This window comes from Curcuma longa, chromosome 16 (genome assembly GCF_044706935.1).
Source record: "Curcuma longa cultivar G26 ecotype Majalengka, Jawa Barat chromosome 16, ITB_CL_G26_1.1, whole genome shotgun sequence".
Taxonomy (NCBI): domain Eukaryota; kingdom Viridiplantae; phylum Streptophyta; class Magnoliopsida; order Zingiberales; family Zingiberaceae; genus Curcuma; species Curcuma longa.
In genome coordinates this window covers 6669239-6807008 of record NC_133876.1, presented here as the reverse complement: position 1 = coordinate 6807008, position 137770 = coordinate 6669239, and the positions used below count along the sequence as shown (strand labels likewise).

The 137770-nt window shown below is 40.1% G+C and overlaps 21 protein-coding genes and 2 pseudogenes across 30 annotated transcripts; 12 read left to right on the top strand and 11 right to left on the bottom strand.

Annotated features, from left to right (window-relative positions):
* Positions 1-35162: 35162 nt before the first annotated feature.
* Positions 35163-41078, bottom strand: LOC141846965 (uncharacterized; annotated as a pseudogene).
* Positions 41079-47153: 6075 nt separating this feature from the next.
* Positions 47154-48458, bottom strand: LOC141848010 (uncharacterized; annotated as a pseudogene).
* A 672-nt stretch (positions 48459-49130) lies between these two features.
* Positions 49131-52124, top strand: LOC141847147 (protein TIC 20-I, chloroplastic-like). Of its 3 annotated transcripts, none has more exons than XM_074735123.1 (3): positions 49131-49339; positions 50827-51000; positions 51315-52124. In XM_074735123.1, the coding sequence occupies exons 2-3, from the start codon at positions 50841-50843 to the stop codon at positions 51947-51949; spliced, it is 795 nt and encodes a 264-aa protein (XP_074591224.1). In that variant the 5' UTR covers positions 49131-49339; positions 50827-50840; the 3' UTR covers positions 51950-52124. The 3 variants fall into 3 exon arrangements, with proteins under 3 accessions (XP_074591224.1, XP_074591227.1, XP_074591226.1); XM_074735126.1 differs by having other exon boundaries at positions 49134-49339; positions 51318-52124; XM_074735125.1 differs by lacking the exon at positions 49131-49339 and adding an exon at positions 49411-49547.
* A 2233-nt stretch (positions 52125-54357) lies between these two features.
* Positions 54358-56533, top strand: LOC141847148 (actin-depolymerizing factor-like). Its single transcript, XM_074735127.1, has 3 exons — positions 54358-54436; positions 55620-55885; positions 56194-56533. Exons 1-3 carry the CDS (start codon positions 54422-54424, stop codon positions 56342-56344), a joined length of 432 nt encoding a protein of 143 aa, XP_074591228.1. The 5' UTR covers positions 54358-54421; the 3' UTR covers positions 56345-56533.
* A 1489-nt stretch (positions 56534-58022) lies between these two features.
* LOC141847146 (uncharacterized) lies at positions 58023-60841 on the bottom strand. 2 transcript variants are annotated; one of them, XM_074735121.1, is made up of 2 exons: positions 60715-60841; positions 58023-58587 (listed from the first exon to the last, which is right to left on the bottom strand). In XM_074735121.1, exon 2 carries the CDS (start codon positions 58565-58567, stop codon positions 58223-58225), a length of 345 nt encoding a protein of 114 aa, XP_074591222.1. In that variant the 5' UTR covers positions 58568-58587; positions 60715-60841; the 3' UTR covers positions 58023-58222. The 2 variants fall into 2 exon arrangements, with proteins under 2 accessions (XP_074591222.1, XP_074591223.1); XM_074735122.1 differs by lacking the exon at positions 60715-60841 and adding an exon at positions 60458-60622.
* A 998-nt stretch (positions 60842-61839) lies between these two features.
* LOC141847144 (uncharacterized) lies at positions 61840-64683 on the bottom strand. Of its 2 annotated transcripts, XM_074735120.1 has the most exons (4): positions 64459-64548; positions 63716-64223; positions 63368-63625; positions 61840-63221 (listed from the first exon to the last, which is right to left on the bottom strand). In XM_074735120.1, the coding sequence occupies exons 3-4, from the start codon at positions 63614-63616 to the stop codon at positions 62343-62345; spliced, it is 1128 nt and encodes a 375-aa protein (XP_074591221.1). In that variant the 5' UTR covers positions 63617-63625; positions 63716-64223; positions 64459-64548; the 3' UTR covers positions 61840-62342. The 2 variants fall into 2 exon arrangements, with proteins under 2 accessions (XP_074591221.1, XP_074591220.1); XM_074735119.1 differs by lacking the exon at positions 63716-64223 and having other exon boundaries at positions 64459-64683.
* Positions 64684-69492: 4809 nt separating this feature from the next.
* On the top strand, positions 69493-70763 carry LOC141847143 (GDP-mannose 4,6 dehydratase 1-like). The gene has a single exon (XM_074735118.1). The coding sequence runs from the start codon at positions 69563-69565 to the stop codon at positions 70676-70678; it is 1116 nt and encodes a 371-aa protein (XP_074591219.1). The 5' UTR covers positions 69493-69562; the 3' UTR covers positions 70679-70763.
* A 930-nt stretch (positions 70764-71693) lies between these two features.
* Positions 71694-73051, bottom strand: LOC141847142 (NAC domain-containing protein 21/22-like). Its single transcript, XM_074735117.1, has 3 exons — positions 72803-73051; positions 72397-72662; positions 71694-72274 (listed from the first exon to the last, which is right to left on the bottom strand). Exons 1-3 carry the CDS (start codon positions 72972-72974, stop codon positions 71825-71827), a joined length of 888 nt encoding a protein of 295 aa, XP_074591218.1. The 5' UTR covers positions 72975-73051; the 3' UTR covers positions 71694-71824.
* A 3949-nt stretch (positions 73052-77000) lies between these two features.
* Positions 77001-80079, bottom strand: LOC141847141 (ABC transporter I family member 19). The gene is made up of 6 exons (XM_074735116.1): positions 79915-80079; positions 79094-79254; positions 78711-78762; positions 78183-78319; positions 77652-77738; positions 77001-77575 (listed from the first exon to the last, which is right to left on the bottom strand). The coding sequence occupies exons 1-6, from the start codon at positions 80042-80044 to the stop codon at positions 77279-77281; spliced, it is 864 nt and encodes a 287-aa protein (XP_074591217.1). The 5' UTR covers positions 80045-80079; the 3' UTR covers positions 77001-77278.
* Positions 80080-80538: 459 nt separating this feature from the next.
* Positions 80539-100629, bottom strand: LOC141847287 (uncharacterized). 2 transcript variants are annotated; one of them, XM_074735295.1, is made up of 26 exons: positions 100278-100629; positions 100098-100157; positions 99919-100011; positions 99095-99323; positions 97843-97949; positions 97452-97514; positions 96663-96760; positions 95829-95923; positions 95607-95627; positions 95345-95440; positions 95127-95247; positions 94835-95008; positions 94545-94735; positions 94036-94307; positions 91980-92081; positions 91307-91477; positions 90729-90917; positions 90393-90634; positions 90162-90308; positions 89518-89731; positions 89138-89272; positions 88928-89071; positions 88510-88581; positions 81151-81336; positions 80972-81031; positions 80539-80870 (listed from the first exon to the last, which is right to left on the bottom strand). In XM_074735295.1, exons 1-26 carry the CDS (start codon positions 100527-100529, stop codon positions 80793-80795), a joined length of 3612 nt encoding a protein of 1203 aa, XP_074591396.1. In that variant the 5' UTR covers positions 100530-100629; the 3' UTR covers positions 80539-80792. The 2 variants fall into 2 exon arrangements, with proteins under 2 accessions (XP_074591396.1, XP_074591395.1); XM_074735294.1 differs by lacking the exons at positions 80539-80870; positions 80972-81031; positions 81151-81336 and adding exons at positions 87600-87976; positions 88055-88114; positions 88234-88419 and having other exon boundaries at positions 100278-100626.
* Positions 81788-82509, bottom strand: LOC141847504 (uncharacterized). The gene is made up of 3 exons (XM_074735566.1): positions 82435-82509; positions 82055-82189; positions 81788-81988 (listed from the first exon to the last, which is right to left on the bottom strand). The coding sequence occupies exons 1-3, from the start codon at positions 82495-82497 to the stop codon at positions 81788-81790; spliced, it is 399 nt and encodes a 132-aa protein (XP_074591667.1). The 5' UTR covers positions 82498-82509.
* LOC141847503 (exocyst complex component EXO84C-like) lies at positions 82514-85316 on the top strand. The gene is made up of 6 exons (XM_074735565.1): positions 82514-82523; positions 82581-83053; positions 83464-83991; positions 84439-84627; positions 84704-84840; positions 84922-85316. The coding sequence occupies exons 1-6, from the start codon at positions 82514-82516 to the stop codon at positions 85163-85165; spliced, it is 1581 nt and encodes a 526-aa protein (XP_074591666.1). The 3' UTR covers positions 85166-85316.
* A 351-nt stretch (positions 100630-100980) lies between the features above and the next one.
* On the top strand, positions 100981-103625 carry LOC141847417 (uncharacterized). The gene is made up of 3 exons (XM_074735460.1): positions 100981-101281; positions 102655-102761; positions 103338-103625. The coding sequence occupies exons 1-3, from the start codon at positions 101010-101012 to the stop codon at positions 103508-103510; spliced, it is 552 nt and encodes a 183-aa protein (XP_074591561.1). The 5' UTR covers positions 100981-101009; the 3' UTR covers positions 103511-103625.
* A 321-nt stretch (positions 103626-103946) lies between these two features.
* On the top strand, positions 103947-106013 carry LOC141847418 (cysteine proteinase inhibitor A-like). The gene is made up of 3 exons (XM_074735461.1): positions 103947-104157; positions 105193-105391; positions 105727-106013. The coding sequence occupies exons 1-3, from the start codon at positions 103957-103959 to the stop codon at positions 105732-105734; spliced, it is 408 nt and encodes a 135-aa protein (XP_074591562.1). The 5' UTR covers positions 103947-103956; the 3' UTR covers positions 105735-106013.
* An 894-nt stretch (positions 106014-106907) lies between these two features.
* Positions 106908-109169, top strand: LOC141847416 (G2/mitotic-specific cyclin S13-7-like). Its single transcript, XM_074735459.1, has 8 exons — positions 106908-106953; positions 107150-107267; positions 107355-107390; positions 107468-107525; positions 107622-108089; positions 108177-108425; positions 108497-108840; positions 108910-109169. The coding sequence occupies exons 1-8, from the start codon at positions 106908-106910 to the stop codon at positions 109064-109066; spliced, it is 1476 nt and encodes a 491-aa protein (XP_074591560.1). The 3' UTR covers positions 109067-109169.
* An 817-nt stretch (positions 109170-109986) lies between these two features.
* Positions 109987-110790, top strand: LOC141846964 (uncharacterized). Its single transcript, XM_074734976.1, has 2 exons — positions 109987-110569; positions 110669-110790. The coding sequence occupies exons 1-2, from the start codon at positions 110143-110145 to the stop codon at positions 110788-110790; spliced, it is 549 nt and encodes a 182-aa protein (XP_074591077.1). The 5' UTR covers positions 109987-110142.
* Positions 110791-112910: 2120 nt separating this feature from the next.
* On the top strand, positions 112911-113445 carry LOC141847126 (uncharacterized). The gene has a single exon (XM_074735107.1). The coding sequence runs from the start codon at positions 112964-112966 to the stop codon at positions 113408-113410; it is 447 nt and encodes a 148-aa protein (XP_074591208.1). The 5' UTR covers positions 112911-112963; the 3' UTR covers positions 113411-113445.
* Positions 113446-120404: 6959 nt separating this feature from the next.
* Positions 120405-122186, top strand: LOC141847152 (NDR1/HIN1-like protein 13). Of its 3 annotated transcripts, none has more exons than XM_074735135.1 (2): positions 120405-120659; positions 121221-122186. In XM_074735135.1, exon 2 carries the CDS (start codon positions 121242-121244, stop codon positions 122052-122054), a length of 813 nt encoding a protein of 270 aa, XP_074591236.1. In that variant the 5' UTR covers positions 120405-120659; positions 121221-121241; the 3' UTR covers positions 122055-122186. The 3 variants fall into 3 exon arrangements, with proteins under 3 accessions (XP_074591236.1, XP_074591235.1, XP_074591234.1); XM_074735134.1 differs by having other exon boundaries at positions 120406-120572; XM_074735133.1 differs by having other exon boundaries at positions 120406-120655.
* Positions 122187-122319: 133 nt separating this feature from the next.
* On the bottom strand, positions 122320-123088 carry LOC141847156 (non-specific lipid transfer protein GPI-anchored 12-like). Its single transcript, XM_074735138.1, has 3 exons — positions 122734-123088; positions 122541-122657; positions 122320-122453 (listed from the first exon to the last, which is right to left on the bottom strand). Exons 1-3 carry the CDS (start codon positions 123086-123088, stop codon positions 122338-122340), a joined length of 588 nt encoding a protein of 195 aa, XP_074591239.1. The 3' UTR covers positions 122320-122337.
* A 692-nt stretch (positions 123089-123780) lies between these two features.
* On the bottom strand, positions 123781-129326 carry LOC141847157 (ADP-ribosylation factor 1-like). 2 transcript variants are annotated; one of them, XM_074735139.1, is made up of 7 exons: positions 129240-129326; positions 128853-129021; positions 127871-127941; positions 127623-127742; positions 126515-126633; positions 124627-124708; positions 123781-124019 (listed from the first exon to the last, which is right to left on the bottom strand). In XM_074735139.1, the coding sequence occupies exons 2-7, from the start codon at positions 128998-129000 to the stop codon at positions 124014-124016; spliced, it is 546 nt and encodes a 181-aa protein (XP_074591240.1). In that variant the 5' UTR covers positions 129001-129021; positions 129240-129326; the 3' UTR covers positions 123781-124013. The 2 variants fall into 2 exon arrangements, with proteins under 2 accessions (XP_074591240.1, XP_074591241.1); XM_074735140.1 differs by having other exon boundaries at positions 128853-129011.
* A 929-nt stretch (positions 129327-130255) lies between these two features.
* On the top strand, positions 130256-131299 carry LOC141846963 (protein ETHYLENE-INSENSITIVE 3-like 1a). Its single transcript, XM_074734975.1, has one exon. It carries the CDS (start codon positions 130256-130258, stop codon positions 131297-131299), a length of 1044 nt encoding a protein of 347 aa, XP_074591076.1.
* Positions 131300-132012: 713 nt separating this feature from the next.
* On the bottom strand, positions 132013-132760 carry LOC141847963 (peamaclein-like). Of its 2 annotated transcripts, none has more exons than XM_074736070.1 (4): positions 132638-132760; positions 132510-132554; positions 132385-132418; positions 132013-132311 (listed from the first exon to the last, which is right to left on the bottom strand). In XM_074736070.1, exons 1-4 carry the CDS (start codon positions 132758-132760, stop codon positions 132130-132132), a joined length of 384 nt encoding a protein of 127 aa, XP_074592171.1. In that variant the 3' UTR covers positions 132013-132129. The 2 variants fall into 2 exon arrangements, with proteins under 2 accessions (XP_074592171.1, XP_074592172.1); XM_074736071.1 differs by having other exon boundaries at positions 132385-132415; positions 132638-132736.
* A 1372-nt stretch (positions 132761-134132) lies between these two features.
* LOC141847149 (putative arabinosyltransferase ARAD1) lies at positions 134133-136842 on the top strand. Its single transcript, XM_074735128.1, has 4 exons — positions 134133-134229; positions 134698-134930; positions 135326-135987; positions 136157-136842. Exons 2-4 carry the CDS (start codon positions 134729-134731, stop codon positions 136724-136726), a joined length of 1434 nt encoding a protein of 477 aa, XP_074591229.1. The 5' UTR covers positions 134133-134229; positions 134698-134728; the 3' UTR covers positions 136727-136842.
* The last annotated feature ends 928 nt before the right edge of the window (positions 136843-137770 follow it).

Genomic DNA, 137770 nt, shown 5'->3' with positions numbered 1-137770 from the left:
GCTATTTATCTTCCTCCTTGTCTGTCCATTCAGTTTCGCAACACTGTCCTGACTTCCACGTGCCAGCCTATTCACTCTTCTCCTCATTGGGACCGAGCTTGAACTCTTCTCAGAATAGGTTAGGTACCGAGCTTTCTTATCACTTCAGAGATCTCACTTTACCGCGTCATTCTTCCGTCTCTTCTGACCTCTAGTGAAGAAAAGATGGCTATCGATAAAGATAAATCATATGTTAAAACATGATTCTCTAACACGGCATATCGCTACTTCTTCCTCAGCACATTCATAGGAAGAGAAAGATCTGTTCGCTGCTACGCCCGGTTCACTTTCATAAGAAGTTGATAAGCAATAGCAAGCCATAGTTTATAATTGCCATTACCTGTCCTTGGTACGAGGTTTGGAACCCTTCTATTGCCTCAAAAAGCTATAAACAAAACCCCACTCTTGGTTATTCGCACAACTCATTGACACAGACATATTATACCAATCCACTCATTCATCTCCTTCGGGTTACTTCACTACCTTTATCTAGTGTAATGCAACCCTCAGAAGAAAGTCAGAATGGCGCTTAGCGATCAAAGATGAGTGAGCTACTTCATTTTATAGTGATTGAAAGTCATTCTAAAATAGATCTTTATTGCTATCTCAACCCTCCCTCCATAATCTGTTTCTGACCAAACTGTCTCATGACCCGAAATGGCGCATAAGGTATGAGACCGCCCCACCAAAAGAATAAAGGTATAAGCCGGGCACCTAACCCCAACTGTCCGACAGCCAGGTGACCACTCTTCTGAGGGCGTGTAAGGAGAACTAATCATTCGACAAAGGATGAGGCAATCAGTTCGGTGGGAAGGGATGTAGTGGAGACATACACATTAGGCAGTGACGGTCAAAGCTAATAATCGGGAGAGGTTTATTCATTAAGAAGCATCATTGGGGCCCCTAATATAGTAAATTAAGGTCAAATTATAAATTTATAAAAGAGAGATGCTAGCGATACAGGCGCAGGGGAAAGGGCATAGGCCAAAGAAAGTCTCCGGTTCGGGCAGTTCCTTTAGCAGCGGCGGAGGTATGGGTAGCATTCACCGGAAGTGACATACAATAGAGAGCTCACTTCAAAACCGAAACTCTCTTTATATAAAATATATAAGAGAAAGGATCGATAAAACTTCGCCGGTGCTCATTGATATAAAGTCGAGGTTGTCTTGGTGGTCTTAAGCCTCTTTCTTTTACGTCAACTATTCAATAGGCAATGTTCTCGCCCAAGCTAGTCCAGTAAGAGTGATATCAGGAAAGGGAAGCTCAAAGTGCTTTTTGCAATAAGTTCTTCGACAGTGCTACCCTCATATTAAGTTGTACAAGTCGAATAGGTTTTTTAGAAAGCAGCGCAGTTCGCACGAATGAGAAAAGGCGGCAAGAATCGACTACAAGATAGTCATAGCGCACAATGACTTCATAAGATCTCAGAGAGTCCATATTAGTCCAGTCGAGGCGTGCAGAAGAAGCTAAACTCCCTAGTCCGTGTAATCGGAAAAATGCTTTGCTTCCACTCTTAGCGCCTTTCTATGAGTAAACACCCTTTGTTCCATCCCACCCAATGAATGAAAATGTTTTCAATAGAATGCAGTCGCGGATAGGCCAACAAAAGTGAAAGGTGAAGCCAAATCGTAGCTAGCGGCATAGGAATAGAAAGTAGAGCTTCTTACGGCGGCATCGACAGCAGATTAAAATGGAAGGTTTGACTGTAGCAGCAAGCCTAGCCTACTTTCGTAAAGTCAACAAGGCCTTACGTTTACCGTTGTTCCCAACCCATGGCCTATACCACCATAGCAATAGCATAAGAAGAATCCGCATATTAGTAGGGAAAGAGCCTCACTCCTAGCCTCTAGACTGAAACTTAACCTGAAAGCAAGGCTTGAGAGCAAAGAAGAGAAAGAAGATCGTATATAATACAACTACACAATACCTCCTATATTCTAATATACTCTTTCATCTCCTTCGTTACTTTCATCTGGAGGATGAATATCGTTATTAGTATTATTAGTATTCGGATCGGTATTCTCCTCTTTATCATCATCATCGGTATTCTCCTCTTTATCGTTATCAGTCAAAATCACTACACGTTTGGCTCTTCTTGAGCTAATTTAATGGTCCTCCGGAACACTTTATTGATATTCTTCTGATTGTTGTTCTAACTCAGTGATTAATTTGTATGACCATCGAGGCACTTTTTTTCGAAATCTATTTTTTATTGTTCTTGGTCTGAAAATAAAGAAACACTTTGTAAAGTCAAATGCAGCTTTTGTTCTATATCAAATTCACCAGATAAGGCCAAAAAATTACCAACTTCTGTTAATAATTCTTTTTTATCAAAGAGATCTCCTTTCTGTTCAAACTCTTGGTAATCAGTATCCGCGAGAAGAATACTATGAATCCGATTTATACCAACCGGCTCTCTTAAATTTTCTATCGCCAACCAAGTAAAAGTAAGGTGAAAACACTTTTTTTATTCTTCCGCGATACGCGCCTTTCAACAAAGGATCATACGTTTTAGGAAGATATTAGTTTTGAGTATCATTATTACAAAATATAGTTCTTCTAAAAAGTATATCCAGAAAAATTCCTTGTCGATAATTTCAATTCGATTTCTAAACTCATTGTTTAAATTCTTTCTTTTTTGGTTATTTGTATAAACCCAAAGATTATCAAACTCATTAGAAGAAGTTTTATCTAGTGTAGACAGAGATATCTTTCTCTTTATCATTTCCCCAAAAGTTGACAAACTAGGCAAGTATGTAAAAGATACTCTTGTCCATCACTTTCACATCTTTCAAAGAAATGTCACAGAGGGAATTTAAATGGAAAAAGTATATATAATCATAGTCGACCTTGTGCGCATAGGTTTCCAGTAGTGCTGGATCGTTCTCCATCTTCTGCTGCACTCGTATAGGTTTCTTTCTGCAGATCAAAGTTCCTCCGTGTCCATGCTCTCGCCCAATCACATCGCATTGTTCTCCTCGAGCGTCTCCCATGCTTTCTTCTGCTGGAAAGATACTAATTCATCCATATCTTCCTTCTTCTTCTTACTGAAGACAATGCTTCCGGAGCTAGACTGAAACAGCCTTCTACCTTACAATCTTTTCCAAAGCATTCGCTACCGGTGATAAGAATTTGATCCCATTCACATCTTTATAAAAAACTTCTACCTCGAGCACACGCAATGGAGCCCTGGCGAAAGCGATAGATATTTCTTCTGGTGGGAGGGAGTCTTGAAAGGGAGAGCCACTTTACTGTAACCGTAGCGAAATCGAAATCACAAAAGAATCACTTTCGGTCATGTGCGTAACCTGGGCCAAGACAAGAATGTATATTTGTTCTTACCTTACGAACGAAGGCGACCGGTTCCTTATTTCTTTATGTTATGTCGGTTGCGGGGGAGGGCACTTCAGAGTTATTGCGGGCAGGATTCCTTCTAGAACAGGCTTTCTTACCCCCTTCCAACTGACTTGGTTGCTAAACCTGAACCTACACCTAAGAATCATACTGGTGCGGAATGAAGATATAGGAAGGGCACGCACTAACAAAACTCATTGCCTTTTCTTCATTGAAAGATCTACTTACTCTATTTCGGCCCTAAATAAGAAGTTCAGTGCCCTTTAGGAATTTACTAGATTTTTGGGTTATATTATAGTAAGGCGTTGCACTCGGCCCTTTAGGTCGAGCTATCTAACGAGACCCTTTAGGTCGAGCCCTACGGCCCTTGTAATCCTGGAATTCCCTGAATGCCCCTACCAGGGGAATCCAAGAATGGAAGAATTTCTCAGCTAGATGTGGATCGAAAAACCAGGTTTTCTGGTACCGGCTAGGTAGAGAGATAAATCCTAATCATTGAAGTCACCTGCAAGCTTATCAATCAACTGCCTTTCAAACTGCACCGATCCATCCAATCCCACAACACGTCGCTGCCGCAGCAGATTATTACCAGTATAATTGCGTGAATATTAAACCCTGTATATATATTGGGAAAGATCTACTTAACTGTTTTGGCCCTTCCCCTTTCCTTTCGCCTTCGAGCCAACTAACTTAACTAAGAAGAGGAAGCAAAGGCTGAAGGAATAAAAACCACACGACTGCTCTTCTTTCCTGTTTGCTGTAACTGTAAACAGCCGATTTGCTTATTCAACAGCTCTCTAATCAGTTTGGACACTAGAGTGGCTCCCGTCTTCCTTCACTCGAGGTCAACGCTTTCCCTTGGATTGCTTTTTTGGGGCTCCTTTTATAGTTCTGAGTTGAGTTGAGCCTTTCACTCAGATTTCTCTCTAGTCTAAGAGAGGGACAAAGATTGGTCTGGTCGATTGGTTACTTCCTTTTTGGATTAGTCAACACTCAAATTCTCTCTATAAAAGGCTACAAGAGACGGCGCAGCGCTGCCTACGCGCTAATTAGCTTCCGATGTCGAAACTTCTCCGGCATTGATTGAAGGTAAAGCCTTCACTTCAAGCTTTGAAGCTAAGTCCGCTATTCGGTCAAACTCTGATAGGCTCTAGGCCTTACCAACCTCTTTCGGGGTTCACTCTTCTACTTAAGCTCCTTAAGTTCCTAGATAGGCGGCGGATGCCTTTGCCGAGTCCTCCGACTCCTAAACTATTCACTGGCCGGAAATGCCCATTTTGAGCTCGCTCTGGCGGATGTTCCCGCTGATGGTAAGACCGGAGAGAGAATGATTTTATTGGGCGCAGAAGCCTATAGAATTGTAATCAACTCCTATGCGGATACATGATAAAAGCCTAGGCCAAAGCAAAGAAAAAGAGAAATATCAGATCCCTACGCCCCTCTCTCTCTTGGGCTCTCATGCCCCCTCGCTTTTGGTGAAAAAAAAGTAAACCGGCCTGTATATAATATAAGTTTCGGTCATTTAAAATACGATAATTCGAATCAAAACGATTCTTGAAGAACAGAATACAACCGAGACTCCTGCATTTAGATCGAAGGCTTAGGGCGGAAAGGTAAAGAATGACTTATCTAAAGAATCCATCTATGTTATGAAGCCAACCTCAAAGTCCTCTCCTCGTATTGCTAGTACCTGGCACCTGTCCAATTATTGGGCTAGCTTGTGCAAGAACCACAGGCGTAGAAGGAAGGTCTCTCGAGCCTCCCCCTCACTGTCTGAGTTGAAATGAGAAGCTTTTTCCTTCGCTTCAAGCTGTAATAAGAATAACAGTTCTTTCAATCCGCTTTCTTTGATGCTGACTTGACCCGCAGAGTTGAACTTGAACTACCTCTTTGATCCTTCCCCTGTAAGGCTTGGGTTGAGCCTTGACTTTTACTAAATAAGGACGAATCCGCCTTTTCAATCTCCCACTCTAAGACTAGTTGAAAAGAGCAATCCCTCGCGATTCACAAAGTCGCTAATAAGACTTCGAGTCAACGAACGATTCAAGCTCATTACAGAAGGCAGTTTAGCTTGATAACTCTTTCAAAGATGGGATCAAAACCTATTCTTTTTCGCATTAGCGTAAGAAGCATAAAAACTATCCTTACTATACCTTACATCCTGTCATCGCTTTCAGATAAAAGGAAGTTGGAGTCGCTTTCTTTATGCCTTATGACGGAAGGATAGAGGTTTATGGATATGTGTAATATTGGATTGAAAAACCTCTTTTCCCATGGCCCTTAAAATATAGTAAGCAGATGTGGAGGTTCTCTTTACCTGGTACAGATCTCTTTTCTTACAACTAGTAGGAGTGCCCTGGATTTAGTGAGTCTTTCCTAGTTTCATTCTCAACAGGCTTCGTCCCTGCCCTTGAAAGCAAGCAGCCCACTTCGGACTCGCTCACAGGAGAAGCACGGACCTTTATATCCTTCGAGAAGACTAAGCGTCGTAAGAGCTCACTCTTACTTAGAGAGAGTTGGGTAGAGTCAATTGCTCTAAGATCACATCGGATTGGTCCTAACTGCTAGGCTAGATCTTTGTGATTCAAAGCAAAGTGCTTTCTCCTTCACTTCAATGGGTAAAGAAAGACCGGTTGACACCGCTTTTCAAAGATTGATTGTTAGCAGACGTCGTATACTGTTATCACTCGTTGCTCTCGCTTACGCTCGAGTTGCTCCCTGTGGTCGTTCCTTGCCTTTTCCCCTTGAAGTTGGTCTCTCAACTCTCACTGTAGCAGGCTTCGCTCCCTGCTAAATCAGTCAGTGAATCAATAGTGGATATAGAAGAGTTCGAGTAGTGGATCTCGAGGTGTTCAATCTGGTCGTGGTGTGTCTGATGGTTGAGCTCCGCCTTTGATCTGCGACTCCCTTGCCCCGAGCGCTGGGAGAATTGGCTCACCCGGGTACCACTGTTCGTTTTTCTTTTTACTACGTGACAGCTGGATCGGCAAATCTATTAATAAGCGGAGCAAAAACCTACTTTGGTTGGAGATCAATCCTTCAGTTGCGCTATTCTATTGGTGTCTGAATAGGAGGAACATGAAATAGCCTGCCCGCCCCTATCTATAGAAGCTTGTTGCCACTGTCCTATCAAAGAATGAGAGAGAGAGTTCAGTTCCCAGGTAACCTTCTTCAGTTCCAACTTCCGACCTCACACACTTGGTTGGAAGGCCCGCCTGTTCGTCTTCTGCCCTACCCTATCCTATGGTGTCTATTGCCAGATGAAAGAGTCCTGAGAGCATGACATCTGCTCATCAGTGGTCAACATTTAGGAAGCGGTCTTCTTCCCGGCTGTAGCGCTTTTTCGCGCACAACAAGACAAAGAAGCTAAGCGCACACAGCTGAAGAGTCCGAACTTGTAGCACTTGTGGTGCGTAGGTCTTCTTTCTTTTTCAAATCCGGCCATACTATAATATAAGTTGAAAGAAAAAAAAAGTCTTTATGTATCTGGGGGTATTTTTGCTAAGCAAATGAGGTCTTCTGTGTACTTCTTTTGGTAAAGATTAATACAATGTGCAGAAGAGGAAACTTCAAGGCCCAAGAAAGAAGTTAGGGCACCGAGATCCTTCATACGAAAAGAAGACTGAAGAAAGTGTTTGAGCTGAGTGATGCCTTTAGTGTCATCTCCTGTGATGATCATGTCATCAACATATAAAAGTAGGACAGCCAGCTGCACTCCGGCAAAGAAACATGGAATAGTCGTGCGAACTCTGGTGGACACTCAAAATTGTGGTTCGAAATTTATCAAACCATGCACTTGTTTCAATCCATAGAGAGATTTACGAAGACGACAAACGAGAGTTTTTTCCGCTAGCTGGTAGCCAGGGCATATAAACTGTCTCCTTAAGATCACCATGAAGAAATGCATTTTGAACGTCCATCTGATGTGATGTAAAGACCAGTGGTGAATGGACGCAACAGCCAACGGAGTACGAACAGTAGTCATTTTGGCAACGGGAGCAAATGTTTCTTCATAATCGATGCCATACTCCTGCTTAGAGTATAGCCTTGAGCAAGCAGACGAGCTTTATACCTATCTAGACTACCATCGGATTTCAGCTTGATTGAGTATACCCATTTGCTACCAATAATGGATATATCTGATGGTCGAGGAACACCAAGTATGATTTTATTCTAGGGCCTTGAGCTCATCATCTATGGCTTTGCGCCAACATGCCAGTTCTGCTGCCTGCTTATAGATGGAAGGGACATGAACAGAATTCAAAGTTGTAAAAGAAGATGAAGCACCATATCTTTCAGGAGAATACCCATATCGGACAGGAGGTACAGATTGACGATTGAAACGTCGAAGAGGAACTACAGATTCAGATGGTACAGAAGGAGCAGAGTAATTACCCACTGGGTGGGGCAGAAGGTGGCACGACCGTTGCATCATTCGCTGGGCTTTGACAGACCGATTCCGTCGAAGTTTTCTCAGGCTGTGGCAGATCAAAAACTGGAAGATAAGAAATGGAGGATGTGGGTGGTGCAGGTGGTGTGGGTGAAGAAGCATAATAGTTGAATAATTTTCCAAGAAGACAACGTGTCGGGAAACAGCTAGGATCCAGACGACGCCTCTGGAATTCCAATGCAGCGGCCGGACAAACAGGACGAGGGGCATAGGAACAGAAAGCCAAAAGTGGAATGATTGGATAAAAGAGATGCTGGAAGATGCCGAGATGGTAGAACAGTGGGAGGAGGCTCGAGAGACCTTGGCACTTTAGAAGAAGTATCCTCAGATCAGCACACCTTAGAGGCGATGAGCAGCCTATGGTGCTCAGAAAGCAGCACAAACATAATGAGATGGGGTGAATCACATTCACTGCCGAGGACGCCCATGTGCTTCGTAATTTGCCTAAAAGAGTCAAGTCTGGCCCAATACAGTAAATGTCTTGTGAAAGGTACTGAACAAGAACTACTCTCGCGGTTAGCCGACGCTCATCAGGCTGCATACGATAAGGTAGCCAAGAAAACGATGTTGGATTAATGGATCACATACTTCCGAACAAAAGTAACAGGAGATCCACTTTTCCCCCGGATAGGTTTCTATGCCGCCTGGCTTAGCAAGTTCATCTTCCCTTTGAGCCCCCTACTCCCTAATAGGGAGAGACTTCGCTCAACATGAGCGGCCATTCGTCTCTTAGATGTTCTAAGCATTCGTAGCCTACAAGGTGGAACGATTAGGTGTCTTACGTTAGGGCTTAGTTGGCTTTAATGTAGCCAGACAAAAACCCTAGATTAACTTTGAAAGAGGAAAGTCGACGAATGATAAAAAAACTATCTTACCTTAATTTAATGCACCTACTACCGGCGTTGGCTGACTTACATAGTTGTTCTTTGCTTTGTCTTAGCCCATTCCGTTTTTCAGCGATTGACGGTCAACATGGAACATACAATGGCGTAACAGCTTTTGTGTCGTCTTAGTTATTCCCCCTTAGGGGCTCAAGACTGTTCGGAGTAGTGAGTGAATCCTTCCTGGCAGCCTTTTGGGGAATTCCCTCCTGCATTTTCTTTATTCTCTTCTTTTATATTTATTTTAGGGCAATAAATTCCCATCTTTATTATATACCATTCTTAATACCCAAAGGAGATAAATAGCCCCGAGAAGATAAATAGCCCCTTTGGCGTAGACTAACTGTATATAATATAAGATAAGTACCTCTGCTACGCCTCTTTGAGTCGAAAATAGACCCAAAGGCTAAGGAGATAAATAGCCCCAAAGGCGTAGACTAACTGTATATAATATAAGATAAGTACCTCTGCCACAACTTACTATATTTTTGGGGCATATAAATAGCCTTTGGGTCTATTTTCGACTCACAAAGAGGCATAGCAGAGATATTTCTATTTTAGTAAGATGGTTTATTCTACTTAGTCGTAAATAGCCCCAAAGGCTATTTCTTCTACTCAGCATAGCTGAGGTCTTTATATTATAGTAAGGCAGATTAGTCTACGCCTTTGGGGCTATTTATCTTCTCGGGGCTATTTATCTCCTTAGCCAAAGGGGCTATTTACGACTAAGCCTTAAGTAGACTAATCCACCCTACCTGCATTCATAATATAAGTTCTAATCCGCCTGTATATAATATAACTCTGCTACCCCTGATTAGTCGTAAATAGCCCCAAAGGAGATAAATAGCCCCTTTGGCGTAGACTAACTGTATATAATATAAGATAAGTACCTCTGCTACGCAGATGCATATAAATAGCCTTTGGGGCTATTTACGACTAAGTAGACTAATCCGCCTGTATATAATATAAGTTCCTCTGCTATGCAGAGCAGATAAATAGCCTTTGGGGCTATTTACGACTAAGCCCAAAAATATAGTAAAGGAGATAAATAGCCAAAGGGGCTATTTACGACTAATCCGAATCTCCTGCATTTTCTTTATTCTCTTCTTTTATATTTATTTTAGGGTTATTTTATATTTATTTTAGGGTTAGTCGTAAATAGCCTTTGGGGCTATTTACGACTAATCCAAATCTCCTCAATTGACTATATTAGGGCCCTGTATATATATTGGGGAGATAAATAGCCCCAAAGGGGCTATTTACGACTAAACTATAATATAAGTTCCTCCTCAATTTACTTTTATATTAGGCAAAGGTCGGCCCTTACTATATATATAGTTATATTGCGCCCTTACTATAATTTCTTTCTCTAAAGCTAGCGTCCGGCAGGCTGAAATAGCTTTATCGGGAGCCTCTGGGCGGATCCTGGTTTTCGGTTCGATTCCGGAATCGTAAACCACTACCCCCTATTTGCTGCTAAAAACAGACTCTGGAAGCGGCTAGGATGAATGCAGGATAACAAATTCTTCAGCTTGTCGGGAAGGGTTATAGAAAATCTAGTTCTGCTGGTGAAATGGTTGCTGCACCGACTGCACACTGGACTAGTTAATCAAAGAATGCGCTGCTGGAAGGAGGCTGGGATGCTACCCTTGTTTCTGAAACCAACTGGATCGACGGGTTTCACAACTAGAACTGGCTATAGATCTCGAACTGAAGTGAAGCATCCGCCTTTGAAACCTCAACATTTGGTTCCGCTATCACGCCTATGCTCCCCAAGCGGACTTTCATAAGGTGCGACGTGTACCGGGCAATCAATCGGAGGCGCTGCTCTGCTGGGCTGTAATAGCGAATGGGAGTCACAACGGGGGATGACCTTGAAAATAGGTGACGTCCCATACCATCCATCTGTGCTAAGAAAGGTTATATGTATAAGGGCTAGGTTTCATCCGTCTCAACAGCTAGTGTTTATAGGAGCTCTGGTTCATCCGTAGTTCCGTATGTCTCAGCTAAGGTGGAGTCATAGGCAAGTGCAACTTAACTAGATTCAGTGCCGTGCCCATGGCGAGTTTATGATTCGGATCCATACCCAGTGGAATCTCGTTACCCTCCCGTGTGGTTATGGGGGCGGGCCTACTTTCCACTTTGTTATTATGGAGCCGGGCGGCAAGCAAGTTCATGTGATCCCGCCCTCCATCAGCCGGTGTGTGTGAGCTTCGCTCCTTATAGCTCTCCACCGCCGCTTTCGCTCCTCGTACATATGAATGGATTCATTCTTTGGAAGTTAGGCACGTGACTCGATAGTGCAGGCACAAGACCTTTGAATGCAAACATAGCGAGACCGCATATCAAAAGGTTTGGAACCCAAGCTTACTTTATGATTATGAAAAGGGCAAGGTTTGATAAAGGGTAGTAGGTGTAGGTCTTTCCAGCTTATCTACCAATAAAGGTCTCTATCGGTAACACCAAGAACAAAGGCAGGAACATAGGCATAAGCAAAACCATAAGTATAGGTAGGTACCTAGTAGAGGATTAACTAATCAATAAAAAAAAAACACACGGAACATGGAGAACTCAAAGCCCTTCTTTTTCCTCCCACCCTGGCGCTTGCTTTGTCTCTGCCTATGCTCTAGCTACCTACTATGCTTGCTCCAGCTGCTGCCATCTTTGCTCCAACCTTTACCTTTGTGGGATCCACTGGCATTGGTTCTCGAACTGAAACTGGAAATGTAACCAAAAAGTCTGCCTTTGCCGCAGGCTCTGCTGCGAGCTCCGGTACTCGAATTGCCTCGGATGTTGAAACAAGCTTTTGAGCTCCAACTGAATCTAAGTAAACGAGGACAACTGGGTATGCAATCAACTATCGTTGGTTCTGAATCAACGGGTGAACCCTCTACCTTTGCTTCTGGCTTTAATGCATGCTCTCGAACATGGACTTAAATATCGATCTACGTCTAGATACCTTGCCATTGAATTCGCTGCTGGAACTTAGTCAGCTAGCTACATTCTTAAACTACAGCTACCCTCCTTTCCGCTGCTTTCTCTGTTAGTGGTTCCGGCTCAATTGGTGCTTCTCACTGTTATGCTGTGGGGTAAGCTGTTCCTGCAGGCACGGGATCTTCTATTGATATCAAATTTTTTACCTGCCACGAGGTCCGCTGCTAGCTCTATTTATGCCTCTATTGCTTCAACCGAGGAAACCATTGCTCTTGTCTATGCTTCCTCTTTTTGTTTCATGCAATATATAAACCCAGGCGACCTTTGCCTTTTAAGCCTCCGCCTTTCCTTCTGCTGCTCGAACTCAAACTGGATATGGAAAAGGAAAATGGGCCCCCCTATAAGTTAAGTGATGGCTTTGGATCTGTCTCTACATCTGGAATATCTGTAAGGATATGGAACTCCATATCGATCTGAAACTGGAAGGCCTAAAATAAATATAAATGTGCGTAATAGCTTCAACTGAGACTCCTTCTAGCCAACATCGGCTATGGATCACGCCCATCATCATAAGAGTACCATCTTTGCGGGGGGCTCGGCCTTGAAAAAAGGATTAAACCCTGTTTATCAAACTGCATCCCCGGTGCACATAAGTTTATCGAACTTCATTGCTTGGCCTACACAAGGCATGGTCCCCCTTCCACCATACACACAGGCCCCTTCGATTCTTTCGAGTAGGAAATTCCATCATGCTATGAGCCGAAGAAATGGGAAGATATGGGTAAGAGATTAAACCGGAATGAGATATTATCCCTGTTGGCTTCGCTTCGTGGACAAATAGGAATGGTACTTGACCGCCTATTCTGAAATTTCAATCAAAAATACTAAGACTAATACAGGTTCCAAAGCAGATTCATTCAAAGCTGGGACATATAAAGCCGGTTCATCCAATCACAAAGCAAAAGAAGGAGGAGCGCCGACTGAAAGGAGAGGGGCCCTAAAATATAGTAAATTGGTTGCCCTGCAGTAGTAGTTGAGTTGTCGGAGCGTCTATACGGGTCTTCGATTGGGGTGAAGCTAAAACGGAGTCCCTTTCTTCTTTGTCCGCTTCAGTTGGAGGTCAGTCTTTTTCTGATGGTTATTCCTCCTAATCTACGATGTACGCACCTCGGTGGTCTCAAGATCTTTATCTTTATTCTGGTTTAGTTTTGAGAGTAGCCCTCGAGCGCATCTTCCTTTTTGAATGAGCAAAAGTGTGGGCCTAGGTTTAGTAAAGAGTAAGGGACATATCGACGAACTGCGGATTAGCTCTTTCTGTTGTACGCTGTTGCTGTTTGATACATTTAGGTGGAGCAGGTAAACTCCCTCGGGGCGTTTCGCCAAGCCCTTTGACACCTTCTTTCAGAACCTCTCACGATATTTTATGATTCGACGGAGGCCCCGTAAGCAAGTAGACTACTTTGGCCCTATCAACTTAGTTTGCGCCGCGTAGATATCTAGCATCTGGACGAGCAGCCACCGTTTCGGATCAAAAAGTAAAGAGGGCGCCGCCCGATTCTTTCTTTTCTAGTCCCTCCACCGAACCAGATCTACTAAAGACTTTTACGGTTTCTTTTTTTTTAGGTACTATAATATAAGTTGGAATTTCGTGGATAAGTCGTGACAGAGCCGATGAATCCAATTATGAAAGTAGCGCGGTTAGAAAAGATGGGCTTCTCGCCCCGGAAGAACTCAAATCAAAGTCCCAAACCAATAATATTACTCTAAAGGGGGAACATATAGGAGGGGGTACTTTTGAAAACAGTCTGTGAACGGTCTTCTTTAATGCCGGTTGTACTGAACATTGCCTCACCATCCCCCGCCCTGTAGTCTATTTGTCATTTATAGTTTGCCGTATCCATTCGTATCTCATCTTACCTAGCCCCAATTGAACTTAAACAGCCTCTTTCCAGGCATGACATTCCAGTGAGCTCTTCCCATAGTCATGGTCCCTGTCAGCCAAACAATGAAGCCTACCCTGCCCATGGTTCAAATCTTTGTGCGCAGCTCTTCCCCTGGGTCTACCCCAACCGAGCCGGATTTGAGCTCCTACCTTTCGAAGGAAAGGGGAGTTTCACTTCGATTGGCTTTGTGTTCAGCCGACTGTACGTACTACATATTATGCCACAAGCGAAAAGGAAGAAAGCACCCAAGCTTGCTTCTTTCCTTATGCCTCAGGTTCAGCAGATCCAGATCTAGCTAGTTCGTTCGGAAACTTTGAACCGTAGTCTCATATCAATCCCGGCGGTTCAGTAAGACTCCGTTGTGAAAATGACTTAGTCTAGATATAGAAATCTTTCTTCCTTCCCCACCTTCCCTTCCTTCATTACCTCCAACCAGATTTGTTACGATTTCTATTTCTCTTCCCCCTGGATCTCGATTTATAGGGTTTGAACCAGTCGGGTTACGATTGGGGCCTCGGTTGGTTAGGGCTTTAGAAAGCAAGTTTCATTCATACTGTGCCCATCCGCAGTTACAAGTAGTTTGACCGCTCCGTGGAAAACAGATATATGTTAAAATAGTCTGATGAGCCCAACCCTAAGCATCACAGGGCCCGAGCTTTAGACCTTGAACTTCCCGTTGATGAGTATATTGGTGATTGGGGGGAAGAATCTCTCAGTGCCTGCTTTGGGGCAAAGTCCTCTTTTGGTGGCTGTTCATGACGATGAGACAAAGCTTGCTGTCAATATCAGAAATAAATGACCTCTTTGAGATGTGAGGTGCCGGAGTCACCTTGTCTGATAAGGATATTGATTTGGATAGGCCGAGAGAAAGGAAGGTGGTAGGGTAGGAACCAAATAGGCTAAAAAAGAGCTGTGGTGGCGAGAGTAGCGCTGCAAAGGAGAAGAAGCGAGCTGCAGGAGTTCTTCCAGTGATTGATTGATGTACCGAAGCCGGCCCTCTAGCTCTCGCATCTCTTTAGTTTAGTAATCTTGGCCGCTTCGGACCTCAACTCTTCAACTATATTCTGACACCGGGACGCCTGCTCCGCAGAGAGCCTTCCCGCATCAGCCAACAGAGACTCTGCCTCTGGAGCCAGCATCCTGTCATGGAGCACCTTTTTTATAGAGTCCACCACCTGTTGTACTAGGCGATCACTCAGCTCTTTGTCGGCAGCCAATAGCGTGTTAATCAAAATCCTCGTGTTTCGCGGGAGCCGGCCGTGGTAAGCTCTGCCGGAACTCCCAGATCACGAACCCGAAGCAGCATCGCTGCAATTTCGGCCTTGAGTTCTATGCTATTTACTTATTCGGAACTGCAGGTCTCCTTATCCTTCTGACTCAGTGCCTATGGGATTAGGTGGTTCCGGGATGTCTGACTCCGAGCTCGGTCTATCCACATCATAGACCTTCTGGCGCTTTGCCTTCTGTTTGATCCTTACGCCCTTCTTGGCCTCTCCGGACTCTCTTCCAAGGGCCGCTTCCTTTGAGTACCGGCCTCATACTCTATCTCGCCTCTCTATCTTTCTACACAAATTCCCCGGTTGAATAGTCATTCCTTCACGCACCGCTCTCATTCGCGCTCTAGCCTCGCGTACGTAGCCTTTTGGCGCGCTATTTACCCTAGCCGCCTCCAATGTTTGCCGTTCGTTCCAAAGCTTTAGAATATGGTTACGACCTGGTCGGTCTTTATCAATAGACCGATCCATCCGACGGTGGCCCGGTGTCAGAGCGCTCCCCCTCTAATTACTACAAAGCGCGAATCAAAAATCTCTTTATCATTTCTAAAGAATGAGGAGAGGCATGAGGCCGCTAAGGTTGTTCCAAAGTTTAAGGCTAGCTGAGAGCACCCCTCTATTCTATTAAGAAAGGGAATCAATCAATCGAAAGGATTGACCTTGAATCCGCAAACAAAGTGGAATGATGGAAATATCACCATTCCTCGGTTGAGTGTACTTGAAAGATCGAGGAGAATGTTACTAAAACTCAAAAGTAAAAAAGAAAAGCAAGTTGTAGATAAGGACCGATTCTAGTCTCGAACCAATCCAGATCTTTCCCAGTAAAGATCTTGTTTTGGGAGTCAAACGCGTAACGAATTCTTGGAGCCCAACAGGCCCCTTGTGACCACTCCCCGAGCATGAACAAAGGTCACCAAGTTCACCCATGAAGCTAATTCAAAAGGAAGCGCAACAAAGCAAGAACGAACTCGTCTTGCAAATGTCGCTTTCTGCTTCATGCGTTTAACTAAAACTTTAAATAACCAGTGATATGTCGGGAGGGCCTTCCAGTTTGAACTTGAACCCTTGTTCAAGGGGTTCTAATCGAAGGGACATATCTATAAATCAAGGGACGCTCACGGAGATTGGCCACTTGATCCAAGACATAGTCCATCCCTTGGACAGGAGTTATAATGCTCTCAAATGTCTTCTTAGACACCTTTTTACTCAATAAGATAACCTTAGAGAGTTAAAAGACGGATAAGTAGAATTGGATTAGCATATCTCCCTTCAAGGAACCTTTTCGAATCTCCGCCCGATGAAAGGATGGTATGATTCGAGGAAGCCCCGAAAAAGTAAAAGAAACAGGTACAGATAGTGCAGATAAGCGAACTCCAGAGGAAGAACCTCGGAATTGCATCAGACAGGTAGAACATTGCTTCAAATACAAAGCAACTGCCAACCAGCCTGATTTTCGCCCTAACTGAATTACCCGTTTACCAACAAGATGTGATGCAATACACATTTCCAAAACACTCTCTCTCTCACGTCGCAGACTAAGGAAAGTCAAGGGACTCTTCAGAGAAGCAAACTTATGACATAAGAAAGTCTCTTCCCCTCACACTTCTTCTCTCGTTTCTCTCGTTCGGGACCCTAGTATAGAAATTGATCCATGTGTTAAGCATATGGAAAGTCTCTCTCAACTTCCATTTCACTCCTTAGTTATTCGAGCATTAATGAAATTTAGGATTGTTCAAAGCGCAAGATTCCCGGCTCGGGCAGGTCACGCACAATGCTATGTACCTATAGTGCCCAGCACATTGGGTCCCGCAATTTACTTTTATTTTAGGCTAGATCAAAACTTGAATTCAATATCCGCAATATATAAATCTGGGAGGAAAAAGAATAGAATCTCAATCTATTCTTTAGACCATGAAGATGACTATTCTGATCTTATCATGCTTTCTCTATAAACCATTCAAGAATTCAATGAAATAATATAAGAGTACGAACTCAGGAGCTCCAACGGAAACTAAGCCCGGTAGAGCACTTCTCTATCGCTGGAGCTCGAGACCGCACAAGAACTAATAAAAGAAAGGGACCGAAGGGTAGGATTGCTTGCATACTAAGAAAAGATGTAGCATCTTGAAGCATCGATTCAAAAAATGAAGTTTAGAAATTCCGCCTCCGATGTGCATGACATTCGTGCCCTAAAATAAATAGAAATAAATTATAGTAAGGGCTGCCGCTAATCGTTGGAGAAATATAGTAAAGGAGATAAATAGCCCCAAAGGCCCTGCATTCATAATATAAGTTATAATCCGCCTGTATATAATATAAGTTCCTCTGCTACCCCTGATTAGTCTACAATAGCCCCAAAGGCTATTTACGAAATTTATTTTTATTTTTTAGGCCCTAAAATAAATATAAATTCCGAAAAAGATCATGAATGACTAGTGACACGAAGATTAGCAACCACTTCGACTGAGCATGAGTAGTGAAATGCTGATCAAGCTGGAGAGAGCGAGAGTAGAATAAGATAGTCAACCTTCTCTTCTCAATACCATAATATATAAAGAAATGATTGGACCACGGGGCACGAGCGGGACTTAGCCGGGAAGGTAGTATGAGTCCCTCAGACCTTTCCATGCGTCCAGCCGAACGAATCGAAGTTCAAGTTCAAGTCCCGTCTTCTTTGTGAAAGGAGCCAGCGAGTGGAATGGCCAAGTCTTGATTTTGGCCCGCAGCGAGTAAAACGGAGTGGAGCCAGCAGGCAGAAGGATTCAGTGTAGCGGCAGAGGCAGCACTCAAAGGAGAAGAGTAGCGGTAGAAGCCGTCCAGCGTTAGAAAACTGACCGGATACGAAGCGGAATGCGTTAGCAGGCCATTTCTTCCCCTTCCTTCCCTAGCTCTACCTGGCCCTATGAGGAAGCACTCTTCTTTCGGGGCCTATTCATCGGTCGTTCCGGTCCCATGGTACGCGTAACTTGGACTCATATCAATAAGCAACTATCGGACTTTCTCTTCAGTAGTAGCTAATTGCGGAACCGAATGACGACTGCAACCAACTGCTATGGATTGGCACATTCACGAGCCAGCGAGGTAGGAATCCGTTAGTGGATGGGCATACAGAGAGGCATTCATCATATACTTACTATAAATAATAAACTAAGTGACTGAAAAGAGTAGGATCGAGATTCGGACTCAACCTTCCTGCATCTCCCAATGCATTCCCTTCCCAATCTAGCCTATTCCACTAAGCCTCTTCATTAGCTCCCGATCACTGGCATGAAATAGCCTGATCTCGCCCGCCTCTGAATTGGCTCCCGATCTTGGGCATGAAAGATAGGCATGAATAGATAGGCCGCGTAACTGAATAGCACATAGTTGAACTCGCTGGCAGACTCGTCCGGCAAAGGCGTAGAAATAGGTCTCGATGGGCATGAAGAATGTTCTCTTCCTCTTCCATTCATTCCCTCAGTCCGAGATGCGCATGACATTCATGACATGAGTGATAAGAAAGAAATATAAATAGATTGAATGAATTGAACTGAGGAGCGTAGCAGAGCGACGCGAAGTTGGAGCGACATCGGAAAGAGAAGCGACTGAACAGGAAAGCCGACGGAGGCTCAGCTCAACGGGAGCGGTAAAGCCAGATGGATATTATAAAATAATAAACGTGAGCGAAGACATGAGCGTCCATTCTCATCCACTCTCTGCCAGTCACCGTTGCTATTGCTACCGCTAGTCCCGTACTACTTTTATTTTAGAAAGCTTGATCGGATACTAGGCACTGCTTTGTCGGCTAGCTCCTTTCATAAGAAGAGTGAAAGAATAATAGGAAGGACAGAGAAAAAGAGCCACGGCTACCAGAAATGAATCTAGCTCCGCTAAAAGAAAAGTCGCAAATAAAGGATTGATGCTCTCACGTGTGTCTACCACAAGCATTGAAGTCCCCTAATCCTCTATCACAATCCCCAGTCAGCAATACTGGGTACTATGCCTGCGAAACGGTACTCCAAGCGATAACGGAGAGCCAGCCAAGCGCCAGATAGATATGTATAGGGAGAGAAGCATGCATAGTCACGACTACGCTATCAGAGTGAGAAGCTTGAGTATGGTGCATTCGATCTAGTCGCTCCACACCTCGACTCTGAATCCAGCGATTCCATTACGGGGCAGTCTTCCTCTACCGAATCTCTTTCTTGCCAGTGGTAGAGGTTCTTCATCTCACTAGTCTGAGGGATGTTATGACGAGCTTCGACTTCGCTTTTCGACTTCGCATGAGATCGCTTGGTCTGTCTTTCCCGCCGAATCAGAATATTTATTTCATAAGATCAGACCCGCCGAAGATCATTAATAAGTGAAGCGAGCAAGCGAGTAAGGATTCATGAATTCAGAAAGATCGGCCTTACTATAATCTAAATTCCGGGTGAGAAGTAGTGCTCACGTACCTACAGCTATGGCCCCATAGATGGAGTGAATCAAGTAGGGAGTTTTGCCATTGCTTCTTGTCTCTTCGACTTCGCTATGTCAACAATTAAAGAAAAAGTCTAGTATAGTTAAGTACTCAAGATGATGACTAGTAAGCGTGATATGGACTTTGATTCTATATCTTCTTCTTTCCCGACTATTACTTCAGTAGTAGGATCTGATAGAACGGGGGTAGTGTGGATTGGATTGTTCATATAAGGTTGGCTCGCGGCTGCCGCATTCCGCTATCGCTTCAATTGGCTGGTTCAACTTGCCATCTCCTTTATGGTTGGCTCGCTCATCCCGCTCGCTTGGTCCAATATGTCTTGCCATTCGATGAGGCGGGCCCTAAAATCAAGTAAGTTCCTTATATATAGTAGCAATCAATATAGATAGATATGATCTGAGCTCTGGTAGGACCAAAGAAAGGCCGTGAATCTTCTTCTGCCGCGTTGCGCTTGCGCTACACTTGTCGGTTCAAGGTAAGGGCTTCTGGATCTGATGCCACCACTTCCCATGCTTAAGAGCTCACTCAGTGCCTAGCCTCACTTCAGTCAGCCGCCTACTCTCCTCGTCCATTCTTTGGGAAGTTCGGAATCCCTTGAAAGAGGCATTCATTCTTCTGGTCTGCTATATCGGTCAAGGCTCACTGGTCTAGCTCCATGGCAACGAAAGAAGAGGAGCGAACAACAATTGAAGCGAAGCAACGAGCACAACAATAAAGTACTCATCTCTTGCTAGCCAGGATCGGAGAGCGGGAAAGAACAGAACCAGAGTGGGGTTGAATGGACTCGGCCATGCCTTGAGCGGCAACTATGGGAACTAGGAGCCCGGCCTCTTAGTGGGACCAGCCCGGAGTGGATCGCCCAGCAAGCTTGGAAGGACGCCTGGATGGAGGAAACCAGGGCAGCCCGGATGGATTGGATAAGCTGCTCGGATCGGATGGGAAAAGCATCTCGGATGGGATCGGATAACCAGATGGAGCCAAGCTGCATATCGGGCAAGTAGTGTCGGGACGGATGGCCAAGAGGAAGTTCCCTGAGTGATGCCCGGAGCTTCGCCTGTCCCCGATCGGCTTGGGTAGGCCTGGTCCTGTCCCTAGTCTGCTCTGCCTCACTCGAGTTCGCTCCGAAGACTACGACGAAAATCAAAGTTGAATTCGATCAGCCTAAAATGAATATAAATTCCGAAAAGAGAAGTGAAAAGAACAATCTCACTATGATCTCCCTAAAATAAATATAAATTCCGCGAAGTCGAATTCACTATTCTTTTCATCTTTTGAATTCAGAAAGCGAAGGGAGAGAGATCTTCGCGAGCAGCGAGGCAAAAGAGGCCCCAGAATTTACTTTGCGAGAACGAGCCTGAAAGCACTTATTTTTCTTCGTCTCCCACTCGGATTCCTGAACTTGAGCCATGGTTCCATACGCTAGACCGGTCTCCAGTGATTGGCACGATTCTCTGCTCTCGTTCGCTCCACTACAATGCCACGATCACCGCTCATAGTCATGAGCTCCTTTACTCGAGTTCGATGGGTACTTATCAGTTCGCCATGCAATCGCAGGTTATCCTCCAAAGTTTAGATGCGCTCTATAAACTTATTACAACAATAGTAGGAGCGATTCAAGCTTCGGAATCTCTCTCTATAAGGACTGAAGACCCGTGACAGCGCCTCCGCTACCCTTCTTGGATAGGCGATGGGCGGATGCTCTTATCCGAGTCCCGCTGCTGCTCTCTATTCTATCATAAAGATTTAACATCTGACATGATACCTAAGGGCAATAAGTCATACATTCAAGTTATCCGATATGCCTAAAAGAAATTAAATTCCACTTCTTTTCTTTTTCAATTCGTTGAATGTCTTTTCCCAACTCAACTATTTGATGTATGAATCATGCTATTCCGTTGGTTATTGGTTGGACGTTTGAAACTTATAGTCACTTATCTTATATAGAGAGGAGAAGAAGACTTTATAATACAAGTCATAATCATACATATATATATACATATAGTTACCAATTTGGTATTTTCTAAACGGAGCCTGGATACTTTATTTTTGTTTTTCCAAGTGAACCATAAATCTTCCTAATTGATAATATGGATCCCACAAATAAAAAGAGAAATTGATCTAATTGCACTTCACGCTCCGAATGATTGATGCTTCACCCAATACAATCTTTCTTGGGCGAAACAGAGGATATCTCGATCGGGGGAGGGTCAATTCCATATGACTCAATATGCCAATATATATACAGGGCCGCTTCTTGTTCTCGACCTCCTTCGTCTGCTCCATTTCACTTTATTTTAGGTGTAATTTTGCGTCAGTCAGATTAATGCGCTATGGAACCATTCACCACTCCACTATAGTCAAATCAAAGTTCTCTGCTGCGCTTCTTTGTCCTCTCTCCCTCAATCCTGTGTTGGGCTTTGATAAGGACAGCCCTTCGTCTACGGGTTTGATCTTTGGATTCTCTTTCCCACTCTTTCACTCTTCTTATCGGAACCTCTCAGTCGATAGGAACCATCCCTACCGGATCGGACATGTAACCGAGGGGTCCGTGAACTACCGGTCCTGCTCTTGTCTGAACTATACAGAAGCTCCAGGTCTATCCGTCCCATTCTGCTTTCTGTAAAAAAGGCTCGTCAAACCGACTCTTCCAACTCTTGCACAAATCGGATAATAAGTAAGATGCGAGAGAGTGAATCCATAAATTGGATGTGCTAAAATAGAAGCTATTAAGTGTTCTTTTTCTGTCTTTTCTTTAGTGCTCAACATCGGCACTTCGTCCCTTTACCATAACTGATTCTTGATACTTGTCATGTTGTCGAAAAGAGAATCGAAGAAGTGCTCAAATAGAAGCTGGCACTTTCCGTGCTTTTTGAAGTGTGTTTTGTGAAGTTATGATGGTCGTCCCTATCTCCTCTGTCCTTGCCTTCAGGGGACTCTCCATCTCAAGTGAAAGTCAGAGAACGGGGAACTCACACTCTTTGCTAACAATCAAGTCAGAGAACGGGGAGCTCTCTTAGCTAACCGAAGAGGGCAGACCAAACCGCACTCGGGACTCGGTGCCTCATTGCACCCCTTTCCGAACTCCCTCTTAGTCGAATGCTTGGAACTCGTTGAGAGCTTGACTTGATTGCCAACTCTTCTCTTTCATTCCTGAACGACTACTATCCACTTTCCTTCGATGTCTAGCCTCCCTCTCTCTGTTTAGCCCCTTCCTTTCATTCGAATGTTCTTTACGACCTTCTCTTCTTGGCAGCTTCCAAGAGGCTCCCTGTCAACGACGAACCATAGAGGAGATCGCCTCTCACGGGCAATTGAAGGTTGACCTGCTCCTAGAACAGATTGAAGAAGAACTACTCTACTTAAGTGATCCTTATCTGAGAGGGGCCCCCTTTGAAGGTAGGGGCAGCCACCATTCTTCCTTCAATCTAAGCCCTTCCAGGTCGAAGCTCTTCTCCTTCCTATTTCAGGAGCATACGACCCCCCCATCCCGGGCAGTGAAGGTCCCGTCTCATATGCTCCACCATCTATACCACAAAAGGGGATCTGCTTTCCAACGGGGCATGGTCCACCATCGGGCGGCTATCCCAGTAGTACTACCTGTGAGTTGATAGAGACCAGAAGATTTTCACCGTGCCTTTGCCCATGTGCCCCATTCTCTTGAACTTGCCCCTGACAATCCATCATTAAGGCGGCGCCCCCCCAATCCGGGCACTAAAGGCGCGGGCGCCCCAGCTCCCGATCCAATGGCTTAATGGGGGCGGGCACCTACATCGTGACCTCCGTGCGGCACTGAAAGAAATAGTGGAATGGGATAGAGAGGAAAGTGAGACCCTCTCCTGGACATAGGAAGAAACCCGAAGAAGGCATTGGACTCTCTTCCACCCCGAGAGTGCTTTCAATCATTGTTTGGCCAGGAAGACGTCGTTTCACTCGCCAAATTATAGTAAGGCTCCCTCGAGCTACCTGCTCATGCTTATAGATAGATAGACGCCTCTCGCTAAGCTCCGGTCTAACTACTTTATCTTTTTGCTCCCCTATCAACTGACCGGGCAAGGCACAGAATCTCAGACGTCTTCATCTCTTCTTATCTTATATAAGAAGCAAGGACATGTTGATCTGCGAACGCAGGTGCCAGTCTCTTTATTGAGAGCTGGTACCCTTACGAGTTAATTTACCCTTGAACGCTTGTTACCTTCTTTATCTTTTGCTTTTCCGAGTGCTCCCTTAAGACTATCTTTTATTCGTCACCCTTAAGTTGATGCATGTGTTAAGCATATAGTCTCTGCTTATCTTTTATCTGATATAAAGATCTTTCCCTTAAGTGTACTTTTCAGCTTTCTGAAAGTGTCTTAGGCAACCGGAGCACTTATTAAGTACTTCGCGGGACCGCAGTCCACAATATGCGAAGCTCTATTGGAACTTATATTATAGTAAGGGCTTTCTCGATCCTCCGGCTGTATGTTTTCGACCGGTATAGAGTAGTCGGATGGACACATTTTACGTACTCAACTAGAGAACCATTAACTTTTTTTCGACTTTCTGTATATAATATAAGTGGGAAAATGAGCGTCTTCCGAGAGAAGACCAGGAACGAGCATCGCGACGTCAGTAGTACCCACCAAGTGAGCGCACACGCGTCGACGAGCATTTTACGTATCATTACCATAAGGTAACAAGTGATGTTGATTCCCTCTGGAAATCCCAACCAAAGGGGAGCGTCCCCCCAGGTTCAAATACGACAATGATATGTCGATACCCATGCCTATGTTACTTTTGATTGAAATGCTCAGTAACATAGAATATCTTCTGAAAGAAGCTCCCCGAATTAAACATGAAATAGAGATAGATGTACAATAAGCTTAAGCACTGGCATCCAAGCAATGGAATGTCTAGCCGACTTAAGAATTTGAACAGAGATCGACGAAAAATCCCGATCTAGATAAATTTGTTTGCAAACTCTAGACCACCAATATCAGACACGAGATCCTTCGGTAGAGAAGGATTCACTTCACGTCGCGATGCTCGTACGTTGGATTACATCCTTGTACACATCAGCAACCCGGGCATCCCCCATGACGATATCATCGAGCGCATAGTTCCGAAAACGCATACCAGGATAGACCTGTTCCGCCCACACCAAAAATGGGCAAGCGCGAAGAGAGGCCAAGAATCATCCTAACGGCTGTCCGGCGTCATTATCATTCGCAGCAAATTATAGTATTACGAACTTAATATATATACGGGGTGTACCTGAATGTACGTTCTCTTTCCTAACTTTAAAACGATGTTATATTATATACAGGCGAGTATTTTCAACTTATATTATAGAAGATTAGTCGTAAATAGCCCCAAAGGCTATTGGCTTACTTTTATATTAGGCCCCAAAAATCTAGTAAAGGAGATAAATAGCCCCAAGAAGATAAATAGCCCCTTTGGCGTAGACTAACTGTATATAATATAAGATAAGTACCTCTGCTACGCAGAGGCATATAAATAGCCAAAGGGGCTATTTACGACTAAGTAGACTAATCCGCCTGTATATAATATAAGTACCTCTGCTATGCAGAGCAGATAAATAGCCTTTGGGGCTATTTACGACTAATCAGGGGTAGCAGAGTTATATTATATACAGGCGGATTAGAACTTAATATTATGAATGTAGGGCCTTTGGGGCTATTTATCTCCTTTGGCCAAAATAAATATAAATTCTCCCCAAAAATCTAGTAAATTACCCTTACTATATATTGGGGAGATAAATAGCCCAAAGGCTATTGTAGACTAATCCGCCTGTATATAATATAAGTTCCCCAAAAATCTAGTAAATTACGCAATTTCACCCCCCAAAAATCTAGTAAATTACGCAATTTATACAATTTACTAGATTTTAGGAACTACTACTTTTGCGGGCACGATTGAGGGAGAGGAATCCAACTGCAGCCTTTGTAGCATTTTTAATAGTAAAATATGGCCAATTACAGTATTGCTAACCTCTTTCTCAATTCCCGACCTCATTAAGACTGACTGGACTGACTAAAGGCTCCCATTCAACGAGTGAATTAGCTAAATCGGACTCGGGATATTAACTATCATAAGCTGGTGTCGGCACTAATGACATTGTTAAGCTTGTACCCTTCTTTTGGTGCCCTGAAGGCGGCTCCGCTCCTTAAGTTAGTTGTACGCGGGAAAGAGTGAGAAGTACTCGTATGGGCACGGGACAAATTCTAACATCCCCATCTTTCTAAGATCCCAAACAGCAGCAGTTAATTCAAAGAGGCTCGACTAATAGGAGAGGGCCGACAGATAAGGAGAGGGATTCACTACTGACTTTTGTTTCGGGATCGGAATCAGACTCTTCGGATAGGTACGAGCATCGCGACGTGAGAGAGGTACGAGCATTGCTAAGTCGCCCCGTCTCCACGTCGCTGCCGCTCTTGAATTCCAGTTGTTGTTTTCGGAAGCTTTGCTGCTCTTGTCAATAAAGATAGTAGGCTCTGCAGGGGTCAGACCTACGGGAGGGGAGGTTATTACATACACTAGAGCTATAATATGAGTACTCGCCGGGTCTTCTAACCTGTCCTTCCATGCCATGAACAGAAGGTGCCTCGTCTGATATCAATCGGTACGTTGCCCTCCTTCGGCTCTTCCTTGTGTCAGAGCCTCCCTCGTACGTTCGCCGGCAAGAATAAACCACTAACTAACAGAAGGGAATTGAAGCTGCAGCTGCTGTTCATGTCTTTTCCCGACCTACCTGTTTCAAGAGTTAAGGAGTAGCTTTTTTCCTCGAATCCGGTAGCTAGACGAGTTTCATCAGTCCCCTATGCTAAACGAGTGGAAGATGTTCCGGGTGCTGTTGTAGTTTAAGATGTTCCTGTTGCTAGCTCAGTAGTTGAATCAAGCTTAGGTGCATACTATTAACTTCTATTTCAAGCTGGTACCCAAAGAAAAGAGTGAATGGAAAGAAAAGAGGACTGATATAGGAATGAGGCCAAGATCTTTCCCAATATATATACAGGGTTGAATTTCCATGAACGACTACGGTATTATATGCCATTCAGATAAGAGACTACGGTCTTATAGTCCATGTTAATATTCGACTCTTGCTTGGGAAGGGAGGCACTTTAACTTATGATTTGAGTTTGGCATTGTGTACTCGTTCTGCACTAGAAACATATTCAATTAAAGCTGGTGCCTGTTTATTTCAAGGGAGAGTGAATGGCTACTTTAACTCTTCAAACCGGACTCAAGCACTAACCTAAACTCATTGTCTATCTTTCTTCGACTTCGCTTCGACTTCGCATCTGTCTTCTGGGCCATTCTTCCTGATGGGCTATTTCTATCTGTCTTTCCTATTTCCCTTTCACCAACGCTACTACTCGAACGACTACTTTTGTTTCTTAATTTAGACCCCAAAAATCTAGTAAAGGAGATAAATAGCCCCAAGAAGATAAATAGCCCCTTTGGCGTAGACTAACTGTATATAATATAAGATAAGTACCTCTGCTACGCCTCTTTGAGTCGAAAATAGACCCAAAGGCTATTTATCTTCTCTGCATAGCAGAGATATTTCTATTTTAGTAAGATGGTTTATTCTACGCCTTTGGGGCTATTTATCTCCTTAGCCAAAGGGGCTATTTACGACTAAGTAGACTAATCCGCCTTACTATAATATAAGTACCTCTGCTACGCAGAGCAGATAAATAGCCTTTGGGGCTATTTACGACTAAGCTAAAATAAATATAAATTCCGAAGAGTTTCATGCCCCGATTCAAGGGCTCTACAATAGAAAGAATAGTAGATGCGGGCCGAACGAAAGCCAAGCGAGGAACTTGACTAAGCCCCAGTGACGCCTCTTCCGGAAGCACGAGACGAAGCCGGGGAGAAGGCGACCTGAGACTGGAATGCATTCTGTCTTACTTAATAGATATGGTGTCGGGCTAAAGCGGGCAATAGTTGGATCAAGCCCGGGTAAGAGTTGAGTTCTTGGGACTGAAACAAGAGGACTAGTGGGCTCTCATGCCAACCACTGCCTACAAGGTCCCTAGTCATGGGCCGAGTCCAAGCTGTTCAAACTAGTCCAACCATCGAGGACCATACCAACGAATGAACTGGTGAAGAGTGCCAAGGTGCGTAGCGGAAGAGTGTGAACCGAGAGAATGAAAGTCAGACGAATGAACTGGTGAAGAGTGCCAAGTCCCAATGACTGGTGATAGTGACGCGATAGTCTGACTAGTTCTTCTTGTGATGTCCTTCCTCCTTCTTCATGCTTCCCAATGATGAGTGCTTCCTCCTCCGCTGACCCGACTGAGAGCTCGATTGACAAGCACTGGTTCCGAGCTCCCACCTTCCGCTTCGCCCCTTCACTTCTTTATATAAGAGAATAGGTCGAAAAGGAACTGAAAAGGCTATACTGGCGATTCAACACCTCTCAAAGAGCAAGAGTTCACAAGTAGAAGTCCTGGAAAGAGAAGCAAGAGCCTACGAGTCTAGGCCAGGCATTCAAGCCTGGGATGACTTATAATACATGGTCGGATGACCTGCCATGATAGCCAAGATCCAACTACGACTTCGGGACAGATGTCGATTCAGTCTTTGTCAGGTGCGGAGCGGAATTCAAGTCTGATATTATATTTCAATTAAAGGAGCGAAGGAGTCAATATGATATTCTTGCTTGCCCACTATGCGGGATGAAGAGCCGCGGAACTTGTCCGGCCGGCTCGACTTCGCTTCAACTCATCAGCTCAACGAGCCCAGCTGCCTTGAGTGAGAACATAACCGAGCCAGCGAGTGAAACGGAGTGCGGCAGAGCCAGCATATCTACTAAACTATAGTTGAGCAAATATGAGATCATTTATAGTATAATGAAGCTACCACTACTGATGAAGTAGTAGACGGCTACTATAGTCTCATTCAGAACATTAATTGAATGATAAAGTAGTTGTAGCCTACCGTAGCTTCCTAGTATAGTAGTCCGAGGCCGGGCTCCTAGTTCGGCTAGTTGCTTCACCGGTCAACTCTGTCTATACTGGCTCGGCTTCACTCCCACTCCCGATCACTGGACAGTCGGATGGCTGCTATCCGTTGTTGCTGCTGCAAGGGAGACTATGCCTCCACTGGACAGTTTCTGCTCGGAATGAAACTCAACACCGAACTCAGAGGAGCGAACGAGAGCGGCTAATTCTTAAGTAAGAGAAGGATAGACTGATCAGGGATATCTGCTCGACATGGGTGTGAGGAGCGAACGAGCAGTTACGCGTTCAAGTCGCCTGGTCAAGATAGTTGTCAAAAAGGAGATGAGAGGGCTCTACAATATACGATATTATCTTTCTGGTAGGCTCCGCACCGAATGAATGGCCGATCTAAGGTCGGGCTGGAATAGAGAAGAGGAGGCCCCGGGAGCGAGACCAAAGGTGACGCATTCAAAGTAGCGTAATAGCATCAGCATCACTAGGAAGCGTAGTCAGGCACAGTTCGAGTGGAGCACCTCCGCAAATTACGGTATTGCGAGTGGTCAAGCAATTTCCTCTATAGTAAATTACGCAATTTACGACTAATCCCCTTTATTATAGTATGGCTATATTTTTGGGCCTAATATAAAAGTCAGTTTCCTGCGCAGCGACGTGCCAAACTGAACTTAAATATCTATTGTATTTATATACTTGTAAAAGAAAGTCAAGATAGGCAACGCCCTCTTGCCCTTGTTACGCAACACGCCAACAAAGAACCTTGGTTCTGTTGCGCCCTGTATTCCGAGGCGGAACTTATATTATAGTAAGTGCGGAATTTAGATTGATTTGTAGGGCCATTTCCCGATCCGCCAAATATATAGTAAGGGCGCTAATATATACAATTGAAGTTCTCGTCACCCGAACTCGAATAAAAAGACTGGGAAGACGAGAGGAAACCTTAAACTGAAAGGGAGCGCTCGGCACAGTGTACATTAAGAAGTTGGTGCCCTTAAACAAGAGTTCGGGACCTGTTCTATTTGCTAGTGTTAAGCATCACGTATCTGCTTATCTTTGATTGATTTTAACCGCGAATTTATATTTATTTTAGGCAATTTACGTATATATTAGGCGCCCCTCGTTATTTATTGAGGAGAGGGACGGCCTCTGACTACGAGTTGCTTTGACTGGGCGTCTTCCGCGAGTGCTTTTTCTTTGTTAAATTAATATAACGTCCCGTCCCACTCCTTTTCTCTATAAAAGAAAGGTGCGAATGAGTCAAGGAAGATCAATAGCGAACCAGTCACCCGTAAAGGAGGAGCTTCGTCCCGCCCCTACCACTTGACTGCGCTCTCTTTCCAAGGTTATAGTTGCCCTCAAGAAGCGAATCGAACCCCTCCCCATCGAATAGATTAGCTCAGGCCATCTGATAGCAGTCAAATTCCGCTCCCGAATACTTGATGCTATAGACTACACATATAAAGATATAATAATGATCTGAGATTGAGATTGGTATGAGAAGTCCACTTTCAAGCTCCATTCTCACTCTACTCTCAGCTTTGCATTCTTTCTTCTCTCACTTTAATCTAGAACTTGATTCTTTTGACAGACTGAAAGAGTAGTGATTGCCGTACCATAGACGCGAAGTCGGACGACAGCTATTGCTACGTAGGTCGCTGTCCCACGGTCTCGGATCCCTGCCCTAGTTCTTGTGCACCCATTCCTATCTACTCCAACCAGGGTCAACCATACCGATTGATAGTTGAGATCGGATAAGTATCTTAGCTAGACGATAGCGGATCTTGGCTAGAAACTCTGGCCCATACCTGAAGAAAAGATAACCGGGGTGCCCATCATGACAAGCACTGCCTCCAAGGTGCCTAGTCATGGTTACGAGTGACAGTGGTGCAAGGGGACCGGGGGACAGTGATTCATGATAGTTTAATTATTCTGCCGCTAATAGCTCCGCGGAACTTGTCCGGTGGGCTCTGGACGGGAATTGAACCGGATTGCCTTTCTTTGGTCCTACCTTCGCTCATCTCATATCTATCTATATTGATTGCTAATAAATATAAGGAACTTACTTGATTTTAGGGCCCGCCTCAGATCATATTTAAAGATTGGGATTTCCCGCCGAAGATCATATTGATAAGTGAAGCGAGCAGCGACATGCGTGGAGGACAGACGAGCCGACAAGTGAAGCGCGGCCGCAGAGCCGACCGATGACTTAGATTACGGAAGCCCATGAGCTCGGTGTTCTCGCTGGCTAAGCAACATTTCAAAGGTAGGCTCATGAATGGAAATTACACTGGAACTCGCTCCACTTCTATTTTATATAGTTCGCTGGCTAAGCAACATAGTTCCTGAGGTTGGCGACTGCGCGCTCCATTTCATTCCGCTTGCTGGCTCTAATATCTATTTAAAAGGTAGGCTCTAATATCTAATGAATGAGCTTCGTTTTGCTCGTTCGCTGGTGGGCATGAATAGTTAATTAGGAGTTAGCTCCCCTCTTCCAACGTTGCTCTCACATTAGCAGCTGTGGTGTAGGAGACCCACTCTTCTTCCGCCTCTGCAGCTATTCCACCTCCACCTGGTGCTTCCCTTATAGTTGCGCGCTACGTACCGCACCTTTCAAGCCTGCATGGTAGCTTGCTCCGCACCTTGAGTGCTGCCTTCCATTCCCACCCATGACGGAGACTTAAGTCCACTATTAAGCAAGCTCCATTCCTGATCAAGTAGCCTGTCAGGTCAGCAAGCACCACTTTAATCTATCTTGCCATTCTTTCTTGCCATTCCAGTTAAACTCGGTAGGCTCTTCTTCGATTGGTAAAGCGCTTTGGACTGACTGTGGGGAACTCCATGGATTGATCTTGAGCTGGTGGCAATGAGTCGCCCCGACTAACTTCTCTCTTCGGGACCTAGGTTATCAGAATTAACTACTGACTTCCGCTCTATGAAGATGGTTCGGTCAGGTCTCGCGGACGCCCTAAAATCAAGTAAATTCCTTTTTCCCGGATCGAATAGCAGAGCTCGATAGCTTAGACTCCACTCGGATTAGAATGCAAGGGCATCGTCAGATAGGCTCGACCATAAGGAATTTACTTGATTTTAGGGCTCGACCATAATATTAGGGAGAGAGAGAGGAAAGAGAACGTACATATCAGGTACACCCCGTATATATATTAAGTTCGTAATACTATAATTTGCTGCGAATGATATCTACTAATGACGCGGCTCAGATTGGAATGCCAGGCTTGCTCTATCTGATGCCTGGGAAAAGATTGATGCTCCCCTCTCCTCCGCATAGACGGTTCGCGAACTCCTTTGCGTCACTTCTGATGTCGCTGAAGTAGTTAGACCAAAGTAAACTCACTCATTTCTTCGTGCTCTAGGTCTATTCGATCAGAAGATAGATAGAGGAACGAGGGCACGGTAGGTTAGGTGCTACTATAGTATCATAAAGCAATAGATGAGTTCATTTCATTCAGAAGCAACCAATCATTGAAAGTCTCATTCAGCAACCATTCATTTCATTCAGAAGTAGTGATCGAGGCGCATAGATGAGTTCATTGAATGAAGAAGTAGTTTAGCCTACCTATGCTCTCCACGCGCCAGCTGCTACCCTATGTCTCCGATGTCTGCTGCTTTGGATCCACTACATCCGCCTAGGCCAGGTCAGAAGTCCTGCTTAGAGGCTAGGCTGGGCCGGGTGACTACTATAGATGGTGTGGGCCCATGTGACCGGTCTAGAGTGATGCTTACGAGTGCAGTTCTTGCCACTGCAAAATAGGGACTGAAGGGCTAGGGTTCATAGTGAAGAGTTCCTGGTTCCGAGTCCAAGCTGAAATAATAGGCCTGCCCTAGTCCTGGGGTCCGATAGCAGCGCCCTGTATATATATTTGCCGGGAGTCCGAAGCTGGTTGAGAGGGATGGGTGCCGACTCCTCCAATAAATCCGTCCCCATCAAGAGTAGGGCCCACCCTCTTCTCGTCCCCAATTCTGCCCTAAAGCTCTCAATTGCTCGTGGAGCTGCGCTTCTACTATTGTAAGATAAAGTAGTTTTTCTCATGTATAAAGTAGTTGTAATTAAACCACTACTTAATTACACCTTGTGATTAAGTTGCCATTTAATTACACCTTGTGATTAAGTTGCCATTTAATTACATCTTGTGATTAAAGAGCCTTTTAATTACGGAGTGCCGCTAGACGCCTTCTACCGCATTCCGCTACGCAGGGTGTGCTGCCTATTTGGCTCAGCTCCACGTAGTTCCGCCTCGCTGGGGCATTCAATGGAACCGCATCGCTGGCTCGTTCATAGGGATTTGTACTGGTGGACTATTGGGGGGAGGTCTCTCTTTCTATCTCTCTTCTGGGTCCCTACTAATTGTCTGGTCTGTCCCGACTAATGACTTGTCTCTGGTCAGTGAATGGTTGCTAGGAGTGGGTTGTTCTCAGGCTCAAGGAAGTGGACTGTCTCTGCTAATGAGGAAGGAATCTCCGCTCTGACTGGTTTTTTATCTCTAACTGGGGCGGTTTAGTTGAAGACTGCTGGCCTGTCTTCATTATTGTTGGTTGCTCTGTCTTGGGTTGAGATTCTCTATGGTGGACTTCAGCTAAGGACTATGTTTCAAGTTCGGGATAAGAAAGTATATAATAGGAATGGTAGCTCTTGACTTTTGCCCCAGACCGGTGATGGAGTTAATGGTCTCGAACTCTTGTGAGAGTTAGTGGAGTTTATCAGGTGGTGCCGTGTCTATCTGTGTAGCATGGGAGAGAGTGTGAGAGGGAAGGTCTCTTCCGGTCCTCGGCGCAGTGTCAGTTTTTCGTGTGCCTATGATCTCAATTGGAAGAGCGGATAAGAGAAGGCTAAGTGTCACTCTCTGGTACGGGATCTATGTCAGCTTGGTAGTGGCTGGGCTGTACTTTTTTATCTGAACTGCTTTGGATTCGTACGATGTAGCTTCAGTCTTTCTTCCAATAGATGTTGAGATCTCTGTTCTAGCTCTGTATAACGCCAGGCCTCTTTTTCCTCTGATTCTCTATAATCTGAGAATCTCTACTTTCTACTCTTGCTTGATCCCTGGCTCCCCTACTTTCTCTGTACTATTTATCTTCTGTTGGTTAAGGTACTACCTACTAATTTATCATAGGAGTGTGAGATCGTACTATAGGGTCTTGGAAATGGTGGCTCTTAGTTCGTCGGGTCACATGTGTGGAAGGGCTAGTATGGCATGGACTACTTAAGAGTATGGTGTTGGGGCTGACTGAAGTGAGTAAGTGGTATGAGGAGTCCTAGGCTCATATATGGCAGTCAGTCTAGTCCTATGGATTTAATGGGACTGCTTGAGTTCAAGGCCCGAATTGAGGTGCTGTGCTGTAATGGACGTGGGATCGGTTCAACGGCGTGCTTATGGCTTATTACTTCCTGGTCTCCCTGAGGTTTAGTATCACTAAACTTGACCCCCGTTCTTTTCTTGAAAGGAAGAGTTAGTGTTATAGGAAAGGTTGTAAGTCCCGACCATGAACCTCTGGATGGAACTCTCTATCAGTATGTGACTTCACTGGTGGTGAAGCGATCTGACTTGAATGGTGGTGAAGGGTAGCTTTATTGATGGGAATGGAGTTGAACTGGCTATGGGATCGGATATGCTTGGATGTTTTCTGTTTTGAGTGAGAGCCTCTGCGTGACAGAGAAATGTGTGGTACAAGTATCCGACGTAAGCGTGGTGTAGCTGCTTTCATTCCTCTGCCTGTTGGCTCATTCATTTGTGTGCTGTGCTGCTTGGACAAGACAGTGAGTAGTGCCCGACCGAAGGGTGCTCTACTCTGAATGGAGGCAGTGTGGCTTCACAGGCATCTCTCTTCTTGCCTTACGTGTACAAGTGGTTCATAAAGTGGGAGCCAAGGAGGGCTGGGCTAGGGGCTCGTCGTGATAGGCATTCATTCCTATCGTCTGGAACTGGAGTTCTTTCTTCTAATGGAGTGTGTGCTATCTTAGGACAGAAGTGGTTGATGGCTGTCTCATGAATGTCTTATGTGTAAGCATGGATTCGATTCTCTTTCTTTATTGTTCGTATAGGCCGAATATTAAGTTATTCTTCTCTTACGGGCAGTTACTGGTTTGGAATCAATGAAAGGTGCTTGCTATGTGTAAGTGCCGCTGCTAAGACTGTATAAGTAGTAAGGTGCTTACGCTAAGACTGTATAAGTAGTAAGGTGCTTACTAGTATAAGGGTGGGGATTGGAGCCGAGGAGCAAATGTCTATCCCAAGTGGTTCGATCTCGAACTCTCTTCTAAAGAGTAGTGGTCGCGTAGGTGGATAGTAGCGCTCCTATCCTAGCCTAGTAGTGTGTGTCAAGATCAGAAGGGATGGGTGAAAGGATTAGACCTCAGGTAGCTCTAATGGAGGGAGGGGCCTTCTTCTATACTAAGGTTGACTAGACTAGGTCTCTGTGAAGCGAAGAGAGTTCTTTTGTGTCCTAGCTCTCTTCTGCATCGTAAGTGGTTTAGCTGGTATCGGAGCCCGGAGTCCTTACGTTACCGTTCATTATAGATAAAGTCAGTAATGGGAAGACCTAGACGTACAAGGCAAAGTTTCGTCGATGCCATGCGAGGTTGAGGTTCGTAGGTTCGAATGGTGCTCTGGGTCCTGGTGGGATCTTTAATAAGTACTGGGTCTTGGTGGGATCTTTAATAAGTGATTAAAGAGTAAGTGAGCTTTATTGTGAACTAGCCCCGTGCAGCATTACTCTCGATGGAAGTTAAAGCAAAAGTCAAAGGTTCGAATTCTACGTCGGTACCCTCGTTCCTAATCAAAGTACTCTTTTCTACTATGCATGGCAGAAAGAAGTCTGATTTGAGCACTGTGGGAAAGAATGGTCAAACCTAATGTGGTACCAAGGATCTGGGGTGACGAGCGAGCGAACGAACTTGACGTGAAGGAATAGCTGACGCGAAGTTGGAGGAATACTACAATGACGCGGAGACTTTATCGCTAGTAAACTCTGGCGAGGGAGGATCCCGATCTACTACGGGAGATCCGAGTGTTCATTGGTTCATCCGGTGACAATGGGAAAGCGACTCAATGGCACCGAGACCTACATTCAATCGACCGAACGGGAGTGCGAGACCAGAGGGATGATTGATGCCCCCGAAGAGGCTATGACCAGTGAGCTGGAAGAGCTTCAATTGGCTGGTGCTGCTCCGCTCCACTTGTCCGGTATGTGCGGAAGATTCATGGTCTCTTATGAATGGCGAAGTCTCTACGATTACATGAGGAAGGTCGAAGCGGAAGGACGGGATTCAAGTTAAAGTCGTACGGGATAGGGGTCCGATTCAAGTTTTGCGTTCAAGTCCCGTCTTCTTAGTGACCACAGAATCAGTGGAGTGAACCGAATCATGAATATCTATAAGATGGATCCGATAGGCCCGTCGACAAAGCTCATTCATAGATAGATATAGATGCGATAGATATGGATGGAATGAATGTCCTACTCTCAGTCGAGTTCAATTTCTTTTATTATTATTTAGAAAGTCAAAAGTAGTGGAGCGAACCATGAACATCCCACGCATCCGAAGCAATCCTGAGAGGAAGGAAGGAGCCGACAAAGAGATGAGATGAGGCGGGACAACCACTTATCTTATGAAATATGAGATGAGGCGGGAAAGAAAAGAAAAGGAAAGAGAACCACATGGGCTCGTTGTTCAAGGCAGATTCATGGGCTCAAGTGCGGATCAAGTGCTTCTTGGTGACGAGTTCGGAGCTCGTGAAACTCAGTGAAAGGAGCTCGTACTCCCCGGCTCAAAAGAGCCCTCTTGACCGGAAAATAGAAGCTCGTGAATAAGAATAAATAAGAAAGAGCGAAGCAAGTGGAAGTGGCAAACGCTGCCCCGGACTTATCAATTCCTAACCGAGCGAGAGATTTCTCACCCGAGGCTGAGATTCAGAGCTAATGATAGGGAACTGCTTTTACCCTCATTTATCCTGGGCTGTGGGGCGAGTGCAGAGAAGAAGCGCTGTCGAACACCTACTTGAGAGTTTATTATTATTTGGCTGGTCACCGAAAGACTGAAACTCTTATTCCCTCTGCCATTCAAGATAGTCTCGTCTTAAATATAGTAAATTGAGGCTCGCACTCTTTTCTCTCGACTTCGCATGTTCATTCGTTCTGCTCTCCCCCATCGGATGATGGTCTGCTTCCTCATGAGCCGCCATTCATTCGGTCCTTCCTTAATGAATGAGGTTCTTCCGAAGCCCTCTGCCTTTTCACTCTCACTTGACTGTGGGAGATCGATCTCCGATGCCTCTGCCTCCTTAATTCACTCCTTTTCTCTGTCACCAAGATAGACCATATTTCTCTTAGCAAATAACGCCACACAGTTTTTTTTTTTTTGCAGAAGAAAAAGAAAAGATGGTTGATCGGAGGTAAATGATAAAAGTTACGAAATATATATAGGACAAGAAATAATTAAAGGCATGAACATTTAGTTTTCAATTAAAGTCAAATACAGGTCCCATCTAACCGCAATTGTTTGAATACTTTTACTCTTGTGTTATTATTTATTTTATTTATTAAAATATTAAAATAAAAAAATTATAAAAGTACAAGTTATCAATTAATTTCTATACATTATAGAAGTTACGTGTTAATTTTCATATTATTTATCATGATCTAATAATATTTATTTAAAATATAATGAGTATTATAGAGTCTTCATTATTTATTTACTTGTTAAAATATTATTTAAAAAAATAAAATTAAAATGATATAAAATTGTATTGTTAGTTTATACATGATCAAATAATATAAAAGTATAAAAACTAACAAATAACTTAGGGGTAGAAATTAATTATTAACTTCTATTAGATAATATAAATGAGAAGCATTTCAAGCAGTAATCATTTGATTTGAATTAAAAATGAGCACTCATCCAATAAAAATATAAATGAGAGATGCTATTTTAATTTTTGATATATATATAATAAAATATTTTACTTTCCCCGTGAAACTTTTTGCTGCTCTTTGGCCTTCCATTCCTACTATTCCAATAGGTGGAAAAGATATTTACTTATCTATCCAAATAAACAACCAAAGAATAAATTAATCATCCATTTTATTCCATACTATGGCTTATCTATACTTTCAACTAAATACGCTTCAGGACTCAGGAGATGTTGATACAACTTTATATATATAAGAAAAATTAATAATTAAAACTCAGGAACGATAATTGAAATCCCTAGTTGAAGGGAAAAATAAAAGCAAAATGAAGCCCTTTAAAATTCGCGCATGGATTTCCACCGGAGAGCGACGGTGCGTTGTGTATGATTGGCGGGTGAATTTTTCGGAGAAGAGGACGAGAGTTTCTGATCGAATAGTTGTGGTACTATTCGTCTTACAGGAGAAGATCCTGCTCTTCGTAGTCCCACAGCAGTGGATCATCCTCACGCGTCGTCGTCGAAGCGTCCAGTTAGCAAGTTCAGAGAGCCCCACCACCATCAAGCTCGACGGCTCTCCACCTAGCTATAATGGGCACTCGTCTGTCTTCTCCATCACGAGACAAAACCAAGAGCGCCCTGTGGCGGAGTCAGAAAGCCTTCTGTCGCTTCCGCTCCAGACGACAAATGACGTACAGAATATATATTTAAATTAAATGATGCATGTCTTTCGGCCGACGGCGACCCTCCGGAGCGGAGCTTGCAATTCCGGCGATTTCGTGACCGCCGCGGGCGGCCGGGCTCGCTGCCAACTGGGAATGATAAGATGGCTCCGTCATGCCATCATGGATGACGTCGGCGATCGATAAGGACGGTCGGCGATGGGCCCGGCTGCATTAATGGGGACCTTGCGCAGGCAGGACCCCCCGTGCCGAATGATTAGCTGATAGGAATCTGAAGGCGAGTAATTATATATGCGATCAACTAGTATCTGAATCATGAATCGAATCATGGCTAGTTGGATTACTTTTCCTCTGCTATTTCATTTTCATTCATATAGCGAAATCAGTGATATACAACCTTTAAAAGATATAATAACTTGTGTGAGCACGGAAAAATTCCAGATATTTTATGAAACTACATGGATTAGGTGCGTCGAAAAATTGAACCAATATAACATGCACATCAAATGTTTCAGGTAAGTTGTCACAGACAAGGTCAAGGATTATCCTTGATAGACGTACACAAATTCCCAGCCGACGTTCATGCCTTTGAGCATAGGATTATACAGTAAGAATGCATATCATTCTTCCGAAATGTAAGGTTTTATGGATCGCAAGTCCAGTCACCATCTTTAATGTTACACTAATAGGAGTTTTCATGAAGATCTGCATAAATTCCTTGGGGGCTAGCTATTCACCACATCCCTCCCTTGTTGGTTTATATGTAATGTGTGAGTTTAATGGTTCTAGTGAATTCTTCCATATCTATGGGAGCTTAAAGCCTCTTCATCAGGCTTGAAATTAGACGGAAGGAGACATCTGACAGCCTGCATCTAGAAAATTCGGCTGAAACATTCTTTTTGCTGTGGCCATTGTTGGGCATCGTTGACCTCCAAAAGCTGCCTATAGAAGATAGAAGAAACATTTATACTCCGCTGTTTTGTGTCATTTGAGCAAATTTCACTGATTTCACTATTTAACTTTCCACCAACTCCAAGTTAATCCCAATCCTTTCGACTAACTGATGCCTGATTTTCTCCACATTAGCCATTCACTCGTGGCTCACTTCTTTCTGTAGAACTACAAGAAACCTACTTTTGGACCTGGCTCAGAGTTTCCAGACCTGTATCACCACTTACATATCTAACTCCTTCGATTTTTCCATTTGAATTGATAGCATATATAATTCAGGAGAAATGAATCAGATTCCGGGCTGACTGCGTCAGTCTCAGAGATATGATTTGCTCGGCTGTATTGATGGTACTGCTCTATCTCTCTCCCATTAGTCTCTTCGCTTGGCTTGAGGTCTTCAAAGACAGAGCTGATGTCCTGGGAAGCAGGATGCTGGTAATAGAATTCCATGATATCTTGAACTTTGATAGACTTGGTGGCTCCTTGAAGCATATCTACCTCTTTTACAGCTTTCAGATCTAGTTGGTACTACCATGCGCTCAAGAAAAATTAAGCTGAATTTCTCCTTGGAGCTGGCACAGCTGCACATACTTCTCATTGAGCATGAATTTTGCATCAATTAACTTCATTTGTACCCTCTCTTCAACATCCTACGCTCTTCATCCACTTCTTCGCGAGGATTCCCTCTTGATCACTTCAACCTCAGCTTTGTCTTCTCCAATCTCCTTTGCCAGTCCTTCTCATGATTCCTCTACGATTTTTCGTGCCTTCCTCTCCTCTCATGATCATGCAATCACGTCCTTGCAGACAACGTTGCCTCAGCGAGTTCATCGACCAGCTTGGCATTCACAACTTCCGACCGTTTTCTATTTTTCCTTTCTCTGATAAGATTATCCTTAATGTGTTCTGACACCATGCGGGCTTTAACATTTTCTCTTTTCCTCCATAATTCTATCTCTTCTGCAAGCCTCTTCATGAACTGATTGAACTTTTTGTTTGCAGCCTGTTGCTCAGATTCAAGATCATTGATATAACTACGAGCCCGGTCTAGCTCCATTTGAAGATCTGAGATAGCAGAGAAGTCATTTACCCATTCGTCCTCAGGAAGCTTCAGGCGGCTATGGAATCCGTACTGGTACATTTGCAGGTCCCGGGTCCCATTTTGTTGCCTTTCTCCATTGCAGAGAAGAGTAACACAGATGAAAGTTTCAGCTGTTAAGAGAAGAAAAACAATTGGTAAGCTCAAATAGATATAAAGAACATCAACTAATTCACTACGTATTCAAATGAGCATAGGAGTCGCTAGCTCATTCTCTGCAATTGCAAATAGTAAAATCAAATTATGAACACCTATATTTGAGAACATTCACAGGATTCTGCTTGAAATATGAAGGCCAACATTCACTTCAAAAGATAGGAATCCTCAAACAAAGTGATCGAGACCAATGCAGGAACTTGGACAAGCAATTAATAATGTCATTTAGGAAGACTAGAAGTGTTCTGCCAATAGCCACTCTAGTCAACCAATAACTACGCCGTAAATCAAAAGAAGCCTCAAAATTAAGAATTCTCAATGTTATTCAAATATAAAATACGTTGTTATTTGCAACCTAAATGAGAGAATGAAACAAAAATTAGCGACTGAATTTTAATCGGTCACTAAATCCGTCGTTATTTGTGAGTTTTTTTTATGGAAGAGGAGGCCAACATTCACTTCAAAAGATAGGAATTCACAGCAGGCGACGGCAATCATTAATTTAATGATCAAATTTTAATTCAAGGGGCAAAATCAGCGATTGAATTCCAATTCGATCGCAAATTTTAACGACCGAATTGAAATTCGATCGCTAAATTAGCGATCGAAATGGAATTCGGTCACTAAATTTAGCGACCGATTTCAAATTCGGTCGCTAAAAGTAGTGACTGAATTCCAATTCGATCGCTAATTAGCGATCGAATTTAAAATTGATCGCTAAATCAGATTACGATGAATTTTTTAGTATTTTTTAAATCAGTCGTTAATCAGATTTAACGACTGATTAGCGATCAAAAATTCGATCACTAATTGTGATTATTTTTGTAGTGCCAGTCACCACCGCACCTCCCTTGCATGTGACGCACCGTCACGGGTCCAACGCCAATTAGAACCTTGCTAGGCGACGGTACCTCCCTCCCTATACCTCCCTCCCTAAACCCTATGCCTCCCTCCCCTCCGTTTCCGTCGGACATCTCAATGGACGAAGCGCAGAGGACTCAGGCGATGATTGCGGCTCGGCAGGAGCTGCAGGCATCTGTGACGGCTCTGCAAGCAGCAACACAAGCAGCACAGCGAGCGACAACGGCCCTGCAGGCGGTGGCCGATCAAGTTACACTACAGATTGATCGTCCGCCTCGGGCAAGGGCAAGGTTCAGGTAAAGTATTTTTAATAATATTTTTATTTTTTTAAAAATATATATTTATATATTATTTGTATATATGTTTAGGGCTCTTGAGAAACCAATGTTCTTCTTCCTGGTGATTTTCAATTATTTCACAGGTATATCTTTGTATGCTCTCTCAGCATGGAGCAAAAATGAATATGCAGCTATTTTTAGTACGGCTGAATTTTAATCGGTCACTAAATCCGTCATTATTTGTGAGTTTTTTTTTATGGGAGAGGAGGCCAACATTCACTTCAAAAGATAGGAATTCACAGCAGGCGACGGCGGCCCTACAAGCGACGGCAATCGTTAATTTAATGATCAAGCGACGGCAATCGTTAATTTAATGATCAAATTTTAATTCAAGGGGCAAAATCAGCGATTGAATTCCAATTCGATCGCAAATTTTAACGACCGAATTGAAATTCGATCGCTAAATTAGCGATCGAAATGGAATTCGGTCACTAAATTTAGCGACCGATTTCAAATTCGGTCGCTAAAAGTAGTGACTGAATTCCAATTCGATCGCTAATTAGCGATCGAATTTAAAATTGATCGCTAAATCAGATTACGATGAATTTTTTAGTATTTTTTAAATCAGTCGTTAATCAGATTTAACGACTGATTAGCGATCAAAAATTCGATCACTAATTGTGATTATTTTTGTAGTGCCAGTCACCACCGCACCTCCCTTGCATGTGACGTGACGCACCTTGCTCACGGGTATACCAATGCCTCCCTCCCCTCCGTTTCCGTCGGAAATCTCAATGGACGAAGCGCAGAGGACTCAGGCGATGATTGCGGCTAGGAGCTGCAGGCACTGTGACGGCTCTGCAAGCAATAGAACCTTGCTAGGCGACGGTCCCTCCCTATACATCCCTCCCTAAACCCTATGCCTCCCTCCCCTCCGTTTCCGTCGGAAATCTCAATGGACGAAGCGCAGAGGACTCAGGCGATGATTGCGGCTCGGCAGGAGTTGCAGGCATCTGTGACGGCTCTGCAAGCAGCAACACAAGCAGCACAGCGAGCGACAACGGCCCTGCAGGCGGTGGCCGATCAAGTTACACTACAGATTGATCGTCCGCCTCGGGCAAGGGCAAGGTTTTGGTAAAGTATTTTTAATAATATTATTATTTTTTTAAAAATATATATTTATATATTATTTGTATATATGTTTAGGGCTCTTGAGAAACCAATGTTCTTCTTCCTGGTGATTTTCATTTATTTCACAGGTATATCTTTGTATGCTCTCTCAGCATGGAGCAAAAATGAATATGCAGCTATTTTTAGTACGACTGAATTTTAATCGGTCACTAAATCCGTCGTTATTTGTGAGTTTTTTTTTATGGGAGAGGAGGCCAACATTCACTTCAAAAGATAGGAATTCACAGCAGGCGACGGCGGCCCTACAAGCGACGGCAATCGTTAATTTAATGGTCAAATTTTAATTCAATGGGCAAAATCAGCGATTGAATTCCAATTCGATCGCAAATTTTAACGACCGAATTGAAATTCGATTGCTAAATTAGCGATCGAAATGGAATTCGGTCACTAAATTTAGCGACCGATTTCAAATTCGGTCGCTAAAAGTAGTGACTGAATTCCAATTCGATCGCTAATTAGCGATCGAATTTAAAATTGATCGCTAAATCAGATTACGATGAATTTTTTAGTATTTTTTAAATCAGTCGTTTATCAGATTTAACGACTGATTAGCGATCGAAAATTCGATCACTAATCGTGATTATTTTTGTAGTGCCAGTCACCACCGCAACTCCCTTGCACGTGTCGCACCGTCATGGGTCCAACGCCAATTAGAACCTTGCTAGGCGACGGTACCTCCCTCCCTATACCTCCCTCCCTAAACCCTATGCCTCCCTCCCCTCCGTTTCCGTCGGACATCTCAATGGACGAAGCGCAGAGGACTCAGGCGATGGTTGCGGCTCGGCAGGAGCTGCAGGCGTCTGTGACGGCTCTGCAAGCAGCAACACAAGCAGCACAACGAGCGACAACGGCCCTGCAGGCGGTGGCCGATCAAGTTACACTACAGATTGATCGTCCGCCTCGGGCAAGGGCAAGGTTCTGGTAAAGTATTTTTAATAATATTATTATTTTTAAAAAAAATATATATTTTTATATTATTTGTATATATGTTTAGGGCTCTTAAGAAACCAATGTTCTTCTTCCTGGTGATTTTCATTTATTTCACAGGTATATCTTTGTATGCTCTCTCAGCATGGAGCAAAAATGAATATGCAGCTATTTTTAGTACGGCTGTGATAACTTTTCTTACTCTTCTTCGGTTCTTTTTACAGTAAAAGGTTCTTAGGAAAATTAGTTTATTTCTTCCGTTAAATTACTATGTATAAACTAGAAAAGGCCGATCATTTAGTATGATTTTCTGAGGTCATATCAACCAGAATATTTGCATCTGTATGAACTGCACAAGCATTGGGGTCCATCTCACTCACGTGTTAGATCAGTGATTATTTTCTTTATTTTAAGATGCAATTTCAGATTAGTTTGACAACAAAAGTTATGTTTACATGCAATTGAATGCTCCATTACCTTGAATACTCTGATCCATTTTAAATTGATATTTGCAATGAATCTGGTCGAGGCTTCAAATTCGCTAGAAGAATGCATTCTTCTTATGTACCGATCGAGAGGCCAGAAATTTAATTAGACCAAACATATCAGTAATGTGCCGTGTATATAAATGATCATTAAATTGGATTGGATTGCTACCAACCCACCCAAAATGAATTATTATTCATTAATTAATTATTATCAATTCTACTTAAATAATAAAATGATTTGAAATATTTTTTTCTCAAAAAATAGTTTTTAATTATAAAATATTAACACAATAACAATACAATTTTTTAAGATAAAATCCTCATTTTTTTATAAGTATTGTTTTCAATTATAAAATTTTATTTGAATGCAAAGAAATTTTGAACAAACAAACACATTAAGTCGACTACATCATCTTAGAGTTAAAATGAATTGAAAATCGATCGCTAAAATAGCGATGAAAATTATAAATCGGTCTCTAAAATAACGATCGAATCTATATTGGGTCGCTAATTTTAGAGTGGAGCTGGACGAAAAAATTTAGCAGATCTTAATGATCGAACTTAGATTCGGTAGCTAAAATAACGATCGAATAGGATTTCGGTCGCTAAAATAGCAACCGAACTTTGAATTCGGTCGCTAAATTTAGCGACCGATTTGGATTTCGGTCGCTAAAGTTAGCGACTGAATTTTTAATTCGGTCGCTATATTAACGACCGAATACTACTTCAGTCGTTAATTTAATGATCAAATTTTAATTCAAGGGGCAAAATCAGCGATTGAATTCGATTCGATCGCAAATTTTAACGACCGAATTGATTCGATCGCTAAATTAGCGATCGAAATGGAATTCGACACTAAATTTAGCGACCGATTTCGGTCGCTAAAAGTAGTGACTGAATTCCAATTCGATCGCTAATTAGCGATCGAATTTAAAATTGATCGCTAAATCAGATTACGATGAATTTTTTAGTATTTTTTAAATCAGTCGTTAATCAGATTTAACGACTGATTAGCGATCGAAAATTCGATCACTAATCGTGATTATTTTTGTAGTGCCAGTCACCACCGCAACTCCCTTGCACGTATCGCACCGTCGCGGGTCCAACGCCAATTAGAACCTTGACTTGTATGATTTGGTGGCTCCGTTATTTGTTTTTTTTGGGCGACAGCGGTAGAAGTTCATGAGAATTTGTATATTAATTGCATAAGAAGCCAGCGGTAGTAGAAGTTCATGCTAATATGTACGTATATTAATTGCATAGGTTGCCTGGAGGAGAGTGAGGTTTTTGTCGTATTAGTTGTGTATGGTAGTGAGCCAGGAGAGGGAACTTATTGTCAGCCTCTTTCAGATATAAATCTATCAGATTCAGAAGTGAAGAACTTGCATGAGTATATCGGTTTCAATTCAAATATGGATTTGATTCACACTTCATGTTCTGAGAAGGATTTCCCATTTTGGAAAGAGAAAAAAAACGGAGTCTTTTTCTAAAAAATGTGTTGAGAGTATTAGTTGTGTACGGTGGTGAGCGAGGAGAGGGCGAGGCAGTTACGCTGTCATATGTGCAGGTTCACTATAAAAATTATACCGATTAGCGATCAAATTTTTAATCGCTAATCGATCGTTAAATCTGATTAACGATCGATTTGAAAAATCATAAAAAATTCATAGTAATTGAATTTAGCGATCGAATTTGAATTCGATCGCTAATTAGCGATCGAATTCAATTTCGGTCACTAAATTTAGCGACCAAATTCAGATTCAGTCACTAACAATAGCGACCGCTAAAAAATAGCGATCGAATTCAAATTATTATGAGGGAAAAAATTAAATAATACCTCTCGATATCGCTGGTGGGCGATAATAAATTGATAGAGATTGATGACGATCGGGTGGAGAGAGTTTCTATCTTCATTTTTTCTTGAATGACCAGGTCTGAGGGGCAAACAAGCTGCTAGAATATTAACCATTTGAGGTCGACGACGGCTCTGCAAGCGGCTCAACAGGAGCTGCAGAGGATTCAAGAATTTGCGGAGACTGTACAGGGGACGATGCAACAATCTGTGGATGCGCTAGCGACAATGACTCATCAATCTGTGCAAGCCATGAAGACAGCAACACACGAGGGGACGATAGCCCTCCAGGCGGCGGGTCTGCAGGCGGGCCATGTTGCCCTTCAAATTCATCAGGCTCCTCAGGGTAATCAAGCTCCTCCTCCGGGTAATCAAGCTCCTCCTCAGGTTAATCAAGCTCCTCAGGATAATCAGGCTGCTCAGGATAATCAGGCTGTTCAGGGTAATCAGGCTGCTAATCAAGCGGAGTAAGTATTTTAATAATAATAATATTATTTTTTAAATTATATTTTTTAAATTATTTTTTATATATCTTTAGGACTAAACTGAAATGGCAAATAGCGATGGTGACTCTCATATTTGTCGTAGGTATAGTTGCGTCTTTCTTATCAATATTTCTAAAGAATCCTGCAGCAGGTAAATGTCTCGCTGTTAGTGCTACTGTTATGTTTACTTTACTTACGTTTTTGCAATTCTTTTTGAAGTAAAAGTATTAGGTTCTTTTGTTAGGAAAATTAAATGGGTTATTTTTTCCGTTGTTTCAGTACTACCTTTCGGTCCCAAAAATTCGATATACCGAAATTTCAAGCAAAAGTTCTCCAAAATATCAAAAAATAATATTTTAATACATATGTCATTTATTAGTACAATCCAAGTGCAGTTTGTGCTACCTTTTCCTTAAAGAAAAGTAACATTTAATGTGTACACAAACGTTGATAATTTGATTTCTCAAGCGATAATAATAATATAATAATTTTCTTTTATATTTTTAAAAGAATGAATCAAAATTTTCTACATTGTTATATATATATATATATATATTATACATGTATATATTAATTAATTTAATAGACAAATCCTGAATTCATATGATGCATATAGGAGTCAATTTCTTTAAAGTGAATTAATAGGATTACATCAAGATAATTGAAAATTTTGACAACTTACATAAATGAGTTGCAACTTGCACAGAATAAAATACATAAGAATAATTTTGAGCCAATAACATTTGCATACCATCCAGTGCACGGGCTCTACATAATACATAACATAATCTAGCAAGGTAAACCCTAGCAAGAACATCATGCAACCGAATTAAGTATGTCATGCAAATCACCTGCTCATCCAAGAATTGTTTTTTATTAATAAAACTAACACAAAATCCATGATATCACTATTACAAGTGTTAAATCAAAAATATTGGCAACATGGATCCTTTCTTCTTCCTTTGTAAGGGCATGTAAAGAGAAAGGCATGGCACCAGTTTTTTAAGGAGTTGGATCTGAATTATCCATATATATAGGAATAAATTTCGGGTCTGTTCTGTCGTCGATAAACAAACACGACAACGAAGACAAATTTCTGGTTTCACATTCAGTAATAATATATAGAAGGACTTGGAAAAGGGAGGAGTAAAATAGAATAGCTGGCAGGGACTATGTTGAAGCTTCTCCTCATTTTATTCTCCTCTAATGGCTATCGCGGCTGACCATCTCCTTGTAGTGCCTCAGCGACTCCTGCCGCTGCAGTCTCATCTCCTCGTTAAACTTCTTGATGAAAGCCTCCACTCGCCGGTTCAGCTCGTCATGTCCCAGCGACGCCTCCCTCCTCAGCCTTCCCGCTGACGACCCCCCGCTCCCTGGCGACGCTGAGGCCGCCGCCGCTCGCTCGTTGAAAGTCTCCGACTTCCGCATCACCACCGCTGCTGCCTCGTGCCGTTCGACTCGGGTGTCCCACGTGTCAGACTTCTTGAGGTGACGGCCGAGCGGCACCGCCCGTCCTTCAGTGATCGTCCGCCAGGTGCTCTCCAATGTCTCGTTTCGCCTCGGCCTCCTCGCCACGCCGAGCGCCTTCCCTAAAGAATTTAGTTATTATAGGTGATATCGCGAGCAGACCAAGGCAAATATAAATTTTGGGTGGATTTATAGAAGGTTTGAGAAAGAGAGTAGGTTGTAACAACCTTCAGGACTGGGCTTGGCGACTTTGCGGTGGCTGAATCGGGTGGAAACCAGCGGTTTCTCCACCGAGGAGGCAGAACACTCCCTCGAAACATCCTCCGACAATGCCTTCCGTCGTTTCGGCGACCAGTTCGACCTCGATATCACGAACTCCTCCTCTTCGATCTCTTCATCCTTCGCCTCCTCCTTCACCATAGTCGTAGATTGACTCCCGCGGCTGCGCATCGTCTGAAAGCCCGGCCCCGTACTCTGTCCCCTGAACCAATGCCGCAGGATCCATCGCGGCGAGCTGCTGCGTCTGCGGCGGATCAGCGGAGGACGGAGTCTTCTTCTGGAAGCGGGACGAGGCGGCGATGGATATAATGATGCCGTTGATGACGAGGTAGAGGTAGGGCGGGCGGATCCAGGCGAGAGCGGAATCGTACACCCGGGGGACCTCTGCAGCTAGGAACCAGAGGATGGGCAGGCCAGCGAGGCGGAGCGCCACGGCCACCGTCACCACTCCAGCGGAGGTGAGCGCTGCCCTGAATCCCATCGAAACCCAGCTATCTCCGTCACCGCTCCTGTTCCTGGAATGCATCTCCCTCGCTAAGCGGCCGCGCTCTCTCTCTCACACACACACACACACAGTGCGCAAGCTCTTCAAAAGGCGATCAGAGAATCCATGGTTGTGATAGAGTGGATTATATTTATAAGGAAACAAATGTCTATTGGTGGCGATGATTGGATTTAGACCGTCAGATGAATACTTAACGACCGATACAAACTACCATGGACGGTAGAGATCTGAACAAGAATCAAGTAGCTATGCTTTTAATAGTAGAGGAAAAGGGAGCTGTAATAAAAAATCATTAAGGAGCGTGGAAAGGTACCAACTCCAACGGTCAAAAAAAGGACCGTTGAGTGCGGGAAGTGGAAAGCGGGGGCCCAGCTGTTCATCTCTCAGGAGTAATCACAGCCGTCCATTCGGACATCCATCTAGTCATGGTGGTGATGATGGACCACAGGAACCAGAAGGTTCGAATGGCGCCGAATCGAGTCAAATCTGATGAGCCAATTTTGGGGGAGCGACCCATGGACAGCTGGCAGTCATCGATTCGTTGGCAGTTTCACTAATTGTGGGCTGAAAGGCCCAACTATGAGAGTTCTTCTAAATATGTGGCCCAATAACGGCTAATATTAGAGTTTATTTAATAAATAAATTATATAGTGTCTTCACTGCGTTATTTGGGTTGAGAGCGAGTCGGTTATAAATCAACCCTATAAATAAGCATCCGGCGGTCGCGCGACCCTCCGATCGAGCCGCCTCTCTGCGATCGAGCCGAAGTTCTGGAGGGCGGAGGAGGAATTGGGTGGCCGTCCTTGGCTTCTCCGTCGTCAGGCGATTCCAAGTCGGCGGAGGAGAGTTTTGTCGGGGCATCGTCCGGAGCACGCCGCCAGGGAATAGGAAGTAACCCTAAGGTTCGTGCTCCTTGCTAGCTTAGTTAGAATTACCTTTAATTTGGTTCTTGTTGCTCACAGCCTTTGTCGGGGATTCTCCTCCGTTTTGGTTTCCTGAGAATGCATCCTCAGCCTTTCGGTGGTAGAGACTGTATGGCGGTGGCGTAGTCGCGCGGTCGCCCAGCGGAGAGAATCTCTCTTTGCTTGGGAAAAAAGAAAAGCATAGCGCGTACGGGTTTCGTGTGGTCGAACCCGTTTAGTTTTTTAAATTGTGGGATCTTATGAGATTTTTCGCCGATCGATTCTGATCGGACGGCAATACTTGATGGATGAAATCGTCTTTCTTCGGTTGATCTTGTATTTCTCGACGACTTTTGTTTTTCTTTCGTCATCCTCACGCAGGATACTATGAATTATTTTCTTTATGCTCGCTATGGTTTACACGCTTATCGCGTCTATCATCGATGTTGGCTAAGTGTAATGCTGTGAATTGAGCAATTTTGATTCATTTTTCTCATTTTTTTTTGTTATTAAGACTGGCAAATTGGACAAAGATGATTTATTTAGTGAGTATCGTCTGAGAACTGAAAATATTGAAGTGGCATCACACCCTAAACTTAACTTCTGGAGCTGATTTAGTGTTCTCTGTCAATTTTTCTTTCGTTGCATCCTGATTTGTAAATCTGATCCTCTTCAATTAAACCAAAAGGTTTTATGATCATGTAATGACCAAATTGTATAGGAAATATATTGAATTTTTTAATATATTAAAGCAATTCGATTATCCTTTTTTATGCTTTTAATCTAGTGTGAACCATTTGTTCTAGTATAGTGGTATTTGGATTAGTTTGGATAGATGGGTGGGAAGAGACACAGAGGCGTCAGTGGGCTTCCTTGGCTTGCCCTTGGAGAGGCTTCTAAAACCACAACCCTACAATTCTAGAAGAAAAAAAACTTCTGTTTTTTTATGTTTGGGATTAGAGCATTTAAATTTAATTTATGATGTTGCTTTTGAATTTGAGGAATAGCTGCTTTGCTAGTTTTTTAGACGATGTTTTTTTTTTCGAACTCTGCAGTTGATGTCCATGCCTTTTTTTAAAGGTTAATAATGTCCATGGTCATTCTGTACAGGTAAACAAAGTGGGCATAGTTCTTACCTTTCAGGCATCAATAGCAACATTTACAAGGAAGTCTGATCTTGTGGTGTCTTATTAGTAGTGAACATTATGTCTAAGACGTTTCTTATTTTCATTGTTTATAATATTTCATCTTTCACTCACAAGCAGTTAACACAATAACACTGCAGGTGAATTGCAGGTGAATCATACTTCATTGCATAACTACTAAGCTGTTACTCCATTGTTACATGACATTTATTTCACATATATCAATGCCTTCTTTCTAGATTTTATGTTTTTCTTTTTCCTTTCCTTCTCATATATGTGTTTATTGATTCGTTAGTTTTTCCACTTGTCTCTTTGTCATCTTATTTGTTATTTTTTTGCTAGGTTTTTGGAACACTATGATGCTCAATGCTGCTTTTCTGCGCCCAGACATTAACTTTCTGCATGTGAAACAGTATGCTCTCCAACACGTTCATCCCATCTGTGCTCCAGGAAGAACTCTTAAATTTAAGAGTCATTCTATAGCTTATCAAGGCAGGACAATTCCTCCTCTTAGAGGTAAATCTTATATACTTGATGATACTATTTAGATTATCATTTAATATGAGCATGATTCAAGCGTTTGGTATTATTCTAAAATCAGTTGCTTGCGAAATTCCTTTACTTACAATAGAATTAAAGTTCAAGGAAATTTTTATGATTAGCTTAGTGGCAAATTATCTGATTATATATCTAGTTCTTAGGTTCAAACTGAAACTGCTGAAAAGTTCATCTTTTTCATAAAATTCAATCTCCCAAGTGCTTTCTTGAAGCAAATTTCATACCTTTTCCCCCCAAATCATTTATTTATTTTCCCTTCCCCTTAAATTTAGCAGGTTCTCTGTCTTTTAGCCCATTTCTACATGGACAACATAGAGGTGCACTTAAGTTGTCCCAATCAGCTGATGGTGATAGCAGCCTGGCGAGATCTGCAGTAGTTTCCAGGGCATCAAAGGTTCCCGCTCTCTTCACTTATCCTCCCATGACCACCAAGCCCAAATGGTGGTGGAGAACCTTGGCCTGCACTCCCTATCTCCTACCTCTTCATCTGATGTGGTTGCATGCCGTCACAGCATACCATCTCCATCGCCTACTGGAAAACTGGGATTTCCTGGTGAATCCTTTTATCGACACGATCACATTGATGCCAAATTGGCTCATGATGGCGCTCATTTTTGCTGCTTATTATCTGGTCGTGAGGCGAAAAGAATGGCCTCATTTCTTGCGGTTTCATGTTATCATGGCCATGCTCCTGGAGAATGGATACCAAGCGATAGCCATTGCCTGCACTTGGCTTCCGAACACATTCTACCGCGGTAAACTCGGGATGACCTTTTGGCTTGCGGTTACGTTTATGCAGTTGTACACCGTGGTGGAATGTATGAGATCCGCACTCAACGGCATGTACGCCGATGTGCCCTTTGTCTCCGACACGGCATATCTTCATTCCGATCTAAAATTGTTTTAAGTTATTTCGTATCACCAATTTAAGTGTTCTCATCTAGACAAGAGCCACATTCTTGAGATACAACTTTTGAATTCTGTCTTGTGATTTCCGTTGGTAGAATATATCTAAAGACTAAGAATTGGCACTTGTAAAATTTTGGTATTCAATTGGTTCCAAATGGTTGTTCTATTGACAATCTCTCAAGATCCATACCTTTGTTTACGAGATAATTATTTAATTTTAATAATGGTACGTTATACAAAAACATCAGACCATAAAATGCAAATACAAATACAAATATAAAAAAGTGAGTTGCATATGAATTAAGAAACAACTCAAATCTACTAATGTTGATTTCCCATACCTTGGGTAAAAATGACGTGTAAAGTTTATTGATAGACAAGTTTAAATGAACAATTAAAAATCTCAATTTTCAATTGTGTTTTCCCCTAGGAATTAAGTCAATGAGACTAATCATGGGATTATCATTTTTTTTTCAATTGACGTTTATTTAATGTCAAATTAATAACTTCATGTTTTCATTTATATCATATTACTAATATTAGCCATGAATGACGATTTAAAATAAATGATATATTGAAATTTTAATTTCCATTAATAATTATTCAAGAGGAACATTAATAAACTCGGCCATCCTCGGCTGTTAAATTTCATTTTTGACACAAAAGAAATAACCAAATAGGCTTAACCTCCTCGACAATTTTATATTTAAAAATCTTGCAAGAAATCACATTTTCTTTTTCATACCCGACAAAATGAATCCTAAGTAGAGATACGTTAGTTCATGATCTACATATATAATTTTAGTCGTTGACATATATAGTGAATTTGGCAAAAAATTTAAAATGAATATGATGGATAAATAAATAAATAAAATGATCACTTAATTATTTGACATTTATTTAAATGCTTACTATCTATTTTAATTCTTTTGAAAAGGATAACATTAGTTGATGACACATTACATACGTGCGCCAAAGAAATTCAATTATCTTTCTATCAAATTCTTTTTTAGTCGATCGGCCCAAAGCTTCCTCTCCTCTATAAATTGCTCACTGATTCAACTCACGCATCGAATTCCTCTTCCCTCTGCCTTGGGCCGATCATTTCATTTCGCAACTCGAACTGAATCATGGAGATAAATTGCAAGGAGGAGGTGGTGGCGCTGCTCTTCTCCGACGATACCTACTGCTATCTGCTCTCTGCTACCACCCTCTGCGTACGACACTGCATGGGTCGCCGTGGCCGGCAACGTCGCCGGCGCAGGTCCCCTGTTTCCTCAATGCGTCAGGTGGGCGGATCATCGCGAACCAGAGCAAAGAAGGCTTCTGGGGGAGAGTGATCAGCGTGGATGACTCGATTCCATCACTGCCACGCTCGCCTCTCTCCTGACCCATAGTCCATGGGAACACTGGCCATGCATAATATCTCTATAAATTGAATTCCTCATAGATAAATTATTTCTTCATATCTTTTCTCTCTTAGTTAATTATGATATCAGCAATTGCTGCTGCTGCTTTCATGATCACAGGAGATACTCATTGTCTCACGTACCTGCAAGACATGATCGATGCACAGATGCAGCAATACTGGTGAGCTCATTACAATTACTGAATATATTTATCGATTCATATATAACATTCGATTAGTCTCTCGATTGGAATAGTTCGCTAGCTCGCTCTGTGTTTCCTGTGGATCACAATCTCTTAAGGCTGTCTAGTAGACCATTTGAGAAGACTGGGTCTGGTGAGTTTTTCGAAGAGGAAATAAAAGATCTTACGGACCATAATTTCAGGTACATTTATAATGATATGATTTTGGATGTAACTAATTATATTCATCCAATATTAATGGCTATCTCGATGTGCAGGAATTGGATAGAGCAGCATCAGGAACAGAGCAACAAGAACAATATTCTACAAGAACAAATATACAGGGATTCCTTGGTCTTTCATCTTCTGAGGGGATATGGATATACTACTTCAACACTAAGCAATCGAAAAAACTAGCCGTCATAATTCAATTGTAAATGCTGCAAAAACTAAGATACAAATGAGTGAGAGCTTCTGTCTCCTGCATTGCGTTTCGTGTTTGCAAGCGTCAAGGAACCATTATGCGGTCCCCGCATTTGCATCCCTGCATTGCGTCCGCACGCTTTAACAAATTGAGCGTTGATTCCACGCAGCACGGTTATTTAAGTTCCCTTTAGTGATGCATCGAGGCACCATTTTCTTTAGATAACCAATAGAAATATGCCATCTCAGCCGTATGTCAACGTGCCAGATTTATATTCGCCAATTCTGTGTTTCGTGTTTGCATTCACATACCAAAAGAAGTGACGCGGCGCCATGCACGGAAATATTTTCTTTTTATGATCGTTTTTTCTGAGTAATTGTTTCGAATTCCGTTTTCATCGGCTCCTCTTCTTCATTCTCTGCTGCTCATCTTCTTCCTCCTTTGGATCGAGGAAACATGGCGTTCCGGATGGTACGGTTTGCGATCTCTCTGTTTCTTGTGTGGATTCAATTGTTGGACTCTTCACACGGACCTTCTGCGATTAAGTAGATTGTTATCGCTCTTCTAGGGTTTGATACTTGTCTGTAATTTTTTTTCCCCTTATGGTTCAGAGATGATAGTCGGCAGCACTCTCCAATGAACTAATTTTTGATATGTGTACATGATCGATTGATCCTTTTATCATTTTGGGTATTATTGCTTCACTCTCCTGCTAATGTTAAGAAAAAGACATTTTTTAGGTTTAAGTAATATTGGATGTTCGATCGTATTAGTATGTGCAATTTGTCGACTATATTACTTTTGTTTGCAGTTTTCTTAATTTGCCTTCATTCTCGCCCCTTGTTATTTTCTTTACAGATTGAAATTTGTATAGATTCCTGGACTTTGAGAGGATTTGATGTTGTATAATCATATTGAATTACACAACCTTTTCTTCTTCTTTAACCCTTACCCTTCCTGCTTTTTGTTGGAGATTGCCAAGCTTTAACGAGATTAAGCTTTGTGTCGTTCAAGTTTATTTGATAAGGTTAACAAATTAAGCCAAGTTAAGCGTAAATTAACCAAATGGCTGTTTTAACTTGACTCGTTTTTTTTTTTTTTTGAAGCTTGTAATTAAGCTTGACTTGAACTTGATTTGTTTAAAAGTTATCAACCTCTTAAATTCAGCTTATCTTGAAACTTCTACATATTTTAAACTTCTTTAATTGGTTAGTGAACTTAATATTACAACTTTGTTTGTTCATCTTGAGAACCTTTTAATTACAAGTTTGATAAAAGTTTTGTTGATGAACATGATACACAAATTTAATTCATAGATATTACTTATGAAATCTTTATTCATGAATATTAATAAACTAAACTTAAGCTTATTTATTTAATTAATCTTGTACATATTGAACATCAAATACTAAACGCTTGATTCATTTACAACCCTAGAGAGGAGATTGCCATTGACTGATCTAAGATCTCTTTCTTCTATAGCAGCAAAATGGATTTGAGTTGCATGATATTCTTTGTTTAAAATTATTTTACATGGCTAGTCAACTATAGTACCTCAGAATTCTGTTTGATTGTTTTTCTTACTTGATTGTTACTTAATTTGCATGACTAATTAACTATCGGAGTTCTGTTTGTTTGTTTGTTTTACTTGCAGGCAAATGCACCATCCGGCATTTTAGTTGCTGAACAGAGCAAAAGCACTTTTCTGGAACTGCAGAGAAAGAAAGTTCATCGATATGTAATATTTAAGATTGATGAAAAGAATAAAGAAGTTATTGTTGAGAAGACTGGAGCTCAAGGAGAGAGCTATGATGATTTCACTGCCGCGATACCTGAGAATGATTGTCGCTATGCAGTATATGATTATGATTTTGTGACTGAAGACAACTGCCGGAAGAGCAAGATATTTTTCATTGCATGGTTAGCCTTTATTAACCCACAAGTACCTTTTGTTATTTTAAGTTATCTCTTAGCAGTTAATATCCTCTTTTTGAAGTATTTGAAGCAATATCATGGTTGAGACTTCACTCTTTGAATTGAGTAAGATTGCAAATTTACACAACAGCCATGATAAAACCTAATTCCCATTATGTATGCCATATAGATGTTAAAAAACTGTGAAGAAGTGATGTTGGATATTCTACTTCTGCAACTCTTGTTAAGGCTGATTAACTTCTTATCTACTTGTGGGGTTTATTAAGCCACTAACCTGAATGTTCATCGATCAGGGCACCCTCCACATCTCGCATACGCGCAAAGATGCTGTATGCGACATCAAAGGACCGATTCAGGCGCGAGCTCGATGGCATTCACTATGAGATCCAAGCCACCGACCCCACAGAAATGGATCTGGAAGTTCTTAGAGATCGCGCCAACTGAAGCTCAAGTATCTACCAGAAAAAATTGTATCAAGCCGATGCTTCAAGGAGAGTCATCTAATGTTACTATTGGGATACTATATTACTATCTCAAACTTGATGTGCTACTCTTGGGATATGCTTAAAACTGTGTGTTGTTGCCTTCATTGATCATAAATAATCTAGTCTGTATTAGAACCTTTTACAGAAAGGCCTAATTAGAGAACAAAATGAATTCTTTTGCATTACAAGCTTTCATTGTTTCAGTATTTCAACTTTTCCAACATGTTTGTGTTTGTGCAACGAACTCGTCCTGTTCCAGACTTGTATTCATAAACATAAACACTAGTATGCCATAATGTTGTTGCTTCTTCAGGTCGATGCCACTAAATTTTGCAAATAATAAAAAATCTTTACTGGAAAAAAAAATGGGGACATGATATATTAGACGTGAAAAAGACACCAAATACATTTGCCTTCACTTGAGAAGGTAAACGAGAGCTAATGTCCAACATAAAGGCAACAACATTACAAGGAATCTAACTTACAGCACAACCTTATCTCATCTAATTCCTTGTCCTTTTATGTAATGATATTTCCTTTGACTGCAAAACATGGGCCAGCCAACATTTTGGGTTTAATGTAACTGGAATCCGGGAAAAAAATGAATCAGAAATTGCTAATAAAGTATATAAATCAGCATTAGATATGGCGAAATACAAAAATGCCTAAGTTCCATGGAAATTGGAAAACTTTGATATGCTCCTATTCTGATTAAGAAAAACATATAAATACTCATCCAAGATTATTGAATCTCTCCATCAATGCTAACAAAAGAGCTAATGGATGAAGAGGAGATCGACTATACAATGATGTGCAGCTAACTGGAAGCTTAATCCATCAACAACCAATTAGAAATTCCCCATAAACAGCATAAACATGAAAAAACTATATATCATTTAGATGTTAAAGGGCACACGGTTACCAAAGACAGGAAAGAAAAATAATAATAATAAAAACATTCATCCGCTTTCGATCTCACCAGTCGACCTTTCGAATATAGGAGAAAAGGGGGAAAACATACCCGTTGTATAATTCAGTGGCAGATCTGGAACCGTTGTAGAAGACGAACCAGAGCAGTACAAGGATCAATATGTCTGATCTCGTTAAGGTTGCACCACCCTAACGAATCAAAAAAAGCTTCCGTAGAATCGGAAAATTGAGATAAGGATACTGAAGAGGTAGCGCTCCCACCAATCGAGCATGTAGAGGCCCATGGTGACGTTGTAGAGATGGATCTTCCTGGCGACCCAGTTCATTCTGATGCTCTCTACCTCAGATCTGGAATCGATTTGAGGAGGAAGAGGCGATGGAGACGTTGACCGCGATGAGGAGAGCGAGGGCGAAGGATCCAAAGCGGCGTCTATCTCTCGTTCTCATTACGGCTCAAAACCACTCATTCCTTTTTTTGTATTTTGGGAAAATAACCATTTCGCTCCCCCAAAGTTTGTCCGTATTAAATAACTTCCATAGCTTATTTTAAAATTTCACATATATAACAAAACACAAATTTTCATATATAACTCAACGCACTCCTTTTTATTTTAAATTTATAATACACATAAAAAATTCATCTATTAACCTTTAAAACTATGACAATGTAAAATTATACAAAAAAACATAAAATTGGCATCATCAGATTAAACAAGCGATGTCACAATATTTCCAGATGGCATTGAATTGTTAAGCATCGAGTTAAATTCTTAGCATTCCCAAGTCCTAAGATGACAACAGACATGAGAGCAAGCTCAACAAATAAATTTAGTGGGAAGGAAAAAAGGCATCGCCTCCAATGTTTCCTGTAAATTGTCGCAACTTATTACTTGTAACTATAATGATATCAAAGCAGCTTGACACCGGCTTCTCTCACACTATCTATGACAGCCTTCACCTTCCCATGGTATTTTTGTTCCCGTTTCAAGAACACAGAAACAGCCGGAATACCCTGGAGCAGGAGACGCTCCCCCAATAGCTTACCAATCTTGGCAGCTGCTGCAACATCTCGTGTGGACTCCATGCTCGGCCGGAGTAGTTTTTCCTGTGAGCTTGCTGCGGCTGCGACTGTAGCAGTTGGGGTGTGAATAACTTGGGCATTCACAAATTTGTTTGTGAAGTGCATCTTCAGAACATAAGGCTTCAGGTAGTTGACTATCCTTGGCGGCCTGACAGGAGGAGGGATGACCATTTCTGGTACCAGTAAACAACCTGAAAGAAGCAAAGTGGAACATCAAATTTGTAGAAAACATAATCCCCCATCCCCACCTCGCACCAAAACAACAACAAGAAGGAAACTCTAAAGAAGAATGACAATTTGGCAATTCCTTTTGTGCATTTCATTGCAAGAACATAGGGATAGAAGATTAAGAGAAGAGTTTCTTTTTTGTAATCGTGTTTCCTATAAATGAAGAGGACAAGGGAAGTAAATACAATTTTAACCTCATATTTTACCTTGTTGATAATGTCCTCCGTCCCCTTCCATCTTTCCTTCAAATGTGCAAGTTCCCTTGCACAAGTGACAACCATCAACTCTTCCTACTGTGGAACTCATCCCATTTAGCAAAATAAATAACTTGAGGAAAGCTACTCAAAATTCACCTACCTATTTTTTCCCTTCTCTCTAACCTACAAGTAAAACACCAAGCTTTCCCCCCATTTCCTCTCCCTTCCATCTTCCATTTACTCTTCATTGTTTTCCATAAACACACATAGAAGTGTTTGGAGCTCTCTGGCTCCAAGACAAGCTCCCATTTGGCCAAGTTGCATATATATACCACAATCAAACCATATTTGTTCTACTATTATCCTCTATTGAACTCCATAAAATTAAATCATCATTTGATAGGCTATTATTTATTGATTCAAATCATCAACTATATATATGCAATTATATCCCTCGATTGAGATGTGTATATATCAATTATATCACGTTTATCACATCAATTAATGTTTACTTTCATTTACTCTTACCCTTACTGCATGCACTCTATCAAATTCAACTCTTCTGTTAAGTTGTTTGTGTGTGCTGGATACAGATAGACAAAAAAAAAAGCTGTATAATCACAAACACACAAAATACGGTATTCCTTATGAGAAATGATTATCACAATATATTGACTCGCATGACATGGAGAGCAAAAGACTAAATATTTGGGATATGATGTGAATTCACACATCGAATAATCTTCGACCTTGGAAATTGAATAACATAGCTTATAGTTCAAATAGTGTTAAAATAATAGATTAGACAAAACATTACTTGTGTCGTAGCATATCTAATGGGCTGGGGCGGAGCTAGGATATTAATCGAGTGTGGGCAACAATATAATATATTTAATAAAGTCAAATAAAATTTAAATTTTATAATCATAAAATTATGCATGTTCTAAAATTAAACATCAACATTAACTAAATAACATATATATTGAGTGTGCCCCACAAAAAACTCATATGAGGAATAATTATGTTTCATTATCTAATAGAATAGAACACATCAACATGATGCACAAAAATTAACATAAAAATTAAACTTCAAATAACAAAATAAAAACTAACCTGCTAAGTTTGTCGAACCGGATAAGCCTCCCTAATATAAAAAAAACTATCTACGTAACATTGCATTGAAGGTTATGTTTGAAGCCTATCATTTACCTAACATGAGTATCCTTATTAGCTCTAGTTTAATAGATAAAAACTATGCCTATTGTTTTTTATGTCTTATTACGTTTTTGTCACCTATGCACAGATTTTATGTTTATAAGAGTTTGCCATTCTGAATGTTAATTGACTAAAACATAATATAACACAATTGTCTGAAGTTCGAGGATTTAAATGTTGTTATTGCTCAAGATAAAGGTTCTGAAGTGTAAGCTCAGATCTTCCAATTAAGTTCTTGAATTTTCAGACTTTGTTTCATCATTCAGGAAACATTGATAAATGATAAACAACGTTGATAGCTCAAGGAAGAGACTTAACTATAATAGTAAAGTAAGCACCAGGTACAAGGAGAATGACTATAGCAGCATTAATTAAAAAGATATAATTTTGATTGAGAAGAATATTGGTTAAACGGCCGAACTGGCTGCTGCTCGGTCGTTGCCGGAAAGAGGGGCGGAAGGAAGGGGGTTTCCGGAGACAGAGGGACAGAAGGCGACACCGCGACAACACTGGTTGCGAGCGGCGGCGACGCTGGCTCTAGGCGTGGGACGGCGCGGTGGCGGGAGCAGGCGGAGCCGCGCGGGCGACCCGAGAGAGAAGAGCGAAGGAGGAGAAGGGACGGCTCTGCTCGTGCTGAGATGGAAACGATAGAGAAGAGAGATGGAGGCGAAGGTGTACCGGATGCAGCAGCGGGAGGAGCCGAGGAGGGACTGCGGCTGGAGAAGCTATAGATCGCTGAGGAGGGGAGGAGGGACTGCGGCTGGAGAAGCTTCGAGGGCGCCGGTTGTCGTTCGATGAGAAGGGGCGAAACAGCAATTAGGGTAAAAAAAACTTTAAAACATATAATATTAATATTTTTTTTTTTTTTTTGGTTCGGGCCCAGTGTAGGCAGTTGCCCACACTGGGCCCATGTAAGCTCAGGAATTCACAATGTGGAGCTAGAGGTGGCAGCGATGAAGACCGCGACGGCGGCGACGGCGTCCGCAGTGAGGAGGGACAACGTTGGCAGCGTGAGGAGCAGCAACGGCGGCGGCAATGACGATGACGACGGCGGCAGCGTGAGGAGAGTGAGAAAAAGGTGGGATTGAAGGAGATTTATGGTTGGGGTTGGAGAGGTTCAGGAGAAGAAATCGGGTGTCAGGTTTTAAATCTACTTTTTCAAAAAGTCCCATAGTGTTATAATTTTACAAATATACCCCTATTTTTTGATATATTTCTTCCCTGAGATATAACACAATCTAACTTCAAACTTGAACTAATTGAATTCAACACCAATGACTCAATATTAAACTAGTTACTTCAATTACAGATACTTTTAACTATCCAATTCACCATTTTTTTTCATAAGTGTAAACTAGAGATGGGATGCTTGATATGTTTCATGGTATATATGTTAGTCAATTATTCAAATTCGTTTAATATTTTTCCTTATTGCAATCATATGGTATATGAATTATGTAGCGGGTTGACCCTTTACCACCTGAATACTCTGTTTAAAATCTTAACAATTTTTTTAACAAAAACATCGAAGAAGAGAGTATCGATCGAGTGCATTGGTGGGATTAAATCAAACAACGATTTGAAATTGACGGTTTCGGATAGGTCGATTTTTAATCTTAATCATTCAAAGATTATTACAATTCCCTATTCAAAATCCTCGATTTATGATTCGATTCACGATTGATCATGATTTAAGATTATTATTATTTTAAAAAATATTTAAAATAATATCAATGATTGTAGTCCATCTGAAAGGCAAACACAATATATAGTTCAAATAGAAGAGAAGAATAAAAAGATAAATACAGATAAAAATCCATAATATTGTAATCCACCTAGTCATCACCAATCAATAACTACAAAAAGAATTCAATACACCAAGCTCCAACAATAATCAAACTAGAATCCCCTTCTCCTCTCCTCTCGTAGAATAATAATCAGTCTCCTCTCTTTTCCGTCTTTCTTCTAACTAAACGATAACAACAATCAGCGCTAGCTGTTGCAATCTCTCTGTCAACTACTACCACCTACCTGTAGTAGTGGTTCAACCATCAATTGACACCTCTCCCACCTCCTCTTTACAAAATTTTAAGGGGATATATATATATATATATAATAAAATATAAAAAAATATTGTGTTTAAATAAAATGAAATCAGAAACCCAAGATAATTTCTAAATCTAAGAAATAGAGAAAATATATGAACTACTACTGCTGCTGCTGCTGCTAATTGAGTGTGCATGTTGTTCATAGGGGAATTTTTTTTGTAGGATGCATGGCTCAGGCTCAGGCAGTCAGGCTCAGGCTCATGCTCGCCCGCGAATGTACTCGAGGAGATCGCAGCCGTCGGTTACGGCAGCATTGTGCTTGGCCTTCATCCGCATCTCGACCACCTTCTTGTGGGAATTGGAGTGGACGGAGGGGGCGAAGGTGGGACTGGCGGCGGGACGGTACTCCGGGAACAGCCGACCGGACTTGTAGCGGACGCCACAGGCGTTGCAGAGGGTCTTCGGACCCAGAGGCCCCGCCCTCCATTGCGGGGTCTTGGTGATCGCGCAGTGCATGCACTTTCGCACCGCAGCCGCCGGGCCCGAGTCGTTCCCCTCGCCGGTCGGATGCGTTTTCTTGCTCTTTTTGGTGGGTGGAGGCGGTAGCGGGGGGCGAAATGATGACTCGCCGAAGCTTTCAGGGTCTGAAGTGTAGGCGGAGGCGGCGGCGGCCGAGAGCGGAGAGGGGGCGGCGGCCATAGGAGTGGAGCAGGGGATGACGACGTGAAGGGGAGGCGAGTAGGTGGCCGGACGCCCGCGCTTTGTGCGCGCGCGAGCGGGAACGAGTAACGCCGCGGGTGACGCAGGCGGGCTGAGAGGAGGCGGCGACGCCCTCGCGTCCTTCTTGTTGCCGATGAAGTAGGAAGCGGAGGTCGACGAGGAAGAGTAAGAGGACGATGACGAGTAGGACTCACTGATGCCGCCGGCGGAGGCGTTCCTGTTTGCTTCGAGCACAGAGACAGGACTCGATGTGCGAAGATAACAACGCCGAATCGCTTTGGTTTCGCCATGGCTGTCGTCGCTAGTGGCACTTTTGTCGACGGTGTCAACGCCGCCCGTGAGGTCAAGCGAGAAGGACTCAGAGTCATCGAGGAATTTTGACATCCATTCCAATTGCACAATGTCGAGCTCATCCCACTGCCATTTCCACAATCACCATGTTGCTCGTCAATTACCAAAATGTCGGCAACAATTATTGATATAAATTGTAATGTTTCTTATGGAATTAAACGATCGTTTGTCTCATTTCTATCCATCACCGGACCAAAATTGAAAACACTTACATGGCCAAGCTGGTCGTCTTCCTTGCTCAATTCGACTCCACTCTTCCTGTTTAAGGCAGTGAAGCCATCGAGCGAGTCCTTACCCACGCCGTCGCCTAAAACCTCGGCGTCTGGCATCGGCAGCGGAGGAAGCATCAGCGTCTCGCTCTCGCCACCGCAGGTTTCCAACAGCCCGAAAACGTCCTCGTCGCCGGGGAAGTCGAGTAAATCATCGATGTGGTCGAACAGGTCGCCCATGCCATCCTCCATCGCCTCCCTCTGCACACACACTACCATGAATGAGACGAGGTCAACACAATAACGCGATTAACGCAACGCTCGGGAAAAACGTCGGAATGAATCGAGTACGCGAGTAAGAAATGAATAGGGCTCCTCCACTTGGCAATCTGCTTACACGCGTTGAACAGAAAAGAAAACAGGAGAAGCAGGGAATGAAAGCAGGGGAGGTTTATCTGCGCGCGAGGACAAAGGCCCGTAGAATTTTACGCGATCTACCTCCGCTAACGTGGCGTCCATGGTCCGTAGGAACGCGTCACTTTACCAATCCACCGTCCGCCGTCTACGACGCCAGCTGAGCGACAATTTGACCAATTTCTTTCCGGAAAAAAGATTGGAAAATAAACAAACAAGTAAACAAATAAATTGCAGGGCTTTCGCAAATCGCAATCGCATTTACATTTACATTTTATCTGTAAATTTTTGGGAGAAGGATTCCGGGTCAGTGGCGGAGACCGCGTGGCAGGACGTGGAGAAACCAGCTTCTATGAGAAGGAAGGTCAAAGAGGCATGGAAGCTGATTGGAGAGACGGCATGGCCGCCGATGGAAAAGTAAACTACGAAGCAAGCCAGCTCAATTCTGAAAGCAAACGTCGAGGAGAATTAAGAACCTAATTTCTAGCTCCAAACACTCCTTTAAGATGAAATCCACCAATAATTAAGAAAATTAACGGAAGAAGAGTGGTCATGAACTTGAAAAGCCAGCAAACAAGCGTAGGAGAATTGAAGGGCAGAGAGCAAGAGACCACAAATAGACCGGGAAACAGAAATGACATGAAAATAATGCTTCAGGCGTGTGCATATCATATCCTCACCGAATAGAGAAGAAGCTCGCCGGTGACCAGCTGTTGCAGAGGTAGAATTATTATCAGCGGCCTGCTCGAGTACTTGCAGTAGCTAGCTACTTGCGAAGGGAGATGAAAGCCAAGAGGGAGAGTTGGGCTGGGTAGAAAGAGGAAGGGGGGCAAAAGCCCGGAGAATAAAAAGGAGGAAAGGAGAGAACGTGACAGGGTCGATGCGTCCATCACAACAACAACGACAGCGGCAGAAACAGCGGCAGCACCAGCACCAGCATGAGCTGAGCAGCGAGACAGACGAAGTCACAATCAGTGGAATACAATCTAATTAGCGTGACCCACAGCACAGTTTGGTGAGGTGTGGTGTAGTTTGGTGTGGTGTAAGGTAGACAACCTCTCTCGCTCATTGCTAGCTGGATTCCGCCCATTCCGTTCGCCATCACCCTGACGTCTGTCGCTGTGTCTCTCTAGCTTGATCGCCGGAGGGCCCCGCGCAGCCGCAAGTCACATCGCGCCGTAGTACGACTATTATTTCACCGCCGGCCGCTGCCTGCATTAACTTCACCAAGCTTGTCTGCAGGATATGAATAAATTAACCAAGCATAAAACAAGACTGATCAAGGCCGTCCATCTCGAGAGCAACGACGGGAATGGCGGGGAGCATTTCGTGAAGGCGAAGCGACGACGTGCGTCGCATAATTCCTCGACGGTTCCCATGCCTGTCACATGGTCACCACGCAAGAGTATGCGGGCATCTACGGGGTGTGAAAATTCTCTACTCGTCTCGCGATCGTTAACGACGTGTTGGGTCCCCCGGAAGTCAGGTGGCACTTATTCGCCACCCGCACATGTACCCACGACGGAGCCAGCTGGATCACAGCCATAAACCGACGCGTTTCGGTCACGCGAGCCACGTCGCATCTCATGCGGCGAGGTCACATGCCATAAAATCCCGGTGATTTTCTGGACACATATAAGACACAAAATCTTCCCAATAATAAATAAATAAATAAATTCCATTCCTAATATACATAATGTTTTCATAGTGCACGAGTAATGGCTGACAATAAATCTAAATACAAAATATTATTCAAACGTATATACCAAACGTCGACAACTGGACATTTTTCTTCTTGTCATCGCATAAGGAATCGGTTCGCCCACTCTTTGATTATTTCCCAAGATTAGGTATTTGATCTCGCTCAATCGCTGTAATTAGGTTGGCGAGGTTTGACCTATATATATTATAATCACGTTCGCATTCCATCTGCATCGAGCTAAACTCCAAGAGCAGCAGTAATTAATTAAAATAGGTCTAAATTGTAGTGTTTCGTAATCATAAATCGACAATCAACTAAACCAGTCGATGAGGACGCACCATCCCTACAAGAATGCCTGAGATTAGTCATGGAATTTTCCACGTCACTAAATTCATTTAACTATCGATTAGAGATGGAAACAAAATGGACAGAAAAAATTCGGTTGAAAAAGGATTAAGTGATGGAAAAATAATTTCCATCGCTAAGTGTAACAATGAAAAATATTTTTCCATCGTTAAAAGATAATTTTCGTCACTAATTCTTAGACTGAAATTTTTTCCTGTCCAAAAATTAGCGATGAAAATCTATTTCTTAATTTAAACCTTATTTATATCGACATTTCAAACAAACCATACATATACCATTCAATCACAAACTATATTCACTATATACAACATTCATTAACCCATTTAATCACAATCACAAACAATACAATCCATATAATCACAAATCATATCCACGATCCATATAACATTCACAACTGACGATATATTTAATATTCACAAACTCATCCATAAAAACAACAAAACAATATTAAAAAGTAAGCATATGTTTAACAATAAAATCATAGTTAATAATAAGTACATAGTTTATAAATAATATAATCATCACTCACATCATACCAACAAATATATATATATATATATATATATATGATGAAAAAAAAATCATCATCTAGTCCTACAATGAGTATAATATGATAGATTATTAAATAAAACATTTATAGGATTCAAACTCCATTCTATTATATTTTTTTAAAGAATCTTGCTCATATATAAATTTACAGTTAAAATAGATATACATGCTAAAAATAAAGTTAAAAGAATCTTGCTCCAAATACGTAGGTCCGATCGACTATGCAATGTTGATTGAAATTCTTATTTTAGTTATATTTGCTTATAATTTACTTCTCCAATTCTTCTCCTTATTTAAGGTTCACTATCTTAGAATTTTTCTTTTGTTTAGAGTTCAATCTTGTAAAATTTCTTACTACTTAATTTGTACTTTCTTAGGATTTTTCCTTTTGCTTAGAGTTCACTTCTCTAAGACTTCTTACTATTAAAGGTTCACTTTCTTAGGATTTATCCTCTTACTAAATATCTGGTTACCCTTGACCTACTTGGACTTTATCGTTTGCTAACTATCCATTCAACTTTGAACTGACTGAACTTTTCCCTTTATTAGTCATCCGTTCAACCTTGATTTGACTATACTTCTTTTTTACTAAGTTAACCTTCACCAAACTCTATAAAATATATTGTCAAATAAGCATCAAAGCCCTGAAAATCAATTGCACTAACATAATTTTTTCTATATTCAAATATAAACTCCTAATCAATTTCTTTGTATTGCAAAAGCTATATATCAATTATTATATGTTATTGACAGAGAGCAACTTTTATATCACTTGACATGTTATTGTAACACCATTCTAAACAATGATATTCCGCCTTGGTGTTATATAGACTAGCAATAACTGATAGTTGGGAATGACTAAAAGAAATATCTTCTCATATTTCTCTTTTACTAGTCTTTAATATGTCTTATGTCATATAGTTTCTGAATTTCAGGAATTGATATTACATTAACATTTTTATGATCAAGCGCATTCATCATATCATAAACTATTGATTACATTGCATTGTCATTAAATGATGATTGCTCAATAGGGTCAGATGACAAAGCATTAGAATGTCGAATTTGCTTAATTAAACACCTAAGGTTCTCCATGATAGTACCACTTGTAATAATTTGGAACAAAAATTTATTTTTACCTAGATGTACTTTGATAATATTCTCATGAAGGAAAATTATATTCTACAGTTACAATGACGATTATATGGACAACGTAACTTGTCACTATCCATGCAATTTGAATGACGCTTAGTGACCCTCGAGGCATAATTGAGTTGGTTACGATGGAGCAGAGTTGCTAAAGTGGGCAAAGGGTCGAATCTCGATGAAGCCGAGGCAATGCCCTCCTCCGTTGTGGCCAACTGTAGTTTCTCGATTTACCCTTTTACAAATGGTCGTGGGACCGACAGTGTGGAGCCACTTGGGTAGCGGATTCCACATTTTACTAAAGTGAATGACGTTTAGCGAAGTCCACAAATGCTTTAACTCCATCAAAATATTTATCAATGATAAATTTATTTTATAACCTATGATACATCCAAGCTTAATTTGTTCATATACATTGTAACCTAACGAAAATTATATATGTAACATTATTAAAATCATAAAAATATAATAGTTAAATTAAATCATTAAAATCTAATACTAATAATAAATAATCATTGTTGTAGATATACTTATAGACGGTGAGCAAAGATGAGTGTCTCCAAAGATTTTAAGAACACGCTAAATAAAAACCCTGCACAATTAACATTACAAAGTTATCAATCAAATAGCTAGCTTGCGGCAAGGACTAAGCTCGCGGCTAGGGTGGAGCTCACAATCGACTGAGCTCATACATAGGCTTGCGGCAAGGTCACTTGAGCTTGAATGCGGCGAAGGCTAGCTGAGCTCGTGACCATCCTCCTGCCAGGCCTCATGGCCAACTGAGCTTGCGGCCAGAGTTGAGCTCGCTGTCGGAGCTAGTTTAGCTCACGGTCACCCGAGCTCATAGCTAGCCTCCTTGCTAGGCTCAAGGCTGGCCGGCTTTGCGGCTGCCCTCGTGGCTTGCTATTTTAACAACGATTTAATTTCATCATTAATTAAAGATTGAAATTTAATTTGATCGTTGGAGCGGTCAAATTAAAATTGAGCTCTAATGAAGGATTTTCTTACAGTGCACTTGATCTCTGCAGTCGCCATCGCCGCCCCACTTGCATCTGCGCCGTGCAGACTACGTATTAATTTTCTTCCGAATCAATTATTGAAATCCAGATAGAAATCGTAACAATCGACGTTGAGCGACAGCGTCGGTGACCGACAGCCGCGATGCCGACAGCCATGGCTGACGTCACAAGGTCACAGACGGTGAAGCCAGCGGCCAATTGATCCGATGCTTCCTCTGACATAACAAACGTCGTAAGCCCATCTTCCGTTAGCCCATCCGGTGGAGTCCACCACTATTCGCCCAATACAATAGGATGCGTTGAAGCCGTGAGTGGTGTCATAAACATAAAGGATGTTTCGAAACAGTGTCGGTGCAATTATCGAGCATGTGGCGCTCGTGCTACTTGTGCAAAACAAAAGTGTGATTGTATCAAATCAATCTTATCGGTAGATCCAGTGGACAAAGGAGATAAATGCTGGCCTAATTTGATGGAAGATGGAGCAAGCCTAATTCGCATGAGGTAGCAACGCTTTGACATGATTTGTACCTAACCTAATCTCCATGAATTCCCGTGCGTGCGTAGTGACAATAATTTAATTAACCCAACGCGATCAAGAAAATTTCTTAAAAGAAAGAAAAACAGCCAACTAGTAGCACACACTTTCTAGGCATTCAAACCTTGGGCTTCTGTATGACATCGTTATGGGCCTTCCGACAACTTATGGATTTGGCCCATGAAGAGCCTCGTGAGAACGCGAAGTCCATGACGATCGACTAGGGAAAGATTCCTTTTAGCCGTCCAACTTGGACGGATCAAATCTTGACCGTTTAGGAGATCGATTATTAAACGGCTTTGATTTAATGAGTATGAATCGGACGACTGAAAATGAGCCCTCCATGAGGAAAATTCCCGTCTCATTTGGGACCGTATTTTTGTCTTTGACAATTTTTCCCTTCTTTTTCCATCCCCCTTTTCCCTCGTCGTCTCCTCTTCTCCTCCCCTTCCTCAGATCTGGAAAAAATGGCGTCCCACGAATCCAACAACGGCGTCCACGACGAGGAGCAGGCAGACGCAGCCGCGGTACCACGGCCGATGCCTAGCGAGCGGCGGAAGGTGGCCTTGATTACGGGGATCACGGGGCAGGACGGATCGTACCTGACGGAGTTCCTGCTGGGGAAGGGGTACGAGGTTCACGGACTCATCCGCCGCTCCTCCAATTTCAACACCGCCCGCCTCGATCACCTCTATGTCGACCCCCACAACGCCGCCAAGGCCCTGATGAAGCTCCACTACGCCGATCTCTCCGACGCCTCGTCCCTCCGCCGATGGGTCGACGCCCTCCTCCCCGACGAGGTCTACAACCTCGCCGCCCAGTCCCACGTCGCCGTCTCCTTCGAGATCCCCGACTACACCGCCGACGTCGTCGCCACCGGGGCCCTCCGCCTCCTTGAGGCCGTACGGTGCTCCCCCAAGCCCGCCCGCTACTACCAGGCCGGATCTTCGGAGATGTTCGGATCCACGCCGCCGCCCCAGTCGGAGACCTCCCCGTTCCACCCACGATCCCCCTACGCGGCCGCCAAGGTCGCCGCCCACTGGTACACGGTCAACTACCGCGAGGCCTACGGCCTGTTCGCTTGCAACGGCATCCTCTTCAACCACGAGAGCCCCCGCCGCGGCGAGAACTTCGTGACCCGCAAGATCACCCGTGCCGTCGGCCGCATCCGCCTCGGCCTCCAAACCAAGGTCTTCCTCGGGAACCTGTCGGCCGCCCGCGACTGGGGCTTCGCGGGCGACTACGTGGAAGCAATGTGGATGATGCTGCAGCAGGACGAGGCGGGGGACTACGTAGTAGCGACGGAGGAATCGCACACAGTGGAGGAGTTCCTGCAGGCGGCGTTCGGCTACGTGGGCCTGGAATGGAAGGAGCACGTGGTGATAGATCCGCGGTACTTCCGGCCGGCGGAGGTGGACAACCTGAAAGGCGACTCGAGCAAGGCGAGGAAGGCGCTGGGGTGGAAGCCCAAGGTAGGGTTCCTGGAGCTGGTGAAGATGATGGTGGATCATGATCTGGAGATCGCCAAGAAGGAGAAGGTGCTCGCCGATGCCGGATACATCGACGCCCACCAGCAGCCCTAGTTCCGTTCCATCTCTGCGTTTGGTCGTTTTGAGTTCTTTGTATTCGATAAAATTAATTTCCCAAAGTTTTCTCCGGATTATATTAGATCTTGCGATCGGCTGCGTGGTTATGGCCAGTCCACCATTCGAACCATGCGATGAGTAGATCATATATGCATTTTATATGAATTTAAAATTGATTAAACCTTCTTATATATTAATGTTGGGTTTACAATGATAAATTATTGATGAAATCGATCACATATTTGTACCAAAAAGAAAAAACAGTTGGAAAAGCAGGTTCTTGTTCCATGTTTTTTAAGACACCTTCAAATGAAACATAAAGCAGGTTCTTGTGCATTATTATATATAATCTTCTTCACCTCCAAAGTCACTCTTTTCTTCGCCGTCAGCAACACCATTAGCTAGCTTTGTTGTTTGGATTTCATCATTAACTTCAACGACTGACTCAGAGCCATGTCATTGCTTCTGGTAATCGGTAAGGCTACTATTTATTCAGATTGTTGCTCAATAATTATACACTAGCTCGATAATTATTATATATAATGTTCTATTGTAGTGTCTTATTCGTGATTTTTTAAATCTCAACTAGCAATATATTTCTTTTATAACGATTACTCTCCTTCCATTGGATCTTAGCTTTCTCGATCGGTAAATACCTTTGGACTTTTAAAAAAAATAAATATAAATTTTCACTAAAAATACATAGAAGTTTTTAAAAAAAATAAATATAAAATTTCACTAAAAAACTCTCTATCTTTTTTTAATGCTAATATTAAATATATATGATCATCTAATATTCTTAATAATAACATTTTATGGATATTAGATATCTAGATTATAAAAAAATATATATTAGAAAATTATATTATATAAATAATTATTAGAGTTTTTTTAAAAAAAATCCTTTGTAAGTAAATTAATTTAATCGAATCAATTCACATTTCTATACATATATATTTCTACAAAGTGAGGCATCATCTTGTGTAACAAAATTAATCACAACAAATGGATCGAACATGAAACTCGTATACTATTTTGTGTCATAATTGCCATGAATTCGAAAAGAAAAAAAAAACTGCTGTACACCTACTAGAGAGTATGCGAAATGAATTTGGAGTGTTGGGTTATATATTATTAATTCCTTCAGGGGAAGAACTGATCGTCGTTATTTCCACCTCGAACAACTAAAGCAGTAGTACTGCAATTAGCTCCCAAGTTCTGATCATCCATGCCTCCTAGCCTTTGCACCAGCTCATGATCGTCTTCTTTGTCTAAACCCACCTCCAACAGCAAGCCACTGCCTTCGCCTCTGCAGGCTTCCGACTCGATGAAGTGGTGGCGCAACCATTCCAAGTCGAGAAAGGTGCCCTCCTGCTGTGGGAGAATGCATGGGAATGCCGGCGCCGACGAAGTGATCGTCCTGATCTGTTCATGGCACAGTATTCTTGAATCAGTAGGCATATGCTGATCATGAGGAGGAGGAGGAGATGAGCAGCTCGGATTGTGGATATTCTCCTGCTCAGTCTCCATGTTGTAGATCATATAAGGCTCCCTTTTCTTCTTGTGAAATACTCGGCAGAGTACCCAGTCTTCCTGTTATATGTACAATTAATGAAACCACAAATTATAGCAAAACAATCTGAAGAATCTTCTTCCTGCCTGATCATAAGAAAACAATCTGAAGAAGAAGAATAAAAGGAAACATGGCCTATTACCTTGGGAGGTGCATGAAGCATCCCTAGTCGAAATTCATGCATCACCCAATTAGTCTTTCTCCCTCTCGGAGCCCTCCCTTGGTAGAACACCAACGTCTTCCTCGTTCCCACAACCTCATGGCTTTTTGGATCATAAACCACGCGATCTTTCCCAGTCGTCTTCCAATACCCACTCTTCGTCGCTCGATTCGATCGCCAACCCGTCGCGTACTTTCGATCTCGGAAGCTAAAGAAGTACCACTCTTTCTCGTTTAGCTTTGCCGCCTCTGATACATACATGCATACAAACATGCACATGACAGCAGCAGCAGCAGCAATTAATTAATATATAATTAAGCTACGATCGAATCTAGCTCGATCGATCAATTATACAAATTAAATGGAAGTAATTGATTAATTATATAACCTGGAAGTTGCCATGGCTCATGAGTGTGCAAATCGACTTCTACCATGGTTCCTGGGGAGGAACTCTCATTAGCTACCTTCTTCTGCAAGTAGTAGCACATAAGCTCCTCGTCGCTAGGGCAGAATCGAAACCCAGCTGGGAGAGTCGACTCAATGTGCCTTAAACTCATCATTATTAATTAACCCTCCCTCAAATTTAAGCCTTCAATTCCTGCAACAAGCTAGCTAGCTATAGCTATAGTATACTTGAACTCCAAATCTCAAGACGACTCTCTCTATATATATACGCGCACGCCCGCACACACACACACACACAAACACACAAATAGCTTGATTTATATGATTAGGTTCTGAAAGGCGGCTTAATAACTGTTTGGTATCAGATTGTTGTCATGATTTCCTGGGTTTGCGGCGGTCGTAATCTCCGAGAAGATGTTATGTTTCCCTAACAAATATTATGCTTGTGGAGAAAGAATTTGATGAGATATCCCATCGCCACAAGAAATCTAACTGACGTGGCTTCTGACTATATATATGAAGCTACAATGAAATTAAATAGTATTAAGATTAATGCAAGAGATCTATTGACACAATTATTAGTGGGTTAGTTTAATTTAAAATTTTTGCCGAGCTTAAACTAAGAAAAATAATCATCTATAGTTGAAATTTATACTAGCTAGTTTGTAAATAATTTTATTGACGAGCATCGACAAATCAAGCTAAACATTATTGAAAGATAATCTTTATATATCTTTTATTGAAACTCTAGTCTAAAAATTTATTAAGTAGTACTCGTATATATATATATAGAGATATGAACATGCAATAATACTACTCCTCAATTGGAGCATGATTGAGACAAATCGTGCACGGCCTCATTAATAAAAACAGAATAATAAGTCAGAAAGCCACTAGCTAGTTTGAGTAGATGATATATATGTAATGATATCCAAACCTCTTCGAATCGAATTAGGAAATATTTAGCACTTTATTCCTTCTCAAACTCTAAATACAAACAGATCATATTAGTTACGAATTAAATTCTAAAGGGGGGAAAAAACTAACAATCTTAAACAAGATGGAGACATCATATACATACTTGTCAAGTCAATTAGACTAATATGAAACATGTTTTTTTGTTGGATTAATTTGTCATTATTTTAAACTTTATCCATTTTACTGAGTCATATATACTCCTAGGTGGCTGGCTTTCATTCACATGAAGATGACATGCCATAGTACATGTCATAATCCAATAATTGAAAGGAGAGTTGAGCAAAGAAGAGAGATTATATACTAATTAGACACATTAATTAATTATAATTATCAGGGAAACTAATTAATTAATATATCATTTGATGATGAGGTAGCCTTAGAAAGAGTGCAATAATTGAACTCCATGATTTGGAATTGATAATGAACCTCGCATCAAAAAGAAAGCTCACATAAAACTCTCCTCTGTCACACCACAGCATACACATGCGATAATATGATTGAAGAGATTAAATTAATTAATATTATTGGATGTGTAAACGTTGGATAGCCTCCAAGGCCAATATAAATAAATAAATATATATATATATATATATACACGTGGAATGGAATATTCTTCTGTTCTCCTCATGTAGTCCCTTGTCATTTGTAATTATGATGTTTTGAATTATTGCTAAAAGATAATTCAACACACAGGGAATTCGAAATGGTTTTGGGATGGCAACACACCTTTCTCATTCTCTTGTGGCAGTGGGACTCATGAAGGAAGGCATGAACACTGTGTGATAGAGATTGAACTACGAGTGTGCAGTTCACATTGCTTGTTATCTTTCCTTTGCCTTCATCCTCATTACTTACTAAACAACAACGCAATTATCCATATGGAATTTAAATCGTTTCTTTGCCTTTATTTTTATTATATATTGGACTTTTGATCTTAATTTGTAGTCCATCATCGACATCTCATTCTCCAGCAGTTTTAAGTTGTATGTTAATTAATATTGATTAAGTTAACTATACAGAATTAAGTGATTAATTAGGATTTGCATGCGGTGGAAATGTGGATTTGGGCATGTCTAATCATGGCTTGAGAAGCTGGTAAAGTGGTTGTCTGCAAGCAAAATTATAGAGAGATGGCGACAAGATTCTTAATTAATCAAAAGCAAGGCAAGACAGCATTAGGCAGCAATAGTTAATATAATCTAATATAATAAATTGTCCCCGGGGCAATGGTGCAACGGTAGGACATCCGGGTTGTAACTAGGGACCCGCGGTTCGATCCCCAGCTACGACGTATTTACAGGAATTTTCTTCCAAATGAGAAACGCAATCAAAGGATGCTGGGCGTCTGGAATTTACCCTGGTGGTCGGTGGGAAACTTCCGTGGGACCGGACCGGCCACCCCCACCCCCAGAGATGTGGCTACTGGGATTATCATTTTTTTAATATAATAAATTAATTATAATTTATCGATTCATTATAAAAGAGCCCTCTTGAATTTGGCCATTTGGAGTTCAATTTGTATAAGTTTATTTAAGCCAATTAATTAATATGGAGGAAAAGAAAAAACAAAAAGAGAGAGAAGGCAAAAAAAAAAATGACAGAAAATGAAGTCTTCAAAGCATTAATTTAACCACTTGTAGAGAAACATTTCGAAGCCAACAAAATTTAAGATATGTGAATAAGGTTAATTAGATTTTGAACATAGTCTTTAGACTAATTGAAGAGGATAAGAGATTACGATATACTGATGTATGGATTATGATATACTGATGTATGCTTAATCTCAGCATCCACTAACACACACACACACACTATATATACACTGCACACACATATGGCGAACCATTCTTGTTCCAGAATTAATTTTAAAATAAGCTTACAATCAATTAATTAAGTAAATCATATTCAAGTAAAATAAGTTAGACTTGATTTTTTATTTGTAATTTTATAAATATTAGATAGTTTAAATTATTATTCAATAACAACATATTATTTTCAATAACGTTAATTTTATTTTTTAAAGTTTTTTTATTAAAATTTAAAAGTAAAAAAAATATGAATTTTAATATCTGTCTCTCTCTCTATATATCTATTATTTTTTATAAAATATATTCACGTACCACCGATCCCATCTCACTCAGGAAATCTCGATAATATACCCATAGATATCACAATATAATCACATCATAGCTGTACGTATAATACACAAAAAGAAACAAGAATAGGATCGAATCATATCCTTCATTCAACTTTTAGAGTTCACGAGAACTTCATCAGGCGAGGCTATTCAATTGCCCCACATGACAATCATGCATGAAGATATACAACAGAAAGAACACAAGGATTTTAATATGAAGAACATTAATGTGAACACCTTCCTGATGCCAAATATATACTACCTGTGCAAAGTCGACAAGGACATATCATACAACGTACAATCTACGGGATCCAACTTTATCAGACAATAATTGAGCAAAAATAATCTTTACAAATACAATCAAATTTCTTCCTCCATTTACATTTACATTTGCATTTGCAGCTCCGAGGGAATAACAAATGATTAAATAAGAACAAGAAAGCTCAAGCAAAATGGAATCTTTATGTCTGTTTCTTTTTTTCCTTTGGCCCGTGGCTTCAAGCACGAGTTCTCTTTATCTGCAGAAGAATGTACTGTTGTTGCCATTTGTAAACACATTCGTTAGCTACAATCAAATGAGACACATATACTTGGCATGGAGTTTCAATGCGCTGTCACATGCTTTTTCATCATATGTTTAAAATTTTGAAAATGACTTTGCAATTGGAAAGTTTACTTATACATCAACAAGTGAAAACTCTTATAGGAAACAGACCATGAGCATTCCAAAATATCAACACTTATCACATCTGAATGCTTACAATAAATATTATTTGGCAAGCTACTGCTCTAGCACTAATTAAGCTACTAAGGAATTACATACTTAAGGAAGTGGATTCTCATTCTTTGAACCAACTAATTTATATAGGTATTGCTCACTATGAAGTTTTCCGCCTCTTCAAATATGAAAAGGAATGGAATGAATTCGTTCATTTAATTGGCATACTACAACCATTAGAATGCAATCATTCTCATTCCATCCATTGCAACCAAACCAAAACAAACCCATTCCAACATTATCGAGTAGCATATGAAGAATATGAAAGTGCTAGGCCAAAGAATGCCCTTTTAGAAAATAAAAGTAATTATCTTACGTTCACGACATCCAATTTTGTACATCATAAAATTTTGACAACTCGAATAAGATAAGGTTTTGCTTTGCTTTTCAGGTGACACAAAGTGAAGCAACATGATCTGGCTTCAAAATACTTATCTAGTACATCAGAACCATTATGAACCTTAGAAAAAGAACTGACTCTTTATTTCGTATTAACCAAGGATAGGATTTCAACATGATCTTACCACTAGCTCCGGAGAACAGTGATTTTTAAAGGTCATAATGAATCAGCGATAGTATGCCATATGACGGGATGATCTAAAAGGAGAAGAATCAAAAGGACTGGGCCTGCTTGCTGGTGTTGTAGAGTTAATAGGTGCTGCGGGCTCCTTTTTCAGTAGCTTCACTTCCGATCGAAGCCATGACTCAACGACTGACAGCAAGTTATCAGCATTTTTTAATTCAACTATGTCGGACATCTTTTCTGACCTCAGCAACTCACCATCTTGGATGTAGGCCAAATGCGTTGCCCATGACTCCAGTCCATCAAATATATGAGTTGCATAAACAATGATGACTCCTCTCTGAAATACAATGATGGAACATCATAAAACAAAACACCAGAATGCTTAAATGACTTTGGGAAGTAGTAGCACATGCCTGTTCACATTCTTCCTTGAAGAAATCAAGAAGATCCATTCTTGTCACAACATCGAGATCTACTGTCACCTCATCAAGTAGAAGAACCTGCATTCAGTTTGAGCTTAAGCAAAAACTCTACAGATTTAGGCAAGATTCCATCATTTAGACAAAATATCAACAAAGTCGATGCTCATAAAGAAGGAATTTAAGGTCTGTTCAGAAAAAGTGTGATGTCAATTTTCTAATCTCTAATGAGGTCTCCAGGAACCAAGTTATGTGAACAAATCACAATACCATAGACTTCCAAATCATGCTGAGCAATGAAAATATTATTAGCGACCACCATATCCAGAAGCACTTGAGAATGATGATTTGGGCACTATCTTCTGTAGCCACATGAAATTGTACCTTTTGTTGTTTTTGCAAAGAACTTCTGCTACAATACCAGCTTGGAAAACAGAAACAGTATCCTATGGGAGTGGAATGAGGAAACATGCTCTTGTTTCCAGATTGTTGATGATGAATAAAAGGAATGGGCAAGAAATTAACCTTGTATGGGTAGAGAAGGCCCATGCATATTTGGACACGACGGCGTTGTCCATCGGAAACTTTATGCATTCTCCACTGAAGATCAATGTCAAGAAGATCAATCAATTTCTCTCTTCTAACAGGATCAATACCTTCAACTGTTCAGAGATGATGAATACTAATTTGGTGAGTACATATTTCCATCATTTATTTTCAACAATCAGTTGCAACTGACACTAGAAAAGGCAAACTACAATCAGAAATGTTAATACAATACACAACTTTGAGAAAAGATCACCAAACATGAAACATATTTTTCTTAGAGAGCAAAAAACTACTGCACAAAATTGCAAACAATTCTTGCTTTCGCAGCCAGTACTTAGAAAGCAATCAATAAGTAGTCATTTCAAAACAAACTCACCAATACTTAAAACATTACTAATCTGATATAGACAAATCCAGAAAGAGATTTTTTGTTTTTGAGAAAGGCATACCAAATAATACATTTGATCAAATTGTCATCATGCAAACTTCCATTCAACATCATACCTCCAAAAATCATGTGTTCAGCAGAAAAGTCTCCCTGGAGTGGAATCTCTCCCTGAGTGAATAAGAAGTCCTTGAGTTAGAAAATCTATCCACTAATGAATGCAGTTTACACTTTCAACAACTTTATTCCTTGCTAAGCTGACAACCTTCAACACAGTATATGCCAACCACTGTTTCAGATCTTATATCATGTAATAGATTGAAACTACGACACAAGGGACATCAATACTGATTAGTTCCAGACAGGACTAATATCAGGAAAATCATACATAATAAATCATTGTTTTTTATTTTATTTTTTATTTTTATTTTTTTTTTGGGGGGGGGGGGGGGGGGTTCAATTGACTCCACTTGAAGGGCAACAATAAATACCAAACACTCACAGCTGATCCAACAGTTTTGCTCCAAGATCCACCGAGATAAGAAAGATCACCGCTACAAACAAGTTGTGTGTCATGGAAAGCCGAGGCATTAAGAACTCGCACCACATCCCTTCCCCCAACCATGTGCTTCCCTGCTAAAATCTTCAAAAGGGTAGTTTTTCCTGCAGAAACACGCCAAATATAGAGCTTGAAGGAATAGTTTTTTATACTCGCATTCAACAGTAGTTTTAAGCGTTGAATCAATTAGAGTATGAGTAATTTCTTATACTGGCATCGAAGGGTAGTTTTAAGGGTTGAATCAATCATAGCGCAACCTGTATAATGATAAAAATATTTTCTCCTTTAATATTACTAGTGATATAGTGTTGCATAGATTCCAATTGAGGAATGCGGTCCATGTTGCAGATCTCAAATAGTTGGGTCAATCAAGGCACTGAAAAGAAAATTTCCTATGAGTTTCAACACGGAGAGATGCAAATTAAAAACTAAATCATTCTTCTTTCGGTAGATTGGAAAAATTATACTTGAGCACGATCTTCAATCGTACAAACATTATACAATTGATACCGTGCAAAACTTGATTACTGAATCCTTGCTACGGTCAAAACGATTCTTCCAATTCAACGATGTACAACTAGCCGAGGCCAGAAAGCATAGAGAATACTATACTAAAATTCGTCTATGCACACAAAATTCTGAAGTGAATCTGACTACGGGAAAAGATATGATTTGGGTCTATATTTAACTTGCAAGGAAGAAATCAAAGAACACCTAGCAATATCAAACAAGGACAAATCTAGGCTAGGAGAGGGAAGACTCACCAGATCCATTAGCGCCGATGAGGAGGCAACGGGAACCCGGAGAGACGTTCAGGTTAAACCTAGCGAAAAGAGGCGATCGACCTTCGTAGGCGAAGTGGAGGCCTACCACCTCGATGCCGCCGCCGTTCATCTCCTTTGTCCGCCACCAGACTTCCCTGCCTTCGCTTAAGGAGCGGTGGCCTTTGGTGCCGTGTATATAAATGATCATTAAATTGGATTGGATTGCTACCAACCCAAAAATGAATTATTATTCATTAATTAATTACTATCAATTCTACTTAAATAATAAAATGATTTGAAATATTTTTTTTCTCAAAAAATATAAATAGTAACACAATAACAGTACAATTTTTTAAGATAAAATTCTTATTTTTTTTATAAGTATTGTTTTCAATTATAAAATTTTATTTGAATGCAAAGAAATTTTGAACAAACGAACACATTAAGTCGACCACATCATCTTAGAATTAAAATATAATTTTTTTCGAGTTTTGAAACAAAAAATAAAAATTAATATAATCTTAATAATTAACCATATTCTTATCAATAAGACATGACAATTCCTCGAAATATATGATGAACAGGACATATCTTAGAATTATAATTTTTTTAAATACAAGAATCTAAAATTTTAAACCTACGTATAATTATTCAACTTAAAATTCCTCCAATACAACATTTATTCACAGATCGATCTAGAACAACAAACAACAAACATAGCCATAGTTTAGGTCTATATAAACAAGGGCAGTATAATGCAGGCTCTTCCTTTCCTGCTTAAGGATTCATCTTAACAAAAGGAATTGCAGAGATGATTTTCAGGGATTGAGACTGATGCAACCAATGATGTGTAAATTTGTCGATGAGTTCCTTAATGATTAAGATGATGAGCTGATGTAAAGAACTGGAACTAACCCAGCCATCCTCCCGTCTCTCCCAGGTCTCTTTTTCTTCACCTGCATCGATCAAAATTACATTTATTTACGGTCGAGGTCAAGTTCGAGTTCAACTCATAATGACTCCATTGGTTGGTCGTCTAATGAACTTGTGTACTTACATAGTACCAGCCATCAACCTCATCGTCGATCTCAACCTCCTCTCCAGCAGTTAAACTTAGCTGTAGACGTGACAAACAACAATTAAGCAGGATAAAAGCTCATCTGGTGACGAAGGTTATCATCGAGCAGAGTTAAAGTTGTAGACCAATAATTTCATCCAGAGGTGCAAGATGGATACCTCATCGTCGCCACCAGCAGTGAAGTCATATAATGCTTTCCCAAACTGTGGATTTTGGGAACTCCTCTCTTCGTCCTGCGAGCCAAAGCTCTGAGCTCCACTCCCTGCTAAAGGGTTTTCGAAGGTATCAAATCTTTCAAGAACCGTTGATGCATAAGATGGTGGTGGCGGTGTCTCTTCCCTAACCTAGAATTAGATAAGATATTAGCAGTTAATGACTAAGGATATTATGTTACAATTAACAATCGGTTTATGAAATATTGTTTAAATCCGAACTGGATAATCTGCCGCCTCAAAAGTGGATGATGCGTTGCTGAACCTTGTCGCATCATTTCCAGACTTGTTTTCCTGAATGTTTCAATAAAATTTGGCTTTGATGTTAGCTTCCAGTTCAAATTAATTCTACCATAGTAGTTAGTGCATGATAACTAGTTCGATACTCTACATACATACAAAAGAATCTTAGATTCCGTTTTTCTTTCTTTTTTTGACACAATTTACATAGATAATGAATTGTGTTATTCATGGGCATCGCCTATTTGATGATGCCCAAGATGAATATAAAGTAAATTTGGTGCAAAAAAAGTGAATACTATAAACAAGATACAGAATATTTAACAATTTCAAAAGAGAACTTTCAGCTCAACAAAAAACAACGGCCGTAGGCAAAAAGTGGAGTTACATATGTACCTACCCAATTTTGTGAAACTCCATAACCTGATGGACGTGAACTGAACAAGGACGGATAGCCCAGACCACCAAAATGGGAGGATATGGAAGTTTCAACTGAACCAGTTGACTCAGGTGATGATGTCCCAGATGACCTACCATCATCTTCCTGGAATGATCCAATTAAACATAAACATAATAAAATTTATCACAGACAAAAAATCCTTACTATTACCTCCGGTTCATGAGTTTCTAGAAAAGACTTAGCCCATAAGTCATCATAAACCAATGATGGACGAGAGATCATGTTCTCATCTTCCTCCTCTATGTCTGGAGCCTCAATTCCAGCACCAGTAAGAAATTCATTTACCTAGAAAGGAGAAAGGAGTATAAATGAGTAATAAGTAGAATAAATAGTAGCATGACACAGATGATTAATTCTTGAGGAAACTTGTGAATGGTATTATTTTTCATACAATGGGTTTGACCTTCAGCAGCCATACTGCAACTGTTTATCAGCATTCATAATGCAACAAATAATCTGCTTACTGAAATTTTTGAAGCTACAAGACAGTTATACTTTTCCCATAATTATAAAGTAGAGAGGCACCTTACTTTTTTCAATGCAGGGGTATTAGTTCCCAATAGATCATCTTCTAAACCTGCCGCCAAGGCCATTGCTAGTTCTGGATCAATGGTTTCAGGCTCCCTATGAGCCGCTTTAGATTCATATACCAGGTCAGATATTCCAGTAACAACAGCTGGATCATTCAGTCCAGTAGATGCAATCAATGTTTTCTCAACAATCTCAGTGGCAACAAAAGAATCCACCTTAATTGTTGGAGACATGGCTAACTACATGAATCGAATTGTGCAGTGGGCTGAAGCTGAGATAGAATCTTTTGTTCGTTTAGTAAAAGAAAACTCTGCTTCACCCGAGTCTGCTGCGGCTCTTCGTTCCACATGCATCTGTATTCAGGCAAGCCTTAGTCACTGTTCTCTTTTGGAACCACAAGGACTAAAGTTCTCAAAGTTAATTATGGTACTTTTGTTTCCTTACCTTGAAGAGGTTCTAGATATGAACTTTTGGCGAGCCAGAAGAAGGATTCTTGATTTGACAAAGGATGATAATTTGGAACTTATATCTTCTCAGTTAGATTTGCCAGTTTCTGTTGCAACATCATCAAGTTTCATGTTTTCAGGCATTGGGAAGAAATTCATGACCATTGTGGAAGTAAGTACCATTTTTCATGCTGCTGGATGCATAAAATTTCTCTAAAGCCAGTATATTTCTTGCAGATGAACCTAAACTATAATACACCCACTGAAAATGTTAAAATTATAAGTTGTTGCCAGAATAAATCTTTTAGTTTTGTTAATGAAAAGCAATCTGGATCTATATTTCTAGGTATTTATTAGTAAATAGACAAGAATACACTTTGCATTCATTCTACCCGTATTTAGATTAATTTTTATGATCTATGTTTATGAAGTTTCTAAATCGAATGGAGTGTGGTACTACAAGTTTCCCTGTTCTTTGCTCTTTCCTAAGATGATGATGAACTTGAGTTTTAATGGTTATACGAATCACTGATATACTGATGAAATAACTGACATGATGTTTTATCTGACCTTTTTTTACAGGATATATTGGATCAACTAACACCAACTGTAATATCACATTTTGGAAGACACGTTTTAAATAAGCTTCTTCAACTGTTCGATAAGTTCATAGAGGCAGTAATTTCGACATTACCTGGTCCCTCTGAAGATGATAATCTCATTGAACCAAAAGAATCTGAGGAGTTTAAGGCTGAAACTGATGCTGAGCAGCTTCGTCTATTAGGCACTGCATATGCAGTTGCTCTTGAACTCTTACCAACAGCTGTATCAAAAATAGTTACCTTTGCGCAAAATGAAAACAAAGATAGGGGCGGTGGCTCATCAGAAAGCATTTCAAATGTTTCTGTTACTAGTGTGGACGACAAAGATTGGAGGCGAAATCTCCAACATTCATTAGATAAGCTTAGAGATCATTTCTGTAGACAGTATGTCTTGACCTTCATTTACTCACGGGAAGGAAAAGCAAAATTGGATGCTCGGATATATTTGGAAAGCAAAGGAGATGACCTTTACTGGGATTCAGAGCCACTTCCATCTTTGCCATTTCGGGTGATTTACTGCTCGAAACCTTTATTTTTTTTGTTGATATTATCATGGTGCTATTTGCTAATTAAAAGCACATGAATGGCCCATCAGATGAACAAACTCAGAGTCAGGAGGGATAAAAAATAACTTTATCCCTCATAGCGGATAGTCTATTTCTCTGTTTTTGATCCTTGCAACATTAATAAGGCCTTTATACTTTATTTGACTGTAGCAAAAGTACCATTTTTTGATCCTCTAGCTATTCTGCTTGTATATATGACTGTACTGTTGCGTTGCCATTTCTCTCTAATTTGTTTCATGAACTTCCTTTCCTGAATGAATAGTCTGTTTTGTGTAGGAAATGCAATTCCCAGCTCAATAACTTGGAATTAAACTGATATGTCGACATTTCTAGGCTGATATTCCATCACACTAATTTCTGGCAATACATTGTTAAATGTTTAATTTCAGGGAATATTTGGAAGGCTACAGCAGTTAGCAAGTGTGGCAAGGGATGCCCTACTGGGGAAAGAAAAGATACAAAAAGTTCTTCTTTCCAGGTTAATTGAGACAGTGGTTATGTGGCTCTCTGAAGAGCATGAATTCTGGAATGTATTTGAAGATGACTCTGTTCAACTCCAACCTCTTGGCTTGCAACAGGCACGTTTTTCCTCTCAATCAATCATCTAATTTTGAATTTCATACTTTCTGAACTAACATTTCATTGTCTCCCCAGTTTATACTTGATATGCGCTTCATAGTTGAAATTACAGATTTTGGGGGATACTCATCTAGAATTGTCCATCAGCTCGTCTCGGCTGTTATTACACGAGCAATTGGCACTTTCTCTGCTAGAGGTATAGATCCTCAAAGGTATGACTTTATGTTATGCATTTTCTCGCAACTATCATTCAGTTTTCTTTTCAAATATCTTAACAAGAGAATTTTTATTAGGGCACTTCCTGAGGATGAGTGGTTTGTTGATACTGCAAAGACAGCAATAAGCAAGCTCATGCACGGAACCTCAGAGTCTGAAATTTCTGATCCTGGTGAACACATTTCTATGATGCCTCACGATATTTCGGATTCCGACGAAAGCCTTTCGAGCCCATCCATCTCAGAATCTCTGGATTCATTTGCTTCAGCAAACATGGGTGGAACTGATAGCCCTGTCTACTTCACTGATCCAGAAACATGATGAATATAAATTTACTATTTGTTAGCCTGATAACTAGAGTTATAGAGCCGTAGTCTGTTTGATTCTTTAAGTCTAGTTGCCATCTTACTTTCAAGGGAAATTCAATGAGGTTTAAAAATTTATGTGATTTAAACCGGTTGTTGTAAAAGTATGGATTATTGTCGAAATTAGCACAAATTTTGATAGATTTATTATCACAAAATAACCGTGCATTCAGCTAAACTCAACGCTGAAGTTAGGCGTGAGTTGTGACAGATGATTTAACTTGTTTGCGTTAACCCCAAATTAAAATTTAATGTCTTTATTTAATTAATTGTCATATGGACAAAAGCACGTAAACAAAAGAGATTCATTTGACTAAAAGAAATTGTACCGTAATAAATTTGCATAGAAACTTTATAAGCTTGAAAAATAAATCTTGTAGGAGTTTGAAAATGAGCACTCATCTAAGAATAAATTAATCATCTAATACTGTAGAACTTTGTAGAACTTTTTGTTGCGCGCTGCTCCTCTGCAACGATCTCGGCTCGGCTCGGCAGGCTGCAACCGTCGGCGACAGGCTGCCTGCTCGGCTCGGCGACAGGCGACAGGCTTCCGTCCGCTAGCAGAGTTTCCGGCTCGCCGGGCGACAGGCGACGGTTGTTTTGTCGTTAGCGCTTCTGTACGAGAGGAGTCGAGCTTCCGTCCGCTAGCTGCCTGCTCGACTCGGCGACAGGCGACAGGCTTCCGTCCGCTAGCAGAGTTTCCGGCTCGCCGGGCGACAGGCGACAGGCGACGGTTGTTTTGTCGTTAGCGCTTCTGTACGAGAGGAGTCGAGCTTCCGTCCGCTAGCAGAGTATCCGCTCCTCTATATGTTCCTCTCCTTTCATTCTTCTTTTCGCTCCTCGTTTCTGCTCATTTTCATTCTAGGCTGCAACCGATGCTGCTCGGCTTGGCGACAGGCTGCAACCGAATGCTGCTCGGCTCGGCGGGCGACAGGCGACGGTCTGTTTGTCGTTAGCACGGATAGGAGATATATATCTCCTCCCCTTGCTCCTGCTAGGCGACGGCGTTCTTGCTCCTGCAGTCCCATTGAGATGTCCAACGGAGACGGAGGGGAGGGAGGATAGGGTTTAGGGAGGGAGGGAGGTACCGTCCAGGACGGTACCCTGGACGGTACCTCCCTCCCTATACCTCCCTCCCTAAACCCTATGCCTTCCTCCCCTCCGTTTCCGTCGGACATCTCAATGGACGAAGCGCAGAGGACTCAGGCGATGGTTGCGGCTCGGCAGGAGCTGCAGGCGTCTGTGACGGCTCTGCAAGCAGCAACACAAGCAACACAGCGAGCGACAACGGCCCTGCAGGCGGTGGCCGGTCAAGTTACACTACAGATTGATCGTCCGCCTCGGGCAAGGGCAAGGGCAAGGTAAAGTATTTTTAATAATATTATTATTTTTTTAAAAATATATATTTATATATTATTTGTATATATGTTTAGGGCTCTTGAAAAACCAATGTTCTTCTTCCTGTTGATTTTCATTTATTTCACAGGTATATCTTTGTATGCTCTCTCAGCATGGAGCAAAAAATGAATATGCAGCTGTTTTTAGTACGGCTGTGATAACTTTTCTTACTCTTCTTCGGTTCTTTTTACAGTAAAAGGTTTTTAGGAAAATTAATTTATTTCTTCCGTTAAATTACTATGTATAAACTAGAAAAGGCCGATCATTTAGTATGATTTTCTGAGGTCATATCAACCAGAATATTTGCATCTGTATGAACTGCACAAGCATTGGGGTCCATCTCACTCACGTGTTAGATCAGTGATTATTTTCTTTATTTTAAGATGCAATTTCAGATTAGTTTGACAACAAAAGTTATGTTTACATCCAATTGAATGCTCCATTACCTTGAATACTCTGATCCATTTTAAATTGATATTTGCAATGAATCTGGTCGAGGCTTCAAATTCGCTAGAAGAATGCATTCTTCTTATGTACCGATCAAGAGGCCAGAAATTTAATTAGACCAAACATATCAGTAATGTGTCGTGTATATAAATGATCATTAAATTGGATTGGATTGCTACCAACCCAAAAATGAATTATTATTCATTAATTAATTATTATCAATTCTACTTAAATAATAAAATGATTTGAAATATTTTTTTCTCAAAAAATAGTTTTTAATTATAAAATATTACAATTTTTTAAGATAAAATCCTCATTTTTTTTATAAGTATTGTTTTCAATTATAAAATTTTATTTGAATGCAAAGAAATTTTGAACAAACAAACAACTACATCATCTTAGAGTTAAAATAATAACTATTTTAGGACATTAAGTAATATTTTCGAGTTTTGAAACAAAAAATAAAATTAATATAGTCTAATTAATTAACTATATTCCTATCAACAAGACAGGACAATTCCTCGAAATATATGATGAACAGTGCATATTTTAGAATTATAATTTTTTTAAATAAAAGAATCTAAAATTTTAAACCTACGTATAATTATTCAACTTAAAATTCCTACAATACAACATTTATTCACAGATCGATCTAGAATAGAACAACAAACATAGCCATAGTTTAGGTCTATATAATTAAACAAAGGCAGGATAATGCAGACTCTTCCTTTCCTTTCCTGCTTAAGGATTCATCTTAACGTACTACAGGAATTGAAGAGATGATTTTCAGGGATTGAGACTGATGCAACCAACGATGTGTAAATTTGTAGATGTTCCTTAATGATCAAGACGATGAGCTGATGTAAAGAACTGGAACTAACCCAGCCATCCTCCCGTCTCTCCCAGGTCTCTTTTTCTTCACCTGCACCGATCAAAATTACATTTAGTTCAACTCATACTGACTCCATTGGTTGGTCGTCTAATGAACTTGTGTACTTACATAGTACCAGCCATCAACCTCATCGTCGATCTCAACCTCCTCTCCAGCAGTTAAACTTAGCTGTAGACGTGACAAACAACAATTAAGCAGGATAAAAGCTCATCTGGTAACAAAGGTTATCATCGAGCAGAGTTGAAGTTGTAGACCAATAATTTCATCCAGAGGTGCAAGATGGATACCTCATCGTCGCCACCAGCAGTGAAGTCATATAATGCTTTCCCAAACTGTGGATTTTGGGAACTCCTCTCTTCGTCCTGCGAGCCAAAGCTCTGAGCTCCACTCCCTACTAAAGGGTTTTCGAAGGTATCAAATCTTTCAAGAACCGTTGATGCATAAGATGGTGGTGGCGGTGTCTCTTCCCTAACCTAGAATTAGATAAGATATTAGCAGTTAATGACTAAGGATATTATGTTACAATTAACAATCGGTTTATGAAATATTGTTTAAATCCGAACTGGATAATCTGCCGCCTCAAAAGTGGATGATGCGTTGCTGAACCTTGTCGCATCATTTCCAGACTTGTTTTCCTGAATGTTTCAATAAAATTTGGCTTTGATGTTAGCTTCCAGTTCAAAGTAATTCTACCATAGTAGTTAGTGCATGATAACTAGTTCGATACTCTACATACATACAAAAGAATCTTAGATTCCCTTTTTCTTTCTTTTTTTGACACAATTTACATAGATAATGAATTGTGTTATTCATGGGCATCGCCTATTTGATGATGCCCAAGATGAATATAAAGTAAATTTGGTGCAAAAAAAGTGAATACTATAAACAAGATACAGAATATTTAACAATTTCAAAAGAGAACTTTCAGCTCAACAAAAAACAACGGCCGTAGGCAAAAAGTGGAGTTACATATGTACCTACCCAATTTTGTGAAACTCCATAACCTGATGGACGTGAACTGAACAAGGACGGATAGCCCAGACCACCAAAATGGGAGGATATGGAAGTTTCAACTGAACCAGTTGACTCAGGTGATGATGTCCCAGATGACCTACCATCATCTTCCTGGAATGATCCAATTCAACATAAACATAATAAAATTTATCACAGACAAAAAATCCTTACTATTACCTCCGGTTCATGAGTTTCTAGAAAAGACTTAGCCCATAAGTCATCATAAACCAATGATGGACGAGAGATCATGTTCTCATCTTCCTCCTCTATGTCTGGAGCCTCAATTCCAGCACCAGCAAGAAATTCATTTACCTAGAAAGGAGAAAGGAGTATAAATGAGTAATAAGTAGAATAAATAGTAGCATGACACAGATGATTAATTCTTGAGGAAACTTGTGAATGGTATTATTTTTCATACAATGGGTTTGACCTTCAGCAGCCATACTGCAACTGTTTATCAGCATTCATAATGCAACAAATAATCTGCTTACTGAAATTTTTGAAGCTACAAGACAGTTATACTTTTCCCATAATTATAAAGTAGAGAGGCATCTTACTTTTTTCAATGCAGGGGTATTAGTTCCCAATAGATCATCTTCTAAACCTGCCGCCCAGGCCATTGCTAGTTCTGGATCAATGGTTTCAGGCTCCCTAGGAGCTGCTTTAGATTCATATACCAGGTCAGATATTCCAGTAACAACAGCTGGATCATTCAGTCCAGTAGATGCACCAATGTTATGTCGGTTACGGTAGATGTCAATGAGTTTGACACTGCAAATTAATACGAGTTGGCAGCATCAAATCACAGATTCAGGGAGATTGAGCCAAATACTGAACTTGTGACTTTAGGTGCAAGAATAATGATTTTAGAACCAAGTTTGTCATACCTTATTTACAAGTGCAAAAGTTTGAATATAATTTTATAATTTGGGGCAAATTAACCTCAAAGTGTAGTTCTCATTCGTTAAGGATTGTCAGATCTCACAATTAAGATAGTTCTACCTCCTACAATTTTAAGTTAAATCAAGATACTAGTTTTCATTAAGTCAACAGTAAAATCAGCTAGAGAGAGTTTTAGTTCAAATAAAAGCATGGCATAGCAATGTTAAAACATCAAATCATAGATCAAACTTGTTCTAACACGATAAATTTCAATTGACTGAAATTTACCAGTATGTGCAAATCAGCACCATGTAATTACCTGGTAGGACCTAGTGGAAGATATTTTGCCCTGGGAACAAAGCAGAACAAAGAAGCTAAATCAAGAAGCTTCTCATGGTTCTCATACAATGTCTTGAGTTCCTCGTCTGTCCACTCTTTGTTGTTATTATCATGATTACGCATATCTCTAGAAGCCACCGAAAAACAAGAATAAGGTAGATGAAAATGAACATTCGTTTTGGGAGGAACAAGAAAATAATCTATAAATCACCTAATGAGATCATCCTGTGCCCTGTACATTTCATCAAGGACCTTTAGCATAGAACTAATTAGAGACCCAATACCAGTACCACTAGCACCTTGATCCTCCCCATTACTGAAGTGTGATTGTGAGAACTGGGATTGAACACCACCTAAAGCTAAAGCATGTAAAAATTCATATATCTGCAATCGATATGGCTCCCCTGACCTAATTGCAATAGTCATTAAGGCTTGAGCAGCAACAATCCGAACCTGGGCAGGTTTAGCAGGTAAAACTTACTTGAGAATATGATCCTTTTACTGGTAAAATAAATTCAAAATGATGTTTTTAGATGAAAGTTTGTACCTCCCAACTTCCACTAAAGGCACATCTCTGAAGACGTGTCAAAGCACCAGCAAGGGTTGGATTCCGTGAACTTGCAGCGGCCACCATTTTATCTGCATCTAGCATCATAAGTGCTGTAGCAGGAGGTGTTGCTGACTCCCAAGCATATTCAGAGGCAGCATAGTTTGCATTTTCACCAAGAAACCAAACCTGTATAGATTGCAGGCAATAAATAAGTATTCTTTAGAATCTTCGAAACAGGTACTCACTATCCAGTATATAGATCACAGCCAATAAATATGTATTCTTTAGAATCTTCAAGAGAGGTGCTCACTATCTAGTATATAGATCACAAGCAATTAAAAAAGTATTCTTTAGAATCTCCAAAACAGGTATTCACTATCCAGTACATCCCCAAACTCCCAACAGCTAGCCCTCCACCCAAAGGAACATTAAAATGTTAACGTTGACAAAAATGTCTAAAGTCATTTATGTGTTACACATGCAGAATTTCTTGTTTGTTGTGCAAGTATAGATGGGCATATAGATGTATCTGTGTAAAAAGATGCAAACTTTCAGCAAGTCAAAGTGATCCTTACTGCAGCCTGCACTAATCTTTGTAAAGCCAAAGCAGACTTAGGATCTGATGCAGACACTCTGTCAACAGATACCAGTCCTAACCCAGGCTGAGGAGGTGGCAAGTCAAGAACAATGGTGACTGCTTCCAATGCTGTATGCTTCCCTTCTGGCCCAGCTCCAGCAAGACATGTCTGGCAAGTAAATAATGAGACATGTCAATCAATACACACACACACATATTTAAAGAAAAGCGTCTCGTAGACATATCTGGAGAGAAAGGTGCATAAATTCACTGACTCAAGTTTGCAGAACTTATTGAATTGAAATAATTCAAAATCATGAGTTGCTATGAAAGGGAAAAAAAAGGCAGCTATTGCAAAGATATACACACCATGGTGTACAAACATGATGCAGAGTCCAGATTTCTGAATTATCAAAACAAAGAGGACAAAACTCAATCAAGTGTCTGCTACCATAACAACAAGCTATGAGTCTGGAATCAATCTTCATGTAGATAAATAATGCTTGCAGATTGTATGAAAGGGTTTCCTCAAGAAATTAATGACAACACATGTTCCTTATGGGAAGAGTAGTTCCAATAAAATTGTTGTTTTACTTGTAAGTATGAATCCACACCTTTTTTAAAACTATGAAAGCAAAGGATGGTTCATATATGCCACAAGTTAAACTTACTTTCCATAGCAGTTGCAGCACGTCAGCATCAATCTTCCCTGGGACTTTAGTGGCAAATATTCTTGCAATTTCAAGTAGTGTCACTGCCATACCTGGTGTTGCCTGATAAGTCAAAAGTGAAACACAATATAGATAAAACTTACATAGAAGCTACAAACATCACAAAAAACAAAGATGGCCTTCATGAATTTAAATGAAAATAAACAACAATTAACAAGCCAAACTTGCAATTATAATAGAAAAATAGCATAAACTAACTTTCCCTCAAAGAGTTTTATGAAACAAATGGAGTGCAAAATTGAAAGCTTCAATGTGGATTTCTTGGTACCTCATATTATCTTTCATAAAAGAGCTGATCTTACAAAACTGGGTGTGCCAATCAATATGTATCAGTCTCCTCATAGCTAACATGAAAGCAACCCAAGCTCAGTAGTCAATAGGAAAGGATAGACAAATATTGAAAGAAAGGAGAAATAGATGTACAGAGAGAGGAGAAAGATATGAAAAAAGAGACCAAGAAAGCTACTCATAGGTTGAGAGAGCAAACCAGAAGCATAATAATCAGGAAAACAAGCTGGAAGACAAGCAGGGAACAAGGTTCAACAACATGTTTGAGGTGATAGATTATCTGCTTTGGATTTTTTTTTTACAAAAATACACAAATTTATTTGTAATCCCAAAAATGATATCCTTAATCATTCACTGTTGTGTGTTATCTAATTTTAGGCCACGGAAGAGCTGCATACACTATAAGCGCCAATTGTTCTTCAACGTATCCTCCAAAATTTTTTTAGCCTTTAGCATGGAGTGGAGCTCAGAGATTTAGCATGCAGGACGAGAACGGAAGTTACCAGGATCCACAGTTTCAGAAGGCACTATATGGCTTCACTGCTGATGGTAATAACGAGGTGTCCTGATGTCTGTGAGAGGAATGATATACCTATCGACGCATGACAGATTCAAGAACCAAGACAAGGCAAGGGCAAAGTATTCACCTTCCAACAGCCATGACACAATGTAAAGGCCACTTCCAACCTTGTGAGTCACAATGGGAGTCAAGGACTAGGTTCCCACATTGAGCTTTTGTGATGGAATGACTCATAAGGATAACCTTCTTACAGCATTCCATGAACCATGAAAGGACGCAGGGGCTTCTTCTGACCTTCTGCGAACCATGATGAGATGCAAGGGCCAAGCTTCTATGAAAAGATGACTCATAAGCAAGGCTTTCCTTTCAAGAGGCTTCCGTGAACTTTTTTGACACACTGACACAATACTGAAATAGAATTGTTGAGGCCAAAGATTGATACCCTAGCTTGGAATGATGCATTACACCTTGCCTAATGCATGAGATTTTGATCAACGCACAGTTTATAGAGATGCTCCACCTTGTCCTAAAAGTTCTCTTTTCATATCTCACTTATTAGCACAATCCAAGTGCAGTTTGTGCTGAAGATCTCCACCAATGTAGAGCCTATGGAGATTAATGTAAATTACCCTTCGAGCAAACAGGCTGGTTTTGTGACATAAACATTAGTTATAGAAACACAGCATCTTAATGTAGTTAAAAGTCTTACTTTCACCTTTAATCTACTAGATCATCTTTAAAAGTGTTGTTTCACCTTCAATCAAACTGAAAGGCAGTATGTGTCACCACTTTCCTTTTGTCCAGGATAACATTACAAATAACTGATTCCATTTTGCTAACAAATTTAGCTTTACATAAGTATAAAAGTTTTACATCACGGCATTTAGGAAATACTGTTAGACAATTCATTCTAGATGTAACTTTTGGTTTGCTGATAACTTCTCCCAAGATGGGATGAATGATTCTGTAAATTTAAATCATTTTGAAAATCAACATAATCCTTACGCAAAACTCTTGTGCCCCCAAAAGAGCAACATTAAGTATGTAACTGTATCACATATTTATATTTTGATCACAAGAAAATTGCAAAAACTTTTCAATCTTCAAGGATGAGCGAGGATTAAAAAAGGGAGTTAAAAAAGTATTTTACTAACACACACACAAGCAACTGAATAGAGATAAAAGTACCTTAAACCGAGCATGCAAAGTAAGCAAGATATCATTCAATTGAGATGAAGGCCAAGCAGGATCAGACAGTTCACTTGCAATGATAGATCCTAGTTCCTCAAATGATTCATGTGGATTTTGCATCCATATCAGAGCTTTTATTACCATAGCACGAACATAAACACATTCACATGCTACAGTTGTGCGCACTACTTCTAGTAGTGAAGCCAATAAACTTGCAATAGTATCAATGCCACCTGGACCAGTTGAAGGAAATAAAGTCTTGTGTGATTCTGCAAAAATGAGACCATCTATTGAGTATAAAAGAGATATAACAGTTCAATTTGATAAATAAACTTTGGTGAATCCATGCATTGGCATGCTTCAACAGTTGTTTGGATTTTGGATAGAAAACAATCAATAATTGAGATAACAAAATGCAACTCTAAAAAGGGATTAAAGTATCACACAAATATCAAACAAAGAAAATTCTCAATATTCAAATAAACTGCTTTCAGAAATATATTTACCTGCAGATTTTGAGCTTCCCATGAGCTGTGAATCAGGAGGATCATCATTCTCAGATGAATGTAGTTGCATTGCTTCATCAACTTGCACACCCAAAGCATATGCAGCTGCCCTGCTTTTTCCCATTTCCTGAACAACTCTTGCAGCACCATGAAGAACTGGCCTAGAGAAACTTCGGAAAGAGCTCTCTAATCTGAGTTGTAATAAAGAAACTTATAACATAAAATTGGTATGGTTGACTTAAACTTCATACTGTCAGAACATACACTGCAAAAAAGAAAATTTCAATAACCTTCGGATTACAAGTTTCATGAGGAGCTGAGGGGGCTTTGCTTTAGAAGCACGTTTCCCATGATTCGGTTTTACTGAAGGGTTATCTGCATCCTTTAATGTTACAGATGGTGCCTCAGGCAACTTCAGAACTTCTCTTGTTAATCGAATCCATCCAGCAGCACGCTCTTCGGTTCTGCAACAAAACCATAAAGAAAGAAACTTCTTTATTCCTGAGACAAATTAAGAGAACAGAAACAAAAAAATGAATATAGGCAACATTTGTATCTAACTTGCAAGGACTGAAGAATTACCTCTCTGTGTTATCAAATTTTCCCAAAATGCAAAACATTGCCTCAAAACAAACTCTGTCACTGGGATCCAGAAGTAGTTGATAAAGAAGAGAAGTAAATTGAAATTTTACTCCAGGCCTCTCTGCAAAGTAAACAGTCTATTAGACAACAATGCAAAAGTAAGAAATCAACAGAATAAAATACATAAGAATAATTTTGAGCCAATAACATTTGCATACCATCCAGTGCACGGGCTCTACATAATACATAACATAATCTAGCAAGGTAAACCCTAGCAAGAACATCATGCAACCGAAGTATGTCATGCAAAGCACCTGCTCATCCAAGAATTGCTTTTTATTAATAAAACTAATACAAAATCCATTGATATCACTATTACAAGTGTTAAATCCAAAACATTGGCAAGATAATAACAAGTGTAAATTTTAACTACACTATGTGAAAGCATCACAGAAAGATAAGAATGATAGAGCAAGTCACCTCCAGGCTCAATGTGTTTCCCTGCAAAAAAATTTTAAAAAAAAAATTAGATACATCACAAATTAGCATAGAACTGTTTATCAAATAGGTAGGTTATACCACTTCTGCACCCAAATCCAAGGAAAACTAAACTTAATTAATAGAGATTTTAAAAAAAATGAAAAGGCATCAAAAGAGAACCTTTTATGCAATGGAAAATGAAATGTAAACTAAAGAACTAACCAAGAGCCATGGCAACAGAATTAGGATCTCTGGTAGCAATATCAGTGATAATTGCCACTGCATGCCTCATAGCAACTGGATCTCCGCATGAAATCCTAAAATCAGCAAGAAGTTAGCAAGAGAAGAAGTTATAGACATAACAAATGAGCAATTCTAGGAGTAATATTTTAATAGAGTATTAAGTATAAAACTTGGTTGATTCTTGATCACATGTAATCCAGGTACCACATAAAATTTGTCTCTTTGGCATCATACTACTTCCTGAAAAACTATACAGTGAAAAGACCTCACCCAAAGCTCTTATGTAAATACTTGCAAAGACTAACAAGGGGTACAATTCAGAAGAAAAAAAAGTGCCCGAGTTGCCATAGAGAATCAGCAGCAACACAGATGGCAAAGAAGCAAACCACAGGGCACTATATAACAGAGAGGGAACATCAAAATAGCATTCCTGAGAAACCTTGCTCCTACAACAACTAATGCAATCAGCAAATATGATCATTATTTAAATATTCTGTGAATATTCGTCATGAATAAGCTATAGTATGTTTTACAAACAAAGATATATGTTCATGCATTAGTTTTGAAACATTAAATTCAAAATGAAAAGACTGCAAAGAGAATACCTTTAGCAAATTACTTTAGTTGATGATAGATAACACTAAACATCAGTTAGTACGGGTAGTAGATTCTAAGTCATATCAATACTGCATTGTAACTTTATATGATCATCCTTTCAAAAGTAAAATAGAATCACAAGGAATAATATAAATGTATTCTTGGAGCCGATTCTAATATCATGATGTTGAACCTCAGAAACATGTAACTACCAACCCATGTATGGCTCGATGGAGGAATAATGGATTCCCAGGATCCAAAGGAAGTCTTCTTAGAGCACCAAGAGCAGCATATTGCAGATTATCATGAATAGACTGCGAACATGAGAAGGATCCAATTACTGTATCACGAAAATATTACTGATACATGAGAACAAGACATCAACTATAGCAACCACATGATAAACTAATCTTACTGACATGAAAACCTTACCATTACCACGATGGCAAATCTTTTACAAAAATAAAAATAAGCATCAACAGTTCTATATGTCCAACAAAACTACATGAACCTTCTGGATATCTAAAGATTATCATCAACAATTTTCTCTTGCTAAACTAAATTTAATCTCTAGAAGAAAAAAAACTTGTCCTTTTAAAGGAATAGTCAAATCCCCATTAACAGCTTCTAATTTTTCAAAAAAAAAATGAAATTGAAATTGTGTAAATACCGAATAGTAGCAACAGAAATTGAAATTTTGTTCACACTTTAAATACTAGCATAGCCTTGAAAGAAATTAAAAAGAAATACATGACAAGATGCAGAAACCATTCAATATTCACATGAACACACAAATAAATGACAGTAATATGAGTTAGCAGAATAGCTCATGAAAATAACATTTATTACATGACTATGGAGTATGGACAGATTGTATCCTTTATTACTTAAATATCAGCAGCTTTTGGCCCTCAGTTTCTCCATGAAATAAGAAAAAGAAAGACCGAAATGAACCAGCTTTGGTGACCATCAATTAATTTTTGTTGAGAAGATTAGAAAACTCACCTCTTTATCGCCACCTTGCTTTACTAATATGCTCTTCCGAGGCTTTTGTTTCACATCTCCAATCTAAAAAATTAAAAATCATGTGAATTAGAAACAGGAATTGTGCAAATGGCATGGAGACCTGAAAGCAAGCTATAAGTAGGAAAAAAACAAAAATAAAAATTAGATTGTAGCTCGTGCAACAAGCAACCCTCCAAAAAAGGAGCATTTATTGCTGACACAGATCATCTGCTGGCAAAGTTAACTAATTAGGACACGGTACAAAGACGTGTGTAAAGAAAATGAAGCTACAAGGACAAACTGTGTAGGGTGGATATCGTGTTGAAATTAATATTTCTTCTTTTCCTAAAACAGATATATAACTATGCAAAGAATTGATCGGCAGGCAAACCTTTTCTAGAATGCCAAATACAATTTCGTACAACTTCTCCAAGATTTCAGAACTGTTTGCTGAAGCAGCAGTAAGAGCCTTCAGTGCTGCAAGCCTACGTGCATGGACTTCAGAAGAGAATGTCAAAGTTACTAGAATGAAAAGGAAAGTTATGATATAACATTTTAATCAAGATCATAAAGAGTTTTACCAATAAGCTTGGCAGCTAAAGATGTTCACAACAATGGCATACATGAGAAGCTATCAATTTGAAGATAAAGGAACAAAGAGTATATTCTCACTAAACTCCAAAAAGGAGTGTTTTCCCAACATGACCATTTGTTTACTCATTAAAAATGTCTTTGTTTCACACACAGACACACACAAAAAAAACCAGTCTTCTTCTACAAGGCAAAATCTGTCCAAGAAATCTAGAAGCATTTTCCTTCAAAAACTGTTCATGACAACCTATTGATACTAACTTTTTCTTATTTTTCAGAAGGTCAAGCATCCTTCATACCAAAAAAAAAAAAATTCTCCAAGGACCAATGAAGTATAAACAAAAACATCAGAAACCAGTCAATTTATGACAGAAACTTTCTAGTGGTACCAAAAATTGGTTAAAAAGTTTTACATGGCTATTTGAGCTAAGAGAATTATGAATATAAATTCCTATACTAGTTCAAGTAGCCTTGTTTTAAGTGTTTGTAAAACAATTCTTAGATTACTAAAGGTAATTGTTCTTGTATGAGTATTGTTGAGGCAAATACTTATGATGATTATAATGATAGAATGTCAGGTTGATACTAGTGTTAGGCAAGAAGAAGCAAAGTAAAAGAAAGGCAGAAAATAAAGGGGTTAGAGTATCATGCAGAAGGGCAAAGTTAGTCTGAATGTACTTACTGCTTCGTTATTCCTATATCTACTTGAAAAGACATCAAAAACTTGGTAAGTAATAACAATCTAGAGAAGATGAAATTGCCCAATATATGAATTCCTTTACGATTGATCAATAAATAACAGTAAGGAATTGTCAAAGAAATTCTTTAGCTTCATTTTTCTTCCACAAAAATAAAAGAGATTCAATATTTTCTTACAATTTTATCACACTATTGAAGATATTCCTGTTCAAACTGAAGTTGTGGTGGATTAGAGATTCAGACAACAGGATGCAAAGATGGTAAATAAGCATTAAATGATGTAAGGTATCATTAAGCGTGTCTTTAGTAAATATAGCAATGTGAAAATGGATGATAAAGCATAAAATAATTACATTGAATATCAGCATTTGTGGCCTCAGCACTTAGCTGATTTACTACTCGAGGTATCACATCTGCTCTTGTGACCCTTCCAACAACATCAATGTCAGCAACTGCATCCCAGTTTGGTGTAGGGATTCCGCCACCCGGACTCAAACCTTCAGGGTCACTATCATACAAAATTCTAGCCAAGTAGTAGTAGACATAACGCAAAACATTTCTGTCTTCAGATTGTTGAAGAAGCTGAGGGAAAAAATGTAAGGCGCTATGGATTAGTTTCTAATTCTTATACATGAGCATCCAAGATTGATTGACATATTGAAACCATTATATGAACTTCTACCAATCAACTTGAAATGGATGAGCCTACAATGATTAACTATATATATTTAAGCTTCAATGAGATATATTTAATAACTCTGTGTGGATGGATTTTGAACTTTTAAGGTATTGCATGTGATAAAATTTATATTTCTCCTTGATGGTCTCCCGCCATGTGCAATTGGTACACTCATAATAGTAGTATAACTCTATCCCTCTAATTATTTACCGCACTCCTGCATTTGAGTAACTTCTTTAGGGGCAACCAATCCTCTGAGTCTGCTCATTTCCAAAACAATCACCGCCACCTTCAACCTCAGGACTACCAAAAGGATATCAACTTATACCAAGAAATCATTTGTTATGCACACCTTAATTCAACTAAAAGTATTAACAAGTGATCCCCAATTCCTTATGTTTATCAATTCAGGTAGCATAAAATATCAAAAGATAAGAAGATTTGCCAACCAGTTAAAGAACTTGAACAAAAAGTAATAATTGAGAAGAAACTGAATACCATAAGAAGTGATGGAGCAACTGAAGGATCCACAGAGCTGTATACAGCGAGCTTTGGAAACACACGATTCACCAATTGCTTCTGGGAGCTTCTCTATAGAGCGGTAGATAATTTTCAGCATCGGTATTACTTTCAAACAATTAACATCAAGATATAGCAAATAGCAAGCAAAAAAAAACCTGGTCATATGTGGCTGCGAGTTCATGCACACTCCTCAGCAGCTGGGAATATGAGACCGGCTGCTCAAAATCCAACTTCAGGGATTACTACTAAAACTAGATTGAGGCGGAGCAATAAAAAGAAACAGAGCCTAACAATAACTGGTACAAAGATGTAGACAGTGGGAAACATGAGCGGACCGTCGTCTTCTGTCTCTGCGGGATGGCTCGCACAGGGTTGAGCGCTTTGGCGGCGGCGATGGTGTCACTCTGAATCTGCATCAAGGTGGACCTTTTAGGCTTTCCCACCGTCGCCGCCGGCTTGCCGAGCTGGGAGGGAACCGAGGCCTCGCTAGGTCTGGAGCTAGGGGCGGCGGGGGCTGGCGCCGTCGTGGGAGCCGAGGAGATGAGATCCATGAGCGTGTTCCCGGACGAGTTCTGGCCGGAAGCCATGGTAACGGAAGCAGTTCGTCGGCGTGGGGAGAGAGCCCGACGCCGGCAAACCGCGGTCTACCTTGTTTACTGAAGAAATATCGATATCGGAATTCGGTAGTGCAGTAGTCTACACGGCAGCAGAAGAGCAAATTGCCGGGTCGATTCGGATGCGCAAGAATTGAACCCGCGATTTCGGCCGGAGAGAATTAGCCGCCGGTTCGTTTTGAGATGGGAGACGGTGGGAGTAGTGGTAGGTAGTGACTTGACTTCGATATTCTCACTCCTTGCTGGAGCCCACGTGTCCTTTTATTTATTTATTTTTTTCAAAAACATATATATTTATTTATATATAAATGGCTGGCTATTTTTATGAATTTTGAAATTCTGTGGACGTTTTGAGAAAGATGACAAACTGTTGGGGGGTGGTGAATGAAAATTTCCCGAGATGTGCAGATTAGGCTTAGCTCAGGCGTGGTGCCATTTAATTCAACGGGCGCAATGAGGCCTCTCTCGAGCCTGTTCCGATCCGTCAAAAATTGTCGCCGGAATGGAACATCTGCGGCGGATAATCATGGAAAAATCACGCCGGAGTCTTCTGCTCCGTCGTCCTCTTCTTCCCTCCGAAACCACAGCCAGAACAGAGGTGGAGTTGGAGGTGGAGGAGCACGGCTCAAGCGTCGCAAGAAGGCCGGAGATTGGGAAGTCTATCTCATCGTCTCATCCCGATTGCCTAAGACTTACGTTGGCGTCACCACCGACTTCTCGCGTCGGTAAGCGAGGACATTTTTTTCTTCTCCTGTTTATTGTGATGGATGGATGCTTCCGATCAAATTTGGTACTTTCCCAATTTTTCAATGAGAAACTTTTCAATTAGATTCGTTGAAGTCTATCTTCCTATCCTTCCCTGCATCGTTTGTGCTACCAATTTTGTGACTTTTGCCTTTTGATAATCGTTTCTGTGTCCTTGATCTGTTGGGGTAAAAATAATTGCTTGAATGAGGATCTATTCTGGAGTCATTTTCGGCTCTTGTGGGACTCTATTGCAAAACGTGGAGAGATCACCCAATTTCGTTTGAAGATTTATTAGCTGCCGAGGAGCTATCCACATATACAATTCGTTTTTCTTGAATGGTTTGATTTTGATTTAAATAGTGGTTTTAGAAGAAGATATAGAATCGACAACGATTAGATTTAGAAACTCAAACTGATCAGACTGGAACTTGGTAGGATTTTTGCACATTGTTGAAGATCATGTAATTTGGTTATTGTCAGCAAGATTTCATGCTGTTTTTATTTGTTGGTGAAAATGGTGCTTCTATCTCATCAAGTTAGTTGTTCTCGTCAGTACGAAACTAGTCAACTTAGCAAGGTTGAGATCTGTTACCCACTCAGCCTAGTTATTCTTCTTTGTGATGCCATGACAGGAAGTGAAATTCAGTAAATTTATCAATTTTCCAAAGATTTTGTGAAAAAAGCAACCTTGCAGATAGACATGTCTTGCTGAATTTTGCTGATGGTGAAGTAACATTTAGACAGATTTTGGAGAGAAACTTCCTCGATAATCCTGTCGCTGGCTTGTCTACGATAGTAATGCATATTTCCCGATTGAAGGCTATATGTCCGACCTCCATCTTACATGATTTCCTCATTTTCCCCCATGATTATGATTGCTGGTTCCCCTTTATGAGCAAGTATATAAGTATTGAATGACATTGCGTGAGTCTCTAATGACCTTGGGCAAGCTTTTGGCCTTAGATTTGAAACTCTAGCAGATATGATCATGGATTTTTCTGGTGGTACATTTCCTTAATTTATTGTGTTCTTATCGAAATAGATGAGGTTTTGATTACATGGCCGATGCCTGTATTATGTCCAGATAAGATGCTAGTTAAATGTGTCCCTGACAAAACTCAAAAGATGATTGCTTTTCTAATTTGTAAAGTACTGATTTCAGATGCCACTGAAAGATTTTCTAAATCTGAAAACACACATTCAGAAGAATTTTTTATATATGTATTATTTGAATGCCTTTACCTTCATTAGATTCATCTGGCAGGAAGCTGTTGTTAATGAATATATAGATTCGTGGATATGTAAGTGAAACCCTTCCCATTGTTTGACAAAAGATGACACATATTTTCAGGCTGAAGCAACACAATGGCATATTAAAAGGTGGAGCAAAAGCCTGCTCTGGTGGAAGGCCTTGGAGTCTTGCATGTATTATTCGAGGATTCAAGGATCGAAGTGAAGGTAAATAAATGTCTTTGCTTGGCTTCATCAACTAGATAGCGTCAAGTTAAAATAGGTGTTATGCCTCACGTGTCAAAATCAAAATTGTTATGCATTGAATAAGAGTTGCAAGTCTTTTACTACTTTTTACAACTTTTTTCTGCAACTTTTGGATAATCTATTGTAGGATGCCTCAGCAAGTTTATGATTCTGATTCTGCTTAAGCTCAGTTTCAGTCTATTACTAGTTGATTCTAATCCATCATACCACCAGACTTCCATACTACAAGTTATGCAATCGTTGTAGAACAGCATTACTAGCGTAGATTTATTTTCTGTTTTTTTGCTGAACTAGCCTAAGTAAATAAATGAATAGGTGCCACAACCATTCTATAACTAGCTTAGATTGTTAAGTCCATATTACCACCCTAACTTTAAATGGAAACTTTGACTTGAAATTTCATCTACTGTTTTCTTTCAAGCATTACATTCCAACAATGGTCAATGGCATCATAAATTCCTTGCTACCATTGGGATTCTTCCTGAATTCCTGTCACTGTTTTTCTCAAATAACTACTTAACATTTGGTTCATTGTAGCTTGTGAATTCGAGTCAAGGTGGAAGATTGCCTCGCGGAAAATGCCAAGGAAGAAAAAGGAATTGTGTGCTGCAAAACCACTATTGGAACATCGTCAAGCCGCTTTAGACCATGTTTGTAGATCGTTCGACTGGAGTTGCTTGCAAATAAAATGGAAAGCCAACTCATCTTAATTTATCAGTGTAAATAGAGCTAAAACCATATATTATCACTTTCATCTCAAGTTTGTTAACTAAAGCTTCTGATTGTGCAATGATGGCACCAGATGATTTTTCGTTGTAAAGAAGAATTCAGAGTAATTTGATAATTGAAATCAACCTTATCATTCTTGCAGATCTTAGGAGCCCTTCCATAATCGTAATATGTCTCATCATATTCTACATTTTAGTCTCTCTCTGGCCTGTCGCTCGCGAGACACCACGCACGCAAATGGCTATACCTTAGTCGACGATGACGCCACGTCACTAGCGGGAGCAGGCAGTTCCTCGCTGTTTCGTGTCGTGCCACCGTTTTGTGGCACGCCCCGGAACATCGTACCGCTACAACTGAACCCGTTATTTACATGCCACCGTTTCGTTTCCGCTATTTATCATCGACGTGTTGCTCTGCTCCTCTCCCGATGGAGGATTCCGCCATGGCTTCCCCGCCGAATCGCCGATTTCCTCTTCTGCTGATATCTCTCCTAGTTTTGTTCTTCTCACTGCGAGGCGCTTCTTCGATGCGTACGATGGGAGGCATCCATGACTGCGAAGGATTCCAGAACAGCGCCGAGATCCTGGGGTTTGCTCGTTTTGCCGTGGAGGAGTACAACAAGAAGCAGGTACGTGCCCTGTTTGGGTTTTTCTTTGAATAATCATCTTCGTTTGGCATCATTCGTTATTGGGTCATGTTGTCCAATTAAACACTTCGGTGTACCAACTTTTTGAGTTTTTTCTACCCTAGGAATGTTCTTCAAATTTAGTAGTTTTGAGAACTTTAATCCAGGAACTAGGCGTGAAAGGGGGCAACTTGGTGGAGTAAACAAATTTTCGTATGAATTTAATTATTGTACTCTTTCTTCGTCAAACCAGCAGAAAAGCTAGGTTAAACAATGAGCTTCGTGCGACTAAGTATGAAGTTTCTTTTATATTGATTTTTGTTGCATTTTTAAAAATTTCTTTGAGCCTAGACTTGTTCAAATGCGTCTTTGGCATGCTTTTATAACGTGTAAAAGTAACTTTCAAGATCATTTACATGTTTTTTTTAAAGACTGATGACCTCAATTTTGAAAGAGTCCTGAGTCCTTCGGTAATTGTATTGATGGGGCAGCACTTCTTAATTGAGTTCGGATTATCTTCCTTCTATGTGACTATGCCTATCGTAATACTTTAGCATATGGGATAGGTCCACAGATTTCGATATTTACTTTAATGTTCATGTATGAAGTTTTGAGTTTCTTTATGAACTAGCCTAGCATACGGAAATCTTCCAATTTTGTACACTCAGGATAAGAATGTACAGTGAGCTTGTGGGATATAGATCAAACTTAATCATTTGGCACTAGCTGCTTATGATTGACCCATGTTTTTACCGCAAGCCCCTCCTCTGAATTTCATGTTGATTATCATCCCCTGAAATCCAAGCATCACAGTAGAGATAGTATTGGTTATGGTATAGTTTTGACAAGGATTTCCAGGCAGGTTATAGCAATTATGAAACCAAGAGGAACCTAGTGTAATTAGGTATAAAGGACATGAATGCTGATTTTATTGGCTGATTTCTGAATCAACCATCTTTTTCCATTTTCTTGGCTGATTTTATTTCTTCAACATATATCGTACAAAAGTTTTCCTCTAATTGATAGCATTTTGTGTAGAATGCTCTTCTCGAGTTTACACAGTTATTGAAGGCAAAAGAGCAAGTTGTAGCTGGTACAATGTACTACCTGACTCTCGAGGCTAATGATTCTGTAGCCAAAAAACAATATGAGGCTAAAGTCTGGGTCAGACCTTGGATGAACTTCATGGAGCTTGAGGATTTTAAGCCACTGGCTGATAGCCCTAGTACCTCACAAGGTACTGCTGCTTTTATTTGCTACCATTCATTCTCGTCAAAACTATTTCTTTTTAAAAATCCCAATTTTCTCTGATAAACTTGATTCAAAAAATGTGACTTCTCCTTTGATTTTATGTCATATACTACCTCAATGACTCAATACGATCCCTCTTCTCCATTTCTACCCAATTTTTTAAAATCTGCTAATCAAAGATTTCCTGTGCAAGGTAGTGTACACTTCATAAATTACTGGCGTGTATTGTGTGGCCCATATACTTTTTAGTGTACACCAACAAAATGAATCAAAGGATGCCTTTGATTTCATTCTTTCTCATTCGTTATTTTCTTTATCCAGGTGAATGAAGATTTAGTTTGCTAAATTTTTAATCCCTACAAGAGAACTTCATGGCGTTCAGATGTGTGGTTTTGTTGCTGCCTTCAGCAGTATATTTAACGAAGTTCTGTATATATGTGGTATGCTACTGTTATAGTTTGTACACCCTACGTACAAAGTGACAGAGTGATGAGTGTGAAGAACGAACAAAAGTAGTCCTAATTGAAACAAATAGTGGTATGCATTTGCCGGTGTATTTTAATAACCACTTAAATAATTATCGGTTGAATTGCTTGCTCCCCATTTAAGTTGATGATTAACATGTTTATTTATAGGCTGAGTTTGATTAGTTAATGATAAGTATTAATGATAATTATAATTGAATTTGTGATTATAGTATGTATGTTGACGAACGGTGGTCATCCCAAACTCTTTCGAGATTGTTGCGTTCGTCTAGATAGTTGTCTGTGTTTGTGTTTTTAAGTGATATTTTTTTTATAGATAAAAAAGAATTTAACTAAAGGAGAGAGAACTTTGTTTACCTTAATTTTAATATAACAGAACATTTAATTCAAAAAAGTAGGTTTATTTCAAATATTTGTTTTGAAATTCATGATATATAGAAATGTGCCCACTTCCAAGTGAAAGATAATCTCAGCTCATAAAAAACATCAAAAAAAATTATTTTCGTATGAATTTTATAAAATATAATAGAGTTTATCTAAAATGTACTTTCTACTTTTATAATAATAAATTATTTTACTTTTATTCTCCTTTTATAAAGGAAGTAATATGGACAACTACAGTGCTCCGGGACGTGGGAATAAATTTTGACCCACCCAACGGCTACTTTTGGGGCGGCGCAACTAGCCGTAGCGTGCCACAGCCGAAAACCAGGCGGAGATCCCCTTTTTCGCCTCAAACAGGCAACGCAATACTGTGGGCAGCCACCTGGTGCTGCCACGTGCTTCCCCGTTCACCAAAATTATGCCGTTGGAAAAATGGAATTTATGGAAAGAAGAATTCGACCGTTGGGAGCTCGTAAGAGGTTGCCTCTTTTTACATCTGCGTGTCCCCCTTCTTTAAACCCCGCACCATCCCCACCGCTTCCCCACTCCTCGTCCGCCCTCCCTCTTTCTTGCCGGTGAATGTGCCGGAGTTGTTGAGTTGGCTAAGCTAACGAAGAATAAGAAGAAGGCGACATGGCTTCCCGGCGTCAGCAGGCCCCCGTCTCGCATCGACAGAGAGGTAGCCATTTCATTTCACTTCATTCGATTCCAAGATCTGTTCTTAACCATCCATGTCAAAATCCAACCTTTCTGTTGATTTCTCATCGTTGGAGCAATTAAGCTTCGTAGTGTTTCTTGGAACCCAATTCTTGATCTTGATTTATGTTTTTCTTGATCATGAGTCGCCTAAAATGTGTTGTCTCTCCTCAAATCAGTTGTTGGGGTTGTGCCGCCGGCGACGGGCAAGCCAAAAACTGTCACTGCAGCCGATGCAAAGAACCGCCGGGCGCTCGGAGATATCGGCAATCTGGTCAATCCCCGCGTTCCCGAAGGGTAAGTGCAGAAATCAATCAGATTTCCTTTATTTCCACGCCGTGGTTATCATATAATTTGAAATCAACTTCATCTTCTAATTATCAGGAAACAGCAACTCCAAATCAATCGTCCAATCACAAGGCAAGTCACTTCAGCAGAACCTTCACTTTTCTTTCTTTACTTTTCAACTTTTCTGATTTCCATGCGTGATGTCACAGAAGCTTTGGTGCTCAACTTCTGGCAAATGCAAAAGCCGCCGCTGCCGAAGCTAACAAGGTGGTATCTCGCTCTTTCCCTCTTTGATTTTCTCATTCACACCGTTGTTTGCTAATGACTAATCTCAAAATGTGCCATTTTGATGTTTGATGGCAGATCCCTGTGGTTGTTGTATCTGATGGGGCAGTCGACAAACGTGCAGCAGCAAAACCGCCTCTCAACAAGGTCCCAAATAAACCTGAAGAGAAGAACAGGAAGAAGGATAAGGTTGTAGAAGAGGTCCAGAGTAAACCTGAAGAGAAGAAGAACGCTAACAAGGATAAGATTGTAGCAGCGACTAACACTGATAAGAATGCTGCTGCAAGTAAGCTTGAAGAGAAGATAGTAGTGACAGCGCCCGTTATTGATGTCGAAACACACCGATCATCATCCTCTCACAAAAGGTCTTCCAAGAAAAAAGTTCATGCATATTCTTCTGTACTCACTGCTCGAAGCAAGATTGCTTGTGGAATCTCATGTAAGCCAAAGGATTTGGTAGACGAGATTGATGTAGCAGACACTGGTGACCAATTGGCTGTCGTTGATTACGTAGAGGATATCTACAAGTTCTACAAATCTAATGAGGTAACTTCAATGTCGAATCTTCATAACTCCTGATTCATTCAATTGGATCTGTTCACTAAAGATGATTCTTTGAACTACTAAATGCAGCACGCAAGCAGACCCCATGATTACATGAACTCCCAGGTGGAGATCAATGCGAAGATGAGAGCCATTCTTGCTGACTGGTTGATCGAAGTGAACCATAGGTTTCAGCTGACCCCTGAGACCCTCTACTTAACATTCAACATAATCGATCGGTACCTTTCAACGGAAACCGCTCTGCGTAAAGAATTTCAGCTAGTTGGTGTATCCGCCATGCTCATTGCCAGCAAGTATGAGGAAATTTGGGCACCAGAGGTAGTCAAGGCAGCACATAGTGATTAGAAATTGCTGGGGCTTGTAGCTGAATCTTGTATGTATTTTTGCAGGTCAACGACTTCATTTGCATAGCGGATAGGGCATACACACGAGAGCAAATCCTTGGCATGGAGAAGAGGATTCTGAACAAGCTCGAATGGAACTTGACTGTCCCAACTCTGTATGTGTTCCTCGTGAGGTTTATTAAGGCTGCAAGTTGTGATAAGGAGATGGAACACATGGTGTACTTCTTTGCGGAGTTGGCTTTAATGAACTACTCCATGATCATGTTTTGCCCGTCGATGGTCGCCGCTTCTGCTGTGTACGCTGCACAATGCACGCTCAACAACAACAAGAAACCTCTTTGGAACGAGAGATTGAAGAGGCACACCGGGTTTTCTGAGCACCAGCTATTGTAAGTAATTTACAAGAGTTTTTATAGAACAGTGTTGCAACATCTAAACTTTGGAACGATAATGTTTAGGGACTGCACGGAGATGCTGGTGAACTCCCACGCGGGGGCTCGTGAGAGCAAACTGAGAGCTGCCTACAAGAAGTATTCAGGGGAGCAATTTAGTGGTGTGGCTTTGCGTTCCCCGGTGACGAAATTGGTAGAGGAGTTGAAGGCCATCAGAATATGATGCAGCCAGCTTAAAGTTGCAGAGAAATGTTAGACGTGTTTTGTTTCATGTTCTTGATGAAAGATTTGTCCTTTTCTCTGGAGCATGCAATTCAATTAGGAAAGGAAGAAGAAGAAACATGAACCTTTTAATGTGTAAATAATTGCTGAATGTTTGAGATTATAGATTTAAGAGACTGTTTTCATTTTCCCTGCACAAACTAACTCGATATGAACCACTTCTTGGGAAAAGGAAATTGAAAGCAGAGAAAGTGTGGAAGGAAGTAAAAGACTAATTTGAAGAGGACGCTGATATTGAAATTATATGTAAAATAGGATACAATTTATCCTAACTAATGTAATTCCCTTTCTCCCTCTTAGTTTTTTGTCTCAATTTTTTCATTGAAAATGTACAACAAATATTTCAAAATTATTTTTTATTTTTCTTTCACAAGTGTCGTGGGTTTACTTATTCATTATCATTATCATCGATAAATGAGAGAGTTATGAAAGTGTAGGGGCTAAAGTGACGACAATTTGTAAAACACTTTATATGAACTAGCCGAGGTATTTCATAAAAATATAAAATAAAATATGTCCAATAAACGACAGATGACGTCATTAATGTCCGTACAGTGAACGCAAAGCATTCAGACCCGTGTCTGTGTGTAAAACGCTTTATTGAAACTAGATGAGGTATTTCATAAAAATATATAATAAAAATAAAATATGTCCAATAAACGACAGATGACGTCATCATGTCCGTACAGTTAACGCAACATCATTCAGACCCGTGTCTGTGAATCCGCCGCGTGGCCGGTTTTTGTCGGTTGCATTAATTTAATGGTCCTGGCGACCGCTTCCCTCACCCTCCCAAATGAGTCCGATTTACGTACGTTGCCGCCCACAAATTTGTTCCCATTTTTTCACCCAAATCTAACCTCTCAGGATCTAGCCACTACCGGAATCCAAAATCTTTGGGGAATGGACTCAATACGGTAAAAATCCCAGCTCGATTTCCTCCGCCGCTTTCCTTCCTGCAGTGGCTAGTACGTCCTCGCTCGCTCCGTCCTCCCAGGAAAAGGGTAAAAGCAAGAGATGAAGGAGACATATGGAGGAGTACTTGAACGACAGACAGCAAGAAGATCTAGCGATCCTGCGGCCGAGAAGAGCACGAAGAAGAAAAAGAAGCTGCAGCAACCGATCAAGGTGGTGTACATCTCCAACCCCATGAAGGTGAAGGCCACCGTCGCTGAGTTCCGCTCCGTCGTCCAGGGGCTTACCGGTCGGGGCTCCGACCTCGCGACGTCCCTCTCCAAGTACGGCGCCGTCGCAGTCGACTACTGCGGGGCCCCTGATCTGGCAGATCTGCCCCCTTCAGAGGAAGAACCATTCGATGGCTCCGCCTGTGCAGATCTTAGCGGGGACGGGCGGGCGAAGCGAGTGGCCAGGAAGCTGGAGTTGGACGACCCCGAGGAGTTGCCGGAGTTCTTGTCGACGCCGCCGGTTTACTACGAGCTTCAAGGTCACGTACACTCCCATCATTGACTATTATTTGATCTAGGTTAAATCTAGTGTATATATTTTGGTGGATTACAAATTCCTTTCTTCTTAATTTCTGCAGGGATAAACACAACTTCTCTATCCTTTCCTCTTCTGTATGAATTAAACTTTCCTCCCTTTTCCTACTCTCTCTTCTCCTTCTCCTTAATTTCTGCTTGCAGAAGTAAACACACCTGTTCTTAATTATCTGACTGAACAAGTGAAAAAGGAATCAATTAATCTTCATGTAAGTTTATTCCGATGTTGTGGATGTCCATGTCTGACTTGTCGAACTCGACCAATCAAGCAAAGTCGTTGGAATTAGTGTCAGATAAAGCTTCTACGATTGTCTGTATTTTTTTGGGATAATCTAATTTTTAGTTTTTCGAACAAAATTGTTTTTTTTCTTCTTCTAAAAATATCACCCACGAGAAACTTTAACTTTTGATATCATATAAATTAATTATTTATAATAGTTTGCTTGATTAAGTTTAGATATTGCAAGAATATTTATTCAAAACCTTATTATTTTACTTAATATATTTACTAGAATGACATAATGGTCTGACTTCGGTTGTCCATATCTGCTTTTTTGTTTTACGGGAAAACAAAAAAGTGAAGAATAAGGGTGTATTTGTGAAATTCACCATTAATAGTGGAATCTTATTTGATGCAGAATCTTACTTGTAGACGTTGACGTTTAATTCTCAATACCGTTGAGATACATTATAGGCAACCCAGTACATATCTTTTTGGGGCTGCCGACATTGTTTTACCACATACAACCAATCAAATAATGAACAATTGGATATGATTAAGACATTGTACTTAATTATATTTTAAAAAGCGTCGCCTTTTTAATCATTTCACACTAAAATTAGCATATATGGAAAATTTTGCATAATATAATAGTGCTATCTGATTAACTAGCCAATTAATTATTTAAGTGTCAAATCAAACCTTCAATTCATATATAATTAATCTTAATATTCCAACTGCAAACCAATTTCTCTCATCTCACAGGTATTAATTATCCAAACAGAAGCCCTAATATGGGCTACGCTGTTCCAAAAATTCTCAAACAATTCCCAATATACTTAAAAACATATAATTATAGATGTAAATTATGTTTTAATTTGTTTGTTTTTTCATTATCAAATTTACTGAGTGTACTTATTTAGTGATTTACCCGGAGAGCGCAGAGAAGTGCAGTGGCGCCGTGGCGGGCATGCAGGTATAGTGGCAGTGGACCAGATCCATACCATATCCCACAAGCGACAACACCACGAAAAACACGTTTTTTTTTCTTTTTTTTAATCGTTCAATTATTTGGATGGGCATTTTAATTATCAAAACAAAATATGTGTTAAGTAGAGCTGTCAACTAATTAAGATGAATTCGACTTTGTACTTTTCGGAATTATTTGGTAAAGTAACTAATTTGCAAAAAATAATTATGAATAAGATATACTTCTAGATACCCGTAACATAAATAATTATCTTAAAAAAATATTTCAATGAAAAATTTAAAGTCAACTGATTCAGTGAGGGCTACAAATTTATTCGTAAGTTAATTCAGAAGTCGAAAATTATAGATATTCATAACATGACGTATATTATTAAGATATTATTATTATTTTTAAAAATAAGATTAAGTTGATTATTGTGAAATATATATTATTATAATGGATAAGGATTTAATCTTGAAAATTTAAAAATCTTTTTCACAATGATTAATTATAATTTTTTAGTTTTATCTGTGAATGTGGGATCGTGATGAATTTTATTTTTTGATACAAAGGATATTACTTATTGTAAGAAGACTAATTTTTTAATGAGAAAATCTACCATCATTTATCTGCGTAGATCTACGTAGTATGCAGTATACGTATACGTGGATTAAGTGTTAGGATAAATTGAGTATGTGTTTCAGTTTATCTTGGTTAAGTGTTTTTATAAGATTAATTTCAGGAATTGAGTCCATGAAATGGTATTTATAATTTTTAAACTTGTAAAAGAGTATCATCTTTTACGGACGTCCCACTATGTGACGACGTCAGGCAAGGGCGTACGGATGACGCAAACAGCATCCAGGCCCGTGTCTGATGCTCTACCACGTGGCCGATATTATTGGCGGCATTGATTTTTGACGGTCCCTCCCCCTCCCTCCTTTATTGCTTCTCTTTCCCTCCCAAAACAACCCCATTCGATCCGGGCCGTCTGGCCACCTATCTTTTTTCCCCATTTTTAACCCTAAATCTAACCACATATAATGTAATAATCTAGTCTAAATAATACAATTTAGTAGATCTAAAATGGCAAAAATCTTGTTCAGATTCCCTCCTCGTCGCTGTCCTTTTCTGCTGCCGTGGGAAAGGATGGAAGGGGGAGAGGAGAGAAACATGGAGGTGCGGAACAGGAATAAGAAGAAGAAGAGCGACTCCGCCGCCACGGCCGCAGGCGACAAGTTGAAGAAGAAGAAGAAGCATCAGCAGCAGCAGCAGCCGATCAAGGTGGTCTACATCTCCAACCCCATGAAGGTGAAGGCCACCGTCGACGAGTTCCGCTCCGTCGTCCAGGGGCTCACCGGCCGGGACTCCGACCTCGAGTCGTCCCTCTCCAAGTACGGAGACGACGGGGCCCCTGAACTGCCGGAAGCGGAGGCCTGTGGCGGCTCCGCCGGCGCGGATCTGAGCGGAGACGCGTCTGCGAAGCAAGTGGGGGAGTTCGACCACTTCGACGAGGACGACGAGGAGTTGCCAGAGTTCTTGCCGTCTCCGCCGGCTTACTTTGAGCTACAAGGTCATATTCACTTCCGTCATTGATTACTTGACTCGATCTAGGTCAAATTATCGCAGCATCCACGTTTCTGTATATGTTAATTTATGTTCGAGAAATACCTAATTAATTATGTTGGTTGAATATTTTAAATTTGAATTAGTTGGTAAACTAAATCTAATTTTGGGAGACATCCGCTCGTTTCAAATCATATACACAGTCAACTTCCTTCGAATCGATCACACTTTTTCATGAAATCATGATAAGATCTGCTTCTAAAAATGAGGATCTAGCCAGGATATGCATAAACTACTTATAGTTAAACATGCACCATAAAAGTACATACATATATTCATGTTTTTGCCAAAAATGATCGATATCATAAACTCTCATAATGTAGCTATACACGTATCGATTGAACTAATTAACTTGAGAAAATATAGTCTGATCACAATGGGGCAGTGCATATTAACTGCTGAATATATCGTAATCGGAGGAAAAAAGTGTAGTTCTGTGTACATGTACAATCTGAGTGCATGCACCTAGTGTTTGATGAATATCCCCTGGGACGAGAAGGATGAGGACACCAACGATTCAAAGCACCGTTGTGGTGCATATGTCCAGGTCTGTCTTGTTGTACTCGGCCAATAGCTAAATGCTTAGTGTGTCCAAAATAGTGTCGGCTTTCTTACAGGAATTGGCTTCTCATCGACCACATCCCTTAATTATTTATAATTTTAATTAGTTGCCTGTCTTTTCATCATCCTTTTCCTGTTTATTGTTGCTTTAGCTAGCTAGCTAGCTAGATTAAGGCAAGTGTATAATGAGACAAATGTGCATGTTTCTTCTTCTTCTTCTTTTCTCTCTCTTCAAATATTCCTTTTTTTATTGGAATATAACAGCATCTAATACTGAATATATATAATCTGCATGTTTAACTTAGTTATATGAATTTTGATGCAGAAATCTTCTGTAGACAGTTAAATTAGGGCTCTCACATGTAAATGAACACCTCAACTTAACAGGATGAATACATTATATACATTTGGTGTCTTCTACAGTAGTCGAGTTGAATGTCTGCATATTCTGAAATCATATATCACTACAAATTAAGTTGATCGAATGTCTGCACATATATATATTTAACTAGTTGAATGAATATATAAGAGAATTCTGAATAGTGACCTCTAGTTAACTAAGTACCTCTAGCATCAGTAGGGGATTCCTAAACTATAAATCTACATCAAATAATATATATATAAATATATAATGGTGTCAGCCATATAATGCAGATTTTGAATGCTACAATTATTATATTTCTGTACCTCAAATATATCTTTAATTTGTTAATTTTTCATTTTTTTGTTCATTACTAGCATTGATCACACACACACACATATATATACGATTTAAACTCCTCGCTGGTTAGAAGTACACATTTTACTAGGTGTGCTAATTTATAGTTGTTCAGTGTGATAACATATAATTTGATTTGTTTAGTCAAAAATATTATAGTTTGATCTTTTTGAAATATGAGTGCCATGTGTTATTAAATAAGAGTGTTCATGTGTTATTAATTAGGACTAGTACTCAATGATATGAGGAAGGGACAAAGAATTAAAGAAGAGGTAGAAATGGAGGACAATCTTCATTCATTCATGGCGAGAGTGATAAGGTTTAACTAGTCTTCCTGAGCTAGATCACTTGTTACAAAATCAGTAGGTGCCCCATAAACAATTACATGACCTCTTAAACTTTAAACATTGGAACTAAGAGTATAAAATGACTCCAAAAGATCCAAGAAATGAAATATAGAGATTGTGCTCATTATAGGACTCGAAAAGTCTAAGTATATAGAATATGATGCAGGAGGATACAAATATTTTATTACTTTTTTTGATAATTTTTATTTTTTATAATTTTTGAATTTTTTAATATTTAGAGTATTTTTGATACTTTTTATATTTTAGGATTTTGTGTCTGTTTAGGATTTTTAGAACTATTAGGATTTTTTTTTCTTTTCATCTTAGGATTTTAAGTCTATTTAAATAATTATTTAGTTGATGTTTAGATGAAGTTTTTCATTAAATAATATTTTTGACAGTATCATTTATTTGTCTATTTCCTGATATTCTACCAAATTAATAAATTTTAAAAGATTATTTTCAACGTTTGCAGTTGATCAACGTAATCAATACTACCCGCAAGATAATCGCTATCCTATTCGACGTTAATTAGTTGGTATCAGAGCTCTGTGAAGCTCATGGATGATCGTCATGGTCGCGATCGTGATCGTGACAGACAGGTTCCGACTGGAAAAGCTAGCCTTGCACCATGGTTGTAGCATCAAAGGCAAAATACTACTTGAATATATACAGAGATAAGTCGCAAAGTTATTCGAGCGTCTAGCGGCGCAAGATCTTAAAGGTCGTAAGTTCCCTTATCCTAATTTTTCTTTCATTTTTAAAAACTCTTATCACAATCGCGAAAGTCATGGCCAAAATTAGTGATATGGAGATATCGAGTTTTTTTCAATTGATCTTCTCAAGTTTTTGGTATATTACAGATCGAGAAATTCGTTGCATGATTTAACAAAGTGGAGAAAATTTTTTATTACAAGAAAGTATTCGATCGTGTGAAAGTGAAATTGATTGTTGTTAAACTCAGAGGTCAAGCATCCACATGGTAGGACCAATATAACGCTCACGTGACAAACAAGGTAAGATCAAGATCACAGATTGGGAGAATATGAAAGATCACTTTCTTCCCTTTGGATCTACTCAATCTCTATCTTAACGATTTCATACATTGAGATAGGATGCAAGTTCCAAACAGATCCTAGTTAGTGAAAAGTCACAAAATCAGAAGTCAATGATTAAGAGCAAACAAAATCATTGGTCAGCTCACTCTTAAGATTTGCATTCTATCTAGCAATCATCATAAGTTAAAAATTTATTGATTGAGGAAGATGTGGGAGATGAGACTAAGGCAACTAATGAGCTAGTGCATCACGACGATGAAGTTGACGAGGTATTTCATAGTGATGAGCATGCGACCTTAGTCGTTCGTGAAAGTCTGCTAACTCCCAAAGAGGATTCAGAGGATGACGACTAAAGTGGGATCGTCAAAGATAAAGATGTACATTCGAAGGATATTTCTTAACTTTCTAATTCTCAGAGTATGATCTATATAAAAGAGTATAACATTCAAACTTCTAATCTCAAAGAAATCTTTTCTCCTAGTGATGTTAAAGATAATTCTGGAGAACTTGATCAAACTGTTATTTCATCAAGTGCTACTAGTGGTTCATCCCTAGTGGCTGATTTTGTAGATGCTTCTTCAATTTGGTTTAAGAAAGGAAATATTTTCAGGTCTATTGAACTTCTGCAAACCAAACAAAATATTGGTTAATAGCTTTGAACTAGCGAATCAGCTGATGCAGGCAAAGGAAACAAATTTATTGCCTGATATTTCGATCTCCAAACAGTGCTCCACAACCTTTTATTCCTTTACTTGCAGTACTCCATTTTTCTGCAGGCAAAGGATCTTTTCTACAGTATTCCTTCCCCAATGGCAACACCATTCTTCCATAGTAGTACTCCAAAATTATCAAGATAATATTCATTTAATTTTTCTGCAGTTGACAATTTGTTAAGAACAATTATTGTTGATTGTTGGGCCTCCTTCGCTAGCTCCTTTGTTAAGAACAATTTGTGGTCTGCAGTGCAAGGCTACCCTTGTTATTCTAACTAGACAAGCAAGTAAAGATACAGGTTTACTTGCATTGGACTCTGTTCCTACAAATTATTGCCTATCAGATAATATTCAACAGATTCTTGGAAGTCAGGGTGTGTCACTAGTGACCTTCATGATATTTGTTCCATCCACTCTTCTAACCTCTTTGAAGGATCCTGCCCTATTAATGATACCATTGGATTTGAAAGTGTCGTAGACTCTTCTAAACTCCTTGTTGCATGTTCAAAGGTTTAATAATATTTTCGACAGTATCATTTATTTTTCTATTTTTTGATATTCTATTAAATCAATAAATTTTAGAAGATTATTTTTGACATTCGCAGTCGATCAATAAAATTAATATTGCTTGGAGAATAATCGATATCATATCCAATGTTAGAATGTATACTATTTAATTAATAGATAAACCAAATTTTGAAAGGTATCAACTTAAACACAAGTAACAAGCTTATAGAACTCAGACAATAAAACTAAATGATTTTTATAGGCTTCATGGGTGAATTTTGGAGGGGTCATTTTTGAAAGAAAAAAAAGGGACATAATCGACTTAAAGGGCTTCAAGGAGCATAACAGAGTGATTATCTATGAATTTAACAGTTTGAGTTAAAATTGATAAATGAACTTAAACACTAAAAAACACACAGAATTAAGAGGATTTAACATTGCTACTTATTTTGAAATTTCTATAAGAGGATTTAACATTGCTACTTATTTTGAAATTTCTATAAGTTGAGGCTTAATTATGACTTATCAAATAATTTTATCCAAAAACTACTAAACAATAGAATGATTCTACAAGGGCTGTAACAATAGAATGAGTCTATGAACTTTAAATTGTCAAACTGAAACATGTTAAACTCCTGGAAAATATCACTTAAAATTAATAATAATTGAAACCAATTATGATTAAAAGAGAAATGTCAATTTTATGATTATTTGTAAAGGTACAAATATAAGTTGAATTTTTTTTTCTTTAAATGTGATATTGCAACATGACGGTTCCACTCCAGCTATCCAAATTAAAGTCCATGGAAATCGAAGAGAAGGCTTCGGATATGTTGCTTAAGTTTTCTTTTCCCCATTTTCTTAATTATATATTTAATTACATTAATTGATTTATAGTTAATTATGAGTTCTAATTTTAATTAAAATCAATTACATGAGCTAGACAATGGATTTATCATTTTAATTAAGTTAAGAAGAAAGCAATCGATATTTGTAGGCACGCGCGCATTCATTTTTAGTTCATCAAATATATTCTTTTAAATCAATAAATTCATCTTTTTTATTTCCTCAGATTTCCTAACGTGGAATGAGCGATCTGTTATTCTCTTTGCAGTCTTTTCATTTTGAAAAAAAAATATATCACGAGAATAGCTAGCTAGCCATCGATACTAATCGAACTAATCCTTGCTTTCCACCAACGATGAGCATTTAAGCAATATTAAGAATTGAAATGAGAAAAGAAAAGAAAAGAAAAGGCATTAGGATGCTTTTATTCTGATACTTTGCAGTAAATGGTGCAGCGATGGATGACAAAGTCGTCTCACAATTTTCTAAGGACAAGTTGAATGATGTAGATGATGGTTATGTGAAGGTTGAATTAATCCGAAAAGAAGAAGAAGATGAAGATGTTGGAAGGTGGCAAAGTGGAGAAAAATTAGAGAAACAAATTAAGTTGCTATGGCTTGGACTGCAAATGATCAAAGGAACCTCATGAACCATATGCTCGATCGATCTTCATTACATGGAAGAAGAAGATGAAGAAGAAGAAGAAGAAGAAGAAGAAGAAGATGGCGATTCAGTACAGTTGGTGCTTCGTTTTACAAAGACTTCGAGCAAGAAAGTATTTCTTGGATAAAAGCTAGCTAGCTGATGGTAACATACACAAATCATTCGGCCAATTAAGTCAGTGATTCAGAGTTTAGATTTACTTCCGAATCTGATAGAGTTTCAGTGATTAGTACTCAGGATCGGAAGACCTTCAATTCCTCAAATAGGAATGAGCTTACTGAACAAGACTGTCAATGCTCGGAACATGTCGACCCAATCGATGCTGAATCCGTACGTAATGACTGCTAGTCATGAACATAAACAATTAATGATCACGAAGCTCGAGCTAGTACTGAAGATAATGCAATTCGATATGATTTGACCTTTAATTTGTTTCTTGGTAACTTTGGATTGGGAAAACAGTCAAAACTCGTGCGAATTAAACTCCTAGTTTTAGCAGCGGTTTGACTGACATTTGTGAAGATAGAGGAGCAGTTAACTTATATTTATTTCAGATTTGACAAGTCAAAAAGATGATGATGAATAAAGTCAATAATGTGATTGCAAATTTCCTAATCATCCTTGAATTTGATGCTTTGGAATGAATCAAAAGTTAGACTAATTCGCAGTTTGCCAAGCATACAATTCGATCGTACGTCTTAATTATTATTATTTTATTTTATTTCAGCTTTTGCGATTTCATCTTCTTAAATGCCAAACACTAATGTGTATATTGCATTCCATTTGATATATGTAATGTTTTATTTTGAGCATGTATATATAGAATAAATATTGAAAATAGAATAATAAAATTAACTTCGCTCTCATGTTTTCGTTCTAGTTCTCACATAAGAAACGTGAATAACCGACGAAGCGTGCTGACATCAATTACCCAAAGTCTCTCTCATGCCACTAATTAAAGATTATATTACGATTTAAATAATATATTGCTAATTAATCTCTAACCCACGCACTAATTGCCTTTTCCCCATGACCCTAGTCAAAAACCTCACACACTTCTCGCCATTTGCCACCAAACAAAAGCTAATAAATATCCTTAATTAAGAGCATATGACCGAGTATAATAATAATAATAATTAAAAAATTGCATTAAAATCTTATCTCAAAATAATAGTTGTCCTATTCGATTTATTTTACGTAATTGGAATAAGTGTGATACAGCCGTAACACTGCCAACCTCCAGCTGGATCCCACTTGTATCCCAGTCGCTGCGCGGGTATGGAAACGGGTATCCTTAAGCATTGTTTCCAGAAGCAACCGCGTCCGACGCGGCGCTGTTGCCGTGCCGTCGAAGGTTTATTAGCTGCCGCGTGGGCCCTACCCTACCATCGTCAGATCGGACGGCTGAGACGTTAGATCATTCATGATCTAACGTTGGAGACCTATGCGGACGCGTGGGTTTAGCGAGGCGCACCGCGCCTGACCGTCGCGTGCGCACGAGAAGTTCGTGCGGTTGGCTGACCGCGAGGGATCCAGTCTGTACAGACCGCTTCCTCGAGACCATTTCGCTGCTGCTCTCCATCCCTCACGATTTAAAGAAGGCGGAGTTGTTGAATCCAAGTGTTTTAGCTCTGTTCATTAGAGACGAGAGAGGACGAGCGATTCTTACTTCTCTATTCTCGCTGATACAGGGAGCTTTGAGTTTGAGCATTCTTTGAGGTAACCAACTTCTTCTTCTTCGGCGTTTCTTGTTCAGTCGAGCGCAACCCGAGCAAGCTATCTGCTGTCTTTTCCATTGTTTGGTAGGTGGGTTTAAAATGTTCAAGTTCTTGAAGAACTTGCCTTTTTGTTTTTCCGTTATGGAATGCGGCTGGTTTTACTGGGAAGGGAATCAAATCGAAACGCAGTGTCTCTGAGATTTCCAGTCGATTTTGAACAGATGGATTTACCTTCGAACTCACTGCTCCATTTGGATTGATCTTTATATGCAAAGTAATTTCGGATTTCACCGGAATAGCTAAAAATCGTAGCTTTTCTTCGATTAGTAGATATGGCATCGTCGATTTTCTGCAGTTAACTCTTAATTTCTGCTTTTATTCGGAAAGCTTGAACAGGAAAGCCATTATTAATTTGCCCTTTTATTGCTTTTTTGTGAAGAATGACACGGATTTTTTTTCCTATTTATCTGTTGCTGCTTCCTTTGTTCTTCACCCATTTGGATATATTTTTTTTCTGAAAGATTTTGTTGCGGATGTATCTGTTTTCTTCCCGATGGATTCCTATCAAAAGGTTGCTGTGAGCCTGTGAGCTAAGCTTTTTCTTCATTTTTTTAGTGTATTATATCGTCCCTGTTTGTTCACCCTGCAGCTCGATCAAGCAACAGCAGCGATGGCCGACCGCGTCCACCCAATGACGACGCCGGACCCCGCGATGCCAGAGGCGGCGGAGAGTCCTCGCTCCACCACATCCTCCAACACCGGCAGCCTCCCTGCCCGCAAGCCCGCGCCGGAGCCAGGAACCTACGTCATCCAGGTCCCTAAGGACGTGGTCCTCCGACAGCCACTGCCAGGCAACGCCCACCTCTCCAAGGTCTACGCCCGTCGCGCCACCCGCCGCCGGAACCGGTGTTGCCTCTGCATAACCTGGCTCTTCGCCCTCCTCTTCCTGCTCGCCGTCGCGGCCGGCGTCCTCTACCTCGTCTTCCGCCCTCGTGCCCCCAACTACACCATCACCGGCCTCTCCATCTCTTCCTTCAACCTCACCGCCGCCACTGTCTCGCCGTTCTTCAACGTGACCGTGCGCGCCGACAACCACCGCAACAAGAAGATGGGCATCTACTACCGCGACGGCAGCGACATCACGGCGGTGTACGATGGCGTGACGCTGTGCAAGGGGAAGTGGCCGGCGTTCTACCAGCCTCCGAGGAACGAGACGATGTTCGTAACGGAGCTGCGGGGCGCCGGGATAAGTCTGGGGGCGGATGTGGAACAGACGCTGGCGGCGGCGCAGAGGGAGGGGAAGGTGCCGCTGGAAGTGAACCTGAAGGTTCCGGTGAGAGTCAAGTTCGGCGCCATGAAGAGCTGGACGATCAAAGTGAAGGTGAAGTGCGAGGTGACGGTGGACGGATTGAGGGAGAACGCCGTGATACTGAACAGGGATTGCCATGTGAGGGTGAAGCTTTTGGGATTTCTTGGTCTATGACAACTAAATTCATGGCGGTGACTTGCAGCTGCATGCGATACGTGTAAATGAGTTCACGTCGTTAAGAGACTGACCTTGGAAGATCAACAATGGTGAGTTTGAGGACTTCAACACTGTTGAATTTACTGTTCATTTTATTGTCTCAATAATGTGTGCCAATTCGAGAAGCGAAATTAGCCAAATTAACCGAGCTCTAAGCCTCTAACTCTGAAACAAAGGTTAATTTGAGCAGACAAATTTATATTACTGAATAATTGTATTGATTAAGGTCGACTAAAATGTTCTAAATGATTGCGGCGGCGGCGGTGGCAATGAACGATAAAGCCGCGGCCTTAACAAGCTCTGCAGTTCCATCTCCTCCGGCGAGTTTCTTCTGCCCATTTGATGCCGGCGTCGATTCTAAGAAAGCATTCAAGCAATGAATTGGAAGAGGCATAAAATTATTAATTTGATGTTTGTCAAGTAATTAGACATAAGTCATCTCACCAGGTGATTCCTGGCCGCCGTTTCCGGCGGCTGAGGGAGCTAGCGAACCGGCAGGCGTTGGAGTTGCGGGAGCTGGTAAAGTGGCCGTGATTGGACTTGCAACTGGAATCCCTACATCTGAAACATCGGAGACGTCAAAGTCAACTTGATTACCGCAAACAGAGGAATTAAAGCGTTCGAGCTTGCTTCCCACCTGAGCACAAGCTCACCGGCGGCGCGTCGAGGCGGCATAGGGATGGGAGCCGGAGGGCCCTGGCGTTATCGACGGCGATGCCTAAGCTCTCGGCACCACCGGCGAGGAGTTCGCAGAGGCAGATGGGGTTGGAGTCAATAAGACCAGCGAGCTCCGGGCAGCAGTCGCCACTGGGCGCTGTGTCATTGCTGCCGACGGCAGTATAGGACAGGCAGCCAGTCAAGTTGAGGAAGGCGTCATTGCAGTTAGCAGCTGACGGCGCCGGTGATCGCGCTACGCCGCCAAGAATCGTGCAGGATATGACGGCGGCAACGATTGCCGGCGTTATAAGAGAACGCCGGTGCATAAAACACATCGTGTTAACCACAGCAAAAGAAAAAGGCGATTGACTCGCTGATTTGTGAACTCTTGGCAATCGATCTCAATTTATAGAATCACGAAGCATTTGGTTGTTCTTTATTAATGTATATATTTTTTTGAGAGAAAAGAATGAATTGGCGATGGAATTGCAGGTGGGAGTTGAAAAGTTTGAATGCAATTCAATTACTCGATTCTTGGATCATATAGTTCGGAAGATGATATGGTGAATTAATACGAAGGTGGAAAGATGAGATGATCTTCGTACAAGCATTCAACACCTGTGAATGCGATCATGATGCATGCATCATATGAAGAATTAATTGTTACATCAAAGCAGATATATTCTGAGGTATATAATTTTATTCAATCTGTGGATTGAAATTTCCAACTATTCTATATATTTAAAAATGTAACCGTGAGAGTCTTTACTTTTTCGGCTTACTACTTTGAAGAAATAAATAATATATATGTATAAATATGATGACTGAGTGGAAAAAAATAGAATCCTTTCAAGTTCTGTGAAAGGATGTACATGAAGAGGGAAAATCAATACTAATTTTGTTCTCCAAATGGATGAGATGACTAATTCAACATTTAGAAAATTAGACTGGATATTAAATTGATAAAATTAACAAATTGGTGAACAATGCCCATATATTTATCAGGCTAGGCATTGGTCTGACAAGGAGCAGAAGCAGTAACATTGACTGTTTAACAACATTGCAGGTTGTATGTGTATATTTTGTTTACCATAGACAATACATTGATTACAAGCATACTACTACTATCACGCTATAAAACTATCATCACACCATATTGTTTGCAAATATCATATTACACCGTAAAAGAGCAAGCAAAAGAGAACCAACCTGATAATTAGATCCACAAGCAATATATTCAAGATCGCCTAATTACAAGTTTCAAGCCTGCAAGGACAATAAAATAAAATAAGATAGAAGTTGGTTTGAATCCAAGTTTCATGAGTTTCACACATCGAGAGCACTTTATTTGGCCTTAAATTGTGTCATCGCTTCTTGCATATAGATCAAATGGTAACTGAAGAGGTATACATTTTTCAAAAACTTAGCTATGGCAACAAAAAAGCTAATAAATTAACTCTCATTGGCCAAGACATGCCAATTAGTAATAGAATGGAGTTATCGTCATGTCGTGCCATTACTCCTAACATGCTTCCATCTAGGCTTCCATTTCAAGTTAGGGGGTTCGACCAAGCGTTAATGAGGATCAATTTACAAAAAGCTTGCAAGGAAATATATTTAGTTGGTAGATTTTGAGGGTGTACTACAAAATCACTCTAAGCATATTTTGACATTGGAACTAATAAGTTAATGAAGCAATTCTCTCTCATTCTCCAAATCGCCACCCAATATAAGAAGCTCCATCTTCCGTTATTTAGCTATGCTTAATTAGGATTTACAAAACAGAGCCAAAGAAATCTATTCATAATTTCACAATCACCAAATAAACCGTACTAACAGACTAGCAACTTGTAGAATATCAAAATTCGAGTACCTTACTGGCCATGTTGCTGGAAAGCCAATCCAGCCCCTCATACAAACCTTCACCAGATGTTGCACATGCACTCTGTATGTACCTATAATCATTATCGATTACTTGATCAAAAGACTAGTAGATAAGTTTTTTTTTTGCAGTGTGTGTTTTGGATAAGACTGATGACACTGAACTGAAACAAAAGGTGAAATTAATAGAACAGACATAATATCCTAGCAGACAAACCGAAGGCACCTATGGGTGACTCGAGCAACTGTCACTGAAAATTAGTTTGCTGCTGATCAACAAAGAGAAACCTCAAAAGTGACCTTTGTTCACCTATACTATTAACATATAACCTCAAAAAAGGAAATTGAAACACGCTTGTTACCCTTCTAAGGTTCACAAAGATCCCTGGGTCACTCTCCAAGCATTTTGAGGCCTTCAATCTTTAATCATTGCAAAACTCTGAATTAAAATAAGAAACTTCCTTTTTCACTATTTTTGAATGCTATTGATATCTCAAGTACCATGAGACCAAAATATATTTCAAACCATAAACAATGAATGTGCAGAAGAATGATAGACTAAGATATATCTCAAACCATTACAATAGAACTCAACAAATGTACAGAAGAAAATTGAGACGGAAGTAACGTAATGATCAAGGATCTAATGCCGAATGTGCCATTTTGAAGATTGAAAACTGAAAATGATACTATAAAACATGCCGAAGGTGCTAGATAGCTTACTTGGTAAAGTCATTTAAAGTGCAACTTCATCTAAATTATATATATTATATAACTATTTAGTGATATTGCCTCCAAAATTGCTCAAAAAAGTGGCAATTTAGATATGTAGGGATCAATTAACATTTGCCAGGACCAAGACATTACAAAAGAGGTATATGCGCATTGCACAATACAATGTAGGGCATCTTGAAAGGTATGTGAAATTTCTCCATAACATAACCACTTACTGTTTTTACAACACAAGTCTAGACTACTATGATTTTAAGTTTAAACATCCTCATCCCATTTTATTCTCTATCATTATGCTAGGTCATAGAGCCAAGAGGGATATATTCTCCAGTTACTTTCTTGACCATTGTCTTCTAGAAATTTAGTTAGCCTTTTTCTTTTGCTGATTTTTATTTCTTCTGAAGACATAACAAAAGCAAAATGGGATGATTACCTTTAACCTTCTTAGGTGGATCTGATAATCCTAACTAAATATGTTCCTTTCCTATTTCCGTAGGTTCATAAATCATGACTTTTCTTGCACCCTTTAAGTGTTAATATGTATTTTTTTTTGAATAATCTGAAAAAAAAAGGTTCATCAACCTTTGATTAGTCAAGCAACAAATAGAAAGAATTATTGTGATTGAAATCTTTGACAGTCTTATATAGATAGTCATTCTTGTCTCTTTTATTCATGGGTACTTTCTTATGGACAGACAAACTTAAGGGCCATCCTGAAATGACAGATTAAGAGGGAACATCTAATGATGATTAGCTATAAATCCAACCAGAAGTGTCAGCAAATGGTTTGAAAGGCTGTGGGTTGCTTACACATTTGAACAGTGCTAAGTGCTAACTTGATCAAGTTAGCAAGGGATTTAGAAGTTATTAAGGTCTTGAGTTTGGATCCTGTCTTCCTCTGTAGTATATCTATGCAACATTATCAACAAGTGACTATGCTTCCAATTTCCCCATAAAGGCGGTCGCATACTAAAAGTTGAGAGATTTTATGGGAATTGGAAAAGATAGAGAAGAAGAGACAGAATCAAGCAGAAAAATGACTATATCTCTGTGTGAAATGCTGAGGGAGCCCTATTAGATTCTCTTCTCTCAAACCTAAACAACAAAAGAACACTGTATATAAATATAACATGAATGTAAAATCATACCAGTGTCGTTGACGTAGGGAATGCAGTCCAAGCTTATCAGTAATTTCAGCAGCATTCATTGCATTTGGTAGGTCTTGCTTATTGGCAAATACAAGTAACAAAGCATCACGCAATTCATCCTGAATACCCACAAGAAGCATGTCAGCTATGAATTCAAGGCCCAATAAATGCTCGAGTGAAGCTAATAGAATATTTTAGTTTCCACCCAATGATTCAACATCCTTCATGATGCATGATTATATAAATATAATATGTTAGTCGGACTTCCCATGTTTGACACCAGGCACCTTGTTCCTGACATTCCCTTTGACTGAACGTAATTTTTCTTTTAAAATGTGTAAGTCTCTTAGATCCATTATGGGGATGGATGATTCTAGGCAAGACCATGTAACATAGGAAATATATATCACATAATAAAAGCAAGTTACTTGGGAAAATGAAAACCATGGAAATCAGTCATGCTACCATTGCAGATAGCATTCACCTTTCTAGAATAACTATTCTCACAACTTAGATCAATTTGGTATTTGAACTTATACAATCTAGACATCTATCATATTCTTGGAGTCTAAAGAGATCCAGTGATAAATTGTTGAAATACTACGATCGAAGGAAGGTTCACTTGCAAAGGATCCTCAGATTTCAACTTTCCAACAACATATTGCTTGAAACATGATTTGGGAAACATTTCTGTAACAAAATAGAAAGTAAAGGTACTTGCAGTATCACTGCAGTTCTTGCCCTAGCTCAGTTCTTCCACTCAACATATTTGAATTTTCCACTGAAATGCAAGAGGATTGCCATTCTTTTTCATCACACAGGCTATAGATGTTTCACTGACACTACCACCATTTATTTTGGATATTAATGTAGCCTATCAATCCTAACTCATAACTTCCTATCTGTCATGTCACTGCAACTTTGCTAATTTGTTTTATTTCTTATTATTTGTCATAATTGTTCAGAAAAGGACATTTAAAAGGTGGGTAAAGTTGACTACAAATAAGCATCAAACGTGAACCTATGTGTAAGCACAGGCTACATGTTGTCATTCACTTTGATGATCTAAAGCTACCATAATGGTGATCAAGAAGCTAGATGAACCCACCTCATTTAGCATCCTGTGCAGTTCATCCCTCGCCTCCAAAACACGATCCCTGTCATTGCTGTCAACAACAAATATAAGTCCTTGTGTATTCTGGAAGTAGTGCCTCCATAGTGGCCTAATCTGTTTGGATAAGAAACCAAACAAAGTAATAATAATTAATTGATAACTTAAATGCAATAGTTCTGAAAACTATGCATTATGATAATAGATGATGTGATTGAACTAAATATAAGATTACAGCAAGTTACCTTATCCTGGCCACCAACATCCCAAACTGTGAAACTAATGTTTTTGTATTCAACGGTCTCCACATTGAATCCTTAGTAAAAGGAATAAGCAGGGTAAGTTGCTGTCATTAGTGCAATTTTAAGTAGTGAATTGTCCTAGAAAAGTAACCATCTGTCTTCATGAATATTGTCATGTGACAGAACTACCTTAAGAAGATAAATAGATGATGCTGAGTTATGAAGAAAAAGAAATTCAGTACATGGACTGGATTACCAAAATCATTCTCCAAAACCCTATGAACATTAACAATTCATCAATTAATTTAAGGAAATCCTTAGAGGAACTCTAAGGCTGATATTGTTCAATTCCCAGTACGATTATTTGATATTACGGATGATTGGTGACGTAGAAACCATTTCCATTTTATGTGTTGGTCCTGCCTATTGGTCTTGCCTTGTGTTTATTTGGCTTTAGGAGCGACATAAAGTAAACAAAAGCACTGTTTTAAAAGAGTGCATCAGAGCCCAAAGGAACCAGTAGGTATAACTGAAACTACAAAGCAACAAAGTAGGTTTCCTATGGAGACAAAGTTTGTGGTAAAAGGTAGTTCGTGTTCCAAAATTAACATATTTATGAATCAAAATTTAGATTTACAATGTTCAAGAGCTACCTCAACAGTGATTTTCTAACACTTACATAACTGGAAATCATCGTCAATTGTTTAAGCAAAATGTTGTTTATTTCAAGCGAAATCTACAGAAACATACTACAGAGTAGTTAGTATATGGTTGGAAAACGTAAATATGATTCTAAAAATCGAGAACTATCTTTTAGTTGAATTTTAACAGCTTGTTTATTGTTTGAATAGAACTGATAAAGTAGAACAGAGGCAAAGAGAGTTCATAACATCTAGTCACTAGATTCTCTGGAAAAAAAAAAGTTGAAATCTTGAACTTAATTCCGCAGAAAATCTTTAATGGAAGTATCACGCGGGAATTGTACCAATTGTGGGGATGGTGGTGACCACCTCTCCAAGCTTGAGTTTGTACAGTATCGTCGTTTTTCCAGCCGCATCAAGTCCGACCATCAAAATCCTCATCTCCTTCTTCGCAAAGAGACGGCTAAAAAGCCTCGTAAAAGTAAGCCCCATCGTTTCCACCACTAATAAGCACTAATAAGCACAAATACCCACAGAATTCAGCAAATAAATAGATCCAAAGTTCAAACCAACAAAACAAAATAATAGTACCCAGAGATAAGCAACAAAAAGACTCAGCAATTCAGACAGTAAGCGACCAAATACACTCAGAGAAGAGAAGATAACAATCGTCGCATGTACTCGTTAAATCATATCATGGCCATTACGAAATCGGGTATGTTATGACCTACCAATGGATTTCCGGTTCTCCGACGAGGCTTCTCCGGCGAAAAGAAGAACGACAAGGTCGAGTTCGACGAAACCTATCTCTTAACAGCGGACCGCGTCAACCCCACGCAACATACGTGGCATATTCCTCTTGCTAAGGCGACGTCAGTAGCCGCCACAGGCTTCCGTGCAACCCAGTCCGTTGGATTTCAATCTGTATTAATCTGAACCGCTGGATTGATTAAACCGCCAAATCCGGTCCTGTTGGACCACACAGACGTGCATGGGCACGCAGTAGACTGAAATTGAATTAAGAAAACACTTGAAATAATCTTCATTATTATTATTATTTTATTTTATTAAAAAAAAGTTTAATTAATGACATTAACTCAATTGGATATATATAGTGTATCTAACAAATGATTTTTTTGGGGGGAAAGTTTTTATTGTATATTTTCAAATTTTGAACAACATTAGCTCTTGCCTTAAGGTAATTAGTACGCTTAATTGCCTCTTGTATCTGAGAAAAAAATCATTATTTAACAATAATAACACGATCTTATCATGATTTGAGGCATTAAAAGTTACAATGTCCAACTTATAAGCTTTCATTCAATGTATACATTAGTTATAATATGATACAGTAATGAATTCAATGCTTTCAAAGATACATTCACCAGGTGCAGATATAGTAATTTTGATTCAATGGTTTTGTTTTGATTAAAATAAATAAAAAAGAATTGGATGAGATTGAATTCTATTTAAGCATCCCTTTTTCTTCCTTCTTCTGCATGCGTTAAGTTCTAAGTCCAATCTGAGTTAAAATTTCTTCAATCAAAGCTTTGAAGCTTACAGAAGGTTGTGCCTCCATTTTAGTGTTTGCTTCCTTTCTGAATATGTATATTTTAACTGAAGGATGATCCTACTCATTTCATTTTTATCTCATACCTCGATCCTTGATGCTTTGCAGTTCATACCACATCTTCTGAACCTTGATTTCTTCAATCGACTTAGCTTTTAGTTATCAAAATCTTAAGCCATGGAAGCTACATGGGCACATTTTTCCTCTGAAGAAGCTGAGCCTCCTTCCTCCCTGCAGTTGCAGGAACACAGTAGTGATGATGAAGTCAAATCACAAAACATTGGCAGGAGACGAACCAAGACGAAGCAGATGAAGAAGCAGCAGTCAAGTATGCGTTCAGCAAAGCAGTCAACAGATTCCGAAGAGCTTCAGCGCAAGAAGGAGACGGCGAAAGCCTACAGCGGAGTCCTTCGGTACATGAAGAAGCTCACCGAAGTCAGCAACATCAAAGGCTTTGTGTTTGCCGTCATCCCAGAGGAAGGCAAGCCAATGACTTGTGCTTCTGATAGCCTAAGAGCCTGGTGGAGTGAAAAGGTCATGGTTGACAGAAGTGGCCTTGCAGCCTTGCATGGCTACAAGATTGATGAACCAATGCCCAATGGAAAAAATAATGGTTCTCTGATCTCCCTTCCCAAATCATTGCTCGAGATGCAGGACACAACTCTAGGCTCCATCATTTCTGCTCTGGTACAGCACTGTGATCCTCCCCAAAAGAAGTTTCCAATTGATGAGGGCATTCCGCCTCCATGGTGGCCTACTGCGACCGAGGACTGGTGGCCGGAGTTGGGGTTACCGACGGGTGAAGGACCGCCACCATATCGGAAACCACATGACCTCAAGAAGGTATGGAAGTGCAGTGTGCTTGTTGGCGTCATCAAGCATATGGCTCCTGATTTTGGCAAGCTGAGGCGACTCGTAAGACTGTCTAAGTGCCTTCAGAATAAGATGACTGCGAGAGACAACTTGGTTTGGGACTCGGTGCTTGATCAAGAGAGCAGATTGCATGGCAAGTCAGTTGGTGATGATGCTGAACAAGACAAGGTGGATATCCTAAATTCTGATCACAAACACGAGAGCATCGCGAATTGTGGCGGCGCCAAGGAGCAATTTGCTCACCAAAAGAACTTTATGGGTTTGTCTGCACCGGGTTTTACAGGGATGATGAGCATTCCAATCATGTTGCTGGAATTGGAATTCCAACTCACAGAAAGAGATCATTGAGTGAAACGGGAGCTTCTTATGATGCCAACCAAGTTCAGATGAACACAAACCATTTTTTTCAACCTCAGATTCAGATGCACACAGATGCACTTCATTCGACTTCGGGCTCCAACAAAATCCGGCAAACTTCTTTGAAGGTCATTCCGGAGAGAGGTTCTGAGAAGTCTGCATATGTACAACCACTGCCCCGGACAATTAGAAGCCCTCACTCCATGGTTTCCACGAACAGAATTCCTCTGAATGGCGCAATGCCGATCACAATCGACTATTTAAAACATAGTAGTGAACGCGGCGGTCGTTGCTTCGAAGTATATGGCCATAATTCTTGCCAGCACCATGATTCCTTGGCACAAACTATTCCTTCTGGATCAGTCTGTGAAACTGGGAGTGTCACTATTTTGCCCAGAAATGTTGTTACTTTTAGTTCTCTCTTAAATATCTCAGGTGGAGAACTTCATGAAGCATTAGCTGAGCAATGAGAACCCGACTCTCATGCAGTCGATCTGGTTTAGTTCTTGGCATCCTTATTCAAACATCCAAGTTGTACTCTCGCCGTTTCATTCTGAATAGCGATAGTTCTTATTCTCTTCAGAACATGAGTTGAATCTTTCAGTAAAATTTTCCCAATTTACAGAATCATTTTAATAGTTCAGATATTAAGAATTAGATGAAACGATGCACAGATAACAAGAAAACTCATAGATTTAAGTCAATAGGATATGCGAGCAGCATTTGCATTAGGACAAATCCATCATTCCATGTTAAATAACAAATCGAGGCACAATAATATTGAGCAAGTGAGGGAACTCTTAAAACTTGAAATTGAGTCTTCAAGGGCACTTAGGGCCCCCTCTCTTGGTCTTCCAGTTATTGTAACATGGACACGCCTCCTTGTGTGCATAGGTCCCTGGGGGAACACACTTGCACTTGTAGCAACACTGCTGACAAAAGAACAGGCAAGGCTTCTTATAGGCAGTCTTGGAGCATCTGAACTGACAAGCACCTGGGCACTCTGTGAAAACAAGATCGTAACGACGATGATTCAAAGTTATCTAGGAGTAAATTGCAGATGCATATGGTACTACCTGCTTGTGAAAATCCAGAATGCTTGTGTTTCTGCTGCCAATTAAACAAGAGAAAAACACCAAGTCAGATGATCACTAAGCATAGTGTACTGTTCCATTCTGCATTAAATCTCTATTTTACTAACCCTTGTTCCAGCCAAGCTCACTCCAAGATCCTCAGCTGCCACTTCCTGCAACACGAAAAATTTGAGTTCGTTTGAACACATGAGCAGCAGGGCAAGAAAATTGAGGGAGAGAGATCGAGTATTGAAACCATGGCTGATGCTGCCATTGCAGCGAACAGAGAGAAGAGCAGGAAGACGAGAACTCCATCTGATATCTTCATTTCTGAAAAACCAACCAGTGGCCACAAGCAATCTACTGTGAGTTCTAACATAATGCGTGCATTTATAAAGGAAAAAATGGGCAACGAAGCACTCCGACCTTATCACTCAAGCTGCCACCGACGCCCTCAATCAATGCACTCACACCTTTTTGCTTTGTCTACCTTTTTGTTACAGTGAGTTGCTGCGTTTGGTAGACTTACTACGGTCATCTAAATTCGACTGCAGATTTGTTCATAACGATGCAGTAAGGATTAGGTACAACCAGTATGAGAGCCTTTACTCTTTGTCTAATTCTTGGTGCATTTGCATGTGCATTTTCGATGAACTGATAGCTTGTCCTTGTTAGCCACCTATGGTTAAGAATCCAAGAAAACGAGTAGTGAAATAAAAGCTTTCTGATGATCTGAAACAAGAGGGCCCTTTCTCACATGGCAAGGCCAATGCACAAGGTCTCATTTATTGTTGGGACAGGCATCCAAAGCTGCTGTACTTGGATTCCTTACCTTCGCTGCCAAGGCTCACAGTGCATTCTAAAAACTCTTCTTATTCTTATAACCTCCAAAAAAAAAAAAAGGCACTTCACGACATCTTTTAGCGTTAATCATCACCTTGTAATGTTGTGCTTCAATAGAATGTATAAATCCTTTAATTATTTTATCGAAGACTAAAAGGGCAAGGACATGTGCGCCTGAATCATCATTTTCTTTGCAGAAGAAAATGATCAATTGGAGCTTCATAAAATTTTTTTTTATCTAACATCAAGATAAATCGAGGTGCATAAACTCTTCAAGTATAATATAATCTGAATGAGATTTAAACTTCATTATTTAGAAAATTAATACACCTTTTATCATCCTATCATAGCCCCCGATGAATATAAAATTGGCCTATATGCTTTGAGGAAAAGTTGCATAGGTTAATTGATTTGAATATATTTAATGAACATTTCCTTGTTTACAAATTATCAAGATGCAGTTGTTTCTAATATCTTGAATAGGATCGTAAACAAATTAAATATTCATGAAATAAACTTAAACAACTTATTAAACTAAATAAATAAATTTATATTTAATTAGTTAATATTCATGAATAATATTTTTAAATCATTTAATCAATTAAACTTTTATTAACAATTTAAATAAATAAAAAAATTTAAAAATAAATAAATAAGTTTATAATATCAAAATCAATAATTAATAAAATAAATTTAAAATATAAAAATTTTAAATAATCAAATAAATTTAAATTAAAAATCGATAATATATAAACGAATCAAACACTATTGATAATTTGATGCTCGAACCTAGTTAACTTCATTAAAAAAAATTAAGTAAAATTTAAATAATTATTTTAATAATTTGTTCATTTTAAACTCCAGTTGACTTATTTAATTTCTTACGGCCTTAAGAGCACTAATAACAATTAACAAATGGCACTCCGAGAGTGAGGGCGAAGCGAGCGAGTCTGCGATCTGAGTTTCTTATCCTGCAAAGATGATCTCCAAGATTCGATCTTGATGGTACCGTCTTCATTTAATTTCTTCATTGCGTTCATCACCGAAAATATATGATAGGCATTCCTTTTCTTCCCGAGATTTTACTCTTTTCCCCCTTTTCTGGGTTGTTGGAGATCATTTTTCAGCGCATTTTTCGAATTTCGGTCGCGCAGTGCAGGCTTATTTGTATGCTGTGGTAGAAATCCATCCTTTTGCCTTCAAAAGTTCGGTATTGGGTTTTTCCGTATTTTGGTTCAGGAGGAGGTCTTCTCTTCTATTAGGGTTTCTAGGATTGATCGTTCTTATAGATTGTGATCGTACAGTTGTTCGCTGATCCATATGGTTAAGAGCCTATTTGTCACCTTGAGTATGGATCTTTCTTCGATTATTTTATGGAATCCCATCTGTTTGATTCCTGTTCTTGATTGATTCCGAGCACTGTTCTAGGTTCTTAATGCGTTGCTAAAAGATGGATCTTTGCTACAAAATTAGGTATTTTCTTCCAAGACATATCAAGTGCTAAATGGCCAGCAGAAGCATACCGCTACTTTTGCATGTGTGCCAGCAACCCTTATGTTACTGCATTGTCTGTGCAATACTCCTGATTCTTCCGTATCTCTTCTCCTCGAGTTATGGCGGTAAACCTGTCGTCAACCATGCCTTGCCCCCAAAAGAGGACTTTTCCGTTTTCAAGAACCCTAGTGCTCGATCCAGGGAACATGAAGGTGAGTTGTCCTCGGCTGTCTTGTTTGATCATGCTCCTCTTTGCTAGATGATAAAAATTTTGATTGTCTCATTTCTTAATTGCTTAATATTTTGATATAGTGATCATCAAATAAGCTTTAACATTTCACCGGAGATAAGCTATGGGTTTGGAACCACTCCTGGTGTTAACCTGTGCATTATCCTGCTATGTATCACCTTTGTTATTGGTCTTGTTCTTTTTTCTTCTTTTTGTGTCATGGTTCACGGTGCAATCCTTATCTCAATTGACCCTGAGGAGTTAGGGTAGTATTGATCATAGGCCTAGTTTATGCAATCATAGAAAATATAAATTGTGATTTCCTACATGTATGTTATGTGATAAAAAATAACCACTTTTGGATCGAACTTTTTCTAGTGAACAAAGAGCTTGACCGATGTATTCCAAGCAAAGCACTCTTGAAAGTGTTCATGTATGATTTGCCACCTGAGTATCACTTTGGCATGTTGGGTTGGAAAGGTGATGGCAAGAGTGTTTGGCCAGATATTCGCTCCAAAATTCCAAGCTACCCTGGAGCACTGAATCTTCAACACAGCATTGATTACTGGCTCACATTAGATCTCCTGTCTTCGACATTCCCTGATCGGAGTGGCCCATGCACTGCTGTGAGAGTTCAGGATTCTCACGAAGCTGATGTCGTCTTTGTGCCTTTCTTTTCTTCTTTGAGCTCCAATCGGTACTCAAAGATCCATCCACCAGAAACGCAAAGTATCGACCAGCTGTTGCAGCAGAAGTTGGTGAAGTATTTAACAGCTCAAGAGGAATGGAAAAGGTCTGGTGGTAGAGATCACATTATATTGGCGCACCATCCGAACAGCATGTTAGAGACTCGGATGGATCTGTCACCATGCATGTTCATTCTTTCAGATTTTGGGAGGTACATTCCTCAGGTAGCCAATTTGGAGAAAGACATAATTGCTCCTTACAAGCATTTGATCACCACATTCATCAACGATTCTTCTGCATTTGATGGTCGCCCAACCTTACTATACTTTCAAGGAGGTATCGACAGGAAAGGTGTAAGTGTTTTGCTCTCACCTGTTTCTTAAAAGATCTGTTCTTGAAAAATAATTCAATGCTGTTTATTGACACTCATGTAGTCCTAGTAAATAATAAATTTGTCTTTGTTTGTAATATAGCAATCAATTACCGTTATTATCAGTTATCTGAAATATCTTTTCCGTTCAGGGAGGTCTAGTTAGAAGAGAACTATTTGATCTTCTCAAGAATGAAAAAGATGTGCACTTTTCATCAGGAAGTCTCCGTGAGAATGGAACACTTGGAGCGAGTCGGGGGATGCATTCTTCAAAATTTTGTCTCAATATCGCTGGTGACACCCCATCTTCAAACAGGCTATTCGATGCCATAGCGAGTCACTGTGTTCCTGTCATCATCAGCGATGATATTGAGCTCCCGTACGAAGATGTTCTTGACTATTCCAATTTTTGCATCTTTGTTCCGACATCAAATGCAACAAAGAAAGGTTTCCTGGTCGAGTTGCTGAGATCTGTGAGCCGAGAGGAATGGAACCGGATGTGGAAAAGGTTGAAGGAAGTTGAAGGCTACTTCGAGTACAAGTACCCTTCTAAGAAGGATGATGCAGTTCAGATGATATGGCAGGCAGTGGCCCGGAAGGTGCCGGCAATCCGGCAGAAAGTACACAAATCACAACGATTCACACGGTTCGACATGGCAGATAGTGAGAAGTCTGAATTGTTGGAGGATGATCAGGTCGCTACAGATTCTTCCGAAGTCTGAATTTAGGAATTAGTTTTGCTGTTTTCTCAAACTGAAAAGGCCATAACATATTGGTTTTTCTCAAAGCTAAAACTGAGTTGTATGATTCCATTTTGCAATGAAAGTTTAGTTTTTGATATTCTTATAGGAAAAAAAAGTTTTAGAATTTCGATTTTGAGAGAATTTCATGTCACTAGTTGATTTTCACTACCTTATGCAGAAGAGCTGAAGCTACGAGATCAATTAGAATGCAAAACCTTTTAAAATGAATATTTTCAATAATAATGGTGGTTAGCATAAATAATGAAAATATATTGATGGCGATTCTTATCGAATCACATCATAATCTGAAATTGATAGAATCTGATTAAAATGATGACGACGATTCCGATTGGCGAGTCTGGCTGATCTTAATGATTTGCTTCATTCAACATTAAAAAAACAATTAAAATAGGCAGGTTTTGAAAAATTGCCTATGAAAAAAATAATGAAATTTGTTCAGGAAAAAAACAAAAGAAAAATACGTAACGCGTCAATCGCTTTGCCTTTGCGTAGCTCTCACGCTATCACGTACCTATGGGCTTATCCTTTCACGTGCAGCGCACACGATATGCGATATCTTTATGGCCACTGATTAAATTTGACTTGATTTAATTCCTCTTTTTTAATAGAAATTATAAAATAGACTCGAAGCCTTGTCGAATCACACATTAATACCCATATTTCTTTAAAATTATGTATGCATGAGACATCATTTAAGAGGAGGTCAAATAAAAAATTGCCCCGTGAAGCTTCTTGCTCTTTTCCTTGAGACAAATAAATAAATCGGTTAATTTGTCCGTCGTCAAAATCTTTGCTCGCCAACAATTAGTCCTAATCCACTAATCCCAGTAGTTGTTAACCGCACCGCTCACCCCCATGGGCCCCACGCTCCATTTCCAATGGGAAATGGCAAAGCAACGAGGTGGCGATGTCTGAAGTCTTGTCCTTATTTAGAAAAATAATAATAAAATTCAACCGTCGAAATTACAAGATCCTTTCAAAGATTTGACGTATTTATTGTCA

Coding starts and splice junctions, on each gene's coding strand:
- LOC141847147 (XM_074735123.1), top strand. CDS start 50,841: ATGATGCTCAATGCTGCTTTTCTGCGCCCAGACATTAACTTTCTGCAT. Junction 51,001..51,314: donor GACAATTCCTCCTCTTAGAG/GTAAATCTTATA, acceptor CCTTAAATTTAG/CAGGTTCTCTGTCTTTTAGC.
- LOC141847148 (XM_074735127.1), top strand. Junction 55,886..56,193: donor AAGATATTTTTCATTGCATG/GTTAGCCTTTAT, acceptor TTCATCGATCAG/GGCACCCTCCACATCTCGCA.
- LOC141847146 (XM_074735121.1), bottom strand. CDS start 58,567: ATGGTCATCCCTCCTCCTGTCAGGCCGCCAAGGATAGTCAACTACCTG.
- LOC141847144 (XM_074735119.1), bottom strand. CDS start 64,668: ATGGACGCATCGACCCTGTCACGTTCTCTCCTTTCCTCCTTTTTATTC. Junction 63,626..64,458: donor GCGAGCTTCTTCTCTATTCG/GTGAGGATATGA, acceptor GTGTGTGTGCAG/AGGGAGGCGATGGAGGATGG. Junction 63,222..63,367: donor AAGACGACCAGCTTGGCCAT/GTAAGTGTTTTC, acceptor TGGAAATGGCAG/TGGGATGAGCTCGACATTGT.
- LOC141847143 (XM_074735118.1), top strand. CDS start 69,563: ATGGCGTCCCACGAATCCAACAACGGCGTCCACGACGAGGAGCAGGCA.
- LOC141847142 (XM_074735117.1), bottom strand. CDS start 72,974: ATGATGAGTTTAAGGCACATTGAGTCGACTCTCCCAGCTGGGTTTCGA. Junction 72,663..72,802: donor TGAGCCATGGCAACTTCCAG/GTTATATAATTA, acceptor TGTATGTATCAG/AGGCGGCAAAGCTAAACGAG. Junction 72,275..72,396: donor TGCTTCATGCACCTCCCAAG/GTAATAGGCCAT, acceptor TACATATAACAG/GAAGACTGGGTACTCTGCCG.
- LOC141847141 (XM_074735116.1), bottom strand. CDS start 80,044: ATGAACGGCGGCGGCATCGAGGTGGTAGGCCTCCACTTCGCCTACGAA. Junction 78,763..79,093: donor GCAAAACTGTTGGATCAGCT/GTGAGTGTTTGG, acceptor TTATTCACTCAG/GGAGAGATTCCACTCCAGGG. Junction 77,576..77,651: donor TCAAGGAAGAATGTGAACAG/GCATGTGCTACT, acceptor ATTGTATTTCAG/AGAGGAGTCATCATTGTTTA.
- LOC141847504 (XM_074735566.1), bottom strand. CDS start 82,497: ATGGCCTTGGCGGCAGGTTTAGAAGATGATCTATTGGGAACTAATACC. Junction 82,190..82,434: donor ATACCCCTGCATTGAAAAAA/GTAAGGTGCCTC, acceptor TCTCCTTTCTAG/GTAAATGAATTTCTTACTGG. Junction 81,989..82,054: donor TAGAAACTCATGAACCGGAG/GTAATAGTAAGG, acceptor GGATCATTCCAG/GAAGATGATGGTAGGTCATC.
- LOC141847503 (XM_074735565.1), top strand. Junction 83,054..83,463: donor AATTCATGACCATTGTGGAA/GTAAGTACCATT, acceptor CTTTTTTTACAG/GATATATTGGATCAACTAAC. Junction 83,992..84,438: donor TTCCATCTTTGCCATTTCGG/GTGATTTACTGC, acceptor GTTTAATTTCAG/GGAATATTTGGAAGGCTACA.
- LOC141847287 (XM_074735295.1), bottom strand. CDS start 100,529: ATGGCTTCCGGCCAGAACTCGTCCGGGAACACGCTCATGGATCTCATC. Junction 100,158..100,277: donor CGCAGAGACAGAAGACGACG/GTCCGCTCATGT, acceptor GATTTTGAGCAG/CCGGTCTCATATTCCCAGCT. Junction 97,515..97,842: donor TATTTGGCATTCTAGAAAAG/GTTTGCCTGCCG, acceptor TTAATTTTTTAG/ATTGGAGATGTGAAACAAAA.
- LOC141847417 (XM_074735460.1), top strand. CDS start 101,010: ATGAGGCCTCTCTCGAGCCTGTTCCGATCCGTCAAAAATTGTCGCCGG. Junction 101,282..102,654: donor ACCACCGACTTCTCGCGTCG/GTAAGCGAGGAC, acceptor ACATATTTTCAG/GCTGAAGCAACACAATGGCA. Junction 102,762..103,337: donor ATTCAAGGATCGAAGTGAAG/GTAAATAAATGT, acceptor GGTTCATTGTAG/CTTGTGAATTCGAGTCAAGG.
- LOC141847418 (XM_074735461.1), top strand. CDS start 103,957: ATGGAGGATTCCGCCATGGCTTCCCCGCCGAATCGCCGATTTCCTCTT. Junction 104,158..105,192: donor AGGAGTACAACAAGAAGCAG/GTACGTGCCCTG, acceptor CATTTTGTGTAG/AATGCTCTTCTCGAGTTTAC.
- LOC141847416 (XM_074735459.1), top strand. CDS start 106,908: ATGGCTTCCCGGCGTCAGCAGGCCCCCGTCTCGCATCGACAGAGAG. Junction 107,268..107,354: donor AATCCCCGCGTTCCCGAAGG/GTAAGTGCAGAA, acceptor TCTAATTATCAG/GAAACAGCAACTCCAAATCA. Junction 107,526..107,621: donor CCGCTGCCGAAGCTAACAAG/GTGGTATCTCGC, acceptor GTTTGATGGCAG/ATCCCTGTGGTTGTTGTATC.
- LOC141846964 (XM_074734976.1), top strand. CDS start 110,143: ATGAAGGAGACATATGGAGGAGTACTTGAACGACAGACAGCAAGAAGA. Junction 110,570..110,668: donor GGTTTACTACGAGCTTCAAG/GTCACGTACACT, acceptor TAATTTCTGCAG/GGATAAACACAACTTCTCTA.
- LOC141847126 (XM_074735107.1), top strand. CDS start 112,964: ATGGAAGGGGGAGAGGAGAGAAACATGGAGGTGCGGAACAGGAATAAG.
- LOC141847152 (XM_074735135.1), top strand. CDS start 121,242: ATGGCCGACCGCGTCCACCCAATGACGACGCCGGACCCCGCGATGCCA.
- LOC141847156 (XM_074735138.1), bottom strand. CDS start 123,088: ATGTGTTTTATGCACCGGCGTTCTCTTATAACGCCGGCAATCGTTGCC. Junction 122,658..122,733: donor GCCGGTGAGCTTGTGCTCAG/GTGGGAAGCAAG, acceptor CCGATGTTTCAG/ATGTAGGGATTCCAGTTGCA. Junction 122,454..122,540: donor CGGCGGCCAGGAATCACCTG/GTGAGATGACTT, acceptor ATGCTTTCTTAG/AATCGACGCCGGCATCAAAT.
- LOC141847157 (XM_074735139.1), bottom strand. CDS start 129,000: ATGGGGCTTACTTTTACGAGGCTTTTTAGCCGTCTCTTTGCGAAGAAG. Junction 126,634..127,622: donor TGCACAGGATGCTAAATGAG/GTGGGTTCATCT, acceptor GTGGGTATTCAG/GATGAATTGCGTGATGCTTT. Junction 124,709..126,514: donor TCCCTACGTCAACGACACTG/GTATGATTTTAC, acceptor TAATGATTATAG/GTACATACAGAGTGCATGTG.
- LOC141846963 (XM_074734975.1), top strand. CDS start 130,256: ATGGAAGCTACATGGGCACATTTTTCCTCTGAAGAAGCTGAGCCTCCT.
- LOC141847963 (XM_074736070.1), bottom strand. CDS start 132,760: ATGTTAGAACTCACAGTAGATTGCTTGTGGCCACTGGTTGGTTTTTCA. Junction 132,555..132,637: donor CAATGGCAGCATCAGCCATG/GTTTCAATACTC, acceptor TTCGTGTTGCAG/GAAGTGGCAGCTGAGGATCT. Junction 132,312..132,384: donor TTCTGGATTTTCACAAGCAG/GTAGTACCATAT, acceptor TTGTTTTCACAG/AGTGCCCAGGTGCTTGTCAG.
- LOC141847149 (XM_074735128.1), top strand. CDS start 134,729: ATGGCCAGCAGAAGCATACCGCTACTTTTGCATGTGTGCCAGCAACCC. Junction 134,931..135,325: donor TCGATCCAGGGAACATGAAG/GTGAGTTGTCCT, acceptor AACTTTTTCTAG/TGAACAAAGAGCTTGACCGA. Junction 135,988..136,156: donor GAGGTATCGACAGGAAAGGT/GTAAGTGTTTTG, acceptor TTTTCCGTTCAG/GGAGGTCTAGTTAGAAGAGA.